At 39.9% G+C, this 144,179-nt stretch overlaps 5 protein-coding genes across 5 annotated transcripts in view; 3 read left to right on the forward strand and 2 right to left on the reverse strand.

The window, feature by feature from the left end:
• Positions 1-442: 442 nt before the first annotated feature.
• Positions 443-53,852, reverse strand: ppp2r5a (protein phosphatase 2, regulatory subunit B', alpha isoform). The gene is made up of 13 exons (XM_047388267.1): positions 52,818-53,852; positions 28,755-28,951; positions 18,089-18,190; positions 17,905-17,997; positions 10,250-10,380; positions 6,881-6,940; positions 6,566-6,674; positions 6,418-6,471; positions 6,233-6,283; positions 6,025-6,144; positions 5,325-5,452; positions 4,255-4,356; positions 443-2,357 (listed from the first exon to the last, which is right to left on the reverse strand). The coding sequence occupies exons 1-13, from the start codon at positions 52,963-52,965 to the stop codon at positions 2,114-2,116; spliced, it is 1,539 nt and encodes a 512-aa protein (XP_047244223.1). The 5' UTR covers positions 52,966-53,852; the 3' UTR covers positions 443-2,113.
• A 988-nt stretch (positions 53,853-54,840) lies between these two features.
• dtl (denticleless E3 ubiquitin protein ligase homolog (Drosophila)) lies at positions 54,841-64,451 on the reverse strand. The gene is made up of 15 exons (XM_047388331.1): positions 64,199-64,451; positions 62,894-63,031; positions 62,707-62,799; positions 62,561-62,622; positions 62,357-62,477; positions 61,270-61,335; positions 61,016-61,131; positions 60,860-60,933; positions 60,670-60,776; positions 60,480-60,584; positions 58,937-59,049; positions 58,743-58,832; positions 58,526-58,649; positions 57,574-58,175; positions 54,841-55,533 (listed from the first exon to the last, which is right to left on the reverse strand). The coding sequence occupies exons 1-15, from the start codon at positions 64,254-64,256 to the stop codon at positions 55,471-55,473; spliced, it is 1,932 nt and encodes a 643-aa protein (XP_047244287.1). The 5' UTR covers positions 64,257-64,451; the 3' UTR covers positions 54,841-55,470.
• A 665-nt stretch (positions 64,452-65,116) lies between these two features.
• ints7 (integrator complex subunit 7) lies at positions 65,117-79,079 on the forward strand. The gene is made up of 20 exons (XM_047387028.1): positions 65,117-65,316; positions 65,471-65,600; positions 66,767-66,913; positions 67,001-67,138; positions 67,234-67,280; positions 68,416-68,615; positions 68,717-68,839; positions 68,922-69,039; positions 69,104-69,238; positions 69,355-69,452; positions 70,330-70,569; positions 70,679-70,816; positions 70,894-71,100; positions 71,217-71,411; positions 76,016-76,119; positions 76,207-76,275; positions 77,373-77,505; positions 78,037-78,135; positions 78,395-78,580; positions 78,711-79,079. Exons 1-20 carry the CDS (start codon positions 65,223-65,225, stop codon positions 78,990-78,992), a joined length of 2,883 nt encoding a protein of 960 aa, XP_047242984.1. The 5' UTR covers positions 65,117-65,222; the 3' UTR covers positions 78,993-79,079.
• A 3,414-nt stretch (positions 79,080-82,493) lies between these two features.
• lpgat1 (lysophosphatidylglycerol acyltransferase 1) lies at positions 82,494-133,446 on the forward strand. The gene is made up of 8 exons (XM_047388472.1): positions 82,494-83,178; positions 87,374-87,626; positions 104,028-104,146; positions 105,994-106,089; positions 109,133-109,412; positions 117,471-117,597; positions 129,342-129,448; positions 129,692-133,446. Exons 2-8 carry the CDS (start codon positions 87,389-87,391, stop codon positions 129,841-129,843), a joined length of 1,119 nt encoding a protein of 372 aa, XP_047244428.1. The 5' UTR covers positions 82,494-83,178; positions 87,374-87,388; the 3' UTR covers positions 129,844-133,446.
• Positions 133,447-139,846: 6,400 nt separating this feature from the next.
• nek2 (NIMA-related kinase 2) overlaps positions 139,847-144,179 on the forward strand; it is a 6,604-nt gene continuing 2,271 nt past the window's right edge. The window contains exons 1-6 of the mRNA XM_047388152.1: positions 139,847-140,212; positions 141,403-141,620; positions 141,698-141,938; positions 143,749-143,831; positions 143,925-144,051; positions 144,134-144,179. The exon at positions 144,134-144,179 is cut by the window's right edge and continues 183 nt beyond it. Of these exons, the coding sequence (XP_047244108.1) occupies positions 140,117-140,212; positions 141,403-141,620; positions 141,698-141,938; positions 143,749-143,831; positions 143,925-144,051; positions 144,134-144,179 (811 nt within the window). The 5' untranslated portion in view covers positions 139,847-140,116. The remainder of the gene's footprint in view (positions 140,213-141,402; positions 141,621-141,697; positions 141,939-143,748; positions 143,832-143,924; positions 144,052-144,133) is intronic.

Genomic DNA, 144,179 nt, shown 5'->3' on the forward strand with positions numbered 1-144,179 from the left:
TGATCAACTGCCAGCAGGACAACAATTCTAAACATACTGCCACAATGGTTTAGCTCAGACCATATTAATGCGTTAGGGTGGCCCAGTCAAAGTCCAGACCTAAAGCCGACTGAGAAATTGTGTAAGACTTGAAAGGTCACAGACCCTCTCCATCCAGACCTTGAGATGTTTTGCAAATAAGGATAGGCAACACGTTGTCAGGGGTCCTGAATACATTTGCACGCCACGTTTTATTCGTAAATTTTGAAAATCTTGTATTTTCTTTCAATTTAATAATCATTACATAAAATCTTATTAAAATAGATTAAGGTCTGTGACTGTCACAATACAAAACGTATGAATGCTTTGAAGAAGTAACTTTGCACCCCCTGCTGGTCTTTACAGAATATTGCAATGCAGAACTCAGTTTTAAAGAAAAACAGACAAACTGTAACACTTTGAATAGAAAGATAAAGTAGACTTTATTTGATGGTGAAACCTAAACAGTATCTGTGATTACAAAACAGGTTCACCGCTTCAAAGTTCACAGAGGCTGGAATGCTGTACTGACAGAAAGGCATCAGAGAAGACTGACATATGAACTGAAAAGAGCAGAAACAGAGCAGACACTAGGTTCAGAGGGAACACCATCCAACACTAGCTCTCAGATGTCTTTCCTACAATCTGTAGAGGTCAGGGTTGAACTTTTCACATCATGTTTGAGCTCCCAAGATCAGACACTTTAAGCAAAAAGCTACAGCTGGTCTGGATTCCTCATCTTTAACGGTTTTCTGGTGCAATTTTCTTGGTATGACAGCAGCACAGAGTGCCTAGTTTAGGAATAGAAAGTCTCCTGTGAACTAACATCAGGAAGATGCTAAGACGAGTTTAACTGTTGCTCAACCACAGCGGCGTTGAAGCTGAGTGGCATTTCCCTGTAAATAGCCTCCAAACTCAATAAATACAGACCAAAAATACATGGAAGTGTCCCATTCCTGTGTAATCCAAAATATTCATCTTCATCAATACTAAGAGGGTTTTTTTTTGTGGTCTTTTTAGATTGGATTTTAAAGGAACAGCCCATTATTGCGGTAAATATTGGCTATTTTGCATTATTTAATACTTTTAACTTTCTCATAATGCATCCTCTCAGTGGAGCATGTGTGTGTTAATTAGTGTGCATTCTAGGTTTAATTGGGTAGAATTTTGTTCTCAGGACAGAGCCTTTGTTTCCAGGCATAAAGGTGAGGTGCTGAAATATTCCTATAAGTAAAAAAAAAAGAAAAGAAAATCTACATTTTTGGATACTGAAAGTCCTTTCTCAATACTTTAGTGTGACTTCTTGTATAAGCGCAGGTGACGAATGTATTAGCTTCATGTTTTCACCCAAATGAAAAAGTATTAACACCCGCAACCACAAAAATAGCCTAAAAAAATATTAAATTTACCTGAAGTATTAAGCACTTTTAAATTTATAACCTAAAGCAGAGTGACTCAGGAGTTATATTTGTCTATCATAAATCATTTATGGCCATGATTCTTCATCTCCTATTAACAATGTGTTTTTCTGCATATAAACAGGTCTCTGTATAAATATATATAGGGGTGTCTGTATTTAGCTGGGTCTGGTCCCATGTGCGAAAAACAAAGAAAAACAACAAAACAAAACAAAAATACTCCCAACATTCGAGCTCCCTTCTCATTTTTAGGCTTGCACCTACACGTGTCGGCAGTGACAAGAAAAAGCACATTAAAAATAGACGTCTTTAAATAGCTGTTTGGCTCTTTTTCTTCTAAGTGCAGCACAGTCGGAAACGTTAAATTCAAGTCATCGTTTCCTCTCCCTCCCACGTATTACACACCGAGCACGAGAAACATCATTGTTGATTAGGAAACTAAACGTGGAAGGTTACAGCTCTGATCGGACACAAACAACATACGGTAGCCACACTGTAACATCCAAAAATAGTCTCAATATATTTATTTTTTTTTTCTGCCAAAGAACTGCTGGTGTTCTTTGTCGATCTAAGATTTAATATACTGCTGAGGTGTAATTTGTGTTACATCCTTTTTAATCCTCCTCTGAGGGTCCTGAAAGTTGAAGAGCTTCAGAATTAAAAGATGGCATCCGCTGTCATTTGGCACATGAGGTGCTCTCGCTGGCTGCATTAGTAACGTCTGGATCTGTGTCTCCCATGATGACAACAGCAGCATCGGTGCTTTTCTCCTGGTTTTCATTGTTGTTGTTCTTGTTACTGTTGTTGTTAAGGACAGCAGGGACCCCGTGGCTGTTGTTCTGGACCACGGAGCCGCGGCTGACCTTCAGCTCCTCCAGCTTCTTCCACAGCTCGTTCCGTTCCTGCTCCTTCATCTTCTCCCTGGGAAAGAAAATACTCAACCAATTAAAGTGCTCAGTTATTGACATCGGTCTCTGGAAAGGAATGAGATTTATTTATTGGTAAATAACAGTAATTAACCTTGCTGCAATAATTGAACCAAATATAAAAACGTGTATTCTAACTTAAGACATCCTATCACCTAATTGTTAATAACATCCTTTGAAATCAAATTAGTCTGATTATTTCCCACTCCTCATGTTCAGTTGTCAGATATTCGACAGGTTTATGCATATGCAGGTCTGGGTTCTGACCCAGGACTTTCTAAGTCTTAATTCTCTGCCAGTTCTTGGTTGATTTACTGGTATATTTTGGGTCATATGTTGCAGAACCCTGTTCTGCATCAGCTTCATGTCATTTGTTTTTACAGATGAGTGACTGACAGATATTTTCCTCACGTACCGTCTGATACACACTAAAACTCACGGTGGATGAGCCAGGCAGGTCCTGCTGCATAAAATAAAATCCCAAACCATGACACCTCCACCTCCATGCTTTACAGTTGGTATAGTCTTTTGACCTGTGTTTGGATGTCCAGATAATTCAGTTACAGACTCATTTATTAATGACATCCTAGCTGTTGTTGACCTTCTCACTGGAAAACTTTCATCTGGTGTTTGTGCTTTTATTTAAGAGAGCAAAGGCCAATTAAAATCATTTTGAGACATCTTTAAATCAATTACAAGAGACATAGGCAGCTTCTTTCTGAAAGCCCTTTGGACAGCTTTTCAATTTCAATATGGTGCTCCAGTCAGGAGCACACCAAACTAAATGTGTCTGAGATTTGAACAAAGTTCAGTAGTGGTATGTTTGGTTTTAGCTATTTAAAGTGAACTGTGGTGTGTCCTTACTTATTCTTCTCCACAAATGGTATTTATTACAATTATTTGAAAAAGTCTGGTCTGCTCCCTGATATGCAATAGCTTTAAGGTAACAACAAGATAACAGAAACATGCAAAATAATTTCCCAAAAAACAAAACAAAGAAAAAACAGCAATACAAACTCAAACACCCGAGTCCAACGGATTTTTTTCGAACTACATATCAATGCAGTGGGGAGTTATGATAGACCTTTCTTACCAGTTAAAGATGTAGGTGGTTTAAATAGAAAAAAACCACTGAGCTGGTGGGAGCCGTGTCATAATTTAAACAGCACAGCGGGGATCAAAAGTGCAGATTTTTCTTCAAGCCTTCCAGACTTGGCTTATGTTTATGGTAGAAACATTTAAGTTCCCTGTGAATTTACTGCAGGTATAATACAAAACCTGCATAACCATGGAAGAACTGGTGGATGTTGAGCCACACAAGAAATTAAATCAGAGTCTCCATCTCAAGAACAATTTGTGCAAAATATCAATTGTAAGGACTGCTTGGATGAAATATTTGGTGCGGCTCTAATATTTCAGGTGTCATGCATTCAAACTCTGCTTGCTAAAAATATATTTTACCAGTCAGACTCACTTTCCCTATCCTTTATGCACACACTTGGTATAGATCTTATAAACTGAGCTGGATGCACCTAACTTTCTGACTGGCTATACATTACATTCAACATGCTGTGTGCTTGTTTGTTCTTGGGGAACTCCCCACAGGCTTGGACATGGGGCCAAGATGATCCAACATGTTGAATATCCCCGATTTGAGGTTGGTAGCGGTCCCAACGTCCTTCCAAGCAGACTAGATAAATCTTAACACACCACACACAGCAGGGATATCTCATAAGATTATCTTTAGAGCCATAATGATAATCAGGCATCTTTAAGATTGTAGGAAGGTGAAGTTTGGGGCAAAAATCTGATAATTATCTTGCCGTGTGAGCCAGGCATTAGGGCCTACTAATATTTGATATTGGGGTAAATCGAGGTTCAATCCTACTTACCGCTGTCTTTCTGCTTTATAGGAGGATGTCAGCTCATCAAACAGTGAACAGTTCATTTCCATCAGTGCCTTCAGAACATTGTAGACCAAAGCCACGATTGTCCTGAAACAGGAAACAAAACACCCCAGAGCTTCAGGAAGATAGTTCAGGAACATCACATGGTGGTGGCTTTTACAGTTTTAGGAGGGGTTTTGGAAAACATTTTATCTTCTAAAATACTTTTATGTAAAACAAAGTGAATATTGCAGGCTTAGTGCAGATATTTAAACTTGAATTATTTAAGAACATTACAGAAAGACATCTTTATCTTATAGGTTTCAAATAATTACAAATAAAACATGTAAAAAAAACCATCTGGTTTTAATTATAGAGACAAACCAGATCAATACATTGATCAAATTATTCATCCATATCCCACTTCCAGCTAAAAAGACTAAACATTTCTTCACTGTTTGAAGCTCTTTCAGGTTTTTCTCTGGACTTTTGCTTCTCATATTTAACCAGTCCTTTCTTAGGTTAACCTATTTAAGATGACTGATAATAAAAACGCACCTAACTCCAGGCATGAACCACTGTTGTATTCAGTCAGGAAACATTAAAAGGAAAATAAACTAATTAATGAAATTGCATCTCGAGTCAATTTCTTTAAGATTTATTTAGGCTGTGGTTTAGCCAGCATAAAATGGTATTATTGCACCACTAAAGCAATTCACCAAAGAGACAATATTACCTTAAGGACATAATGTACATATCTGTATCCACATTCAAACATGCCTCTATTATTTCTCATAATATAAGAAAACAGAAACGCTGTGCTAAAGTATGCGTGACGTGTGTGATGGTGGCGTCTTTCTGTCTGTATGAAGTGTATACATAGAAATCAGAGATTTAAAAGCAGATACAGCTCAAGGTCTATGTGCATGGAAACTCACCTTGTTGGTTATTCAAAGATAAGTTTGATTAATTTCTTCTTTTATTTTATGTAAACTAGTTCTATAATCAGTCCATGACCTTTTTAGGGTTATGTTTCCAGGCTGAATAAACAATGCCCCTGCAGCAGCAGTACGTACTGGTTCCAGTGCTCTTTTGAGATTTTGTACAGGCTGCCAAACATGATGGGAAGGATCTTGTCGATGTTTTCCTCGATGAGGCTGAGAATGTATTCGTTGTTCCAGAAGTAGAGCGCCCGCTCTGCTACCTGCGAGGACAGAGGGAGTAAATTCAGTTGAAAAAAATCTGGAGCTGCTTTAGGTGAAGACTGAGATGCAGGTTTAACACAGATGGGAGAAAGATGCTGCATAAACATTGCCAGTTTCTTGTTGATAATTGCAGTAAAATTCATATTTTTTGGAATGAACTAAAATTTGTTTTGTTTCCTTTTTTTTTCTTTCTCCACACTTATTTAGGTGTGAAGCATTCTTTAATCAAACTTCTAGCTCTTTCAGGAAATGCAAATCCTGGAAAAACGTATGTTCCTTTGATGAATTTAATGACTTCCACAAAAGTTTGAGGAACTTATAATTGCCTGAGAATATCTTGAACAACCATAGCAGGCTCTACTTCAATCCCATCCGACATAAATAAAGGTTCATTTGAAAAACATTAACGATAAACTTGATTTTAACAGAAGGTTTCAGTGTTGAGCGTCTGTGTGTAAAGATGCATCTGTTTTATATAGTTCATGCATGTATATTTTTAATGCTGCGGTACAATTAACTAAAACGGTTAAGGGTTTAAAGAGGTCCATACATCCGTGGATTTTGAGCTTACCTGAAAATGTGGGTTGGCCACGCATTTAGCAATCTGTTTGAACAACGGCTCCTGGATCTTTTTGAACTGCGTCGGTTCTATGACATCCAGGATCTCCTCTATTTCACCCAGGAACATCACCTGAGTGGGCGAGATGAATATTAAAAAAAAACAAGCACCGCATGAGAGACAGAAATACTCGAACAGAGTACAAAGAGCTACAGAATACCTCTTTTTGGCTGCAGGTTTTAGGCCAGAACTTCAACAGGCCACGGATCACCTTTGAAGGCAGAAGAAATTCTGTTACATGCTTGTTCGTGTGGGCGGTTTCTATTAATCACTACAAAATCATTCTCTGCAGCAGACTAATCTAGTGCTGTTAGCTTTGAGTGGGAGGATGGATAAAAACAGTACCGGCTCGGTAAGCGTAGGATCTTTCTCCAGAAACTGAACCACACAGTAAGCCAGCTGACGAACACAAAAACAGAGAAAAAGATCATGTAGTTTCCTTTTCAAGCCACTAGAAGGTGCTGCAATACAGAGATCACCATTTTTATTCTACCTGTGCGTGGAAAAGGGCCAACGCTTTAGCTGTGTGTAATGGGATGAGAACCTTCATCAGGAACTGCTTGTGTTCTGCCTTCAGAGGAAGCGCGAACCCGTTGATGATACTGTAAACAAAAAACAGAGCTTGCTAGATTACAGCAAACACAAAGAAATTCCGTCAGCAAAATGGTTGTTTTCCAAAACAGCATGCAGACGATCCGAAATATTGATGTCTTTTTACTCATACCTAAAAACCCAATCAGGACACAGTGTAATCTAAAATAATATAGGGTGGCAGTTTAATTGAGCCTTATCAGTGAAACACATTTACCTTCCCAGGATCTCCAGCAGTTCAGCTACACCATTAAAGTGCTCCGTTTCATAAATGAACCTAAAAAAACAAAAGGAAAAAAACAAAAATTACAAAATTACCGAACCACAAACTCTAAAAGGGCATTAATCAGATTACTTGAGTTTGAGAAGATTTTAAATACCGTCGAAATGATTAAGGGACTAGACTAAATGAATGCAGACTCCAAAACTTGACTTCCAGGCTTTCTGGATTCAAAGTATTATGAAGCAAAATATGCAACATGTGCTTTGGAAAGTGGAAAGTCAAAAAGTATTGGAAGCATTTAAGGCAACAGAAAATAGGCATAGTTTAGTTATTTTCTTTACAAGAAACCACACCTCACTTTTCTCCAAAAATAAAAGAAAATAAATACAGAGATTAAATCAATGCATCAGAAATACACAATCGATAGATGTAACCGTAGATCTACAGGTCCTTCTCAAAATATTAGCATATTGTGATAAAGTTCATTATTTTCCATAATGTCGTGATGAAAATTTAACATTCATATATTTTAGATTCATTGCACAATAACTGAAATATTTCAGGTCTTTTATTGTCTTAATACGGATGATTTTGGCATACAGCTCATGAAAACCCAACATTCCTATCTCACAAAATTAGCATATTTCATCCGACCAATAAAAGAAAAGTGTTTTTAATACAAAAAACGTCAACCTTCAAATAATCATGTACAGTTATGCACTCAATACTTGGTCGGGAATCCTTTTGCAGAAATGACTGCTTCAATGCGGCGTGGCATGGAGGCAATCAGCCTGTGGCACTGCTGAGGTCTTATGGAGGCCCAGGATGCTTCGATAGCGGCCTTTAGCTCATCCAGAGTGTTGGGTCTTGAGTCTCTCAACGTTCTCTTCACAATATCCCACAGATTCTCTATGGGGTTCTGTTCAGGAGAGTCGGCAGGCCAATTGAGCACAGTGATACCATGGTCAGTAAACCATTTACCAGTGGTTTTGGCACTGTGAGCAGGTGCCAGGTCGTGCTGAAAAATGAAATCTTCTTCTCCATAAAGCTTTTCAGCAGATGGAAGCATGAAGTGCTCCAAAATCTCCTGATAGCTAGCTGCATTGACCCTGCCCTTGATAAAACACAGTGGACCAACACCAGCAGCTGACACGGCACCCCAGACCATCACTGACTGTGGGTACTTGACACTGGACTTCTGGCATTTTGGCATTTCCTTCTCCCCAGTCTTCCTCCAGACTCTGGCACCTTGATTTCCAAATGACATGCAGAATTTCCTTTCATCCAAAAAAAGTACTTTGGACCTCTGAGAAACAGTCCAGTGCTGCTTCTCTGTAGCCCAGGTCAGGCGCTTCTGCCGCTGTTTCTGGTTCAAAAGTGGCTTGACCTGGGGAATGCGGCACCTGTAGCCCATTTCCTGCACACGCCTGTGCACGGTGGCTCTGGATGTTTCTACTCCAGACTCAGTCCACTGCTTCCGCAGGTCCCCCAAGGTCTGGAATCGGCCCTTCTCCACAATCTTCCTCCGGGTCCGGTCACCTCTTCTCGTTGTGCAGCGTTTTCTGCAACACTTTTTCCTTCCCACAGACTTCCCACTGAGGTGCCTTGATACAGCACTCTGGGAACAGCCTATTCGTTCAGAAATTTCTTTCTGTGTCTTACCCTCTTGCTTGAGGGTGTCAATAGTGGCCTTCTGGACAGCAGTCAGGTCGGCAGTCTTACCCATGATTGGGGTTTTGAGTGATGAACCAGGCTGGGAGTTTTAAAGGCCTCAGGAATCTTTTGCAGGTGTTTAGAGTTAACTTGTTGATTCAGATGATTAGGTTTATAGCTCGTTTAGAGACCCTTTTAATGATATGCTAATTTTGTGAGATAGGAATTTTGGGTTTTCATGAGCTGTATGCCAAAATCATCCGTATTAAGACAATAAAAGACCTGAAATATTTCAGTTAGTGTGCAATGAATCTAAAATATATGAATGTTAAATTTTCATCATTACATTATGGAAAATAATGAACTTTATCACAATATGCTAATATTTTGAGAAGGACCTGTACAGTTCATCACTTGCCCTGAAAAAATAAAAATAAATAAATAAACACCACCATAAAGGCAACGTAAGGAAAAGGGTTCTCCAAGACCAGAAATGACTTTTTTATCCTCTACTTTTCAACTTTCCTCTTTTATTTTCCAAGCAAACACTGCAGTGGATGCGTTATTCACTGAAATTCACCACACTCCAATAATAAGTAAACAAATAAATTGGTAAAAAATGATGTTTTAAGAAACAGGAAACAATCCATGAATGTGACATTAGCGACACATCACACGGTATGACAAATTTTTGCAATCCCCTTGTTGGTATAAATATGCAATTTTATGACTACAACTGTGTTTAGTACTTTAGTACTTTTTTATCGTTTTAACTAAAAAAGATACTCTGTGCCTAAAGATCCCGTCTTAAAATATTTTCTGTTTTTGAATGATTCAAATGACTGAAAAAGCAGCTATATTAAAAATAAAAGAAAGTGTGGAAAAAACTGATTCATGATTTAAAAAAAAAAGGTGGACTCCAGATGTTTGCACAGTAATTTCCATATGAAAAAGCAAAACTGAATCGGGTGGCGCCACATAAACAAAACGAACTAAGAGTTATTTGACAAAAATAAAATAAACAGCATTAATGATCTATAAATAATTCACCTTCACCTGTTAGATAAAGCATTTCCATCTGTGCGACGCTGCTACGTACAGACAGAGCCTGACAACTGTGGCCCTATTTTTATCCTCTGTGGCAGATGGCCAACGCTGGGGCCACCCGTTTTGCCACCTCGCCTGTTGGAAATGACATCAACTGTCTCAATCATCTAAAGTCTAAATTGTCGAGCAATAAAGCTGCAGAGCACTGCTGGTCAGACTGAGTGATGCGTTGAGTCTTCTTAATGAGTGGAGTGAATCTATGAAAATTAATGAGGAATGCTCATCTCTGCAAACTCTGCCAGGATTTGACTGAAAAAAAAATGCCTTTTTGGGTACAGTTAAGACATCTAGCAGAAAGTTTCAACCAACTTCTGCATTTTGCATTTGTTGTTATGTATATGCATGGTTTCTTAATAAACTTGATGTGAGATTGTGTCTGGTTTAAAAGAAGGTCTGGTTTCAGGGCGCTCAGGATTGTTGCTACTTAAAACACTGGATACATTTTAAAGATTTCTGAGTTTCACTTTTTAATTGCAGGATTGCATTTCACACAAATAGGCCCATTTATACTTTTAAAATAATCTAATTATCTATGCATCATTTATACTTTTATTAAACATAAAAGTTTTTAAAACCTGTGTTTCTTTGCTGTTTTTAACTCACTTCAAAAAGATGTTGTTGATCTGCTTCCTGATGAAGGCTCGCAAGCCTAGGAATTTTCCGTAAATCCGATGGAGAACAGTCTTCAGGAAGTCTCGCTCCCTCGGGTCCTCACTGTCAAACAGCTCCAGCAGCTGCACACAGAGAAAAAGAAAACTGAATATCTTTAGCAAATCAGCACAAATCAGGAATTATTACAATGAAACTCTGTTGAGTCTCTAAATATTTTAAATATATATACTGCTCAAAAAAATAAAGGGAACACCTAAACAACACAATATAACTCCAAGTAAATCAAACTTCTGTGAAATCAAACTGTCCACTTAGGAAGCAACACTGATTGACAATCAATTTCACATCCTGTTGTTCCAATGGAATAGACAACAGGGGGAAATCTTTGGCGATTATCAAGACACTCAATAAAGGAGTGGTTCTGCAGGTGGGGACCACAGACCACTTCTCAGTACCGATGCTTTCTGGCTGATGTTTTGGTCACTTTTGAATGTTGGTGGTGCTTTCACACTCGTGGTAGCATGAGACGGACTCTACAACCCACACAAGTGGCTCAGGTAGTGCAGCTCATCCAGGATGGCACATCAATGCGAGCTGTGGCAAGAAGGTTTGATGTTTCTGTCAGCGTAGTGTCCAGAGCCTGGAGGCGCTACCAGGAGACAGGCCAGTACACCAGGAGACGTGGAGGAGGCCGTAGGAGGGCAACAACCCAGCAGCAGGACCACTACCTCCACCTTTGTGCAAGGAGGAACAGGAGGATCACTGCCAGAGACCTGCAAAATGACCTCCAGCAGGCCACAAATGTGCATGTGTCTGCACAAACGGTTAGAAACCGACTCCATGAGGATGGTATGAGGGCCCGACGTCCACAAATGGGGGTTGTGCTCACAGCCCAACACCGTGCAGGACGCTTGGCATTTGCTAGAGAACACCAGGATTGGCAAATTCGCCATTGACGCCCTGTGGTCTTCACAGATGAAAGCAGGTTCACATTGAGCACATATGACAAACGTAAAAGAGTCTGGAGACACCGTGGAGAGTGATCTGCTGCCTACAACATCCTTCAGCATGACCGGTTTGGCAGTGGGTCAGTAATGGTGTGAGTGGCATTTCTTTGGAGGGTCGCATGGCCCTCCATGTGCTCGCCAGAGGTAGCCTGACTGCCATTAGGTACCAAGATGAGATCATCAGACCCCTTGTGAGACCATATGCTGGTGCGGTTGGTCCTGGGTTCCTCCTAATGCAGGACAATGCTAGACCTCATGTGGCTGGAGTGTGTCAGCAGTTCCTGCAAGATGAAGACATTGAAGCTATGGACTGGCCTCATTTTGACTTGTTTTAAGGACATTACATCAAAGTTGGATCAGCCTGTAGTGTGTTTTTCCACTTTAATTTTGTGTGTGACTCCAAATCCAGGCCTCCTTTGGTTAATAAATTTGATTTTTGTGCAATTTTATTGTCAGCACATTCAACTTTGTACAGAACAAAGTATTCAATGAAGATATTTCATTCATTCAGATCTAGGATGTGTTATTTGAGTGTTCCTTTTATTTTTTTGAGCAGTGTATATATTTTGAAAATTTTTTTGTAGGAAATGCGTCACGTTGTTGGAGAAATCAACAGAAACATCCTCAATCACCTGGTGAGCTAAAAACAGCGTATGACGCATTTCATGTAATAGTCATTGCTGTCCTTTTATGACTCAACAAATACAGTCCCTTTACTATGCACATATTTTTAGCTCATTTAATAAAGCCGCTTGTTGGTGTGAGACCACTTTTTTTCATGTTGCCTACGCAGTACATGTACCCAAGCCCTCAGTAACGTAAACAGCCCTCAAACCCCTGGCATTAAGCGGCTATTTGCAGAAACATGTGATGAGTCATCACTACAGTACAGTTTGTGGGAAGCAAAGCCACCGGGTTTGGTTTAGTGCTCACCTTCTCCTAGCGTGTTACGGCCACCTTGGTGACAGCCTATTTTCATATACAAAAACAAAGGGCTTCATCATGTTTGTTCACTGGATCATGATGCTGCCACCATGTTTCACAGCAGGGCTGGTGTGCTCAGGGCTAAAAGGTTTCATTTGTTCTCCAGAGCGCCTTCTTTACAGAGTCCCTGTGAAGCGGGCCTCGCGTCTTTCTTGCCACTCCTCAAAGGCCAGGTGGAGTGCACAACTAATGGTTGTCCTGTCATCAAATCCTCACACCTGAGCTATGGATCTCTGAAGCCCCAGCAGATTGGGCCTCTTAGCTACTTCTATTAATCATTTTCTGCTAGCCAGGCTGTCATATTTGGTGGAGAACATGTCTCGGTATGTTTACAGTTGTGCAATACACGTTCCCCTGCTTTAAAGCTCTCCACAAACCTTCTCCCTGACTTGCCTGATGTGTTCCTTGATGTTTATGATGCTGCTTGTTCACTAATGCTGACAAACCGGAGACCTTTCAGGGTTCCTACACAGGTCAAAATGGAACACTTTTTCAGACTCAATTTTCAATTTCTGCCATTTTTTGTTGTTATTCAGGTTAGAAAAAGGCTCGCAATGACTTTCAGATATTTCCACAGGTCATGGCTATGAAACATCAGACTATGAGGAATGATGGACAGACATATGGGTTAGTGCATGAATCCTATAGATTAAATTATGCAAGAATTGACAGACCGACTGATGGAATGCAAAGTTGACAGAAGAATGGACAGACAAACAGTGGGACTGGTGTATGAATGGTAGAACTGGTGGATGGCTGGGTTACTGGAGGGACGGGTGGACCTTTGGCTTTACACATAAATGAATGAAGGGCAGATGGACTTACAGAGGAATCTATGGACATATTTATATTTCACTATCTTGTTGATATTAAAAAAGGGAATGAAATTTGGAAATACAAATATCTTTTCACAGTCCATTTTCTTTTCCCGTACCTATTCCAGTCCTGGGAATAATAAAAAATTAAATTCCAGACTTTTCAGGACATTAGGATCCCTGGATCTTCACAGAACAGATGTATTTACACTGAGACACACTTTTCTCATTTTTTTTTATACAACAAAAAACAATCAAACTTCTCATATCTGGAGAAATTAGGACCTTAAGTGCATCACTTACAAACCAACATGTCCACAGTTCCAAGTATAATGCTAATGTTATAATCTTTTTATTCGTTATTCATTGTTTCTTTTGTGATGAAAGCGAAATATTTTGCTTTGTGGTATAGCTAAAAGATTGATGGATCTATGCATCATAAATTGCAACAGCTCTTCTTATTCGCTCGCAGTAGATTTTCAAGAGTTACACAACCACTCAGATTAACAACAAAGCTGATCAATAATATTAAAATGGGATGTGGACATTGGACCTGTCTTTATTATGAAATGAAAGCAGACTCAGCGTGATGCGGCTGTGCTGGTTTCGCCCGGGGGGTGGGGGTCATCAATATTCAATCACAAAAGGTCGCACTAGGACACGAGTTCTCGGCAAACCCAAAGTTGTCACGCAACAAATATACAGAACCGCCAACGTTTCTAGAGGAAATAAAAATGTGAGAGCAACGATGCCCTCATTACTGCACAATAATATTGTCACTGACATGACTTTCTAATGGGAGAGCAGCTTTCTATTTGCGTTTAAAACCTCAGGCTCTCACTGACACTGGGTGGACAAAGTCAAATTAAAGGCTCAGTTGATGCTGGACTCTTAATGTCCTCGCCCTCTTTCCTCATTTCCAGTCAGACAAAAGCCAATTTTAACAAAATAGAGAAAACAAAAACACACCAAAATCAGTTAAACAAACATGACAGCATACATTTCAACTATTAATTTGGTGCAACTTGACAAAGCGTCAAGACTGAAGCTATATAAAAAAGCTTATCCAACCTGGCTTGCAAAGGCTCAACTGGTCGAAATAGGATGAAACCAGAATCAACCACAGCTATGCAAATAACTTGCTATTAATCACCTTATTTTTTAACAGTGGTGCTGCAGAAACCCTTTCAACCTTCCCAGCTTTAGTCCGTGAGGCAGACACCCCGTCTACTTTTAAGGCTAGGCTTAAAACTTTCCTTTTTGATAAAGCTTATAGTTAGAGTGGCTTAGTTTATCAGGTAGGAAGCCTTCCTCCCTCCCTGTTGGTTGGAGTAAGGGGGAGTCAGGTTTCGCCTAAACCGGCTCAGTTATGGTTGAGCTGCAAACACACCCTCCATTTCTGCTACCTGTATGACTCCTTCTCTTTTCCAATGGTTATAATCAGTCTGACAGAGAGAGGTATCCCAATCCTTGTGGTTTTTAGTATAACAATGACCATCAGTGGGACCCTTTGTGGGGTTCCTTGAGACGACATTGTTGTAAATAAGCACCGTTTAACTAAATAATCTGAACTGAAACTATCTGTGTAGTTATGCTGCTATAGGCTTAGGCTGCTGGAGGACACAATGACCACTTTCACCCTCTTCGCTACATTCTCACACTACTCTCCAATTTTGCATTATTTGCTGTTATTTCAGCTTTTAACCTTGTTCTCTCTTTTCTCTTCCTAGAAGCTACACCTGGCCTGGCTCTTTGTCTACCTGTGACACCTTTCTGAAGAGGGGAATCATCCGAGCTTCTGCTGGCAACAACTTAATGCTCACCCTCTACCGATGATCCACATGGCCCTGTCTTTCAGTGTTTAACCCTTTCTCTCTCCTAGACATGGCAATTGACTGAGCTTTTACTGTAACTAACTGTATGTGCTCTCTTTCAGACTCTAACCTTGAAAACTGGCTCAGAGTTTACCTGTTCCTTCTTTCTAGGTGAAACAACCAAAGGAGCTACATACATTAACATTTACTTTTCCTTCCCATAGAAAGTACTCCTGGATCAGTCCTTCTTTGTTCTCTTTGTGTCTCTGCTCTGTTCTCTCAAACCCCCAGTCGGTCGTGGCAGATGGCCGCTCACACTGAGCCTGGTTCTGCTGGAGGTTTCTTCCTGTTAAAAGGGAGTTATTTCTCTCCACTGTCGCTACATGCATGCTCAGTATGAGGGATTGCTGCAAAGTCAACGCCAGTGACTGTCCACTGTCACTACATGCTCATCCGGGAGGAGTGAATGCTGCAAGTCACTGACTGGATGCAATCTGCTGGGTTTCCTTAGATAGAAAAACTTTTTATCCAATTTGAATAAAAAGCTAACTCTGACTGCACTGTTCAATTGTTAGGATTAATTGGAATGTATGTACCTGATTGTTGTGAAGTGCCTTGAGACAACATGTGTTGTGAATTGGCGCTATATAAATGAAACTGAATTGAATTGAACCTTACAGAACAACTGCCTGTCTAAGACAGAAGCATACTGTCCTAATCTGCAACAGGCTCCATGTTGGACCGTTAGTTGAGGCTCATGGTTTGATAGATAAAGTCTTCATATGCTCAGTGAGGACCAGAATGATCTGCTGGCAAATATGTAAATATACCTAAGAGAGGAAAGGTGATGCATTGAGTTGCGGGACAGAAATGTCCCCAAGTATTGAACTGTGGTTATAAATAAATGCTTCATATTGATTGGGGACACTGTGGACGTAGACACTGTTCAATGTAGCACACGGCTAATCATCATCTCACTACAGACGCCTGGTATCAAACCTTTCTCAATCTATATTCATTACATCACTGAACATACACACACAAGATGCACCGGTGTGTGTGACTAGCAAAAGTGCAACACACTCATATTAAAAAGTCTGGGAGAAAGTGATGCAGCAGCATATTTATGCAAGTTAGCCTTAAAATAAATACAGAATAAACTGCTGCCATTAAAAGAGGGTTCCTACGCATTTTTCATACAATAATTCCAGACTTTTCCAGAATCAATGTTCTAGAGTTCCCAGTCCTATAGGTTTATGGCAAATATTTCTGCAGCTGGCTGGCTCTAAATATGCAAGGGCAAACATGTGCGACATGAAATGATTTTCCCCTAAGGCACGATTCAACAAAAGGTTCGACATATGTTTGACCTGCCGATTCCGATTTTGGTCGATAACGATTTTCTTTCTATAACTGACACTGTCAGGTGTAATAAGGTCACAGTGCACCTTCAAAGTTCCAATCTTATTTTATCGAAAAACATTGAGCAATAGCCTTGAAACAACAAAACTTGTTTTAACTGCACATGAGGCAGTGCGCTCAAATATAAATGAAACGATTAGAGCACTGCTGTTCCTTCAGTCTTTCATTTTTCACATTTTAAAAAAACAAAACTTGCATAATAGGTTAAGTAGATAAGATCTGTGGATAAGATGGGTTTCACAGGCAAGTACCGGCCAAAATTAAGAAAATCTGCAGATCAATCCTGCATCCCTAGTATAAAGTGAGAAATTAAGTATTACAGACCTATTGAAAAAATCATTTACAAAAATGCAGAAACATTCCAATATTAAAAACTTAAAAGCAGCAGATTTGCCTCAAGTCCTTCAGTGACCCAAACATAAGACAAAAATGCATTTGTCTATATTTTGAAGAATTTACATTAAGTTTCACAAATAGAAAAAATCAAAAAATAGAAAAATGACATCAAATCATGACTACATTGCTAATACTTGTGCTGCACCGGTACAAGTCACTGAAACTCTTCACATCCCTAAAATTCATGGAATATATTTTACCTAATCGAAAAAGGCACTTGAAACATGCTATCCATGTGAAACTATTCCCTGACAACCCATCAGCCAACACTCACTGGGCATCAGAATAATAACCTGGTGATCTACATGGCAAATATTCATGAGCAAGGAAAGGTTTTTACTAAAGCTCAACTGGACAAAAATGAAACCTGATGTGGGTTTTATTTTAAAAGTATATAAGCCTCTGGTAGAGAGAAAAAAAAACACCCTTATTACGCTAAACCACAGGTTGGGGTCCCCCCCATGGCAACACAAAGACACAGCAATGCACTGTAACAGAAAAAGCCTAAAATACACCCTAACAGCATGTTCAAGCACACGTTTCACATATGGTTATTTTTCCAGAATGAAGGCTGTTTTCTAAAGCTAAGCAGCAGTTGATCCAGCGTCATAAAAACAGTAAAATAAACCCATTAAACCGGCAAAGCAGAATGAGCAGCAAAGAAAGCCGCCAAAAGTTCACTCTGGTTTATCTGCTCCTTGTAAACCTCAGGCTCTCCTGGCTGCAGCACATCTCTCTGGGAAAGTTCTGTTTTGTGATAATTGAAGTTAATCAGGCCTTTTCTAACAGTGCCTGACCACACTCTTCTTCTCTTCTCCTAAAAAGTAAACAACAAGAAGCTATTTAAAGCTACCCAACGACTCACTCACATCATGGAAAGTCGTACCAGGCACCTCGGATGTGGCCTGGCCGACATTCCAGACCTTATAATGCCTGTTAGCAACTGCTACAAAACATGAAGCATTCCTGCAGTAGGTGGGTGCCGAGCATGGACATATGTAGACGAGTTGCAGCAGATTGTCTGATTCATCCACAAAAAATAACCTGCAGGCTGGTGAAATACGGTGATAGCTACAGCTCTCCTGGATGTATATGATATCTCTAACCATTGGGCCTAGTTTTATATTTCAAGGTTGCAAGACACTTTTGTAAAATCAACGTGATGCAACAAATCAGCAATGCGAAACATTTTGGAAACATGCACCTACCTGCAGAACAAACTTCTGATCAATAAATCTCTTTGCGATGCTCGGCTGGAAGTCTGGATTCTCCAAGAAGCGCAGCAGAAACTCATAAACCAGCTGTAGTGGAAAACAAAATACACACTCTTCAATCAGTTCAAAACACAACCGCAACATTTTAAGCGTAAGAATAAAAGTGAAGGAATCTTACTTGGATGTGAGGCCATGCAGCTTCTAGAGTGGGTTCATCTTCCTCTGGGTCAAAATCTGGATTGTCACTTGGTGGAAGAGCCCGGAAAATATTGGTGCAGATCTGCAGGGGGGGGGGGGGGAAACAATAAATCTTGATTAAAATAAACCAAAAGGACAAAATGCTGATATTTTTCCACACATATCAATGTTTAACCAAGTAGAAAATGGCTGCAATTTTATTAGGAGAAACCTCTAAAAATATATATGTGTCTATGTTATTATATGACCCCAGTGTGTCTATCTGGGCCCAGTAAGGGTTGTTGTTTTCTGTGTGTCGTTAGCTCTGTAATTAACCTGCAGCCCTAACGCCAGCCTATAATGGTGGAGATTTTTTAGTGATATTCAAACTCTGCTCCTACAGTACAAACACATACCAACACTGTTACACCACCCCTTCCTTCCTGTTTATAAACCGCTTACTGTACTGTTGCATAGTGAGGCTGTAAATGAATTTGCTTACAGTCCATTTGCATGAGTTAAGCACCTCAGGTGGTCCTTGTGATAATGTTTGTCTAGAACTGGGACACAAAAACTGCCTTGTATTATTGGGCTTTGATGTGATACAAACACAAAGTAGTAGATATTTGTAAAGTCCAAAGAAAGCAATATGTGATTTTATTATTTTTTTAAATATATATTTGAAAAAAGGGACATTTATTTGTATTCGGTCCCTGATAATCTGATCCCTCTAAAAGAAATTCTGTGTAGCCAACTGCCTGTTTGCAGTTTTCTTCAAGCCATGTAGAGGTCACAGCAAATGTGGAAGAGGCACACTGCATATCATCATAAATAAACCATACCCATGACAAATCATAGTGGCAACATTTTGGTGAGGGGATGCTTTTCTTTAGGAAGGATAGTGCAGCTGGTCAGAGCTGATGGGAAGATGGATGGATCAGAATACGGGGAAACCCTGAAGGAAAACATGTTAGCGGACGAAAAAAAGACTCGAAACTGGAACGGAGGTTCACCCACAAACAGGACAGTGAGTCTAAACATACATCCAGAGCTACAATCAAATGGTGCAGATCAAAGCATCTCAATGTCTTACAATGGCCCAGTCAAAGTACAGATGTAAATCCAATTGAGATTTACATGGCAAGACTTAGAAAATGCCATCTACAGATGCTCTTCATCTCATCTGTCTGAGTGCAAGTGGTGTTGGAAAGAAGAATGGACTAAAATGTCTGGTGGCTGTATCGAGACAATTAATAATGTTACTGAAACAGAAAAATGATTGATAAAACAATACCAACCCTGCATCTGCCTCAACCCCTTACTAAAATTCTGCAATCACTGTAGACAGGTCACTGCCACCTCTACACTCCCGTTGTTATTTTTAGCTTGGGTAAATCTGAGAGTGAAACACACACACACACACACAGCTGGGAGCTGGAAAAGCCAGTGTTATGTGACTGGATGCACAAACTCATGCTGAAGTGATAAAGGCAACATTAAATTAAGTATTGGCAGCTGGAAAGTGCAGCTGACACTAATGGGAGAGGAAGGCAGCAAAGGAATTTTAATCTTCAACAAACACTAAATAAAAAACAAAAAAACAACAACTTCCCATCAGAGTATAATTACTGTAGCGGCTGATAGCCCCATCACAGATGGAAAAGTTCAAAACATTTACAGATGTCCTAATAAAAACCACAACTAATGAAATCCAGCTGTTACACGTTAATGAAGCTTAAATTGAAATTGTAATTTGTAATCTGATAGAATAAGTTACTGATTTGTGATTAATTGAGAAAAAAAGCATCCAACTAAAAAACAACTTCAGTGATTAACATGGATGCTTCTTTTGCTAAATTCTGTCTCTTTTATTTACCAATCCTTTTTAGTATTTTCAGCAGATTACTAACAAAATCCATCCATCGTATTTGGGTCACATGGGCAACGGATGCAGGGGGGAAACCCGGACATGCCTCTCCCTAGCAACATCCTCCAGCTCATTTTGGGGGATCCCAAGGCATTCCCAGGCCAGACAAAATACATAGTCCCTCCAGCGAGTTCTGGGTCTTCCCCGGGCTCTCCACCAAGTGGTACGTGCCCGGAAGACCTCTTATTAAGGCAGTCTCCTACTTGAAAATTAATTTCAGCTGCTTACATCCGGGAGTCAAGTTACAGCTATAAACTATTATAGCTCCTAATTCTGACAATGAAGAGGAATTTTTATTTATTTTTATCTGACCAGAGCACTCTCTTCACATGTTTGCTGTGTCTCCTTCATGGGTTGTGGCACAACAATTTTCCCTCTTGCTACTCCTACATAAAAGCCAAGTGTGTGGAGTGGAAGTCTACCATTTGTCCTGCCAATAGTCTTCCACCTGAGCCGTGGACCTCTGCGGTTCCTCCAGAGTTATCAATGCTTACTAGTGTCCTCAAACATCCCTCTCCAAAAATGTTATCTGAGGTATATCAGAGTTAAAGGGGATTGAACACAAATACATCAACACTTTGCAGGTTTTTATTTGAAAACAACAAAAATATTCTTCAGCTAAGCAATTATGAATATGTGTAATATTTAGCAGAGATTTTACATTGAAGATTATAGTTTGAACTTTTACACATTTTGTGAATGCCACAGCTACTAAGGTGGTGACCATATTGAACACTCATCGGGAAGATGGAAGCAGTCTGTGTCGGCCATGTGACAACTGATGCAGCATTTCAGCTTTAATGACCTCCTTCGACTACTTGACAGAACACCGATACACAACTAAAACTTATTAGTCCTGCCTTAAAAGAACAGAAGAGAATAGAGAACGTCTCTGCCATGTCTTGTAACATCTGTTACTCAGCACAGCTGCTTTAGTTTCTTAGCAACGTTACAATGCACACAAGGCTGATTGCAAAATCCCACTTGAACACGTACTTCATTTATGACCTAGATTATTCATGAAGCTGAAATAAAAATACTGGATACAGTTTGATAAACTTGATGAATATACACATAATATGGTTATTCATTCACTGCTCTGCTGAAACAATCTAAACTCAGGATGAATACCTAAATTACTTTGAGATTCAGATAATCCAGGTTTGATTATCTCAAAGGACTAGTGGGAGGTTTTGTTCAGCTGTGGTCCATCCTTCTCAAGGACATATTGGACTCTCTGCTCTCTCTTATGGTAACTACACTGTTACTGAGCTGTTACGCTACTTCTTGCCTTCCTTTTACTGTGGAAGAGTCTGACTGAACAGAGCCAGTTTCTAGCTTAATGAAAACGCCATGTGGTAACATCAAGCTTCTCATCCATTCTTAAAATCACTAACACATGATCACTTTAATGGGTCCTTTGTGGTGCCCAGTAAATGTTTAGATGTGATTTCATTGACAATTTCAACAAACATTGTGCCTGAAAGCCATTAAATGTTTACCTCTAGCTGTGCCCCGCATTGTTAATGTGCCAATTAACAATCTAATGTAATTAAGGAGAACAGTCCTTATAATTCATTCATTCATCAGTTAGTTGGAGCTCCCAGGAAGAAAACTAGTATATCTGCATAATATAATGTTGAGTATAAAGGCAACAATAGATAATAAAAGTGCCTCCACCTCAAATGTGTGAATATGAGGGGGTTGAATATTTGTACCAACAAGCCTGTTAAGCCTGAGCAGAGTCACAGTCCAGCAAAACCTTTAATTTATCACCAACTAAATTTAAAACCAGGTTTAAAATTCAAAAGCATTTCAGGGAAATTTTTGCATTTATTTGGGTATGATCTTTGCAGCAATGTCTAACGTTTTATGGTTCATGAAAAGAGCAAAAAGCCTCAACTCCAGTTCACTGCTTTCTAAAACAAAAACATTGTTTTTCTATTGATTTACCGCGGCTCTAACAAAATAAATTGTTACTCCAATCTGTGCTACAAACTGCTGAGCAGTTTTTCACCAGATGATTCTGCACAAGAGTAAAGTCTGCTAATCTGATGAATCTCTATTGAGATTTAAAAGATACTTTTGCAAAGTCTGCATGTGCACTTATTTAGCAGATATGCCAGGCAGACTTGCAAGCACTAAAAAAAGTAAGAGTAACAGATTTTCTGAAAGCAAATCAATTTTAAAATCATAGTTTACAGCATTTTATTTTTTTTTTTTGCAAGGGATGGGAGCGAAATGGCTGTTGACTGTGCAGATGGTCAGACCAGTTTAGTTTTTTTAAAGTGTTTATACTTCAAACAGCAAACCTCAGGTTCTCAGGTTTGCTTCAGCCATTTTATGAACCGACACCTGAACAGCACCACCTCCTAAGCACATCATTGGCTTTACAGGTCCTTCTCAAAATATTAGCATATTGTGATAAAGTTCATTATTTTCCATAGTGTCATGATGAAAATTTAACATTAATATATTTTAGATTCATTGCACACTAACTGAAATATTTCAGGTCTTTTATTGTCTTAATACGGATGATTTTGGCGTACAGCTCATGAAAACCCAAAATTCCTATCTCACAAAATTAGCATATTTCATCCGACCAATAAAAGAAAATTGTTTTTAATACAAAAAACGTCAACCTTCAAATAATCATGTACAGTTATGCACTCAATACTTGGTCGGGAATCCTTTGGCAGAAATGACTGCTTCAATGCGGCGTGGCATGGAGGCAATCAGCCTGTGGCACTGCTGAGGTCTTATGGAGGCCCAGGATGCTTCGATAGCGGCCTTTAGCTCATCTAGAGTGTTGGGTCTTGAGTCTCTCAACGTTCTCTTCACAATATCCCACAGATTCTCTATGGGGTTCAGGTCAGGAGAGTTGGCAGGCCAATTGAGCACAGTGATACCATGGTCAGTAAACCATTTACCAGTGGTTTTGGCACTGTGAGCAGGTGCCAGGTCGTGCTGAAAAATGAAATCTTCATCTCCATAAAGCTTTTCAGCAGATGGAAGCATGAAGTGCTCCAAAATCTCCTGATAGCTAGCTGCATTGACCCTGCCCTTGATAAAACACAGTGGACCAACACCAGCTGCTGACACGGCACCCCAGACCATCACTGACTGGGTACTTGACACTGGACTTCTGGCATTTTGGCATTTCCTTCTCCCCAGTCTTCCTCCAGACTCTGGCACCTTGATTTCCGAATGACATGCAGAATTTGCTTTCATCCGAAAAAAGTACTTTGGACCACTGAGCAACAGTCCAGTGCTGCTTCTCTGTAGCCCAGGTCAGGCGCTTCTGCCGCTGTTTCTGGTTCAAAAGTGGCTTGACCTGGGGAATGCGGCACCTGTAGCCCATTTCCTGCACACGCCTGTGCACAGTGGCTCTGGATGTTTCTACTCCAGACTCAGTCCACTGCTTCCGCAGGTCCCCCAAGGTCTGGAATCGGCCCTTCTCCACAATCTTCCTCAGGGTCCGGTCACCTCTTCTCGTTGTGCAGCGTTTTCTGCCACACTTTTTCCTTCCCACAGACTTCCCACTGAGGTGCCTTGATACAACACTCTGGGAACAGCCTATTTGTTCAGAAATGTCTTTCTGTGTCTTACCCTCTTGCTTGAGGGTGTCAATAGTGGCCTTCTGGACAGCAGTCAGGTCGGCAGTCTTACCCATGATTGGGGTTTTGAGTGATGAACCAGGCTGGAAGTTTTAAAGGCCTCAGGAATCTTTTGCAGGTGTTTAGAGTTAACTCGTTGATTCAGATGATTAGGTTCATAGCTCGTTTAGAGACCCTTTTAATGATATGCTAATTTTGTGAGATAGGAATTTTGGGTTTTCATGAGCTGTATGCCACAATCATCCGTATTAAGACAACAAAAGACCTGAAATATTTCAGTTAGTGTGCAATGAATCTAAAATATATGAATGTTAAATTTTCATCATGACATTATGGAAAATAATGAACTTTATCACAATATGTTAATATTTTGAGAAGGACCTGTATATCATCATTGGCAGATTATGAAGATGTATAATACGCTAAGTTTGCTTCTTCATGGTTTGAGGAAGATCATAGGTTTAAATTGAATCAAGACATTTAGATCACAGGCTGGAATTGTCTACAAATATATGCAGTAGTAGAGTAGTTTTCAGGGATTTAACATTACAGACCAGCAACAAGGAGCGCTTGATTGTGAAGTGGAAGCAAAAGGACACAGTCAGTACTTTGTAAAACTACAGCTGCAAATGTTTAGCTCAAGCTCAGTCAAATTGGGAGGAGAGGTAACTGAGTAAACTATTCTATTATAGCTCTGGCTATAGGTCTGGTCTAATTGTTCTGCAGGAAGGTGAATGTCTGCACCAGTCTCAAGTCGTTTGCAGCCCCTATCTATGGCGTCAAATTCACGCCAAAACCCGACAGGAGCAATAAAGAAGATCACGAGCAGCTCATTTTAATTCCAGGAGCGCGTGGATTACGTTCCATGCGCGCATTGGAAGTCCCACGCACGCACAATCTAATAACCACGAGCGCTACTCTATGCTGCAGGCACAAAAGTCAACACAGGCGCGCCAGAGATGCTCCTTTCTGTGCTCTCGGTGTATCAATCTGCTCGCGCGTGGATTACTCCTGCGCGCTCGTGTGAAACATTTGGCTGTTTAGAAAAAAAAAGACATTTATCTGTCTATGATTGGCCACATTTCCGCTAACCCCGCCCCGTGACCCCTGTTGCTAACCGTGACCAGCTAATGCAGCCGAGATAAAAACTTTTTTCAGGAAACCGGAGTTTGGTGAGTAAGGCCTTTATGAATTTATCATAGAACATTATGCATGTTTGATAATTGCATTGGATTATGCATGTATTTATTCCCAATTTACAATATTACTTGGTCTGGAAAAAGACAGGTTAAAACGTTCAGTAGCTAATAGGTTAAGCTAACATTTAGCTGCCTTCTGCGAAGGGAATCAGCAGGGGATACAAGGGCTATAACCACCCAAAACTCCAGTTGATATTGAGTGACAAATACAGAAATTATACAAATGATTTCCTGAAAAAAGTTTTCCTCTCAGCTGCATTAGCTGGTCACGGTAATCCACGCGCGAGCAGATTGATACACCGAGAGCACAGAAAGGAGCATCTCTGGTGCGCCTGTGTTGACTTTTGTGCCTGCAGCATAGAGTAGCGCTCGCGGTCATTGGATTGTGCACGTGTGGGACTTCCAATGTGCGCATGGAACGTAATCCACGCCCTCCTGGAATTAAAATGAGCTGCTCGTGATCTTCTTTATTGCTCCTATCGGGTTTTGGCGTGAATTTGACGCCATACCTATCAGGTTTTCATCTATGGCTCCCCTGTATTTAGCTCCATCTATCTATCAACCAACTCTGAACAACTCCCCCATTACTGCTAAAGAAAAGCATTCCCGCAGTAAGATGCTGCCAACACCATATGGGCATGGTGTGTTCAAACGTCACATGCAGTTGCACATGTTGGTTGGTTTTCAGCATCCTCTAAACAGCACACAGTTCCAGGGGTATGAATACTTTAGCACAGCAATATGTATGACACATTTGGGAATAGAATGATTGGGGGGGAAATAGTAAATTACCACCAATCACTCTACAATATTGAGAAACTAACTACAGGTGGACAAAACAAGAAAAAAGTGTGGGAGGACAGCAAATATGGGAGGCGTGCGAGATATTTTCAAGAGGGTAAAAAGGAAACAAGTTATATGTGTGTGAAGTTATGTAGGAGGATTTAGAACAGGCTGTTCTTTAGTGTCAGAGCTGCGGATAAAACTCGAGTAGGTTCAACAAGGATGGGGAGATGAAGCTTTGTCTGCCTATGGCTGATAACAACAAACACCTAGCAACTGGTGGAGACGGAGTATCCAGCTCACCTGCAGCAAGGAAGAAAATATGATTTAACAAAGTAACAGGATTCTATCTCATGTCTCTGATTATATCGTTGAGCTGGCAACAATATAATCAGAGACATGGGACAGAATCCTGTTACTTTGTTAAATCATATTTAACAAAGTAACAGGATTCTGTCTCATGTCTGATTATATCGTTGAGCTGGCAAATAAGTAAAACCTCCTTTGGCATGAATAAGAAACCTCGCTGTTTGTACACCTGACAACCTGAGCACTTAAAGCAATTATCTCTTCACTGTCATGTGAGGCCAAGCACAGAGCATCAATGAGATCAATCAACAAGCCAGCTTTCTGACAGAGTAGCTGCCATTAGTCTGAGCTCATTCAGAGGCTGTGTGCATCATAGGGACGTGATTCTGAATCAGGCTTTGGTTCGTGTCTTTCTTTTAAACTCAGCACAAAGGAATTACACTACAAAGACAGCAGGTATGTCTGTGGACCAGCGTGGAATATGCATTTACGTTGCAACTGCAGAAAAAATCTGTAGCTGATTTTATTTTTTGTAGATAACCAGTGCTTTAAAAAATATATCAGAAACAGAAGTGCTCTGTCCTATTTTAGTAGGTTCCACAACGTTATATTTACACCTTTCAGGTTCCAGAATATTTGCTGAAAATGGGGACTATTATAAAATAAATTATAATAGCATCACATTCATTTCAGACAGTTGCTTCAAAAACAATCCATACCTGTTGAACCTTTCCACATTTTGTTATAATATCTGAAAAGTCAATATTTTGTACAAACCTCTTTGCTGCCATTATACCTGCAGGTCTTGGTCAATGTCTCTTTTGTGGTGTCCTCTACATGGCTTCAAGTAAACTTGAAATGATACCTCTTTCTTTCAACTATGGCTTGGATCGAACAGCCCTGATAACAGATTCTTTCACCCGAGTTGTGGAATCTCTGCATCTCCTCCAGAGTTACCAGTGCGTGTTGTCTGCTTATCTCATTAATGCTCTAATGTTTGGCTTATTAGTTTACTGTAGGTAGACTTCAATTTTTTGGCAGGGTTGCAGTTGCGCCTTACTTTTGTCATTTTTGACTGATAGATTGAACACTACCGTGTGGGATGTTGGTGTAAGACTTTAAACTTTTCCACAGCCTTACTCCATTATTTCTGTCCGCTGTCTCCCTTGGTCTTCATGATGATGTCAGTTCACTGCCTGGTCTTCAACAAACCACAGAGGCCTTCACAGAACAGCTGTATCTGTACCAAGCTTAATTCACCCAAAGGTGGACTCTATTTACAGGCTATGTGACCTCTGAAGGCACGTTGTTGCCATGGATTTTATTCAAGCGTGTTAGAGTGACGTGGGCTGAATACAAAAACACATGAAAACAAGAACAATTATGAAAACCATGCATCATTTTCCTACCACTTTACAATCATGTGTAGCTGTGTTGGTCTTTCACATTAATGTGCTAAAATCCCATTTAAATGTATATACGGAAAGTTTTTGGTTGTAATGCGACAAAATGTGGAAAGTTCAAGAGGTATGAATGCTTTCATCAGTAGCAGCAGCCTCCTATAATTACCTCCATTTCTGGGTTCAACAAACTCATGTCAAAGTTTGGTTTAAAAAGGCAGCATTTTATCTGAAGGGGATGTAAAAACATGGCTTTATATTGGGTTAACAACTGTATTCTGCAACCAAGTTTGAGTTTGCTTTCATAGTAATTAAATCTGTATTACTCTGTAATAAAATTTTTTTGTAAACATGCAAAAAAAAGATTTCAGTATAATGAACTTAATAAAAACCATCTAGTCAAACCGTAACTTTTATAGCAACACGTTTTTATTGTTGCTGCAAGGTGCTTTAAAGGGGCTTCCAAATAAAACTATATAAAGTTTTAAAGTGTATAATGATATAGAATCCTAAATCAATTGTTGCAGAGCATGACATGAATTACTGCCTACAATCCTTCAGTAATCTAAAGACTCCTTGACTCAGCTGAGGCTACTCTCAGCTGCGTCCATCCTTATAATCTCCAGTGTGGAGTGAATCACCGCAGCAATAGCTGTTGTCTTCTAAATGCTGCACACATGAGTCACTGTTGTACCGTGGGATGAACATCAGGAAACTCACGGGGCACTAGTTACGAACACATACCTACACTACATTAGTCAAAGATACTTTCAAGGCTTCTGGAAGAGGAGTCCAAAATTGCATTTTGTAACATGATTCCTGCATGATCGATATGCTAACCCCTAGACCCAAATGTTTACTGAGCTGTGCTGCGTTCAGCAGGTTCTGATGGCAAGTATGACTGCACATCTGTGGGGAAACCAAAATTAAACGTTTCATTTGCATACTTCCAGTTTAGAATTTCCTACATTGGCTCCATTTAGTTGATATTGGGTGAAAAACGAATAAAAAAGTCATACAGGTAAGTGTAAATATTTTTTATCTAGTTTTAGTAAGTTTTCAGATGTGATCAGCGGTAGAGCATGAGAGATGAAGAAAAGCCAACATGAGATGATACGAGAGATTCAGACTAATCCAAAGGTGACAAGGTGGCCTTTGTGCTTGAAATGGAAGCAGTATGGCACAGGGTTTTAGCCTGAAGCTGCTAACATGTCCCTGTTGTAAAGCTGACACTACATACTCTGTGTCTAGACACAAGATCAGCCTCTGTTTCTGTAATCTTGCTCAAGCAGAGGGAGTTACCGACACACACAGAAGAGCATTCTTGGCTCTTAAATAATCAACACTGTTAATAGTAGTTAACTTATTGATTTGTCTATTTAATTCCTAAAGAGACACAGAAAGTAGCTTCAACACAGATGTGCATCCTCACCATGTTTGTGATCTCTGGGTAAGCAGTCTCAACCAGCACACCTCTGTTGGTGGAAACATAATCCACCAATTCGTTCAGCGTGGCCCTCTTCACCTCCTTGCTTTTCAGGTCCATCACTGAGTCCAGGAAGTCAAAGAGCGTACAGCACTGCTGGAGTTTCTGAGTGAACAGTTCCTGCTGCTCTGTGGAGGGGGCATCTGGAACAAGAGGTTCAAATACAACCATTCAGTACAAAAACATAGAAAGAGCCTTAATTCATTACATTATGAAAACAAAAAGCAGTTGAGACAAGTAAAATTACTGAATTCTAAGAATGTTGGGATGATTGTTGTCATTGCCATCAACTGTAGATTCAAAACCAAGTTGAAAATGTAAAATGACACACCTGCACAACATAATCAACCACTAATTATCTGCTTTGTTGCATTATAACACTCATCTCACAAAGCTGCATGATCAAGGGGCAGACAGATGCAACAGAAGAAATGCATGCCACAGAAAGACTATCCGGTCATTCTCGGCTGTAACTGCAAAGCCTTTTAAGGATCAAGTGGCGAGAGCGTTAAGGGTTATTAAGCCTGTCAACCATAACCTGTAAGCTATAAACTGTGTGTGGCATCTGTCCATAAAGGCAGAGACACAGCATACAGTGATGCTGCAGGTTGTTACAGAGAAGTCGCATGGTCGGTTTAAATTACAGTTCAACAACCAGACACCCTGAAGGTTCTGAGGTTACAATACATACTCTTCCATGACAGTTGATGACCCTGAGGAGCAAAGTTTTCATTAAAATTAATGCTGAAAACTTACTCCTGGGAGTTTCACAACCACTACTGCATCGTGTTGAAAGAAGGTCAGCTGCCACTCTATGACTTTCACTGAAAAACCTGTGGCAACTGTTGCGCTGATTGGACTTTTCTGTGCTGGTTCTTACTTTTGAAAAGGTCTGACATGCTGATTGTGACTGATGTATTAAATTTTAATTTGACTTGTTCAAAAGAGCTTTAATGGCACTGTATAGGGAAACCTCCAGAAAATCAAGCATTTAAAAGCCACACTGATTTTTCCCTATTCAGTGAGATATTTCACAGCGAAGATATGCATGAAATGTTTAAAAAACTGTCGTCATTTCAAAATGTAGATTTTAAAGAGTCATTTGTCCATCTTTCCTTTGTTCAGGGACACATTAACACCATCAAATGTCACAGCTATGATTAAAGATAAGTACAGGAGTCACGGCAACACAAGTTATGGCATTGAGTTTTTTATTGAGTGATATTATGCAACCGAATAGGCATCGCCCCATAAAACGATGAAGACCAGGAAGATCTCACGGTCAAGACATGGCCAACAAATCCAGTATAATTTCACACATAGCAAAAAAATGTTCCAGTGGATGTTGACAGCTGACTAAGTGCTTATGCAACTGAACCCTCGAGGTCAGACTGTGGCTGTTGCTGGGAGTAATCCCGATGTGTGAGTTTAACTGTACCAAACTGACTTGTTAGCGCGCAATGCTCTGCTTTACTGCCAATTTTCCAAAGTATCACATCTCAGTGGATCCAGAGAGAAAGGGCAGCCTGAATACCAAACTGGAACAGGAGGGATAAAAGAGCCATGACACCCCTGCAGCCATGTTAACATGACACATGGATGGCTCATATTTCAGTAGCAGACATGTGCCAGCTCTAAGAAAGGCATCCTAGAGTCAAATCAGGAGGTTTTCTGGGATTTGTACACATTAGAGAAACACAACAGTACAGGAGCACCTTAAAGGAACAGTTCAACCATTTCAGAAATGGTCCGATGAAGATAAAACAAAAACAGAACATTAAAGCAGACAGTTTGCATATTTTCCAATAATGGGAGAAAAGATCGGATACCATCTTCACAGTTTACTATTGTCATCCTGTTGTATTTTTAATTCTAATATAGACAGAGGTAGTGATCTCAGCTGGTTGTTGGATGATGAAACGGCAACAACTTATGCCATTAAATCAATCACAATGTTTTTATTTTCCATTATGGTCATAAATAAAATAGAGCTGCAACAATTAATCGATTTAATCGATTAAAATCGATTATTAAAACAGTTGTCAACTAATTTAGTCATCGATTAGTTGCTTTGTAATCACGTTTTGCCGTATGAGGTCTATTTTTTAAACAGTCTGTTACATTTGTGGCCAATGTGTGGCAGTAATGAGCCACCGAATGCTGAGATCTACCGTTAGAGCAGTAGAAGAAGAAATCAGCTAATGGTTGGCCTTGTTTTGCATGACATTCCACGCGCATGAATCTATTCGCGGCACAAACACATTTGCACTAAGCTAAATGGCTGAGCATGAAAAGTTATGGAAGAAAAGGGGGACAAACAAGAAAACAGAAGAAAAAAACACGAACAAAGATATCTAAAGCATGGGAGCACTTCACCCTAGATGCAGTAAAAAGTCGAGTGACCTGCAAGATATGCAAAAACAGTCTAGCATGGCACGGAAGCATGACTTCTCTACATAAACATCTCAGATGAAAGCATGTTGGAGTTGAAGTGGGAGAGGAAGAGAAAGCGCAGTAAAAAAAAACATATACCTAATGAGAAACTAAACACGGTAAATACTGTTAATATAATTAATGTTAATTTAATGTTGCAGATGTGGGCGCTGCCTTTTTAATGACAATAGTAAATAAAGAAATAAAAAAAATTAATCGTAAAAATAATCAACAGATTAGTCGACTATTAAAATATTCGTTAGTTGCAGCCCTAAAATAAAAGGACCAAACATTCGACATAATATTTTCTAGCCTCCTTCCCTCACTTTAGTATATATGTGCTTCTTTAAAGGGAATCATGTTTATGCGGTTGAGTGAAAAAAGATGGGTGGGCCTTTTTGATACTCTCCTACATGTAGATGCTTTCCCCCAAAGTGAAGCTATTTTTTTCTTTCACATAGAGATGCTTTAGTACACAAATTCCTCAGGGCGCTTCAGCAATGGAAAGAAAAAAAATATTTCCATTAGAACCACAAAGCTGTAACCAAGAACAAAGAACATTAAATCATTTTAGAGATCAGACAAATTTACCGAATTAAGAAAACTGCCTGAAATGGATTTTATTTCAGAGCAGCTAGCCTTTTAGTTGACGACAAAGTAGGAATCTTACTCTCACAAACACTTCTGCAGAGCTTCAGGGATCACGGATTGGTCTCAATTAGATGCTGTAACATGCAATGTCATAACTACACAAGGATATGAATAAGGAAGTGGCTGGGTGTAAAACATGAAAAAAACATGACTACTAGTTAGCCTCAGTTTCGTAGCTTATTAAATAACTGACCTTCGGTCTCTCAGAGATGACTACTGCATCCTAAATGCACAAATACATCTACTAGGAAGAAATTACAGATATTCCCAGAGCAAAAAGCTGGACCTTACAGGTTCGACCTTTTTAACCCTACCTTTTAAACTGAAATAGGATACCCTCAAACTGCAGACACACAAAAATGAATAACATCTATCGCAATCGACACCATTACAATTAGCAATACAGCCTAATATTATTACTAATACTGTTGCTAATACTAGAAATTCTACTTTAAATAATGGCTTGTTGCTTTGTCTGAAGGCCAAACATATGTAGCAATGTAACTACATGAAATAGAAAAATATGTTAACAAATCAACAAATTTGTTTACAAATGCCCACGTTTGTGTTTTTGTCTAAAATTTTAAAACAGGTGATGTAAACAGGTTGTAATGTAAAGTAAACCTAAAAAACACAAAATATTTAGGGTCTATTTTCTGAGATGCAGAAAGCCGGTGATGTGCTCTGCTTTCTTAGTTTTAGACACATTCTGGATAAGCTGCAGCTGCCTGATTGACTGTTTAGGCAGACCAGTGAAGACGCCGTTGCTGTGATTAATTAGTCTGAAGATAAACACGTGGGTGAGCTTTTCCGAGATCCTGCTGGGATATTAGTATCAAAATCATGGACATGTTCTTTAAGTGATAGAAGTCCGACTGTCTTTATGTGCCTCTGAAGGTTCAGGTACATCACTGCAGCTACATTTCGGGCCTGATCAGTGGTTTCTAGCTGTAGAAACTGAAGCTCCGTCTTAAATCATGTAAAGAGTTTTTGAGGGAAAACTTTTGGAGCTTGGAAACATCTGGTCCAAGGCTCCCAAATAGATTCTTATAGCCGAAAGATGACAAAATGTTTTGAGAAGGTTTTGAGAAAAATAGTGTTGTTGGAGTTTCACCATCTAAAAAATTAGCACATAGGAAATACAATTCTTAAATGGGGGATCAGAAGAGTCTGATTTCTCAATTTTTAGATTTATCCATCCTTAAAATCGGATCTGACTTGTTTTGATCACGCATGTTTTGAAATGTTCACAATTTCTGATCTAGGCAGTTAAAAAAAATCAAAACAATAAAAAAGTAAGATAGTAAAACTAATTAATGTTGAGGATTAGAGCCAACACAAAATATTGCCTCATCTGGTAACTTGCCTAAGATTGTTTAATAACGTTATTTACATTTTTTTCCCACACTTTTCTGCAGTGAACTTATACAGAGGAACTCGGTATGTTACAAACAAGTCAAATCCCAGGCAGTCACACTCAACAGACCCTATATCATGTTTTACAGTTTATTGCAGTATTCTCTGTGAAATCTACTGAGAAATTAACTTGTAAGGTTTTTTTTTTCTGGGGTCCATTTCACGTTGGTCATTTTCTTATGCTGTAAAAAATGTGTTACCACACTGATCTGTCTTATAGACAAAAGCAAACATGCTTAGGTAAGTTAATCATTACTGTACAGGAAGAAAACGTCACATAGTGATGGCTACAATATACATGCTACAACCTTTTAATAATACAATTACAAAGTTTGATGTAACAAACTAAGCAAAGATAATTTGTTTTATGCAGATAAAACAGCAGCTGCTGCCTTTTAACAAATTACCTTATAGTTGTTGCAAACTGTGCTTCGAAATTTTATTTAACTTAAAACATAGTAATAATATTTCATATCCTGGACATAAAACAAGCTCAAACTGACTGTTTCCCAGAAATGTACACTTTGCAGCAAAGAAAGATTCGATGACTAAACAGGAAGCATGAGCTCAGCCCCATAACCACAGCACTGCACATAGAGGAAAACATTACATGTAATGTTCAAGTCATCAGAACCATCTTAATTCGTCAACTTTGTGCAAACAAGCAACCTGACTTCTATTCCACCTTTCTCTCAATGGTGAAAGCTATATAATCATTTTCAGACCACTAAAAAATGAATTACTGTACACTATTATTCAAAAAAGGTAGAATCTAAACAGGGAACGTGAAATTTATCTTGAACATTTGTGTTTAATTTCAACTCTCTGCTCCTAAATTATGGGTTTAGCAAGTTCAATAACCCCCAGGAGATGGCTTCCCTTCCAGCAAGACATTTGCATGCATGTGTAAAATGGCATATACTTACTGCACTACACAAGGAACACTTCCTGAATCTGTTCACAGGCACTCAACAATCCAGGAGATCACTAGACTCTCCCAGATTTACTCAATTGCTGTGGTAAATCACCTGGGTTTGATTCATTACATTTCTAAAGTTAATGAGATCATTATTTGAATGCTTCTATATATAAGTAAAAGTATTACTGCTTGCGACACAGTTACAACTAAATACATCCAGTAATTTCTGGATGTATGTCTGTTTGGACATATTTTACTGTACACATTCAAATTTTGGATTATGTAGCACCACTAGGCTCTGGACTGAAACATCTGAACATCTCGTATGCAATAAAACTTTAAGCAAGTCCTCATCAGACCTTGTGGTGATGTGTAAGACCGTCATAGACAAAGAAATTGTACTAGAGTCATGCTTCTCAAACTGTGGTACATGTACTACCATTACAGCATGGCCCGTATTTAACGGTACTCAGACAAAATTTTTCCTATCAAGTATTTTATATATAAATGGGAACAAATGAAGTTTATTGTGATGGACTGGTACTACTGGGACTTGGAATGACACACTTCCCTTAGCATACCTCATTGCTTGTCACCAAGTTATTTGCTCTGAAATCAGCCAAACCATAATTATTAGCAATGCAAGCTAATTTATTTCTTTGCTTTTTCTTTCAAACATTGTAGCAACATGTTCAGTAGAGGAGGTCCTAAAGTGTTGTGTATGTCAAAGATTTAATCAGATACCAACTGCCAGAAATGCCAATTAGCCATTTTACATTTTACTTGCAAGGCAGCCATTTTGGATTTTAAATTTAGGGTGTGTGAGAAATCTCCAGTTTGATGCTTGGATTCCAACTTTTAAGCACCTTTTTGTTTCTCCAACTTCAAAATGTCAACTTCTCTATAAAACTGAAAACCCAACCAAATCAACTAAGTGTCAGGAGATAATTTGCATTTTCTTCCCTTTAGCTTTATGACATAAACTAAGGTCCTCTTGTAATACTGTTAAAATGTGTGCCAACATAATGGAACCTGTAAAACCTGGTATTCACTGAATTGGTGCTCGTTATAAAACATTACAAAAGAATAACGGTGAAAAAACGAAGGCTTATCAATTCTTCCAGAAAATGAACGGGTAAAAGGAAACTGTTGATTGAAAGACTGAATCTGAGAGAGTAACAGGATGCAGTGTGGCCGACTCACGTTCTGTTGTTCCAAAAAACATTTGCTGTGCCCGTGATGAATGACGCCAAAAATCCAGGTATTAACAATGACCACATTTGGACTACTACACATATACTAAGGTTTAAGCTCTGATTATAGTAGTTTGACTGCTTTTGATTAAATATGTTCTGATCCAAAACACTCAATACGCCCCAATAAATCTGGAAACAACTTTTACCCCATAGTCTTATCTTCCTGCTTGCTCCAAAGCAATGCTTCCCAAAGTTTTTACATCACTGACAAACAAGTAAACCTCTTACAACACTAGTACAATGACTGACCTTTTAAGTTTGCTGTGCTGTCAGAAAACAACTAAATAAACATATCAATTGGCACAAGTGTTCAATTTTTACTTAAAAGTGGGAATTTTCTAGCCTTAAGTTGGAAAAATCTGAATTACGAGAGGGAAAACTGGTTTCTGGCTAACTCTGACCTGGAAATCCTATATGGCCACATCGCATACAAAATTTGGTGAGTTTATTTGTAAGTCTGATCATTCATATTTCATAAAGAAAATCACACATGGAACTGTTGTGGATTTTCTTATCAAAGAGGGAGAGAAAAGTCCGGTCTTTCTCTTGTTAATGAGTTGATTTCTCTCCCACTTTGATAAGAAAATCCACAACAATTTGGCGTCACGAACAGGATCCGACGGGCCAGAGGAATCCGCAGGAGGGGATAAAGACGCCTGGCCAGCCTGGAGACTAAATTGTCCTAAGTCCACCTCCATTTAACAGAGGGGAGTCCTAGTGCCTGCCTGTGGCTTCTGGCCGATCGGATCCGGATAATAGATCTGCAAATATATCTGGGTGAGAAGTTGCTCTGAATGATAATATACATTATTTTTTTATTACACATTAACCATCATCTCCTAACTAATTAGTTAGGTTCCGGAGTTGGGAGAGGGAGGACATCGACTGAGGGCCAGGTTACCCTGTAAGGAATACAGGGAGGTTCTTATTGGTAACAATAAAATAAAGCAAAACAAAGGGTTTTTGCTATTTCTACACCTTATAAAAAGGAGAAAGCCAGACGGTAGACGTCCCGCTGAACAGGTAAAAAATGGGTTCCGGAAACTCAAAGGCATCAGAGGTGGGTCCTTCTCCAGACTCTGTGATTTATTAAATGAGTTAACTTCTCTCTCACTTTGATAAGAAAATGCACAACAGAACAATACAACATCCTCAAGTTAATGTGTTGGGGGAGAAGGGATGTTGAAGACCAGCGTCCTGGAACTTTTAGATGTTTGCCTGGTCCAACACACCTTAATGAAAGGGCTGAACTGCCTCTTCAGAAGGCAGTCGAGTTCGACAAAGTTCTGCTTATGACAGACGCATTCCATTCAGGTGTGCTGAACCAGAGAAACCTCTAAAAGTAACAGGACACTGGATTGGAGTTTGACACATATGGCTGAAATCCAAGCGTATACCTCAAGAGGTAAAAAGAATATAGCATAAATAGCCCTGCTTCTGGTTCACTCTCCACTGCTTCACACCCAATATGGTTGTCACCAGTTGCAAATAATTAGGAAAAAGGTTTTTCATGTACCACCAGCAGTACTTGCACCACATTTTGAGAACCATGGCTCTAGATGGCGTTATCTTATCTTTGATACCTCAATTGTTTCATTAAACTAAGCTTAGGCCTGAGTGCGTTGGCAGATCTATACAAACACATTTCAAGTGTTGGCACTATGAATGATGCGTCTGGCAATTTCTTTCTAGTATCTCTCCGTTTAGTGGCCCTCAACACAACAGCACTGCAAAAAAGACACCCAAGGAAAACTAAAGGGAACCACAATAATGGATGAATTTTGCTACAATCAACTTGGGAGTTTCTTTAAAAAATTTGTCCAACTGAATTTTCACCAACAATATTCAGACTTCCACTACATAGCTAAATGTGCTCATAGGACTCAGTTTAAATGTGAACTTCGCAGTAGCTTAAAAACAACTTTTGTGACTACAGTTATATGAAAATATAATGATTTAATAGCAACACCAGAGTACAACAATGACATCTGTCATTTCTGTTGTGTATTGCTTATGCATATCAAACTAAAGATAAAATTGTCCCCTTACTATTTTTACCGCCAATATTACTGAGAACAGTTAATAGTGTGAGGCCAATTTAAATATCACCCTCCCTGCCATATTTGAATTTTGGAATAAAACACAAAAACCGAAGGAGACATTAACCTCCTCTCATCACCCACATACACCCCTCTCCCTTTAGAAAATTAAACAGAAGAAAAACAACAACTGGATAATATACCCATTTATTATCTAAAGAAGTTCCACAGAACCAGCCAACAACTTGCAACATGGGTTGACAGTAAAAAGCTGGAGTTTGCAGCTCTGCAGGTTCTCTTATCATGAGAGCAGTAATTAATTCACCTTTTATGGCAGTATCCCTGCCTGTTATTCAGACACACTGAAGCCCAAAACAACAAAGGTATGCTATTGTTAAGTCTCTTACAATGAAAAAGGAAAGAGACAGGCGGAAACCAAAACTGTCATCCTGCAGCTGTTTGACTGACTGGATAAGATTCCACAGCCGCTTGTTTGGTTTAGCGACTCCACATTTGTTTAGCCTGCGCATTAAAATATGCTAGCAAAACACAGTGATGAAAAAGCAGCAGAAAGAGTCACTAGAGCAGTACGAGACACAAATATATAGTGCAAATGTCAAAATATAGGAAAACAAACAATTTATATAAGCCTTGCATCTTTATGAAGCTACCAACTATTTATTTATTTTAAAATGATACCATCTCCTACAGAGCTCTCAAATTTGAAATATATTAATGTTTAAATGGGTTGTGCCATAAAAGTGGAAAAGTGTCCTATTTTGTGAGAAATTTAAACGGCAATAAAAAAAAGCAACATGTTTGATCATGACATTTTTCTAACCTGTCATTTAATTTTAGTCACACTTCGTTGGCGTTTTTATTACACTGGATGGAAGGGTGTGTCTGCCTGAGTGAATGAGAGAGTGACTGTGTGGGTGTGTACGAGAATGCAGGTACCCACACATGACCCAGAAACATTGAAACCAAATCAAAAACTAGAAATACAATGACGCAGTGGTGTAGGAGGGTAGTAATTGTTATTGAAAATTTATCCAAATTGTTTTCAGCGTAGTGTCAAGTACTGCTCATTGCTTTAGAGAACACAAGAAATTTAGATTTTGTGCAACACGTGAATAAAGGTAACAGAAAATACATGCAAAAATATGTTTAACTAGCTATACTATGGAGATTTGTCTCTGTAGACTTATGCAAGTGTTGATTCGTTTGGCATGAAGTGTTTAATCTCCAAGGCAGATGATCAGGACAAGGAACTGAATGCTATTGTAGACAAACAGCCAATAGAATGCTAATAGCTATCAGCTGTGGCTAATTGGTTTGTTTACAAAAAGTCACCACTAAAACCTGCTTCTAAATCTGGTTTATGCGGACAAAGAGATCTCTTCAGAATAACCTTAGTGACTTATATTACAGAACATCAAAATTATGAAAATGTTGTTTATGACCATTTTTAATCAGTCAAAACAAAGAGTGAATAAGGTTGCTTTGCAGCAGTCTTTTCATTACATGTAAAATCCAAAAACAGCCACTGAAACATCTATTTGCACAGATGGAAGGTTTGTTTCTATTCTAGTCTCTCACTATGTGCAGTGATCTTGCCTGTCGCAAAGAAAGTAAAAGTTTTACTCTGAAACCTGAGCATGTGCTGTGGTGAAAAGGGAAATGTCAGACGACCTGGTCAAGAGATGCCTGGGGTGTATATGGAGAAATAACAGATAAAGATGCCTAAAGCATTCCTCTGTCTGACTTTGACATTAGATTTCAACACATCGCCGTCTGCCTTCACATTAGTCTCTTATAATTTCAGAGAAGCAGATCCACAATACTATGTTGTCAGCACAACAGTTGCTGTTATATTTGGGACTTTACAAAACAGCAAGAAGGTGGATATACACTTCTAGTTCAGGAGGGAAAAGTAAAGTTAAAGAGGAAATCAATTACATGGGCAGAGTTACTGTGGAACCGTGGTTTGCTACAAATATTTAATACAGAAATAATCAATTACTGCTTTCTGACTTTGGCAGGTAACCACGGCAACAAGCAGATCACTAATCTGCTGAAAGAATACACAGTTGCAATAATTTCAGAAATACAATTATGGATTTTTATTCCATTATTCCAAAACAGTTTAGCATTAAAATGCTAACCTGTTTTGGTTTTAGGTATTCATGAAAATAAACTGAATTCTGACAAACCCTGTAATATGTTTATTTGGCTGAAGTATTTTATGCCATCTACACATAATAAACCACACATATTAAAGACGTTAACAGGGCTTTTAGCATACAAACATCTGTAGTTGGTATGTTGACTACAAAAACTAAGGTGGTGGTAATTTTACTAATTAGTTTTTACTTATCCACTTTTTCCTGAATTTCTCCACTGTGGGACAATAAACGATATTTCCATTTTGCTCTATTCCATTTTTGTCTTTCATCTGCCTTGGGACGTTTTGCAACAACCATACATCAAAGCATAACCATCTGGAAGATGTTTTGTATCCAATTTGACAACTAATGATTCAAAATGTATTTACATATGCCAAAACTGGTCTGCATGTGGACCAAAATATATTTAAATCAGACCAATCCTTAAGGGCTATTAACTTAGGGGTACATTGTTTGTCTGTGAGGAAAATAAGCTGGGCGGAAAAGTCAAAATCCTTTCATTTAAAATAAAAAAATATATTTAAATGCATTGATGGGCACACTTAATCCCCATCAAGTACCACAGATGTCATTAAAACTATGGTTAGCAGCAAACTGAGCTCCTGATTACACTCCTGATAACAATGGAAGCAAACATTAATCTGCCAGAAGCAAAAATATGACACACCCCCTTCAAACTAACTAAGATCTGTTCCATTGTTTCCTAGAAAAGGTCCGATTGATATTTGCTCGCATCCTGGGAACGGCTGGTTTGGGACACACATGAATCAATACACTAATAGGCAGGACATGTTTTTCCAGGATCAGATACAGAAGAACAATTTCTAAATTTTACCCGTTTGAAAACTGTAAAAACCTAAGTGTTAGAGCTAAAACAAAAAACATTATTAGATTAATTTGATTTCCATTCATTTAATGCCACAAAATTACCTACATCAACAGGTTAAAAATCCATTCATGATGCTTAAAATGTTAAAACAGTTCACTCCACTGAAAAGTTGCCATTTTGAATGTTTACATTTACAAAATTCCTTTAACAGATGTTAGTTTGAGTTTTAGTTGTTTTCTTTCTTCCTTTCTACATCTGAAGTAGAGGATAGATTTTCTCTGCTTGAAAAAAGAAAAGAAAACAAAAACAAAGATTAGTGCTAGGACAACAATGAGAAGAGCCAGTTTTATTATCAACAACTGTTGCAACGCAGTGATTGGTCTATTGCCAAACTAAGAACGTAACCACCTGACTTTCATTACTCTTAATTAAGGTGGCTTCCAGTTTTGACAATAGAAAGGACAGTGGTCAAATATTAGGATCAGTGTCTAGAGGTGGATCCAATAACACAAGGGCAGCTAATCTGGTTATAGCAGGGATGGTGATTAAGTGATTAGCTCTGACAACAGTAAGTTAAAGTTAGTTAAGCACAAGTTGGAAGAACAACCACTGAGCTCAGTTTCCTCCGCAATTTACCTCATTTCCTCTAACATGATGTCTGTGGCGCCATCAAAGCATGTTTCATTGGTTCTTTATGGTCTGACAGTAAAGCAAGCTTTTAAGGCAGAGCTTAAAAAAATCCATCATCCAAAAAAAAATAGAGCAGATAAAGAAGCATAACATATTCATAAAGCAATAATTCATACAAATCACAAATTTATACAGTCAAACAAATCACAACCACATTATTTAAACATAAGCTTTGGTTTTGCTGCTGTTAGAATGGCGGCTCAGCTGAAAATGTTACTCCAGTGACAGAGAAATCAACCTTAAATGACGCGATCTGTATTTGGAAAGTCAAACATGTCCCTGGCTTGCTCTCAAGGCTTGAGGCTGCTATGGCAACAATGTTGGTCCCTAAATGACTCATCTTTTCATGGTTTATCTCACAACAGGAGCTATATGCTTTTCAGCATCTCCACTGCAGGAGGGAATGAGCCTCTTTGTGAGCTACCATCTTTCATCACCTAAAGATTATGACTTGAGAAATATCTAATCTTAGTTTCGTTACTCTGGAAACCACAAATAAATCACACTAAGCCTTTCACATCATCTGAAGTACCATGGCAGCGTACATATAGTTGCAAAGTAAGATTTACAATTAGGTAATGCAAAGGAAATGGGCTATTGTTGCATGTTAAGAGTGTCACATGTTGGACTTCAAGATCCTACAGCTTGTACTATTTTGATCAATCTGTTGAACTGATCTATTCCTTAGAAAAGGTTCAAAATACTGTGCAGACACCACATTCCACACATCAGGCTATAGAACCTCAGACTATAAGGAATGACAGCTGGATGGATGGACAGCTTGCTGGACAAACAACCAGATTGACAGATTATTAATGGATGGAGGGATGTACTGAGCGATGGATTGATGGGTTGATAGATTGCTAGATTGACTGATGTACAGATGACCATATGAATTGGTTTATGAAGGGTTTGATGGACAGATGGAGAAATAGATGGCAAAATGGCCACACTGACCGATGATTGATAGGTGAAACGGACTGATGGATAGAGTCATGGGTAGGTCAGTGTATGACTGGTTGAATGGGCGGATGGGGGGTTGAATTAATGGATGGAAAGAGGGCTGGAGTGATGGACGGGCAAACACAAATTGACACATGGATATATACAGGTCCTTCTCAAAATATTAGCATATTGTGATAAAGTTCATTATTTTCCATAATGATGAAAATTTAACATTCATATATTTTAGATTCATTGCACACTAACTGAAATATTTCAGGTCTTTTATTGTCTTAATACGGATGATTTTGGCATAAAGCTCATGAAAATCCAAAATTCCTATCTCACAAAATTAGCATATCATTAAAAGGGTCTCTAAACGAGCTATGAACCTAATCATCTGAATCAACGAGTTAACTCTAAACACCTGCAAAAGATTCCTGAGGCCTTTAAAACTCCCAGCCTGGTTCATCACTCAAAACCCCAATCATGGGTAAGACTGCCGACCTGACTGCTGTCCAGAAGGCCACTATTGACACCTTCAAGCAAGAGGGTAAGACACAGAAATAAATTTCTGAACGAATAGGCTGTTCCCAGAGTGATGTATCAAGGCACCTCAGTGGGAAGTCTGTGGGAAGGAAAAAGTGTGGCAGAAAACGCTGCACAACGAGAAGAGGTGACCGGACCCTGAAGAAGATTGTGGAGAAGGGCCGATTCCAGACCTTGGGGGACCTGCGGAAGCAGTGGACTGAGTCTGGAGTAGAAACATCCAGAGCCACCGTGCACAGGCGTGTGCAGGAAATGGGCTACAGGTGCCGCATTCCCCAGGTCAAGCCATTTTTGAACCAGAAACAGCGGCAGAAGCGCCTGACCTGGGCTACAGAGAAGCAGCACTGGACTGTTGCTCAGTGGTCCAAAGTACTTTTTTCGGATGAAAGCAAATTCTGCATGTCATTCGGAAATCAAGGAGCCAGAATCTGGAGGAAGACTGGGGAGAAGGAAATGCCAAAATGCCAGAAGTCCAGTGTCAAGTACCCACAGTCAGTGATGGTCTGGGGTGCCATGTCAGCTGCTGGTGTTGGTCCACTGTGTTTTATCAAGGGCAGGGTCAATGCAGCTAGCTATCAGGAGATTTTGGAGCACTTCATGCTTCCATCTGCTGAAAAGCTTTATGGAGATGAAGATTTCATTTTTCAGCACGACCTGGCACCTGCTCACAGTGCCAAAACCACTGGTAAATGGTTTACTGACCATGGTATCACTGTGCTCAATTGGCCTGCCAACTCTCCTGACCTGAACCCCATAGAGAATCTGTGGGATATTGTGAAGAGAACGTTGAGAGACTCAAGACCCAACACTCTGGATGAGCTAAAGGCCGCTATCGAAGCATCCTGGGCCTCCATAAGACCTCAGCAGTGCCACAGGCTGATTGCCTCCATGCCACGCCGCATTGAAGCAGTCATTTCTGCCAAAGGATTCCTGACCAAGCATTGAGTGCATAACTGTACATGATTATTTGAAGGTTGACGTTTTTTGTATTAAAAACACTTTTCTTTTAATGGTCGAATGAAATATGCTAATTTTGTGAGATAGGAATTTTTGGTTTTTATGAGCTGTATGCCAAAATCATCCGTATTAAGACAATAAAAGACCTGAAATATTTCAGTTAGTGTGCAATGACTCTAAAATATATGAATGTTAAATTTTCATCATTACATTATGGAAAATAATGAACTTTATCACAATATGCTAATATTTTGAGAAGGACCTGTAGATAGACTGATGGACAGACAGGTGGACTGCTGTAGGAATGGCTGGTTGGATTTATTGTTGTACATTTAGAGTAAATGACAGATTACTGGCGAAAGGATAGATGGAGGGATGGGTAGAATGACAAATGGACAGATGTTGACTGGTATGAAAGATGAATTAAAATTCTATTTAAACTCAATTCAAACATACTTTATTAATTCCAAAGGTATATTAAATGCTGTTGCAGCTCATATTATACAGGTCACGTCAAAGAGCCATTGTAGATGTTGATGCCTGTGGGCAGGAAGGATCTCCTGTAGTGGTCTGTCTTAGAGCAGATCTGAATAAGCCTCTGACTAAAGACAATGTTGTTGTATGACAGTCATATGAAGAAGATGCTCAGGGTTCTCCATAATGCTCTTCATTTTATGAAGAATCCTTCTTTGCACATTGATCTCCAGAGGTTGCCGAGGAGTCCCCATAACAGGGCCTGCCTTTTTTATAAGCTTGTTGAACTTTTTTAAGTCACTGGTTCTGATGCTGCTACCCCATCAGATGATGGCAGAAGAGATCACACGCTCCACAACAGATGCAGCATCTTACTGCAAATACCAAAGGTCCTAAGCTTCCTCTAGAAGTACAGTCTGCTTTGTCCTTTCTTGTAGATTAATTCACAGTTCCATCTCCACTCCAGTCTGTTGTCCAGGTGAACACCGAGGTATTTATACTCCTCCACCTCTTATACCATTATAGAAATAGTGTTTGACCTATTCCTGTTTCTCTTAAAATCCTCAATTTTTTCCTGTTTTCTTCACGTTCGAGATTTTTGTTTCCACACCATGCCACAAAGCGGTCCACCAGCTCCGTGTACTCAGCTTCTTGTCCATCTCTGATCCACCCCATGACTGCAGAATCATCAGAGTAGTTCTGCAGATGACAGGAGTCTGTTTGGAACTGTAAGTCTGAGGTATATAGAGAGAAAAGGAAAGGTGAGAGCACAGTCCCCTGTGGTGCCCCTTTGCTGCTGACTATCTGGTTAGACACACAACCCTTCAGTCTCAAATACTATTTGCTTACTCAGTTGGACCAACAGGAGTCTCTCTAGGACCTTCATGATGTGGGATGTCCGGGCAACAGGTCTATAGTCATTGAGGACTAATGGGTGAGTGTTCTTTGAACAAGACAGGAGGTCTTCCACAACACTGGAACCTTCTTCTGGGCCAGGGTAAGGTTGAAGATGTGCTGTAGAATCCCACAGAGCGGCTCTGCACAGGCCTTCAGGACTCTAGGGCTGACACAATCTGGACCTGCAGCCTTGTTCCAGTTCAGTCTTTCCAGTTGCCTTTTCACCTGACGCAAAGGGAACATCAACATCTTCTGATTTGGTTGAAGGCAAACATGTGGAAGCAGACGGGTTAATGACCGATGTTGGGACCCAGCCATGGATTTCAACATTAAACTCCGGTACGGACTTTTCTGGAACTTTCAAAATAAATTGCATTTAACTGACTTCCAGCAACTGAGGAAAGGGGGGTAGCAGCAGACTTCCCATGATGCCCCTGTCTGAATAAGAGCACCCCCTCTCCAACAAGCCGACCTCTTCCACACCGGTGTTCATCGGGATAGGAGGGGGACAAAGCGCGCTAATGTCTTTTGCTGGCAAAAAGACATAAACTCTTCAAACTGGATCCAAGAGTGTCATAAGAACACGCGATCATATGCACAAATATGAGCGAAGCACTGTTTGTGTACCTGGTGATTTCATTCATAAAGAGGGGAAATTAAGGTATAAGCATTGCTGACTTTCTCTCCGAGCCCTGCAGAAGCAAACGGTGTTCGAGAGAAGTCCCTGCAAAGACGCGGTCTCCCAGTCTGGAAGGAAGACAGCAGAGACCGCATCGTGTTAACCCGTGTGGTCAGCGGACAGGACGGGCCGCCCAGCTACAGCTCCGGAGCTAACCCTTACACCACCAGCGCTGCGGCTAGCTGAAAGTTAACCGCTTGTTGACTGTGGACGTTTCTTGAAACTTCGCCCCTTGGACAACATTTCCTCACCATGGTCAGAGGTTAGGTTTGGGCAGAATAACAGTTAGGATGAAATGATCTGAACGTTTTCATTCTATGAAGTTTGGTTTTGTTTGTGTGAAACTTGGCTATCTTAATGCTAGCAGTGTATATGCAGCACACGTGCCCTGTTTGTGTTCTGTGTTTGTGTGTTTTTAAGTTAAGTCAAACTTTACTTGAAGGGTGATTTTAAACACAGAAGATTGCTCATAACGCGCCGTCCACGCTTATGCATTTTAACCCTTTTATTAACAGTATTTTTAAAGCTGTGTGTTTGATTCTGGTGCTAAATAATATTTACCCAGAAAGGCTTAGTCTTCAATCCAGTAAATAATAGTCCCTAAACATCATTTACTAGATTTGATAACTAAGTAAACACCATTAAGGCCCATTTCTCCAGAAAGATTTGGCTCGTTTCCAAAATACTCCCTTAATATTTCTTCAAATATTATTTCAATAAGTAAAGGCAGCTAATTAGACACCATTGAGAAATGGTCATTCAGAAGGTTGGTTTTATTCAGCAGATCATTCTTTAAAACATTTTATTAAAATAATATTTTATCTGATCTTGCATTGTGAATGGTTGTCTAAACGTTTGCTGATTATTGTTTAAGTTGGTTCCAAGACTAACTTAACTTCATTTCCAGATTCTTCAAGATAATCCTTGGTTCTCAAACATAAATAACATTGCATGGTAATGTTGCATCACTCTTTTTGGTCATGATTTCCAATCATCTTTAATCAACTTCTTTATATTGTACATAGCCTATTAGTCTTCCCTATTCTTTAATTCTGCTTGGTAGTTAGTTGGATTGTTTTAGCATAGTAAAGAGTTTGTTAATTGAAATATGTTTGACTTTGAGTTGACTTATTTTTGTTAATAAATTCTTATAACCATCTTACTGTTCTGGTGGGAATGGTGTTATCCAATCAGAGGTTAATATAGTCGGTTACACACTCAGTCATGGCATTGATGTCCTCTACCTGTGGCTGGCACAGTGCGTACCAGTCTGTAGCTTCAAATATATTTCGAGCAGAGAAAAACAAGATTATGATCTGATTTGCCTAGAGGAGGTATTGCTTTAGAGATGTATGAGTCCTCGACATTTGCATAAAACAAATCCAACGTTTTGTTTTCTGTGATAGGGCAGATGGCAAACTGTTGAAACGTTGGAAGTGTAGCAAAGAGTGAAGCATGGTTAAAGTTACCTGATACTGCCACAGATGTATGGGATGTTGTATCTAAAGTTTAACATCTGGGCTGATGACATCACATGTAGTGTTGTCAACAGCTAATGGTGGAACGTAAACTGTTGCCAAAGTAACACTGGTGAACTCTGTGGGTAAATTGTATGGATGAAAACTTACTGCCAACAGTTCAATATCTGGACTGCAGAGATTACGCTTCACAGTCACATGTCCTGGATGACACCATCTGTTGTTCACAAGTACTGCCAATCCACCTCCTTTGCGTTTGCCACTCTTCTTTAAATCTCTGTCTGCCCATATGGTCAGAGAGCCTGACAAGAGAGACGCTGGAGTCAGGTATGGGATCCTGCAGCCACGTCTCAGTGAAACACATAATACTGTATTCCCGATACTCTGGCTGGGTCCTTTGTAGGGCTTGGAGTTCATCCAACTTGTTTCCCAATGATCTCACATTTTACATCATAATCAATAGAAGTCCTTCTTCTCTCTCCTCTCTTTGCTCCTGCCCTCATTAGGGATTTGGGGTTGTAGTTAAAGTATTTTTTGAGCTTTTGAGATATTAATCAGCTGGTCCTGGTTGTAAAAAAAGACACATTGTTGCTATGGTCATGCATCATAAGTGTCCAAAGTATCAGAAAAAATCCTTCCAGTTGCACAGCATCCGACACCGGACAATAATAATGGTCCAAAAAAATTAATTTTTATTTACCACAAGAGGAATTTGAGTTCTTAAAAACAATTAATCAGCATGGAAAGGGACAGAGGTACTCCAACCTGCTGCCACCTTGAGCAGCACAGTTCTAGAGCCATGGATGGACCGCTTGATGGACATTGTCTGAAAAAGATTATGGATGGATGGATTGATGGATGGATGGAAAAGGTGATGGATTTACAGACAGATGCATTGATGGATGCCGTTTATCATATCTGACATACTTAGCATGATGACAATACAACAGGTAAAGTCTCAAAGCAGCTTTCTTTTTTTTTTTTTCATACTCCATTCAACTTTTTCTATTTTTAGCCAGCCCTGGAATTAATGAATACAATGCCAAACATTTCCAGACTTTGTAAGACACTGCAGGCAGTAAAATTTATTAAAACAGGTGTTCTGAGTTAACAAATGGAGAACAAAGAACAAATACTCACAAGACAAGTTGGTGTATATTCTGTAGAAAACTAAATTACATGTTTGATCACTTCTGCGAACAAATTTGTCCAAAACCATCAAGCAGTTAATGCATTGTAGAATATTTCTGCACATTTCTGTCTGCCAGTGAATGAAGGAACATCCTCACAATTGTCCTCAGATGTGGTTAAGCAATTTTCCTGACTGCCAAGCAACTGATGCACAAAACACCAATCTTTAAGTAATTCTGGTTATCGAGTGCATCTGTGTTCCTCTCACAGGAAAACCTACAGATAAGGCACCCTACAGTGTAAACCAATAGATGGTTAGCTTACTTTCTTGGATTAGGATTATCAACAACTGCAACAGGATCTGATTGACAATATATTTCCACTTTAACAAAATTTCGTTGTTCTTAAAATCAGATTTGTAAATGATCTAATGAAACAGGTTTTAAACAGAAACTATTTTTGATTATTAAAAAAAGCATGTTTGATAGATGTGTAGAAAAACACCTGAGCTTGTTAGAAGACTAAAATACCTACACTCCTACTTTCCAAAGTGGATAAGAGCAGTAAAGGCCTATTATTTGGCCTAATTATCACTTTTGTTTTAGGAATTTAGCTGAATTCTGGCTTGAATGTTTAAAGTTTGCACAGTTGTTCACGTTATAATTTTTTCCACAGATGGTCCACTGGCCTTCCTTCCTATGTTTTGTGTTTACGTATTAACAGACATATCAGCTCTATGTGAAAAGGTAAAACAACCCTCAACAGACCAACAACACAAGTACTGTCACACTGATTACTATCCACTTTAGTGGCAGTTACAATAGTATGCATCACTAAATATAATGTCGCAAAAATATTCACACTGCTTAAACCTTCTCATATTTTGCCCATATTTCGTGTATTTCTTGGGATTTAATGTAATAAACCAACAGAAGGTGGTGCAAAATTGTGGAACAGAAATAGAAGGATACATGGTTGTTATTCCTTTATTTCACAAATAAAATGTCTCATCTGGTCAGAAGAAACCAACATCTAACTTTTTGGTTTACCTGCAAAACACTGTGTGTGGTGGAAGACTAACACTGCACTCAACCTGAACAGTGTGAAACATGGTGGTGGCAGAATCATGGTTTGGGGGTGCTATATATCCCCTTGCAGCGGGGACAGATAAGCTTGTCAGACTTGATGGGAAGATGGATGCAAGTAAATACAGGGCAATCTTGGAAGAAAACCTGTCAGGTGGAGTTGAGGTTAATGTTCCAGCAGGACAATAACACTCATCATACAGCCAGAATTACAATGAAATGGTTCCATTAATCCTTTCTCAATATTGTTCAAACTGCCAAATCAAGGTCCAGACTCTTAATCTGATTAATAATCTGTGGCAAAACTTGAAGACTGGTGCTCACAGAGGATGCCCATCCATTCTGAATGAGTTTGAGCTATTTTGCAAAGTAGAATGGGCAATAATTTCAGTCTATAAATTGCTGCGGTTTGGGGAACTAAATATAAATGGATGCAACCCGTTTGGTTTTTATGGGGGGAAATGTTTAAATTACATAATTTCCTGTCATTTCAAAGTCAGGATCCCTACACGTTTTTTCTAAGGTCGGGCTAGAAAGTCCTACCAGTGGAGGATTTCTACAAGGTTGTTTGAGCAGATATTTGAATGTGACCGGAAATATTAAAATAAAAACGTAAAAGTATGGCAGCTCAAATAATATGATCAGATATCCTCCTCTCAAAATAAGCTAATGAACAGCAAGAACTTTCTAGTAATTTCTAACTGATCTGTTGACAGACAATCACTTTTCTTTAATTATGATATATCGTGGTTGAGGACAGAATAAAAAACATTGATGGACAACAATTATAATCTGAACCAAGAATTTTGTGAGCAATTTAATTGAGCAAATATGATGTTATATTCAGTTTCTACTCCTCACAAAACACAACAAGAGGTTTTGAATTCTTACCAAGTATCTGCAGTCATTTTTATAACTTGCTCCATAGTAAAAATGTTCTATCACAGTAAACAGGTTCACTGCTTAATGTTAGTCAATGGAGACATCAGCTCATTTGTGACGTTTTGTTTTTACCTTTTAAAAAGTTCCATCATGTCGAAGCACCTTCAACAACGTGAACAGGCAAGTCCTTTTTACCTGAGATTTGCTCTTCCTCATAGCATCACAATATCCATCAAGCTGTTGCAGCTTGTCTCAGCGAAAACCAGGAGAAACTTCCAAAATTATAGCCCAGTCTAATATATGATCATCTTAAAACCTGTATATTACTACCTTCATACACAATGGAAACTGTAGGGTGTGTTTCAGAAAATTCATTGAAGACGATTATACACCTTAAATGATGACACCATTCAATGGAACTTGAGGTTATCAGCAAGTTCAGCAGAACTGATTTTGGCTCCAGGCTAAAGGACGCCAACTGAAAGATTCCTCATCAGGTTTTGTTCGGAACGCATATATGCTTCAATTTGTCATGTTACCAAAGTCCTTCAAAAGAGAAAGGCTTAAATAGACAGGTGTACCAGTGCTTAAACTCATCATGGTACGTCTGTGCTTTTAAAACCCGAGGAAACAACATAAGATATGTTACTCAGCTGAGGAAGCAACTTGCCAAAAAAGAATCAATCAGCATTAAACTAAAACAAATCTACAAAGAGCCACAATCCACTAAACCTTTCTGAGGCTTTCCTCCACAGCTTCTCTTGGATTTATAAAGGGGAAGAAAAAAAAAAAAATCACCATAGGAGAAATGAACAGGTGAAAAACAAGCAGCCGAGTATGTAAAAGGTGACTCATTTACCCTTGTCCTTTCAGACATGTGAATCATTAAGAAGTACGTTTAAGCATCCGCGTTTATCAGCATGATATGGCAGAGGATGAAGGTTAACGAAGCTCCCTTTCCCTTCAGAATTATTTTTTTCAACAATTGGCTCTAAAATAAACTATAGATAGAATTCAGCTTTTTGGGGGATTTAAAATGTTAACATATATACATGAACAGCAACATGAATAGGTCATTCATTGTTCTCCAAGTTGTCTTTACTTTAAACTGTTTCAACCACCATCGAGAATCCGTAGCCAATACAAGCACCTCAGTCTTGTTGTGATTTGTATAGAAGCCCTTCCGGGTATGGTTAGGCTGGACATGCGTTTGAAAAAGTGATAGGCCAATACAAAATTGTGCATAATTGTGAAGTGGATAGAAATGAAACATGGGTTTTAACAGTTATTTAATAAAATAATGAAACTGAAAAATATGGTGCGTATTTCTATTTAGACCCTGTGCAACAATACTTTGTGGAAGCCTCTTTTGCCGTAATTACAGCTGTAAATCTTTTAGGCTGTCTTCACGAACTTTACACATCTGGAGACTGAACATTTTTATTAATCCTTCTTTGCAAAATAGCTTAAGCTCTGCCAAATTGAATGGAGAGTGTCTGAACATTAATCTTTTAACAGATTCGCTATTGGATTTAGGTCTGGACTTTAACTGGACCATTCTAACACATGAATACGGTTTGTTCTAAACCATTCCCATGTAGCTCAGGCTGTGCTTTTAGTCTGGTTCCTGCTAGAATATGAACCTTCTGGTCAGTCTCAGTCCAGACCCTGTATTTAGCTATGTCTAGCTTCCCTGTCCCTGCAGAGGAAAAGCAGCATCACAGCATTATATTGCCACGGCCATGTCTCACCAAGATGAGGGTGTGTTTAGATCACACACCTACTGTTTTATGGTCTAACCTTCTTTACAACTTTTATACCTGACATGTCTGATGTGTCTCTTTGTTGTTTGTGAATCAGTTTTTCACTAATGTTCTGAGATCAAATTAAATAAATACTTTGTGGAATTATACAGAAAGTTGGTTGAACTAGATTTTATTTAGCAGCATCAGAGTAAACTGGGTGAGCAGAAATGCCTACCTCACATTTTTAACAAATGTTGAGAAGCATACATTTTCTTCCTTCCACTTCACAATTACTTCTATTGATGTATCATATAAAATACTAATAACTTTATTGTAGTTTGGAACATGGAAAATCTCAAAAGGTTTAAAGGAAATAAATAATTTCGCAAGGCACAGTATGTCAACCGACTCTCTCTGCTTAATTTAGGGTTTTCCCTAGCTTCTTGAACAAAACACAACTTGGACAATAGAGTGTTGGCTGTGTACTGTAAGAGCAAACAATGTGGGGCACTTTTGCATAAAAAAAAAAAAAGTTCAGAATTATTCTCAAATATCCTGTTGTCAAGTTGTATCTCCTGCAGAAGACATGATAAATAAAAGTAAATTTTATGCCAAGAAAAAAAAAAAGCTTCCTCAAGCAACAGATATGTATGCAGCAGCGTTCCATTAATGGACGTGTTTATCTGCCGCAGATCCATCAGTGCACACAGAACAATGGCCAGGACATAGCATTTAAAGCAACAGATACCCTCCATTATCCTCTTATCGTACCTTTGAGCTGAGGCAGTGGGGACAGCTCGATCGGAGCGCTCTGGGTGCGAAACTGAGAGGATCCCTGGGATCTTCTCTGCTTCTGCGCTTTCCTCACAGACTTCCTCGTAAACCCGTCCACTTTCTCGGATGCAGAGATGGCGGACATTTTGATGCACAAACTCACGAAGGTTGCAGACGAGCTGTTGTAAATCAGATGATTGAGGTTCTCCACAGCCTCTTTCTCACATCGGCGTCAAATCCTGGAGCGAACTGTCCGAGCTGGGGGCTCGTATTATTCTGTATAATCCAACATGGTCATGCCTGGGTGTGGGTTAGACAGAGTCCTTAAAGTGCATCTTCCAGGAGCCTTGATTTTGAGATGCGGTACAGTGTTTCACGGCCAAAAAAATTCAAACTAAGACGAAAACACCGTGCATCCAAAGTTAACCACTTACAAAAATACAGATAGGCCCCTAAATATCTGACCGTTTGTGCTCCTTTGTCGTGTCTGCAGACGGTCTACCTGTTGCATAACGTAGGTAATGCATTATCATTAAAGTTGCCTGGATGAGAAGCCTGACTGCAGCCGAATAGTACAGCTATGTTCGCAGCTAACGCTTCCAGCTAGCTTGCTAAATGTAACAGATGAAAATGCGGCGCTACAATAAGCTCCAATGCTGAGGCGGAGAAAGTAAAGAAAGATTGACGTCCCATCAAATTTACGAAGTTCTTCGTTGAACGTCAACTCCACGACTTCTTCAGGCACCGGGTTGTAGCCCTAGTTCCGTTGAGTATCTTTTGAAAACAACTATCCACGGGCGACGAAGTTAAAAAATTGATTCCCTAGCAGCTGGAGGTTAGCTGTGCCAACTAGGGGCTTACTTTGTCAGAAACTATTTCCACGCAGTGTAAGGTGCCACGGTCTCGTTTCCACGGTCTCTAAAAAGACCGAGGAAAAAAAACTAGTGGATGTCGAGCGGAGAAGGCAGCCATAAACGTTCCCAGGCGATCCGTAGCTCTTCGTCTCTGCGTACTACTCGAGGCGCTGACGGGTGAAACGTCATCGATTGACGTTACGTCCAGCCAATCACCGGTGGATATTTTAAAAACTTGAAACTTTTTAAACCAATCACATCGCGCGGAAAGACGGTCAATTACATGTGAAATATAAAAACATGAGAAAGTGTGACGTTGTTCAGCTGAATGTGATCTGACAAGCAGCTGTAGTAATCGGGAAAAATTACACAGCATAAAGTATTCAGCCCACCCCGGAAACACGTCCAACAAGTATTTTAAGACTATTTGTTATGACGGGAACTAAAGGTTTTGCACTCAGCCTTTCAGGGCCTCTTATGCTGTGACCCTTGAACACAAAACGTGCTCTCTTAAAGAGAGCCATAAAATCTATCAACATATTTATTTTTTATTTGTATGAATGCCATCAAAAACTTCAGCTCTGACCATGCGGATATTAATGAATTTTCTGTTTTTGAATCTCTTAAATGGCGCCTATTTTTAAGTTTGTCCAATGTTGGCAGCTGCAAATTCACTTGTGTTTGAAGGATTATATAAAACTGGCTTCTCCTTAATGATGACAATATTTTTCAAGCAGAAATCCAGTTTTTTCATAGGCTTGAACCTTGGTAATTCCCAGATGTTCTTGAAGATCCTAACCTATTTTTTAATCTGAGTATGACAATTTGGGTCAACTTGGACACAGTTGGGTTTTACAACAGGACAATGATCCAAAACACAAATCAAAACTTGTTTTAGAATGGAAAAAGCTGGCTAACATTCAGCTTCTGGAACTTTTTCCCAAAATGTCAGACTACTATCTGTTTGAACATTCATGAATTATGCTTAAAAAGCTGATGAACGGTAGGGAAGCAAACAATCCCTACAAGAAGAGTGAAAAATCTTGCCAGACTTATGACAGAAACTTGTCAGCTACAAATAGGGTGTGGTAAAGAGAAAGCTTGCCAAGTCATTAAGGTTTTACAACTGTTCCACCTAAAAACAAACAAACACCACACAGACTGTAAACGTTTTTAAATTTAATAAAATCTGACTACTGAAAAATCGTGTCACTTAAATACAAAAAAACCAAGCAACAGATTTTGAATATTATGTACATATAAACAATATCTGTTCAGAAATGGAACAAAAAACTTTCTGAAAAACATCCATCTAACACTGATGGAAGATAAACTTATGCATTAATAACCCACAAATTTATAAAGATCTGAATTAACTGATTTCAGATAGTGAGGGCCATATAAAAAAAGAACATGTGTAATTTTGATCAAAATTTTACGTTGCAGTTAAAAAAAGCAATGTACATCCACGGGTCAACATTTTAAAATTAATAAGAAACCCATTGAAAAGGGTTTAAACAAATCAAGTGAGCCATTTTAGTAGCAGCTTAAGCATCTCTTGAAATTATTAGAATGGAATAAAATGGCAGATTTATCAACATGCAACCTTATTTCTGAGATGATGGCATGTTTTCAGGCATCAGATATCTGTGCAGGAGGTAACAGTAAACTGAATAAATATTACTGCAAAATCGAGTAACCAAGTATAAAGAAATTCACCGTGTCATCGAACTCTGTGCACCCAGATTAAAATAAGACCCAAAATAAAACTACAGCATCTTTGTGGTTGAAACAGATCATTCCTGATTTCGTTTTGCAAAATACATGGAGATTTTCATGGTTTTTGGTGAGTGGAGCATCTGGAAAAAACAATGGGGGAAAAGTGAGATATGATTATCACATGAAATATTAAAAATACCTATTAATGCAACATATAGCTAAGCACAGACCTTCACAAATACACAAATAAAGAAAGAAATAAGAAAAAAACTTAAAGTAACATAAAGATGGAAATCAAATGACAAATTAAATCACTCCTAAAACTGCATCAATCAGTCTTTTTCTGGTTAATGCTGCTTTAACCTGCCGACTCCAATTATGACCAATACTAACTTTTTTTCAATTAATATAATACATTATTTGATTTACATAGCACTTTTGAATCTAAATGAAAGAATTACAGATGCATCTCAAAAAATCTGAACAGCATGAAAAGGTTTAATGTTTTGCCCCTTATTTCAGAAAGTGAAATTAATTAAATAGATTTATAACACAGAGAAGGAAACATTTCAAGCCTTAATTTCTTGTAATTTTGATCATTATCGCTTACAGATAATGAAAACCCAAAATTCAATGTCTCAGAAAAGTAATACATTACATACGATTAATAAAAAAAAAAGAAAGTTCTTTTATACAGAAATGTCAGGCTTCTGAGAAGTATGTTCATTTCTATGCACTCAATGCTTGGATGGGGCTCCTGTTGCCTGGATTACTGGATTAATGCAGCGTAGCAAAGAGAAGATCACGCTGTGGTTCTGCTGGGATGTAATGAAAGCCCAGGTAGCTTTGATAACAGCCTTCAGGTCATCTACATTGTTGGTGCTGGTGTTCCATTTTCACTTGATCGGGTCAAGCAGGTTTGCTGGCCCATCAATCACACTAACACTATGGTCATTGAACCACCTTTTGGTACCATTGGCAGAGTGGGCAGGTGCCAAGTCCTGCTGGAAAATAAAATCAGCATCTCCATATAGCTTGTCAGCAGAGGGAAGCATGAAGTGCTCTAAAGTTTCCTGGTAGATGGCTGTGTTGGCTTTGGACTTCGGAAAACAAAGTGGACCAACATCAGCAGATGACATGGCACCCCAACCATCACTGACTGTAGAAACTTCACATTGGACCTTAAGCAACGTGGATTCTGTGTGTCTCCGCTCTTCCTCCAGACTCTGGGACCTTGATTCCAAAATTAAATGCAAACCTTACTTTCATCTTAAAAGAAAACTTTAGACCATTGAGCACAAGTTCAGTCTCTGGTTCAGGAGTGGCCGTCACAAAGAATTGGACATTTGTAGCCCATGTGTAGGATCCGTCTGTGCTTGGTGGCTCTCGATGCACTGACTTTGAAGTTCCCTCAAATTCTTGAATGGATTTTGCTTGACAATCCTCTCCATGCTGCGCTTATCCCATTGTTGGTGCACCTTTTCATGCCATACGTTTTCCTTCCACCCAACCTTCTATGATTTTGCTTTAATACAGCACTCTGTGTACGACCAGCTGATTTACCAACAACCTTTGGCGGCTAACCCTCCTTGTGGAGTATCAATGACGTCTTCTGGACATCTGTCCAGTCAATAGTCTTCCTTATGACTGTGCAGAATACTGACTCAGACTGAGAGACCATTTAGAGGCTCAGAAAACCTTTGCAGGTGTCTCTTTCACAAAATTTTAATTTTCTGAATTTGGGGTTTTCATTAACTGTAAGCCATAATTATCAGAATTACAAGAAACAAAGGCTGGAAATATTTCACAGTATGTGTAATTAAATTATATAATGAGTTTCTCTTTCTGAAATGAGCAAAATGAGCAACAAAAAATATTGAACTTTTTTAAGATAGTCTAATTTCTTTATATGTACCTGTTTCTGATTAATCTCGTTAATGGAACAATGAATGTAATGCATTGATACATTAAATACTTGGGGGAAGTCGTAAAGGCAGAACTGTTTTTTCAATTTATTGGGGCATCTCTCACTTTTACAGCTGAACAAGACTTCCTGTCATGGGTTGTTGAAGTAAACCATGACAGGAAGTCTTGTTCCTGGAAGCTAAGAAAAAAGAAAACAATCTGAAAGCAGAGTACGAATGTGAATTTACGACCAAACCTGGGATTTCTGTACTTACTGGTGAAGTGGGTGTCTTCCCGTCTCGTTTCTTATGTGCACTGGGACCTCCTCGACTTTGTTTTATGTTTTTTCCCATTTCTGACAACCAGTTCCCTGCTCTGGGAGAACAGTTCTCCTTCCCATCCTGCCTTGAGGTAACTGATTGGCTGCTCTCTGTGTGGCAGTTTGTCTGTCCTGAGCTCTCCTGAGAGGGGGAGCATACATCAAACAGGACGCGGCTTCTTTTACCTGCGGGGTAGAGTTCTGAAACAGACTCGCACTGTGCGTTGTCCTCACAGCCGGAAGGTGAGCTTTCACCTGTTTCCAGCCTGCGTCTGGCCCGTCTCTCTGTAGGAGAGGAGCTGCTCACTGGGCTCAGAGGACACGGTCTCAGCACCCGACTTTGAGATTCATGGGTTGAAGATAGCCACTGCCGGATAGAAGTTGGAGTTATCTGATGAACGGGAACTGGGATGGGGCGGTTCGTGGATGTGGTGTTGGAAGGGAGAGGCAGGGCAGCTCCGTTAGAGGCACAGAAAGCAAGCTGGGGCGAGGTGAGGCCACCAAGACTCTGCGTCCTCTGGGTCTTCGCAGGGGGTGTTGAAGCTCTGACTATAGGAACTTAGGAGAACAAGTTCAGTTTAGATAGGTTGGTTGGACCAGTTAAAAACAGAGCAAGATTTTCTGTCAATTAAATGCTTAAAAGGCTTAGGAAGCATTTCCACACTATGATGCTGACACCACCACCATGTTTTACAATGATAATGGAGTTTTCAGAGACTTTATTTAACAATTAGGTGACGTCCAAAGGCAACTGGTTGCAATGCATTTTAAATAGGGGTACCAGATTATCCCTTGGGTTTGCTCTATGAGTTAATGAAAGTGACGTTAGAATAATTTATGTTAAATGGTGGCTGACAAATATAATAATAATAATAATAGTAAAATCGAAAGCACACATTAGTACTTACTTGTGGGAGATTTGGGACATGCCCAGCCTACAAGGTTGGCTTCACCCACTGATGACTGCGCTCCATCCGTTTCCCGGTGAAGCCTCCAGATCCGTATAGTGTGATCATCGGAGCAGGAAGCAATCTGCCAACAGGGAAGCGGTGTGTAAAAAAATAGGTTCGGAAAGAAGCAAGCAGAAAAACACGAAAGGAAACCAGTTAAAATTTGCTGACTTACTTTAGTGAAATCTGTCGGACACCACGCGACAGAGGTCACTTCCTCATTGTGACCCTGGAGCATCATGGGAGGATGTTGAGGATCGGAAATCTGGAATAATTAGAAGTTAGAAGTCAAAAAACACTTTCTCAGAAGACATTACAATGAATAATAAAACATAACTTTATTTAGCCAACATGTAATTAAAAATGCACCTTCCAAATGTACGTGTGATTGTCACTGGACCCGCTGGCCAAGAACTGGTCATCGGGGCTGATCGTGGATTTGACATAGAATGAGGAGTTCTGGTGTCCACTGAAAACTGCCACTGTGGGAGCAAACATATGGAATTTTATGGATCACCACTGTTTCCTTGGAGCATTTGGAAATCCAGTCCTGTAACACTTCACCAATGAGAGCAATTTATAGTTTTTTGCATATTTAAATTTAACATGCAGTGCTTTGGAAAAGTATTCATGTCCCTTGAACTTTCCCTCATTGTATTACAACCACAAATCTCAACATATGTTTTATTGGGATTATAAGTGATGGACTGGCACAAAGTAGTGTGTAACTGTGAAGTGAAAGAAAAAAATACAGTGTTTTATAAATAAAAAAATGTTTGACATGCATTTGAAATCAGCCCTCCTTTACTTTGAGGCGCCTAACTAAACCAAATTCAGTGCAATGGATTTTCTTTAGAAGTAACCTATTTAGAAAATATAGTTTGCCTCTGTGTAAAAAAAATCCCAAAAATGGAAGGTGTATGGCACAATTTCCATCTTACCAAGACATGGCTGTCCACCTAAACCAACAAGCCAGGTAGCTAGAGCATTAATCAGCCAAAAGGTCTATGGTGACTCTGGACCTGCAGAAACTCACCTCTCAGGTGACATGATGACTATTAGCTGTGCACTTTACAAACCTGGCTTCTACATGGAAGAGTGGCAGGGAACTGCCAAAATGAATTCCCTTCTTTAGTTTCCCCAATAGCCACATAGGAAGAAGGAGCTCTGGTGGTCAGGTGAGGCAGGAGTAACATTTTCTGCTCCACACGCAAAGCATCAGGCTGAACAAACCATCCCCACGACGAAGCATTTCTGTGGAAACCTATATCCGATTGGGAATGTGTGGCTAGAAATAAAAATGGCTGTTCAGAGGCAATCTCCATGCAATCCAAGTCGCCTCTGCAGTTTGCCATTGAAGATATAGGGGACACAGCAAACATTTGGAGGAAGTATGGTGTTGGCAGTATCAGGCTGTGGGGTTGCTTTTCTTCAGCAAGCAATGGGAAGCTAGTCAGAGTTGATGAAAATATAGTTGGAGCTAAATAAGGGGCGATTCCGGGAGAAAACTTGTCAGAGGCGGCAAAACGAAAGAAAGTTCACCTTCCAGCAGCACAGCAACCTTGCAGCGAAAGGTGCTTCTACAAAGTCTTGTAAAATAGAAATGTACACCACACTTTTCAGATCTTTTTCTGATAAAAATGTTAGAAAACTGCAGATCCTATTCCTTCCGTTTCATTGACATGCCTCTCTTTGTTGGTCTATCACATTAAAGCTGTGTATAACATCATCATGTTTGTGGAAAACAACAAGGGGTATGATTACTTTCACAAGGCACTGTATTTACAATTAAAGACATACATCTTTCAGATGAAGGTAATTATGCACACTCGGTTCCCCATCACAGCTCAGCCGCACAGCATTAGCCCCATCTAGTGACATTAGGTGTAAACTGGAAAACATCCAGGTTTACCTGGAGTTGTCTTTATTCCACAGACGTTGAACATGTAAATGCTGTCATCTGTGCAGTTACACATGATATTGGACTTGAAGGAGTCTAGAACAAGTCCAGAATATCCTGTGATGTACAAAGCATAAATTCGGATCATTTAGTGACCTGTAGCACATTTCAGGCAAACACTTGTATATGTCACAGGACTGACCCAGTCTCATCCGAGTGGAAGAGCCTGCATATGGATAGGTCTGCATAGGCACAGGGTCATGACGGTATACCGTGTAGTTCTTCCTCAAATCCCACATCTTTATAACCCTGTTTGGGGAAAAAAGACCCTTCAGGATCTTCAGTATGCTTTTACACAGTTTACACAGATTATAAGCAGTGCATTTTTTTACCCGTCAACAGCACCCGAGGAGATGAGGGTGTGCTGATCGCGAAACAAAACCACTGTTACACTCTGCTGGGTATCCTGCACAACAAAAAGAGATAGCATAAGCTGTCTATCTGAGACAACCCATTTTTCACTTCTTTGAACAAGCACACGAACTCACCACGCTAGGAGCCATACCACGCATGGAGCTCCGTCTTTTCTTCGTTTTGGAGGGAAGGTTTGTCTCAGATTTGTTGTGAGCGCCACGGATCTGATTCACCTGCCTGTAAAAACCATCTGTAGGGCAGAACACTAGATGTGAGGATAGAGCACAAGTAAGATTTCTCTTTTTGCTCTTGCTCAAGAGGCAAATAAAAACCGCAAATTTGCAATAAACCTGTTGCAAACAAAACTACAAAGTCGCTGATAACATACCTTTCTGGCTGCACCTGATATCCCAGACCATAATATTTCCATCTCTGCCCCCAGTGGAGAAAACAGCTGTTTCAACAAAGGCCAAGCATCAATAATGCAGCAGAAACACAGAATCATCAATGCACAAGATGTCCGCCGTGAAGTAAAACACCACTGCATACATCTGTTCTCCATCTCACGCACTTAATTTAAATTAATGCTAAAAATGCAGTTTGACTATGTTTGATTTGTCAGATCTAATGTTGGTTCACTCTCTCTTCCTAATTTAGGAAACTCTAAGATATGTTTAATGCATCTAATGTAATTTGTAGGGAGAGAAAATTACTAACAGAAGCAACTATGTGGCAATCATAACAAGAGGCAGGGTGCCACACATTTCTCATATCATAGTTTTACTGACATACATGGCTTTCTAGACTATTCATTTAATATTATTAATGGATGGATGAATGAATGGATTCACACTTTCCTTGACCTTTTGATGAATCTTATAGATGAAGACATAAACTGTTGAGTTTCACCAACAGTTGCAACTTTTTCATCTTTTCATTTAAATCTCAGGAGATGCATTCTCTCTTAACAACCTTAAATCTCAGCGGCATAAATCTCACACTGGAAAATGTGATACTTACTTGACTGGCATGTGCCCTTGTCTTTCCTATTTTATAGAGGATAACAGGAATGGGCTTCTTATAGCCCAGGAAAAATGATAAAGTCACGGTTTACTAATGAAAAATGTCCAGATACTCTGAGTAACTTTTATTAAAATGTTAGTTATATTTTTTGCTAGGTTGTATGAGGTACCAATAACTGTGTCAAAGTTCATTTGTTTAAAGAAAATCAATCACTTTTTATTGCTAAAAACTCAAACTGTTCTGGATCAGTGTGTATTCTACTTACTATAACCCAAATGACACAGTGAACAACTAGAGCGAGTTCACATCTAATCTGTTTTCCCTATTATGAACACCTCATATAAAAAGGCAAAAAAAAAGAGACAAAAATCTATCCTGTACTCAGGACTCCAAGAGGAAACTGAAATTCTGTCGAGGAATTCAACAACGATTCAGATTTGTGTGAAGCATACCTTTCTCTTCTGGTGCGAATGCAACCGACTTAAGGCTGCAAAGGTGGCCTTTAAAGCTTCCTAACGGTTCCCCAGACTTCACGTCCCACAGCCTGGCCATCTGATCCCCTGCAGCCGTCACCTAAAGGCACAAGTGACCAAAGCATAATCAGCAGACAACTTCTGGAAACCTTGTTTAAAAATTAGGGAGGAATTTTCACCTACCAGCTGAGGCTCCCCCGGCACCCACGCGATGTCAAAGACAGCGTTCTCGTGAGCCAGCCATTCTGCAAATGTGCAAACCAAGTCAACTAATGATGTATCCTAATACTCCCCTGCACAGCTGGTCTGAAAGTAGGTCTGGAAAGTACCTTTAAGAAGAGGGTTTTCACGACTCTCTGTGTCATAGATCCTAACAATGCCTTCTTCATTAGCTGCTGCGAGGACATTGTGCATGTCTCCAGCTAAAAATGAACAGGAATCACTGAAGTTATATAGATGGCCACACTTTCTTGCTCTGTATAGTTTTCAGTGCAGATTTTGTTCAAAAGGGATTACCACAGGAGAAGGTCAGCCCAAACGGTGGCACTGAGTCACCCGCGTTCCCGTACGAGATGTGCTCGTCGTGCCGGACGCACTGGTAGCCACCCAGCAGTGAGCTCAAAGGGATCCTGGAACTAGGATCTGCAGGGAATGCTGCATGAATTCATGCAAGGTCAAAGGAAGGAAGAGGAAGTTGATATATTTTTTTTACAGGACACAGACCCTCCATACCCCTTGAACCTTTCCACATGTTGTCACGTTACAGCCCCAAACTTCATTGTACTTTATTGGGATGTTATGTGACAGGCAAACATAAAATTGAGCCCCCTGGATTCTGAGACTCCTAAATGAAATTCATTGCAAACACCTGCCTCTTCAAGCCCCCTAGATAGTGAATAGAGTCCTCTTGTGTGTAATTTAATCTCAGTATAAAAACAGATGTTCTATTAAGGCCTCAGATGATTGTTAGAGAACATTAGTGACCAAACAGTATCATGAAGACCAAGGAACACAATAGATAGAGCTGAGGGGAAGTTTGAAGCAGGGTTAGGGTCTATTGCAATATCTTAAGCTTTGAATTCTCCTCAGAGCACAGTTCAGTACTGTCACTACAGCACAACTGCTAACCTACCAAGACACCTAAACTGATAGGCCAGGGAATGAGAGCATTAATCAGAGAAGAAACCAAGGAGCCCATTGTAACTCTGGAGGAGTTCCAAAGTTCCACAGCTCAGGTGGGAGAATCTGTCGAAATTAGTTGTGCACTCCTCAAATCTGGCCCTTATGGAACAGTGGCAAGAGGAAAGTTATAGTTGAAAGAATGTCAACTCTCAGAAGCTAACTAGAAGACAAAGCAAACATGTGGAAGAAGGTGCTCTGGTCAGAGGAGACCACAAGTTAAATTGTTGGCCTACATGCAAAACGCCACCTATCAATTACACCATCCCCATCATGAAACCATGGTGTATGCTTATTTTATACATACATGTAATTTATAGATCGACAATGAACACGTGTAAAAGCATTAGGGTAAGATGATCCGTGGTTTACAACCAAACTTTAGAACATATTGTTCCATAAAACAAATAAAGAACTATGGGAATAATCCAACCAATAAAAATGGCATGGCAAAGATGCAGAAAGGCACAATGAAATTCAAAATTCAGATACAACAGTAACTCGACCAAGTTTAACCAGAACACATTTATAAAAGGGCAGGTTTACAGCCTTTCGGACGGGCTAAAATCCAGCTAGCTGCAGGACACATAGCACAGTAACCCAGGGAGCAAACCTCGCCACGGAACATAGATTGTGTCTCACCATTCAGCCTCCGTCTGCCCACCCCTCTGTCAACAATAGAGCGGAAAAACATCCTCATACTCCAACGGCAGCCGAGCTGATATACACACTAATAACTGCGCCCGATCGTTAACCGGTGGTCTCTTTTCTTCTCCTGTTGCTATCTGGTGGGATTTTTTTCCCGCGAACAGTACGTCAGACTAGAAGAACCGAATTCCGCGCGAAACTCTGCGTTCTGCGCTGCTATTGGTGCTTCAAGGCAGCGATTCCGCTTCCGTTTACTGCTTCCAACAACTGATGCCCTTTTCAACATAAGTTGGTACACTATGTTAGACAGCCTACATGCAATCAAATGTTTTATTCAGTATTTTGTTAGGAGTTGTTCTGAGCATGCCGACGATGGACACTTTCAAGATGACTCGCACATATCATAAGCCAACAGATAATGTTAGAGTAGCTGGGACGAGAAGATACATATAAAGGGAGAAAAATGACCAACTAGAGTCCTTTGCAAAAGCTTTCATCTCCCTTGAATAGTTTCCCATTAGGTCACATTTCAATATTTTATTGTAGTTTGCTGGGATTGTATGTGAATGACCAACATAAAATAGGGCATAACTGGGAAATGTAAGAAAAATGATACATGCATGTCTTTTAGGGTGTTTCTGTGCAGTGATGTTTTTTTTTTTTTTTTTTTTTTTTTTTGTATATTGTGTCATACAATTAAATGTCACTTTTAAAATGAGAAAGTAAAAAGTACATTGTGGCTGTGTGCAAGTAAAACTGGTTTTAAACACAATTCAGTAAATCTAGATTACACAAACTGCATTTGCAAAGAGAGACGTTTGCCTTAAGAAAGTAATAACTTAGCTTAGGTTTGACTTTTTTAGTGTCAAAATTAAAAGTGCATGCCTTTTATTTTCAAAGGTCAAACTTCAAACCGGATGTGATGTCATTGGCACCGTTCAGTTTCTAAAGAGCAAGATGCTAATGGAACTTGTTTGTTATAAACCGGTTTGCTTAAAAGCTTAATTAAAAAACAGAAATGTCGCTTTCAACGGCTCGTTCATTCCTGTCAGAAGCGTGCTATGGGGAGCAGGAACTGGACGCTAACTCCGCTCTCATGGAGCTGGATAAAGGTGCGTTAGCTAGCAATGCTAACGATGTAGCATAGCGTCTCATTGATTGTGAACTGGTTCTGTTTTGTGTTTAATTCAAGTTTTACTGAAGTTGCACCAAGCTTATGAGGGCTGACCGCTGTGCTTTGACCGGGGGGATTGTGTTTAATTTCAGGCCTGCGATCGGGGAAGCTCGGAGAGCAGTGTGAAGCTGTGGTGTTGTTCCCCAAACTCTTCCAGAAGTACCCCTTTCCCATCCTCATCAACTCCGCTTTTCTGAAACTCGCAGACATCTTTAGGCTCGGGTATGATGGCTTTGAACATGAGTTATTCTAATTGCCTAGTGCAGGACTTTTGGTAACCTTGACAACTAATGTAGCTATGCTTATTATGGTAATGGTATGGTGATTTTGTGTTGTCTTCCCATCCATCCATCCATCGCTTATGCCCCCTAATCCTTTCAGGGTCACTCCATCCAAATGAGGCAGTCATTTATGCAAAAATAAGGGGATACTTAATATATCTGTATAATTACAGGATTATTAGTGAGTATATGGAAACATTGCATATAGAAAAAACACATTTATTTCTTGAATCTATTCTCTTTCCTGCATTTGAAGGTTAAAACAACCTGTATTCCTGTAAAGAATTTGCTCAAACATGTGTTCTTCGCATGTAATGGCCAATCATGCCGTCTTTTTATTCAACTATAGCCTGAGTCTTCAGATGTGCCGATCCGGATTTCCAGGCTCAAACTGATTCCCAAGACCTTTTTAAGACTTTGATACTTAAACAAAACAAAAACAAAAAATGTGCTGCAGATTCCCTGACAAAGGAGGTAGTTTTTTAATCCTATTGAAAGCATTTGTCACAACCTTTATCTAATTTTTGCTGAATTCTGTATGAAAATAATCACAAAAGACTTTCTTAGATGACATGTTTACAGACTGAAAACAGGAGAAGTTTGAAGTTTTGATGTGTTTAATAAATTAGGGGAAGAAACACATTTTTTAGTGTTTGACCTGAATTTAAATGGCCAATACGGGGTAATGTCTGCCTACGGTAATTGGTTGGTGCATCAGAATGTGACATTGTTTACGTTTTTCAGATTTATTAGTAAAAGAAGACAAATCGAAGACTTGTATTATTTTAAGTGCCTTGCAAAACCTTTCTTGACTTCTGAACTTTTTTTAAGTTACAACACTAAATACTAGTACTACATGGATTACAGATGCACACCGCACGTTTCAGATTTTAACTTGTAAAAAAAAAAAAAGCAACTTTGCAACTGGATACCTGTATGTGCTCTATCATAAAAATGCCTATAAAGTACTTTGAGTGGCATTGTATGATGGGTAAAATGCTGTAAATAATTTCTAAAGTTTTTTTTTTTGTTTCAGAATGAATGAAAAGGGGTTCATTAATAGAAAGCCTTTATTTACTGTCAACAAGGTGTCCCCTCTCTTTCCAGCAACAACTTTCTGCGTCTGTGTGTCCTGAAAGTAACACAGCAGAGTGAGAAACATTTGGAGAAGATTCTCAATGTGGATGAATTTGTTAAGAGAGTGTTTTCAGTCATACACAGCAACGACCCTGTGGCCAGAGCTATCACTCTGAGGTAAGATGGCTGGCACAAAATATGCTCCATAACATCAGAATGAATAACATCTAAGTACAGCTAGGTTTGAACCTGTTACTTGTGTAGGATGCTCGGTAGTTTGGCCTCCATCATCCCAGAGAGGAAGAATGCCCACCACAGTATTCGACAAAGCTTGGATTCTCACGACAACGTGGAAGTTGAGGCTGCTATCTTTGCTGCTGCAAGTTTCTCTGCCCAGTCGAAGTATGAAAAACTGATCGGTAGAACTGCTGTACCATCTTAAAATATGTGATTGCTTTCTGGCTCAAATGATTCATTTTACTGTTTTGAATTCTCAGGGACTTTGCTGCTGGAATATGTAACAAAGTCAGTGAAATGATTCAAGGTAAAATATGACTCCTAATCCAATCTAATCTAAAGATAACCTACAGTCTTGTGAAAAATTAGTACACCCTATTAATTTGCAATTTTTTACTAAGAAACATTCACATATTGATGTTGAATTTTTTTTTTTTATCTCTGCTGAGGAAAAGATTAAGACACCCCACCCTACCCTACCCTCCTAAGACAGCTAGTCTTACCCCCTTTGACTTCTTGTAGCCGTCTACCAGTTTCTGACATCGGTCTGAGGATGGTTGACTCCATTTCTCACTTCCACCTGAGAGATATTTGAAGGGATTTTTGCATGTACAGTATGTTTCCTGTCACCCCATTGCACCTAAATGAGTAAAGTTACGAGCTTTCACTAGACCGGGGACTTTTGATTCCCAGCCAGCCCGTGGTGGATTTACTGGTATGTTTTGGGCCATTGTCATGTTGCAGGGTCCAGTTCTGCTTCTGCTCTAATTTTGTTACAGATGCTCTCACATGTACCTTAAGCACTTTCTGATTCATTGTAGAATTTCTGGTGGGTTATATGATGGCGAGCTGGACAGGTTCTGGTGCAGAGAGCAACCCAAACTGTGACACTTCCACCTCCGTGCTTCCTAGTTGTTATGAAAGATATTTATACTGCATTAAAATTACAGAAAATGAGCAGCTATAACTACTTGTCTGTCCCACATAGCAGCCATGTTTAACAGGTGTACCATAACTTGATTTAGCATTTACTTTCCATCTCATGGGAGGTAGTTTGACCTTTCTGACATGTTCAACAAATCATTAGATCACAAAAAACACCCACACAGTTAACAGAGAAACTCAGTGTTTTTATTTGAACTTTTTCCAATCTAAAAAAACTTAAGAGAATTATGCCGCTGGTGTCTAATAATCTTTTAATAAAATTTCCTTTTACAAGAAAAATACAAGTTTTTTTTTGGTTATAATTCTTTATTTTTTGTTCCTTGAATATTTCACTGTTGTTAAAACATAAAAACGCTACATCTCCATTTGACCAAATATGGTAGACACAAGAGTGTCTTTATTTTTTTCACAGTGTGTGTTCCTCAGTGTTTTAGGACTAATGCTGGTGAGTCAATGACTTGCTTTCCTTTTTGAACCTTGCCTAATTACGACGGCAGGTTTGGACACGCCGGTGGATCTGAAGCTGAAGTTGATCCCCATGCTGCAGCACATGCATCACGACGCCAGCCTGGCATCCAGCAGCAGAGAGCTCCTGCAACACCTGGTCAACTCCTACCCCTCCACGCCCATGGTCATCGTCTCGTTGCACACCTTCACGCAGCTGGCTGCCTTCTCCCTCATTGATATCCCCAAGCAGGTATTGCCACAGAGAAAGCAGAGGCTAATGGTGATACATTGTGTTTACTAGAAGGTTTGCTGCAGTGCAAAAATCTAATTTGCTAAATTTTATCTCTCCAGTTGCAGCTTCTCCTTCAGTACCTGAGAGATGATCCGAGGAAAGCTGTAAAGAGGCTTGCAATAAATGACTTAAAGCTCCTGGCTAAAAAGGCTCCTCACCTTTGGATCAGAGAAAATACTCAGGTAGAAAATGCTGCCAGTCAGACTGGATACTTATTGTGATGATTTTTTTGGCTTTAAAATGTAACCATTTCAATCCTTTCAGACTCTGTGTGAGTGTGCTTTGACCATCCCTTACAACAGTTTGAAACTGGGAATGTTGGCTGTCCTCTCCACACTCTCTGGGACAATAGCCATCAAGCAGTACTTCAGCAATGCAGCAGGTAAGTAAACCTTTAATGTTTTGTTTGATCGTAAAAACATAATGCCGTAAAACTTTTTCCTCAGCTGGCTCTTCCATCCTCCCTCGGCTCACTGACCTGGTTAAACTGGCGCAAGAATGTTGTTACCACAGCAACCTGTCAGTGGCGGCTCATGGGGTCGTGGTGCTTTCCAACATTGCCATTTCCTGTCCGGAAAAAGGTTGGTTTTTGTGGACAATGGCTTATGTGAGGTCCTTCCTTCAGCACAGATTCCCTTCGGAAGTTTTATCTCAGAGTCTCTTTAATTGTTTGTTATTGTGGGTTTTCCTCCCTCAGATATCGTACAACTGGAGCAGGACACAGTGTTGGGAGTGGAGTCTCTTCTGATGCTGTGCAGTCAGGACAGCAGCCCCAGTGCACAGACCACTCTCAAAGTAAGACAATAATGTAAACACAACACAAGGTTATGTAAACTGTAGCAAGTACTGTAAGAAGTAGTTCTGATTATGGTTTCCATGAAGGTTTACACATTTCTTCAGTTTTAAAAAGTATTTCAGATAAACAAGCAAATTTAAATATCAGATAAAGATAACCTCAGTCAAAAAGTCTTTAACACCACCTTGAAAGAACGTTTATCTGTTCTTCTTTGCAAACTTGTTTTAATTCATCCACCTTGTAGAGATTTCAAGCATCAAGCCGATGCTTGAAAACAATTTCATCAGATTGCAGGACTTTGACTAGGCCATCCTAGTCAAAGTCACACACTGTTGAATCATGTTCATCGTTCATTGTTGTTCACAGTTAAGGTCAGAGTTCATGTTGAATCATGAACTCTGACCTTAACTGAAGCACGTGAGGCCTGCAGCGCTTTAGATGTTGTTCTGTGTTCTTTAGTAACCTCCTGGATGACTACTTGATTCACTCCTGAATTTATCATAATAAACGGTTAAAAATATTTGCCCCAAAACAATGTAGAAATAGGAAATAATCACCTAATTTTGTAAGTTTGCTCGCTTATGAATAAATGAGGACTCTAATTTTCCATCTAGGTTTTTCAAATTACGCAAAGTACTGTTTGTTTGAGGCCACATTTAAAAAAAAAAAAAAAAAAACTTTAATTTTCTGCCTAAAAAGAGAGGCTCAAAGGTAATTATTACAAGAATTTACAAAGAGATGTATTGCACTCAAGACAAAAATCTTAGCAATCAGTATCAGGACTAACAGAGCAGTTTATCTGTAAATATATACGTCATTTCACCTCTTATTTACCTCACGATGAATGCCTTGTCTTCCTCTTTTGTTTCACCACAGACTGCGCTCACCTCGCTCGTTAAGCTGCTAAAAAATCGTCCTCATCTCAGCCAATCAGCTGTGGAGTTCCTGCTTGGCCAGCTCCACTTATCCTGCCACTCATCACGTGTCCACATGTGCCATGCTCTCTCAGCCATCGCCACCCACCTGCCCGTCCTGGGAGACGGCATGCTGGGAGATCTTGTTGATCTCTACCGGGTGGCCGGTCACACCTCCACCGGCGAGCAGCAGGAGCTTCTGGTGAGAAATGCTGCAGGGGTCAAAGTCCTCTCGTGATGTTTAGAGTCACATTTAATCATTTGAGATGTTTTTAGTTTAAGATGCACTCACAGGACTTTGATTGCTGTAGGTTTCTTTGGCGACCGTGATTTTTGTCGCTAGTCAATCGTCTCTGTCACTTGAAGTGAAGACAGTCATCAAACAGCAGCTGGAGAACGTTGCAAATGGCTGGACAGTCTATCGGATTGCACGGCAAGCCTCGCGCATGGTAGGTGAATATTATTGTGACGATGAGGTCACAACTCCATGACATAAGAGAATAAATTGCTTGCTGTTAAACTGCAGGGATGCCACGAGTTCTCCAGCGAGCTCTACCAGTGTCTTCGCACCCGTGTGGCATCAGAGCATTTCTACTTCTGGCTGAACAGCCTAAAGGAGTTCTCCCAGGCAGAGCAATGCTTGAGTCTTGTGGAGGAGGGCGACTACAGCGGAGCCATGAGCGCCATCGCAGAGGCCTTGCGCTCCTACCAAAAAGGCATCGCCTCGCTCACGGTGTGTTCAAAAAAGAGCTGATGGTATTCAGCACTTAAGAAACCTAATTTAGATTGTAATGAGACCTCCGTACGTACTACTGTTTTGTAAGATGTGATTCATCTCTCTTTCTGCAGGCTGCCAGTACTCCTTTGAGCCCGCTCACGTTCCAGTGTGAGTTCATTAAGCTGCGCATTGACACTCTACAAGCCCTGTCGCAGCTGATTTGTACCTGCAACAGCCTGAAAACCAGCCCTCCACCTGCCATCGCCACTACTATCGCTCTCACGTCAGGCGATGACGTCCAACGATGTGGCCGCATCTCAGTGCAGGTAAACCGAACCTTGGGTTTTTTGGTCTAGAACAATTAGAGACATTGAATAGACATATAGTACCTTGCACAAATATTTTTCTTCTTCGCGGTTTGTCATGCTACAACATCAAACATCGATGTATTTTATTGGGATTTTGTGATAAGCCAACAAAGACTAGTACATACAGGGGTTATACAATGAAACTGAAACACCTGGTTTTAGACCACAATCATTTATTAGTATGGTGTAGGGCCTCCTTTTGTGGCCAATACAGCATCAATTCATCTTGGGAATGACATATACAAGTCCTGCACAGTGGTCAGAGGGATTTTAAGCCATTCTTCTTGCAGGATAATGGCCAGGTCACTACGTGATACTGGTGGAAGAAAACGTTTCCTGACCCGCTCCCCCAAAACACCCCAAAGTGGCTCAATAATATTTAGATCTGGTGACTGGGCAGGCCATGGGAGATGTTCAACTTCACTTTCATGTTCATCAAACCAATCTTTCACCAGTCTTGCTGTGTGTATTGGTGCATTGTCATCCGGAGACACGGCACCGCCTTCAGGATACAATGTTTGAACCATTGGATGCACATGGTCCTCAAGGATGGTTCGGTAGTCCTTGGCAGTGACGCACCCATCTAGCACAAGTATTGGGCCAAGGGAATGCCATGATATGGCAGCCCAAACCATCACTGATCCACCCCCATGCTTCACTGTGGGCATGCAACAGTCTGGGTGGTACGCTTCTTTGGGGCTTCTCCACACCGTAACTCTCCCGGATGTGGGGAAAACAGTAAAGGTGGACTCATCAGAGAACAATACATGTTTCACATTGTCCACAGCCCAAGATTTGTGCTCCTTGCACCATTGAAACCGACGTTTGGCATTGGCATGAGTGACCAAAGGTTTGGCTATAGCAGCCCGGCCGTGTATATTGACCCTGTGGAGCTCCTGATGGACAGTTCTGGTGGAAACAGGAGAGTTGAGGTGCACATTTAATTCTGCCGTGATTTGGGCAACCGTGGTTTTATGTTTTTTGGATACAATCCGGGTTATCACCCGAACATCCCTTTCAGACAGCTTCCTCTTGCGTCCACAGTTAATCCTGTTGGATGTGGTTCGTCCTTCTTGGTGGTATGCTGACATTACCCTGGATACCGTGGCTCTTGATACATCACAAAGACTTGCTGTCTTGGTCACAGATGCAGCAGCAAGACGTGCACCAACAATTTGTCCTCTTTTGAACTCTGGTATGTCACCCATAATGTTGTGTGCATTTCAATATTTTGAGCAAAACTGTGCTCTTACCCTGCTAATTGAACCTTCACACTCTGCTCTTACTGGTGCAATGTGCAATCAATGAAGACTGGCTACCAGGCTGGTCCAATTTAGCCATGAAATCTCCCACACTAAAATGACAGGTGTTTCAGTTTCATTGTCCAACCCCTGTATTTGTGTGGTGAAGGAAAACGGATAAACAGTTTTCAGCCTTTTTTACAGTAAAGACACTCACCGGCCACTTTATTAGGTACACCTGTCCAACTGCTCATTAACACAAATTTCTAATCAGCCAATCACATGGCAGCAACTCAATACATTTAGGCATGTAGACATGGTCAATACGATCTGCTGTAGTTCAAACTGAGCATCAGAATGGGGAAGAAAGGTGATTTAAGTGACTTTGAACGTGGCATGGTTGTTGGTGCCAGAAGGGCTGGTCTGAGTATTTCAGAAACTGCTGATCTACTGGGAAATTCACACACCACCATCTCTAGGGTTTACAGAGAATGGTCCAAAAAAGAGAAAATATCCAGAGAGCGACAGTTCTGTGGGTGCGAATGCCTTGTTGATGTCAGAAGAGAATGGCCAGGCTGGTTCGAGTTGATAGAAAGGCAACAGTAACTCTGTAACCTCTGGTTACAACCAAGGCATGTAGAAGAGCATCTCTGAACGCATAACACGTCGAACCTTGAGGCTGATGGGCTACAGCAGCAGAAGACCACACCGGGTGCCACTCATGTCAGCTAAGAACAGGAAATTGAGGCTACAATTCACACAGGCTCACCAAAATTGGACAATAGAAGATTGGAAAAACGTCGCCTGGTCTGATGAGTCTCGATTTCTGCTGTGACATTTGGATGGTAGGGTCAAAATTTGGCGTCAACAACATCAAAGCATGGATCCATCCTGCCTTGTATCAACAGTTCAGGCTGGTGGTGGTGTAATGGTGTGGGGGATATTTTCTTGGCACACTTTGGGCCCCTTAGTACCAATTGAGCATCGTGTCATCACCACAGCCTACCTGAGTATTGTTGCTGACCATGTCCATCCCTTTATGACCACAGTGTACCCATCTTCTGATGGTTACTTCCAGCAGGATAACGTGCCATGTCATAAAGCACGAATCATCTCAGACTGGTTTCTTGAACATGACAATGACTTCACTGTACTCAAATGGCCTCCACAGTCACCAAATCTCAATCCAATAGAGCACCTTTATGATGTGGTGGAAAAGGAGATTTGCATCATAGATGTGTAGCCGACAAATCTGCAGCATCTGTGAGATGCTATCATGTCAATATGAAACAAACTCTCTGAGGAATGTTTCCAGTACCTTGTTGAATCTATGCCACGTAGGATTAAGGCAGTTCTGAAGGCAAAAGGGGGTCCAACCCGGTACTAGCAAGGTGTACCTAATAAAGTGGCCGATGAGTGTACGTAGAACATGGTGGTGTCAGCATGATGCTCTGGGGATGGTTTTCTTCAGTCTGGAAAAGAAGGCAGGTCAGAATTGATGTGTAGATGGATGGAGCTAAACACCGGGCAATCCTGGAAGTAAACCTGTTGGAGGCTGCAACAAACTGGACTGGGGCAGAAGTTCTCCTTCCAGCAGATGAACTATCTCGAACATACAGACAGAGCTCCAACTGAATGGTCCAGATCAGAGCAGTTTATTATGTAACTATGCAATACTGCAGGACGTCCCAGGAAAATAGATTTAAGTTTATTGTTAAGTGACGAAATGTAGAACGAGGTCAAAGGGTTTTGAATACGTTTGCAAGGCACAGTGTAAATATTGTGTGTCTGCCTGCTAGATGAAGTGTGGTAGCAGAAACAGGATCATTATATTTCAGTCAGACTTTAAATTGTCTGTCTTCTATTCTCTTATAGCCACATCAGTTGTGATTCAAGGGTCTATTTGTCATTAGGTTTGTCACGATACCAACATTTTAAACCCGAAACCGATGCTAAGAAAAATACTTGATACCATTTACTTTACCATGGCAACATTTTTCGAAGACAAAAAATATGAATTACAATATGACAATATTTTAACTTCCTTTATTAGGGCCAAACCAATAAGTAGTGGACAGTTCAGCCCTCATTTAGAACAATATATAATTTAAGTGTCACTTCCCCGTTTGGTAAAACTGTAGGCAAGTCAACACTCAGTATAAGTATTAATGTCCTTTATGGAAGTGTGTACCTATGATTCAGTTCAGATTCAGCAATTTTTTTATATTATCATAGTGGCTCATCATTAGTGTGCCACTGTGTGCTTCCAGTTGTCTGTCAATTTGATGTTGATGCAAATAAATGTTACTACTAAGGGACAAATAAAGGATCCTTCATCACTTAAATTGTGTTTCAAATCAAACATGGATCTGGCACATACATTGCATATTTGTGCCGTGTAAACAAACCAGTGCAAATGCACTGGTTTGCGCATCTCAATGAGGAGCTCAGACCGACGGAGCACTGTCATTGGGGCGTCCATGAAGCTAATATTTGAACAGATAGTGTTGGCTTATGTCATCTGGGACATTTACTGATTCACTGTTGCAGATACAGGAGCTTCATTGACCTTTTTAACTTGCTCTCAAACATCTGTGTGGGGGTATGGCGTAGCGGTAGTGCACGGGATCAAATACGGAGGCTTCGGTCCCTGGTTCATGACCAGACCCTGGCGACCTCTGATGCATGTCTTCCCCTTCTCTTCATCCCACTTCCTGTCTGCCTACTTTCAAATAACTAAAAAGATAAGTGCCATTAGTGCCGCATAACAAATCTTAAAAAAAACAAAACACATCAGTGTTGAAGCTTCACCACAGCTAGCGTGGGGCATCCTTTAGCATTTAGTTTTTTCCTGTCAGTCTGCCTCATAGGGAAAGTAACTCTGAACAATGCTTTTGAGTTTGCCTTGTGGGCTAAAGAGGGTTGCATATTTAATTGAATTTTTTCTGGCTGCACTCACCATGTTAGAGTTAAAACGTCCAGCAGCAGCTGACGTTTTGTTTCGGTCAGGTCAGGCTGCAGGGAGGGGAGGGGCTGAGTGTCTCTGATATTGCAGCGCTCCCGCAGGAGAAGTCCGATCATTTGGGGTCCATATGGATGGGTCGGTTTGTTTCCATTTTGACACAACTAGTATCTGTAAATAATTCATTTTTTTGCAGTGATTACGGAATATGAAAATAGTGATTATTTTGATGACCCTATTAGTCATACTACATCAGTCACTGATGAGAAGGAGTTGTGCATCCGAGTAGAATAAACATCCCCTGATGTGTTTAATCATGATGTTACTCTTTTTTCTTTTTTTTTTTTGTTCTTTTCCAGATGAAGGTATGCATGGAGGAGTTCAGGAGTCTTGCTGCTCGTTATGCTGATTGCCACCAGTCATTGTTTGACGCAGATTATGCTACCCTTCGCAACGTGGAGTTGTATCCTTAAGCGTCCATCAGTGCTGTCAGACTGCGGCCACCCTGACTCCTCTGCTCTAATTTATTTCTTCTTAACTGTGTGTTCAGACAACAGCAGAGCTGCTTGCTGGTCTCTCATGTAATCGAAGCTTTGATACTGGACCCACCGGCAGCCAGGTGAGAGTTGCTGATGTACAGTGGCTTGTAAAAGTATTCATACCCCTTGAACTTTTCCACAGTATTCAGCCCCCTTTACTCTGAGTGCATCTAATAGCCTTCAGAAGTTGCCTGATGATTAAATAGAGTCCACCTGTGTGTAATCTAATCTCAGTACAAATACAGCTGCTCTGTGACGACTGGTTAGAGGTTGATTAAGAGAATATAGGGCAGCAGACAGCATCATGAAGTGCAAGGAACACACCAGACAGGTCAGGGATAAAGTGTGGAGAAGTTTAAAGCAGGCTTAGGCTATAAAAAGATTTCCCAAGCCTTGAACATCTCACGGACAACTGCCCAATCCATCATCCGGAAATGGAAAGAGTATGGCACAACTGGAAACCTACCAAGACATGGCCGTCCACCTAAACTTACAGGTTGAACAAGGAGAGCACTGATCAGACGAAACCAAAATCGAACTTTTTGGCCAAAATCCAAAATACTATTTGTGACTGAGAACTAACACTGCAAATCACTCTGAACACACCATCCCCACTGTCAAATTTGGTGGTGGCAGCATCATGCTCTGGGGATGCTTCTCTTGGGGGTCAGAGTTGATGGGAAGATGGATGGAGCCAAATACAGGGCAATCTTGGAAGAAAACCTGTTGGAGTCTTCAAAAGACTTGAGACTGGGGCAGAGGTTCACCTTGTAGCAGGACAACGACCCTAAAAATAACATCTTTGTCCCAAGTTTCAGTCGAGCTTGAAGGTGTTTGTTTTGGTGCTGGGGATTCTCATGGATAGTGTGGATTAGAGAAGATCTACAAATAAAAAAAAAATCTAACTTGTGCACCTTGTTTGTTGTTTTCACTGAAGTTTGATTCAGTCCTTTAAAGAGAACGGCTTTAATAACTCATTAATAGAAGAAAGTGATGAGATTCAAGCTCAGGATGAGTGTATGTTCTCAGCAGAACTGTAAATACCAGCGACAACAGCTATTAGCAGCTGACCATTTAAAAAGCATTATGTTTTTATTATTATTTACGCTTTCCATATACCACATCTGCAGGAGGCCCCTCATGTTTTTAACATGCCTACGCTGTTGGTGTGATTTAGTTTTCAGGAGCACGGCACATCGGGGTCTGTTCAGACAGAGAGCGAATATGAGCGACGGATGATGTCGGTCTTTCACCATGTGCTCGACGAAGTGGAAGGACTCTCCAAGAAACACCCCCCTGTTTCACACCTGGTCAGACTAGAACTACGAACACTGTGTTTGAAAGAAATTTCCATTCTTTTCTTTATTCCATGGGGCCTTTGCCTTTTCATCCTCCATGTTCTTGCTTCTTTCCTTGTGTCGTTCCAACCTCCCTTCCTTAAATCCTACTTTCCTTCTTGCCGTCCTTCTTCCCTGTATCCTACCTCCCTTTCCTTAGGGTTAGGGTCAGGCCATCCCTAATGCCTCTTCTTGTCTCCTTTCTTGTTTTTTCCTACTTTCTGTCGCTGCTTTCTTGTGTCCCTCCTTTTTATTTCCTAACTTGCCCTTCTTTCCTTATGTACTTCTTTCTTTCTTATATCCTTCCTCTCTCATGGCCTTTTTCTCTTTTCTTTCTTGTCTTTCTTTCCTCCTTTCCTCTGTGTCTGTTTTTGTACAGGTTTAATATTTTAAGCCTACCCACTGTTAGAAACATCTTCCAGAAATCCATGGTGGACTTTTCTATGTATTCTTTCTTTTTTAAATGAGCATAACGGACTAAGAACTCTTGTGGTTGTTTTCCAGCATACCAATTGTCTCTGTGATGCTGTCATAGCCTTGCTGAAGGTGCCGCTGTCTTTCCAAAGATATTTTTTCCAAAAACTCCAGTCAACCAGCATCAAGGTAATTGCTTTAAAACTTAAATGATAACATAATCGCAAGTAATGAAACCAAACCAACAACACAGCGTAACTTGGTGTTTGACTGCACGTAAATATCCCATGTGACTTTCTTTCTGAATATAAGGACTATCATTTCCAAGAAATACCAACTTACTTAAACACTGAAATGTTTTCCTTTCTGTGTTTATTTATGTCAAAGAATCAGCAGCTTTTTTCTCTCCACACCTAAAAGGATTTTCTTATGTTTTGTGTTTTTCCAGCTTGCTCTTTCTCCATCACCTCGAACTCCAAGTGAGCCCATCCCGGTTCAGAACAGTCAACAGCTGACTCTGAAGGTAGAGGGAGTGGTACAACATGGGTCCACCCCGGGACTCTTCAGGAAGATCCAATCTGTTTGCCTCAATGTCACTTCAGTTCTACAGAGCAAGACGGGGCCTGACTACAAAGTAGGATTTCCCGCCTACTTTTGGTTTCAGATTAAACATTCTACTTCTTACATTCATTTATGCAAATATTTCCCAGGTTTAACTGATTTAAGCGATTCTTTCATCATCAGTCGGATTCTTTTTATTTCAGATACCACTTGATAGTAAAACAAATGAGATCGAGCAGCGAGTAGAACCTCACAATGACTTCTTCAGCACCCAGTTCCTGCTTAACTTCTCCATCCTGGGCACTCATGTTGTCACTGTGGAGGCGTCGGTGGTGGATGAGAGTGGCATCGAGTGGAAGACGGGGCCGAAGACGGTGGTGTCCGTCAAGTCTCTGGAAGATCCTTATTCCCAGCAGCTCCGCCACCAGCTGCAGCAGGGTGGACCTCAACCTACCCCACAGAGGAGTTCATACATTCGCTTTTAGTCAATCTGTTGAATTTGTTTTACAATATGAACTTGTTAACTTTATCCGTTTTGTCTTTTCAAAAATAAATGTTTTTTTCACCAATGATTTAAAAGAATGTTTCATTTGAATAGTAGCTGTGATTGGATTCAAAAGCTGCTCAACTCTTAAGTATATTTTGTGCATAACATTATTAATCATTATGACAATGAAATGTGTTAAACGTCCTTGGTTTCATCTTTTGCACATAGAGTAATACTGAACAGAACCACCAGGGGGCATAATATGAACATTACAGAGCATCCTCAGTCGGTGAAAACATGTCAAATACTTTTTAGAAAGTTTACATTTATACTGAACATATATATATATATATATAAAACACAGCCACTCCGACAAGCCACTTTGGCGGGTTGAATTGTGTATGATGACGTGGTCCTGCTGGCCCCCTCTAGCCAAGACCTACAGCACAGGGGAGGTTCGCAGCCGACTGTGAAGCGGCAGGGATGAAAATCAGCTCCTCCAAGTCAGAGGCCATGGTTCTCGACCAGAAAAGGGTGGCTTGTCCTCTTCAGGTTGGAGGGGAGTTCCTGCCTCAAGTGGAGGAGTTTAAGTATCTCGGGGTCTTGTTCACGAGTGAGGGAAGAATGGAGCAGGAGATCTACAGACGGATTGGTGCGGCTGCCACAGTAATGGGGGCGCTGTGCCGGTCCGTTGTGGTGAAGAGAGAGCTGAGGCGAAAAGCAAAGCTCTCGATTTACCGGTCGGTCTACGTTCCTACCCTCACCTATGGCCGTGAACTTTGGGTCATGACCGAAAGAACGAGATCCCGGATACAAGCGGCTGAAATAAGCCTCCTCCGTAGGGTGGCCGGGCACTCCCTTAGAGATAGGGTGAGGAGCTCGGACATCCAGGAGGGGCTCGGAGTAGAGCCGCTGCTCCTCCACATCGAGAGGAGCCAGTTGAGGTGGCTCGGGCATCTATACCGGATGCCTCCTGGACGCCTTCCTCGGAAGGTGTTCCAGGCACGTCCCACCGGGAGGAGGCCCAGGGGACGCTGGAGCTACTATGTCTCTCGGCTGGCCTGGGAACGCCTTGGGCTCCCGCTGGAGGAACTGGAGGAGGTGTCTGGAGAGAGGGACGTCTGGGCGTCTCTGCTGAGTCTGCTGCCCCCACGACCCGGTCCCGGATGAAGCGGAAGACGACGAGTACGAATTCTGTATACAGTTTTTTTAGTAGTTTTCTCAAATGGGATCTGAAATAATAAGCACGTTGAAATGCGACACTACAACTCCCATGATCCCCGCCTGCCGTACAGCGTTTGCTCTCTGGTCTGTTCATGACCGACGTCGCTTTAGACAGACGGTCCCTGTGGAGAACACAGTGGTGGGGGCGGTAATGTGGAGGTAATGTTTCTACTTTGTTCACCGCCAGTGTTGCCAAGTCCGCTTATTATACGCGACTTTGGGCTTGTTTTTCTCTAAAGTCGCTTGCAAATCTTGGGTTGCGGTTTTGTGGGCTTGTTTTTGAACGTGAAGTTTGGGCTTGGCATTCCTTCCGAGTGAAACCCCTTGATTATCTCCCAGCTCCCACAATAAAGCAAAACACAAGTGGTAGATAGTGTGTCCTTTTCACGTCGCTGTTTCCTGGTTATAGCTCCCACCACAGCTGACGGAACACCCCGAACACACTCACGCTAGAGCCCAGAGTGACGGAACCAAGTGATGAGACAGCGTCAGAATGAGATGCAATAAATGGGGAAAATATTGGAAACATTTTAATACAGAGTGGGAGAAAGAGAGGATCTGCAAGACAGGATCTGACCTGAGATGGGAGCCTCCCTTCTGATTCCGCAGTGTGAAATATGTGCTCACCATGACTTTTCTTTTAAACAGACTCTAAAGAAAGTTTTTTTCTTGACTATGTTTATTGTCATTTTGCTGTTAGGTATTCAAAATGCACTTTTCTTTTGATCAGTTGTTATTCGAATTTTTAAGTTATTCAAAATGTTTATGGTAAAAGTGTTAGTAATAATTTTGCTTTTGTATAATGCCATAATAAATATATACATTTATGCTGTTTACAAGCGGCCTCTGTTTTACACAGTGGTGTAAAGCCAGATGTGCTTCTTTTGGGCTTGTTTTGATAGAGCTGGTTGCTTGTTTCTCTTACGAGACCTGGCACCATTGATCACTAAACATTTTTCATATAAAAGAAGCTTTACACTGAACCTTGTCTGAGGTGAATACTTGATAATGACCCGAAGTGGTAAACATTTTATGTAGTCTTGATATAATTGTGTAAAAGGGTCGTTTACATTTAAAAATGTTGTAAATCTAGTTAAAGTAAAGTCAGCTTTAATCATATTAAAGAAATTCTCACCAACAAAATTGTGGCTGGTGAAAATGCGGAGAGGCTAGGGCTCATTTCTTTGTTTATATATTTTTGCATATATATATACATACGAAGCCAAGCCATCAACGCTTGACAGCAGGGAGTCTGCGTAGTTAAAGGCGAGCGTCAAACGAGCGCCAATTTGAAGTTACCCTGAATAACAATTTGACTTCCGTTGTGGTTTTTCACAATTAAAGTAAAATTTTAGGTCCCAGTTGAAAAGTGAGAATTCGTACTTTAGGTTTAAGACAAACATTGAGAACAAACAAATATCTCTGATATTTGCTGGTATAATTTACAGGCACGCTAGGATTTCCAAAACTTAATTGTTACTGAAATTTTTTTTTATTAAAGCATTCTTTTCTTCTAACTTGAAATCTTTTGTTAGTTTTACGATGAATTTGTTTAAATGTTTTTTTCCATTGTTCTTTTAGGTTGCATAAAGAATTACGAATTATTTATTAACCTAGAGAATGATATTTTAGGTGAAAGTTTATCATAATTATAAGCTGTATTAATAAAATTTCACTTATACAATACATTTCAGAACAAAAATAATGCGAAAATATGAACGCTGGATGTAGGCTGTTTAAAGGATGTTTTTTACAGGGTAAAGATATCCGTATACTAAAGAAGTCCAGTTTTTGATTGTGTTTTAATTTTCACATCTTTAATTTCCAAGCCTGGTTGTACTAGAGGTTTTGTTACAGTTATAACAGAATTGTTGCTGTCCACTCTCTCCCAGTGCTTCCCAGGGATCAAAGTCAACTGGATTCCTGCATTGTTTCCTTTAGGCTAATGATCAATTGAATCTTAGTGCACTGAACTGGGTTGTAATAGAATACATTTGATTAAAATTAGTAACTTAGGATTCAGTTAGATTTTGGGGTGAACTATAAATAAACTCAGAAATTAATTGATTTGCTGTTAGCTATGGCCTTCTGCCACTCTTCCATGAAAGGCAGATTTATGGAGTGCACAAAGAGTAGTTGTCCTGTCTACAGAATCTCCCACCTGAGCTTTGGACCTCTGCAGCTCTACCAGAGTTACCTCGGGCCTCATGGCTGCTGCCGAGTTCAATGTCCTCCTTGATGCTGTTTTTGTTTTGTTTTGTATTACTTGCCTTTATTGAACAGCAAGTTGACCTCGGGACTCGAACCCAGGACAGCCGGGCGGAGGACCGGTGCGTCAGCTCCACCAACGGCGTCACCCGGCGCTCCCGATGCTCTTGTTTTGAAGGCGGACTAGACCTCTTTCCGGTTGTGTGCCGTCCTTCCTTTGTGTACATTGCCACCGTGTGTTTCGGGATCTGGAGGAAGATAACGGGTCCCCTCCAGCCTAGAAAAGGAAAAAAAAAAAAAAAAAAAACCGCTGCTCCCCCTGTTTGATGCGCACATGTACAGCTTGCGTTGCGGTTATCTCAGGAGGAGCGTAGAGCCCAGGCCCGCTTTTGCAGCCTCTCCGCCGGACTGTTTGCTGGGAGCTCAGTAGCTAGCTGAGTTGATGGTGATGGTGATGATGATGCATCTGAGGATTTATCCCGGTGTCTCTCTCTGAGATGAAACCAGCGACGTTCAACTGAAGCTGCTAACGGAGCCCGAGAAGACCTGGATGGCTAAATGGGGGGAGAAGTAGCTCTATCGCACAGGGTTTTCTTTAACATTTTTACCCTTTTAAACCTGAATCCAGATCAGATTTAACAGACGTAACATGCCGACTAGCAGAGATAGCCATTTTTTAGCTTAGCCGTACAGTTGATCTCGCTTCGATCAGACCACCGGCCGTCCTTGGATGCTTCAGTGACATTTATTGGGTGAGTAACATGAGCTAGCAGACTTTTACTACTAAACTACAGGGTGGGACCACTCTGGATGAGCCGCTGAGCTTTGAATCAGACAACTAGCGTCAAACCTAACGTTCGCTTTCACCTCCTAAAACAGCACACCAATAAAGGCCTTAGCGCTAAATCTGTTGTTTATTCCACATTAACGTCGAAGCTCACAGGTGGTCATTTCTGTTTAGCCGCATCGTTTCCCGTTATGCTAACTCATACTGTTGCTAGCTAGCAACTTATGAAGTAATGGACTTCGTCCCCCTTTCCCCGCTGAATGGTCCTTTTAAGGTCCTTGGCTTTGCCTTTTACACGGTTTTGGGTTGGCAGCTCGCTGGTGTCCAGGCACGAATGGCAGCCAACCATCGAAATGAATAAATCCCTTTTGAATAATAATCTACGTGTGTGTTGCATATAAATGCCTTGAAACAACCTTACCCCCAACCGGTTAGCGGAGTGAAAAAGATTCTGCAAACCTGGCAAAGATCCCCAGCTGTCTGAAACGTTTCAGGTAAATATTAGTGTTTATTTTCAGAGTCTGGTGGGTCAGTACTGGTTACATATGGTTCCACAATTATAGTGGTAGGTGTAGTATTTTGGGAACTTATAGACTCAACCCTTTTCCCCCTTTTTATGAATGCTATTGTTAACTTCAGACAAAGCTAACCTGAGTATATACAAAATCGTGCCGTTTTTTTCTTAAGGGGAACAAAGCTATTCTAACTAGCATCCCCCTGTGTAAAAGAAGAAAAAAAAAAAGTAATAATCCACTAAAGCTAACTGGCAAAGAGTTTTTTACATCACTGCGGAGGAATTCTGCCCCACTCTTCTTTGCAGAATTGTTTTAATTCAGCCACATTGTGGGGTTTTGTTCAGTGCTCTGTTTAAAATCACGCCAAATCATCTCTATTTGATTTTAAGTATGGACTTTGACTAGATCGCCCCAAAACCTTAATTTAGTGTTTTTTGAGCCAGTCAGTGATGGACTTGCTGCTGTGTTTTCGATCATTGTCCTGCAACCCAAGTGAGCTTGAGCTTTACATCACAAAGTGATGGCTGGACATTCTCCTTCAGGTGAAACACACAGTTGATCTTGTTTTGCCTGGGAACTGCTCCATAGATGCCATTTTTGCTCAGTCTGTTTCTTTTTGTTGAATCATGAAGGTTGGTTCTAACTGTAGCAAGCGAGGCCTGCTGTGCTTATATGGTGTTCTGCTTTTTGTGATTTTTTTGAAGGAGATATTGATGCGCTCCCGGGAGTAAGTTGCACCACTGTTCTATGTTTTCTCCAAATGTGGATAATAGCTTTCCCTGTGGTCCACTGGAGACTCGACCCTTACGAGTGGCATAACCCCTTCCAGACAGATAGATGACCTTTTTCTCTTCTGATCTTGAATTTCTTCAGTTTGACGTATGATGTGTTGGTTTTTCAAATCTTTTTGCCTACTTCATGTTGTCATCTAGGTTCTATTCTCCAAGCCTTGGATTGTCAAGAACAGGCAGCAATACTGATTCTAATTGTTCTTTGTCCAAGATTGTTAAAAAGTCTTCAAACATTTTGTTTTTTACTTCCCAAATGTGGAAATTGGTATCTTGAAAACACCTTCAAATTTCTTCATGCAGTGGTAAACAATATAAGATGACATTTTGATAAATTTGTATTCAAAAATAAAATGTATATGGTAGTCACTTCATTAGCACCAAGAAATGTCAAAGGGACAAAGATTGCTGTATTTAGTTTAAAAGGCGTATAAAAGACATGAAGAAAATAATCACAAAAAATACACAAAATGAAGAAATGTCTATGCTGTTTGAATCACCACGGACAAAGTTACGCAAAATTAAATTCTAAAATCAGCAAAAATAAATGTTGGGGGACCCAGCGTCACCAAAACGACACCTCAGACCTTCCTTTCGCTAAGTTCCACCTCGGTACATGGTAAGGTTCCCAAGAACCACCATCGAGACAGACGTTTTATAACAGTATTATGAAGGCACTTGGAATGGATTTGCATGTCAAAACTAGGGTTGCAGGAAATAAGGAAAACATAATTACGATGCTGTTGCTAAAGCTGAAGGTATACATCAAGTATAAGCACAGACATGGACATAGTGGCAAGTTTATTGAGCAAGTCAAAAATAGTATTTGGATGCATGGGAATTTAGATTGAATATCCTACCAAATATTGCCTCCAAGCAGTCTGTTGTGATTACCAGATTGCACACATTGATATGGCGATGATGATTGCGATTTGATATATTGTGCAGCTCCAGTCAAAACAAACCTAATCTGATAAATTTGTGAAAGAACTATAAATTGATACTAAGATCATGTGTGTTGGAAATGAAATCCGCTTCCGTGTTTAAAATGCTCCGGGAATAGATGTTTTTGTCCTTTTTAGTGTTCGGAATATTTTCTGCCAAAAGGTCATGTCCATTTGTGTAGAATATGATTCTTTCGGCGACAGAATAATTTGCCTTGAAACAGAAAGACATTCTGCCGTGAATGTAAACATACTCTTCCCAGAAACTATGTCCTCTGCAGGGATGTCCATCTGAACTCTGTTGTAGGACTGAAAACTATCTGTCTGAAAGCAGTAAAAAAGTTAAAGTTTGTCATTTTGTAATAATTTATTTACATTCGGATGTAGAAGGATTATCAGGAGAATCTTAGGAAGTCATAAACTGAAAGAGAAAGAAGCAAAAACTAAGTTCTGTCACAAATATGTTTTAAATTTTGTGACTGTGGTTATTAGAAAGCATAAGAGTTTCAGAGTGGAATAATGGCTTTTTGGAGGAACTGAAACGCAACCATGGCAAAGAACCACTATTTGTATTTTCTTTTTAAGCTAGAAATGTAGGAGACAAGTGGTTCATTCTTCAAAATGCCAACAAATAGCTCCCGGTGTTATGTTTGTCTTAGCAAGTTATTTTCATACATTTGAGCTGCTAATCTTTTCTGAACTTTTTGAAGTTTTCCCTCAAGGTCAGGAAATGTTATTTGGAAACACACATTGGGAATCTTCTTTATTTGTTTATGGATGTGACCCACATGTGACGTGTTGAATAAAATTATCCTCACAGAAGAGAGCTTAAGTTCGAAGAACTCTTCATTGGTTTCAAACAGACCACATATTATCACAAAGTTAATGCACGTTTTTATTGCTGTCTAGAAAATATCATACTCTACATCAAAGATGTATAAAAAGCCTCAAAATAAAGTCAAATTGTTTTTGCATAAGCAAAAAAAGTCAAATCTTAAATTTCAATGGATTTATTATAAAGTAATATCTAAGCTAATGCTTTGTGTAACCCCTGTTGGCAGTTAGACAGCCCTTTGCCCAGTTAAAGTCCCAGTTTAAATCACATCTACTGGTTGTTATGGAGCATGTTTGATCCCAACATGCTGCTCTTTGCTGTGGTTCTCCAACAACGACCTTTGAAAATTGTAGTTTTGCTTCTCTTACATCCTTTTCCAGCCTTGCTCGCCATATTTAAGTTTCCAATCATTGCTCTGATTGTAGACAGATCATACTTTAGGCTTGTTGTTATTTTCTTGTAGTCCTTTCCTGTCTTTTAAAGATCAACCTATCTCTGCGTCGCTTGAACGGCAAGTTCTCTTGTCTTTCCAGTTTTTAAGAGAGTATGTATACTGTAATGAAGCAGGAACGCACGTGTTGGTAAATAAACTCTTAGACACACTGGTCAGTATGACATTCAGTAGGGATTCAAAAATGGTTTGGTTACATTTTATTAGCTAATATTTCTATAAAATGGCATTTTTCTCTGTATTTCAATAAATGTACTCAAATTAAAGGTTAAATTGTTCTACAAGTGATCAGCATGACTGTTAGCTGCAATGAAAGATGGATTTATTTTAAAGTTTTTTACTTACCTTTATCAGAGGTGCAATAGTTGTGAAGGACGCTGTATTAAAATAGCTATGTGGTGATTTTCGGGATAGGCAGTGAGAAATTATACTGAAACATAATGAAGAGAGAAAAAATGACTAAAAAGCAGTCAAAGAAGGTGTTTGATTTAAAACTGACTTTAATGGTAAGAAGTACAAGTTTCTCACAACTGCTTATAAGAGCAGTGTGCACGCCTATGTGAGCAGGACACCTTTTATTGTAAATCTAACTAACGGAACCTCTAACTGCTCCCTGTTTGTCTGCAGACGGTGCGTTTCAGGATGGCACAGCTGTTGGACGGTGCCGGCAAACTGAGCTGGGTACTCCTCAAGTCTGTGCTCCGTTTCACCTTCATGTTCCTCAACAACTGTGTGGCCATCCCGTCCTACTGCTTGTACCTGCTGCTCCTCCAGCCGCTGAGAATATGCTACAGCTCCGCTTTCTGGCACATCGAAGGAGTTATGTTCAAATGGCTGCTGGCCATGGTGTCTTCGTGGGGCTGGATCTCAGGTTATACAGGTGAGGTGCTTCAACGTTACAGAGATGGATCCGCGTGCCGGTCTCCGTGGGGGGAGCAGCTTAGTCATCTGCTTGCTCAGAAAGCAGTTTGAGCTCTGTGTGCTTATGTTCAAGGTTTGTTGTCCTTAAAAATACAAACACATTGGTGTAAGTCACTTGAGACAGATGAAGAGCATTTAAAATATAATGCTGATTTATTTTCTTTTTGTCGGGTTCCTAATTGCCTAAATCCGTACATACATTTTGATTTGACATGTGCTCAGGTGGCTGAATTCCATGTTTTTGGTTCCTCCCGAATTGCTGGGTGACTATTTGAAGTGACCAGGCCAACAGCGGTGTTTGGTTGCACACAGCTGAGAGCAGAACGCTTACAAAATTGCTAAGAGGCAAACATGGAGAGCAACAAAGCTCGCTGATGAATAATTTAATGGGTTCAACATATAGGAAAGCAGTAGTGCATTGCTGATATTTTTATATACATGTGTGTTAAAGATCTTGTGACGGTTTGGCTGTTACATGTTAACATTGACTAACAGTTTAGATTATTAGATGCCGTCAAAAGTCCATAATCTGTGGTTAATGAGCTGCTCTTGACCCTCACAATGATATTGCAGCTGTAGTAACAGCATAAATATGCAGAACAAAGGTGCTGCAGCCAGGACTTCCACAGTTGTTTTCCTCCATTTCCCAGTCTGTGCTCTTTCCCGCCCCAGTCATTTCTGTCCAATGAGAGCAAGGATCGTCACACGCGTGGCTGTGTTTACAAGTTGTAGTTCACTTGCAAGAGGTACAATGTGAAGGCGAACCGCACCAAACAAGCGGACCAAAGGAGTTTCCTAGTGTGAAGCACCCTTCAAAGTGCGGCTTAAATAATGGCCTTTGAACCACTTTTCCATCTTTGTCATGAAGTTGATTAAAGACACAACAGTCCAGCCTTAAAGATGAAGAGCGATATCTAAACTCTGATTGTACATGTTAGTTTTATGAGCAGAAGGAAGGACATTAAATGCAACTATGATGGCGATTTAATGCATACAAGATAAAGTCACTCACGGTATATTTTTACAACACAAACACGTATAAAACGGTTGATGTTGCTTAGCAGCTCTGACTGCTTCCTTGTTTGCGTTGCTACCAAATTAACTCTATCCAGGACGGCTAGAAAAGCAAATATTTGGATTAGAATTTTGGAACAGACACAATATGTTAATCAGTAGATGAAGTTGCAGTAAATTGTATTGGCTCAGGTTCAAATTTCCCTTCTTTTACCCTGACCCTATAGACCCAAAGCATGTTTGAACATCACAGAGACAATAACATAGTGAAATCTTCAATGCAAGGCAACTTTTAACAGCTCTTCCTTGCTTTGACATATTTATATGCAGTTGGAGTCGAGTAGTAGTAGTAGTAACGTTTCGCAACTCCATGGATTGCGGTCAAAAAAAGTTGAAGTGAAATCATGTTATCACCTTGGCCGGAGTAGCAGAACAGTGGTGCCTTGTAAATATCGGATAACATAATCAGTGCTAAATGGGTTCTGTCATCTGTGTGCACTATGCTCTGAATGTTTAATGTCAGTCATTAAGCGAGGAGGTGAATGCACTCAAAGTCTTCAACTTTAACTTGAAACTCAACCAAGAGTTGCATCCTGTTTTCCTAACTGGAGGCAAAGTGGTGGGAGCAGGAGCGTGCACAGGGCTCTCACACTTATCCTCCTGTGAACAGGCTTTCGATGCCAGTCGGGGAGCGTAGCTCAGGTTTCAGTGAGTCGGATGCAAAATTGAAGTCGTTCATTCATGAGTAAAACAACTGAGCTTAATCGATTTGAAGATGCTCGTTTGACTGGAGGGGGACCCGACCTGAACCTGGGAAACGTTACGTCAAGCCCTCACTGGATTTTATTTTATTTTGCAAGCTAATGGCATTGTAATGTCACCTAGCAGATGCTCACATGTGATTATGAAGGCTTTATTTAATGAACAAAGAAACCCCGTCTAACTCCTTGGTTATGAACTTTCTTTAAAGAAGGAATTTTTTCAGAGAGATGCCTAAACCTGCTCTTATTGTGCCAAGTTAGTGTATTCCAGGTCAATCTAGTTTGTATTGTGTGTGTTTTAGAGACCCTATTGAGCAACGAGTTGAACTTTGACTCAGCCTGACCCCTGTTCTGAAAGGAGTTAGAAACGTTTTCACGCTATCTCCCCACACCGGAGTCAAACAGGTGCCGTGCAGCTAGCAGAAGAAGGATTTTGGTGTATTCTGAATGAGTGGGTGGTCTGTCAGACCCCTGAATGAAGATCAAGGCAATCACTAAGCAGGCATTGCAGACTTGTTTTCCAGTTAGGAGTTGCATGTCCCAGTCTTTGATCATACTGGTAATGGAGTTTAAATAGGAAAGAGTGTAACATGGATCTTGATCTCTTTGCATACATGAATTTTACCAGACCTTCTGATGTGTCTGCAGCCCACTCAGGCTCATCTATGGCCTCTCTTTATCCCTGCAGAGATTCTGGTAGAAATCAGACTAATTATTACTCATTTATTTAAAAAGATCAGTGATTCATTTTTTGGTTGATTCACAAATCATTTTTGCTGTTTTTATTTATGTAAATCACTGTTTGAGTAACAGTGCCCAGAATGTGTTTCATTTCAGGTTGTCACATGACAGGTTTTTACTTTTTCCTCTACAGGAGCGTAAATAAAAAGACTAGATTTTAAACAACTAATCGGAGGAAACAAAAGGATTAATATGACATGGATTTTTATCTTCCATGCTTTAACTGGTGTTTTATAACATTAAAGTTTGGAATTTAATGTTTTTTCCAAGTTTGGCAAAGTGCAGCAAAATAAAACGTAGCATGACTGGAGGAAACTCCGGCTCCTGGGTTGCACCTGGCCCTCCAAACTCTTTTTTTTTTTTGGCCTGTTACGCAATTATAAAATAATAATAAAATTCAGAGGTAACAGCTATTGTATGTCTGTGATAAAATTGACTCCTAGGCATATACCCTAGCCAGGATTGGGACCAGTGGACACAACGTTAGAATTACATGTGTCGGTCATGTTAAAAAAGAAGTTAACCTGCCTTTACTATTTTATGTTCAACAACGTAGCTTCAGTCAGAGCCTTCTTCAGAGCTGCTGCAAGCAGCCACTAGAGGAGATCCTTCTGCCCCACAGTGAAACCCATTTATAATAACTCTTTGATGAAACTTGGAGAATGAGTTACCGACATATCTAATTTACCTTTGGAGTTAATGAGGTAGTTTGAATTTAATTGAATCCTGGAAATTAGTTTTGGTGGTTGAAGCCTGACTTGCATCCTGGTTTTAAACCCAATTATCATCTGGGATTAATTGTTCTTCTGGCTTTTATGGAACAAGAATGGTCAGGCTTAATACTGCCTGGCAGCAGGAATTAAATCGCAGAATGACTCCTCCTTACTTTGCAGCGGCAACAGGCTGTGCTTTTTTATTTCTTAAGGCCTCCATACACCCACAAAGTGTTATCAGACACTTAGCTGATCGGTCCCAGTCACTGCGTAGGTTGGCATGGATCAAATCTGATGGACATTTCCCTGACAGTCCTGAATTATATTGATTTCCCCAGAAGCAGGTTGTTTTTGCTACTACATGGAAATTTATATACTGCAGATCTGATCAAATCCAGTGTCTTCATTGTGTATTCTCCTGAAATGTTTCAACTGTAGCCAATAGCTTTGTAAGCTTTATCCAGAGGCCAACGCACTGTGATAAATGTTTCATGTAGATTGCACATGAAAGCATGGTGTAGGCTGATTGTAAGCCATGTCTTCTAGTACAAGTGAAGGAGTGACCACTTTAGAATAATGGTGCTGCAGCTCATGCTTTGTTGAGAGGGCGATCGCACAAATGGGAATTAACATCTCTTTTGTTCTGAGGTCGTTTTGAAGGAGGGAGGCTTCAACGTAACGCCCTGATGTCCAGAAAGAGCGCGGGGCATTTATCAGGATGAGTAGAGCGTTATGTGGGAAGTCTATATTTCACCCGTGTGGTGTAATTGATACAACGCACACAGACCAAATGGATGGCACAAATTGTCTACATGCAAATTAATGATGGAAGGAAACTGAAGGATGTTCTTCAGCCGTGTTTGCTGCCTTGACTAGAAGTTATTAAGGTACAATGCTGTGAAAAGTATTTATCACCTTAAAGATTTGTTATGGTTTTGCTTTTTTTTGTCACATTTAAATGTTTGAGATCAACAAACTAATTTTAATATCCTACAACAATGACCTTAGTAAATACAAAAAGCAGGTATTTAAGGGGAAGAAAGCTTTCCAAAGCAACCTATGTGGGAAAGTTGTCGGCCCCCTAAACCTTAACCCAAAGCAATGTTGGCCCACTCTTCTCTGCAGAATTGTTTTAATTTAGCCACATTGGAGGGTTGTCGAACTTGAATGGCCTGTCAGATTTAACAGTGTCAAAGCAATATCAGCGTGTGCAGTTGCACAGGGTTGCCTGAACGCTATATTCAGTAGAATATTACATTGTTCTCCAACTGCTGCTTATGTCCAAACCGGATGACTTCCTTTCATGGCTGAGATGCTAAAATAGTGAATGGTGGGGAGGATATGTAATGGTGTCAAGAAAATGTGGGTTAATCATGATATTGCAACGGAATATCTTCCTGTGCAGCTCTACTGTGGATTTGAATGGGCCGCTCAACTTTTTATTTTCCTGAAGCCATTCACAAGTGGACTTCATAACCCAAGTTTGCTTGAGCTTAAGGTCACAAACTGATGTCCGGACCTTCTTCAGTATTTACTGTCTCTTATTGACTATTTACTCTTTCTTATTGTTGGATCATAAACACTGGTCTTGACTGAGACAGTTGGGTCCTGCAGTGTTTCAGATAATGTTCTTTTGTGATCTCCTGGATGTGTGAGTTGCCCAGTTTTAGGGTTTTGGGCCTGCCAAACCTACTCCAAAGCTGCCCCGTTCAGACTGAAAATTAAATCGGGGCATGATGTGTTGCTTTTTTTTTTTTTAAAGATCTTTAAGCCTACTTCATGTTGCCAAACCGGTTGAATTTAAGTGATTTCCTGATTCAACAGGTCATATGACTAAATTGTAAAGCACTTTACTCAAATGTTGTTGTTTTTGTGCTAAATAAATAAATTAACATTTGTATTTGTATTTGTTTGTATTAAGTCACCTTATCTTTGTCTGATATAATTGTTGTTTAATTATCAGGAACATTTAGGTGTGACATATAAGAGAAAATTCTGTAAGGAGGTCAATACTTTCCCTCGTTACTGAAAGTTTTTTAAAACAAACAATGTGCTCAGAAATCAGCAGAGCTAATTGTCTTGACATATCTGATAAACACTTTAAAAAACAACATATTAGTGTTGTTGGCAACCAGCGTTATGTTTAATTATTGTCACTCATCTGTTATAGTAATATTTAAAGATTTAAACTCTTTTACATGGATATGGTTTACATTGTTGTTATGTTTGCTAGAATTCCAATTTCTGGAAAGATATTGTAAGATGGAAGGCAGATATGGCTCCTTGGTCTGGATAAAATGTTTTAGCAGTTGTTTATTCTGAGTGTTTCTTGGGGAAATAAACAGATTTCAGTGTTTGTTTAGAAGGCCTTAGATGATGTTAATCCTGTTGGATGTAGTTTTTTTTTTTCCTCCTGTAATAAAATGTTGCCTTTGGAGATTGTAGCCTACTATTTTCCTTTGATTTAGTGCTAGACATTTTTTTTCTTGCTTTTTTTCCAGCTTGACCTTTTGGTATTTTGGTCAGTACTTGTTACACAGATTCCTATACTGTTGGCAGGATTCCTACACAGTCTGGAAAAGTCTGGAATTTGCTATTGTGTTCCAGGTCTGGATTAGTATGGAAATAAGTTATCTAAAGGATTAAATATTTATTTCTTAAGAATAAAGTTCTTCCTAATGTGATTTATGACACATTTACAACAATTCTAATTGAATTTGCCACATCTCAGCTCATCAGTTATGAAAAACCTCAGACAAGAGGTTAAATATGAGCCATCATATGACAAACACACATAGTAAGCTTTAATAGAAGAAGTGGGTCAGAGATATAAACACTTTATGTTCGGTGGCGCAGTTGGTAGCACTGTTGCCTTGCATCAAGAAGGTCCTGGGTTCGATTCCCAACCGGGGGTCTTTCTGCATGGAGTTTGCATGTTCTCCCCGTGCATGCGTGGGTTCTCACCGGGTACTCCGGCTTCCTCCCACAGTCCAAAGACATGCCTGTTAGGTTAATTGGTAACTCTAAATTGCCCTTAGGTGTATGAATGAGTGTGTGCATGGTTGTTTGTGTGTTGCCCTGCGATGGACTGGCGACTTGTCCAGGGTGTACCCTGCCTCTCGCCCATAGACTGCTGGAGATAGGCACCAGCTCCCCCGCGACCCACTATGGAATAAGTGGTAGAAAATGACTGACTGACTGACATCTCAGCTTTAATATTTGTCAAACCTATTGATTGGTTTGGATTTACCGAGCCATTGTTTTTTATATTTTGCTTGATTGTTCACTCTAGGATGTAGTTAAAAAAATCTGACTGTGGAAGAAAAACTAAAACAGATTTTATAAAGTTGTGCTGTTACTGAATGACAGAACCCACAGATAAACATTTATCATTTCTTTTGTCCTTTTTTTAGACTGGACCTGTGTGTGGTTTTAAAACCGTCTGGTTTAAGTGCCAAACAAGACTTTGAAACTGAATTTCTGAACAGAATGCAGGTATAAAATAATTTTTTGTAAATAATCTACATTTGGTAAATCCAGATTTGATCAATTCTAGATTTTAAAGTGTATTTAACTTGCAGAAGAAAAATAATAATGAGCACGTTTGCCTAACCGACTGGAACATAAGCCAACCTACACAAACTGCTGTTTCATGAATAAAATCTGATTTGGTAAATGTTTTTTTTTTTACTTAAAGGTCTGGAAAATCTTTTAAATTTGAGTCTTGAAAAGGATGGAATTATAGGTGGAAAACGTGTAGGAACCCTGTGATGTTAATTTGAAATACATGAAAACTGGTGCCAAAGTGAAACTGGTTCCAGGAGAGTTGTTCCCACAATGTAATAAACTCAGGAAAAAAACAATAGTTTCAATGAAAGTGACAAATGGTAATCAATTGGTTGAAGGAAAGCTGTAAAGAGTCCAGTTTGCCACAAGCCATGTTGGCCATCACAGCAGACAAGTGGAAGAAGGCGGTCTGGTCAGATTACACCTAAATTGAACTTTTTGGGCCAAATACCTCTTCACAGCAGTGCCCTACTTTGGTCCGCCAAACAGAAGCCCAATAAATGCACTGAAGTTTGTGGATGTAGAGCTACATGTATTTTAGCAAGGCAATGCATGTAACAGAATTTATAATGGCCTGTGACCTTTCCCACGAGCTATATTCTTTGCTGTTCTTGACCAAACATTCTGGTTTTTTGACCTGTCAACAAAGTTATCAGTTAGTTGTGTGCCAGAGTGACCTCACCAAAAAGAAATTGACAAATAGAAACTTTGATATGTTCAAATATTGTGCAAGATGTTCTCAAAAAATGCGACCTGAAGCTGCCGGAGGACGATAACAACTGGGCTGCTGTTCTCAGATACTGCTTTCAGCCTATCTGGACAGTTTATCTGTTGTTTGCAGGAAAGTGATGTCATATAATATCAGTACAATAATAAAACTGTGGACATTATGACTTGACAAAGAGCACTGTGCGTCTAAGAGTTATAGAGAAAAGTTTGGAAAGTACAGTATGATGCCTCCCTCCTCTGCTTAGGTTTATAGCAGTAATGACGAGAGGCGTCTGAGCCACTTTAGGCTTCAGTGGTTCTCAAACGTTTTCTGTTCGCACCCGCCTCAAAAATATAACTTTTAGTGAAGATAAAAACTATGACTATTCTTTAAAACTGATGAATATAACAATGTGGAATCAAATATTTTACAACAGTAAAAATAAAAAATATTTTGTTTGCAAAGAATGTCAATTTGTACGTAAGGATCACAGTATAACTCACTACAATGAGCCTTTTATCCACTGCATGAGAACAATAAGGTGTAATCTGAGTAAAGAACATAGAAAAGTGTAATTATTTGGCACAAAGTTACAAAGTCTCCTGAGTCATTGTTCTCCATTGTCTTTGTTCTGGTTGGACCTCACACGTTGCCTATTTTTCTTTTTTGCCCCGATAATATATTTCTCCATTTTACAGACAGAAGACCCTCTGCTCTAACCCATTATGATTCATTGTCTTTGCCTTTCAAGTCTGAAACACCTGCTACGTCAACCTTCTCACATTTTCTTAGAAATATCAGTTCAACGTGGAGGCAGAGGTAACACTCTAGAACTAAAGCAAAAGCGTTGGTTTATTAAAGCAGAATATTTGATTTGCCTGTTGTTTTAGATTTGCTATTCGAGGCCAAAATCTTATTTCGACACGTATGTTCTGGGCTGCCGTTTCCCTTCTGTAGGAATTGACACTTAGCTTCGTTGTAACTGTAAAAACTGGTGCTGCTGTACTCCACTGCATTAAAAACAAACAATAAGAGCTTTGAATTTTGGTTTATTCACAACTTTGCAGATCATTGGGTTTGATTAACTGTCAATGAAAATGAACTGTGTGAGGGTTTTTCTTTATGTGGAAGATAAGGAGATGTCAAGATGTGCTGCCAATTGTCACTGCGAGTGGAGATGGGTGTCAAGGTCAGTGGCACAACGTTTAGCTGACCACTGATGCCGGATTGGACACTCTCCCTGCAGCGTTGCTGTCATCCCGCCATGATAACAGTGTCATTTCTCAAAGACAATTTCCCTAATGTATTCTATCTGACAGATGACCCAATCTCCGCAATATCATTTATGCTCCATTCCTGCAGCCACGGCATGTAGGAAGGCATGCTCCATATGAAGTAACGTTTCCTTGAGGATACGCAAACCCCACGGACCGCAGCCCCATTGACAGACATGTTGTTTTTATTTATTTATTATGATACCTCTTGATACCTGTTTCCAGGAGTATTTGTGCATTTCATTTGGAGATTGGAGGTTAAACAAAGGTGAAACTTCTGCATGCCAAGAATGTGTCTCCAAATTAAGAGAAATTGCTTCCCTGAAGACACAAAACTCCACTTAGTGAAAAGCATACAACAAAATGACAAAAATGTTTCCAGGCTTAACATTTTCACTGAATCTTTATCTCCCTGCAGGCCACATTCAGTCCTGCTTTGCAAATTATGGTCTCACATATGTAACATTTGCATTGCACAGCACTAGAACCGGTCAGACCTGCCCTAATTCTTTGGATATCACCTGTACCAGCTGCAGCCGAATCGACTGGATCTTCTCACCTCCCTTGCCTCCTGCCTCTTAATATGCAAAGCTGTTCAGGTGTGTTTAATTTGCAATAGAAGCTACTGAAGTTCCCCAGCGGAGTTAGTGTGGTCACCACCTCAGCTTGAATAAGCTCCGTTTCCTCCTTTGTTACATCTCCCATATGTATCCTATCAATACTCTGACATGGGAGAATGGGTGGTGAACCCTGTCGTGTGCTCTGAATAGACACCTAATGGAGTAGATCAGGACAACAGAACATAATGGATCCACTCTTGTTAGTGTAGATTGTTACAGGGCTTTGAGAGGGATGAAAGGTAAAAACTACCACCTATATACTGTAGCAAGGAACAGTTCATTTGGCTCTGAACCCTCTGAAAAGACTATTAGACAAATACATAATAACATAGCATAATTTTTGATAGAATGACGGGCAGAACCGCTGTTTAATGTCTGAAGCCCTCAGAAAGAGCTGTGTATTTATATGGTAAGGGATTAAAAAAGGTCCTAAAAGAATGTGAAATCAGCCATTCCTCCTTACGCAAAATAGTCTGTAAGTAGAGGACATTTAAAACAGCCGGCATTATGCCCAGGTCGATGCATCCTGCCAAGGTAACCCCGAAAGCTGACCGCAAGATGCTAAAAGAAGTTTTTAAAAAAAACTAAAATGTCATTGTGGGACCTACACCAAGCCTTTGCTACTGTTAATGTGAAAATGTATGCCTGTTAAATAAGAAAGGGAGTGCATAAAGTTATATTTCATGGTAGGTGGAGAAGGAGTAAATCATTGCTCTCTAATAAAACGTGAAGGCCAGACTATAGTTTGCCATAAAGAACGTAGACAAACACCCAGACCCTCCATGTTATGCTCTTTGGACAGATAAGTCTAAAACTGAATTATTTGGACAGCTAAACATAGGAAATGTGTGGCATAAACCTCATAAAAACTGTGAAGCATGGACGTGGTAGTGTCATGGTTTGGGGATGCCCTGATGCAGCAGGACCTACTTGGCTCATAGAATCCACCATGATTCCTACCATGTATGAGAGGGTGCTTGAGGAAAATATGAGACCTTCTTTTAAAGCCCCAAAAAGTTGAAACAGGACTGGACCTTGCAAGACGACAATGACCCAAGAATTATGAAATGGAAAACCTGGGGCTTAGTCAAAGCCCAGATCTTGTGGGTTGACCTAAATAGGCTGTACATGCACACACCCCTGCAAACATCTCACCGCTGAAAGTGAGGAGGGCAAACTTTAATCAGACCGAGTTCAGAGACTGGAAGGTGGCTACAAGAAGCACCTCACCGAATTTATTCAGGGGATAAACAGCTGCTATTGCAGGGTGGGGTGTCCTAACGTTTTCCTTAGTTAAAAAATGCATTTTTGTTATTGATTGTTCTTAATAAAAGCAAAAGGAATATTTAAAGGGGTGTCCTGAGTTTTTCCCGTGCTTGCCAATACAGAGGATGACATTTGTTCAAATCCTTCAGATATCATCGCTAAAATCCATCCATTTATTTATTCAGCATTTTTAATCATCTGATTCAATTCAATTCAAAAATACTTTATTAATCCCAAAGAGAAGTTAAATGTTGTAGCTCATTATGAAGGTTTCTTCAAAGAGCCATTGTAGATGCTGATGGCTGTGGGCAGGAAGGATCGTCTTACAGCAGATCTGAAGAAGCCTCTCCATAATGTTCTTCATTTTATGAAGAATCTGTCTTTCCACAATGATCTCCAGAGGTTCCAGAGGAGTCCCCAGAACAGAGCCAGCCTTCTTTATCAGCTTGTTGAGCTTTTTTAAGTGCCTGGCTCTGATGCTGCTTACCCAGCAGATGATGGCAGAAGAGATCACTCTCTCCACAACAGACTTATAGAAGATATGCAGCATCTTGTTGCAAACACCAAAGGACCTAAGCTTCCTCAAGAAGTACAGTCTGCTCTGTCCCTTCTTGTAGATGGCTTCACAGTTGCATCTCCACTGTTGTCCAGGTGAACACCAAGGTATTTATACTCCTCCACCACCTCCACTTCTTCTCCCATAATGGAAATATCGTCTTACCTATTCTTGTTTCTCTTAATATCTACAATCATCTCCTTTGTTTTAGTCACGTTCAAGATGAGATGATTGTTTCCACACCATGCCACAAAGCGGTCCACCACCTTCCTGTACTCAGCTTCTTGTCCATCTCTGATCCACCCCACGACTGCAGAATCTTCCGAGTATTTCTGCAGATGACAGAAGTCTGCCTTGTACTGGAAGTCTGAGGTGTACAGAGTGAAAAGGAATGCTGAGAGTACAGTCCCCTGACTACCTGGTTAGACTCACAACCCTTCAGTCTCACAAACTGTGGTCTGTTTGTCAGGTAGTCTTTGATCCAGGAGATTGTTGAGGCCTCCACCTGAGTCTTCTGGAGTTTCTGACAAAGCAAATCAGGTTGGATTGTATTAAATGCACTGGAGAAATCAAAGAACATGATCCTCACAGTGCTGCTGGCTTTGTCCAGATGACAGAGGGTTTGTTGAAGCAGGTGTATGATAGCATCTTCAACTCCCAACTCCACAGCGATAAGCAAACTGAAGGGGGTCCTGATGGTTTACTGTTTGCTTACTCAAGTGGGGCAACAGGAGTCTCTCTAGCACCTTCATGATGTGGGATGTCAGGGCAACGGGTCTATAGTCATTGAGGACTGATGGGTGAGTTTTCTTTGGTACCGGAACAAGACAGGAGGTCTTCCACAACACCGGAACCTTCTTCTGGACCAGGCTAAGGTTGAAGAGGTGCTGCAGAATCCCACAGAGCTGCTCTGCACAGGCCTTCAGGACTCTAGGACTGACATGATCTGGACCTGCAGCCTTATTCCGATTCAGTCTGTCCAGTTGCATCTTCACTTGACTTCTTGAGACACACAGGTGGAAGGGGGAGGCAAAGGAAGCATCAGCATCTTCTGATATAGTTGAAGGCAAACATGTAGAAGCAGAAGGGTCTAGGGCTGAGGTGGAAAATAAAAAATATGAGGTGTTACTGGACAGCTGTGAGTCCTGTGGCTCAAAGGAGGGTGGAATGTCTGTTTGGCTGTGAGCAGGAGAGGAGGATGCGAAGCTTGTTTCTGAACTGAACCTATTGAAGAATGTGTTCAGTTCATTGGCTCTGTCCAGACCTTCATCGGTCCGATCATCCCTCTGCCTGAAGCCCGTGATCTTCTTCATCCCTGTCCACACATCTCTGATATTGTTTTGCTGGAGCTTGCTCTCCAGCCTCTTCTTGTACACCTCCTTGCTGTCCTTTATCTTGACTTTAAGTTGCTTCTGTATAATCCTCAATAATTCTCTGTCTCCCTCTCTGAAGGCTCTTTTTTTCTTGTTAAGCAGGTCCTTCAGGTCACTGGTGATCCAAGGTTTGTTATTGGGGAAGCATCTCACGGCTCTGGTGGGGATGGTGTTATCCACACAGAAGTTTATATAGTCGGTTACACACTCAGTCATGGCATTGATGTCCTCTCCATGTGGCTGGCACAGTGCGTACAAGTCTGTAGCCTCAAAGCAACCTTGCAGAGCTTCTTCAGCTTCCTGTGACCATTTTCCCACAGTCCTCTTTATTACAGGTTGCCTCTGAACAAGGGGCTTATATTTCGAGCAGAGAAAAACAAGATTGTGATCTGATTTGCCTAGAGGAGGTCTTGCTGTAGAGATGTATGAGTCCTTGACATCGGCATAAAACAAATCCAATATTTTGTTTTCTCTTATAGAGCAGCTGACAAACTGTTGAAACATTGGAAGTGTAGCAGAGAGTGAAGCATGGTTAAAATCACCAGAAATTGCCACAAAAGCATTGGGGTTTTGTGTCTGTAGCTTAGCAACAACTGAGCTGATGGCATCACATGCAGTGTCGGCAACAGCGGAAGGTGGAACGTAAACAGTTGCCAAAATAACACTGGTGAACTCTCTAGGTAAATAATATGGATGAAAACTTACTGCCAACAGTTCAATATCTGGACTGCAGAGATGACACTTAACAGTTACATGTCCTGGATTACACCATCTGTTGTTCACAAGTACTGCCAGTCCACCTCCTTTACATTTGCCGCTCCTCTTTAAATCTCTGTCTGCTCGTATGGTTAAAAAGCCCGGCAGAGGGACGCTGGAGTCGGGGATATGATCCTGCTGCCACGTCTCAGTAAAACACATGATACTGCATGCCCAGTACTCTGGCTGGGTCCTTTGTAGGGCTTGGAGTTCATCCAACTTGTTTCTCAACGATCTCACATTGCCCATCATAATCGACGGAAGAGATGGTTTGAACTTCCTCCTTCTCTCTCTTCTCTTAGCTCCTGCTCTGCATCCACGGCGTCTCCTTTTCAACTCATCAAGGATTTGGGGTTGCAGTTGAAGTATTATTTGAGCTTTTGAGATATTAAGCAGCTGCTCCCGGTTGTAAGAAACAACCCCGTTGCCATGGCAATGCATCATAACAAATGTCCAAAAATAGAAAGTATTAGGAAAAATCCTCCAAGCTGCACAGCATCTGACACCGGAGAGGACAGTTGTCCAAAAGAAAAAAAGAAAAAAATCAACTGTATCCACCACAAGAGGAATAGTTCCCAAAAAAGAATAAATTAGAATCAAAAATAACAGAGCTACTCCAACCTGCTGCCACCTTGAGCGGCGCAATTCTAGAATGGAGTTTATGGATCTTTAATGACACATTCTTGTTGTATTGCATGTTCTGAACTCACCATATCTGGCATTTTACTGTATATGAATGTATATATGGCAAACGCTGCTACCTTTTCCCAACTTGTGTACTATATGTCCTTTGTTGTGAAGACCAGATTTATGGTGGTGCTATGACTCCAAAATATTCAATTGTTTGTTTCTTTTTAGTTTTATTTACAAATGATTCCTTGAACTTTCACAGACATAACAGCATCAGGCAGTGAAATAGTTACATTTTCCAGTCAAGCAGGTGACGTTGTGTTTAATGTCGTTATGAAGCAATTACTGTTTGGTATTGAAAGCTTTCCCAACAACAGACCAGAATGTGAAAGTCATCATTTGCTCCGCTCAGCGGTCACAGATAAATAGTGAGTGTGTTACCATTTCCTGAAACTTTACTTCTCCTTCCTCATTTCCAACCACAGACCAGCATTTTGTCATTCTGCGTGAATCAACACGTCTTCATTAATGATTCAGCAAAGCAAAGAGCTTAAAATCGTTACACACATCCATAATGGTTGTGGAGAACATTTGACCTTTGCCCAGATTTGTCATCAAGGAAGGTTAAGGAGAATATTCAGGGTGGAGCCCGGGAACCCACTGGTAATGCTGAAGTTGCTTGGGGTGAAAGACGTGGAGCGTTCTTGTAGATATTGCTTGAAAATTACCGGTAGAAACTTAAGTGCAGCTTTTTTGAAAGACTCAAAGAAAGAAGTAAGCCTTACATGAACCTGCTTTAAAACAGATTGCTGCCATATTTTGTTTTGTTTTTTACTGTAAAGACAGAATGATAATAAACAGCTTAACAATTGTCTCACTTCTCAGTAAATCAGTATATATAACACAATTTTATCATAATTCTTCAGAAAAGCTGCTTTAGTTTAACATATTAGGGTTCTACGGTGTCTAGAAAAGCATATATGTTGCTAGAAAGACATATTTGTTCTTGTTCTTGCTTCTTCTGTGTTCAGAGCCATCAAGTGATATGGTCCCAATTAGTAAACTTGCTGTTCCAGAGATGTTTTGTGCTTATGGTTCATGCATTTAAGATATGCATCAGCAAACATGTTGCAGGATAATTTGTTGTCAGAATGATGAAACAAGGGTAGGTGTTGTTAGTTTAAATCCTTATGCCTGTTGACAGAGACAGTGTTTTTCTCCGCATATGTACTTTCAGTCATATTGATTAAAGGAAACACACACAATATTTGTCTTCACTATGTTTGAACTAAACTTGTTGTCTTGGATAAACTGTTTGACTTTAAGTCTAACAACAAACATTAAGACTGCCCTACGGTCTCAAGAAACCCTAAAATCCAGTGTGGCTGCATCATGGCAAATCTTGTACCATTAAGCCTCCCTGAGAGAAAAAAAAAAAAAAGGTTTCTGCTCCTCCACCATTAGTTTCAGTGTATGTATTGAGAAGGAAACACCATTAGTATTTTCACTAGCTTATCGCTAGCCTAACAAAATGCTGGTGAGGGGTTGGAGTTTGGATATTGGCACATGCAGTCAGAAAATGTGTTTTCCACTGAACATGATCACACAAAGGTTCTAACGTCTAAACTTGCATTTTGAGTTATGCTGCAGCTATTTAATATTTACTTTATAAACCTGCTGCTGGTGAACTGCACCCTGAAAAACACAAAACTTCTGCATGTACAATTTGGAGGTGTGTGTGCTTCTTCCCATCTGGAATCATCGTTTTTGTGGGAGCAGTTCTCCCAGGTGATCTCTATGGACAAGGGGGCTTAGCAGTGGACCGTCACTGTTTGTTTTAAACTAATCTAACTAAAGTGTGATCATCCATAAAATAAGGTTGGTTTGAATCTTAGATCTGGGCATTTATGTTTATTTTACTACCTAATCATTGCTGCTGACCAAGCATACCTCTTCATATAAGCTGCACTGCTTTGTATCCATATATTAGAAGGATGGGAATAATGTAGTAGATTGCTGACTGACAGGTTGGCCCAGAAAATAAAGCAAGGTGCAATCAAAGATACGCCCTTCTTGTAAACATGCATGGATGCAGTCCTGATGTTTGTAGGCTGTCTTTGAATGTATTTACAACATAAAATTAGATGTTAAAGAAGAGTTAAAGAAGAAGTTAAAGAAGTTCAGAAAAGGTCAAGACCAAAGCAGCACTTGAAATATAAAGAGTTGTTTTAACTGTCAGATGATCAGGCGGTTGCCTTCCTCAATTTTAATCTTAAAATGTTTTTGGTATCTTAAACATACGCAGACTTAAAACAAAAAGCTGAACGTTAATTTTTAAACTCGATAATTAAAATGCGTTTTTCTCTGCCGTGTCTTTCAGTCACAGAGTGGGGTGATGACGTGCGGGACATCTCTGAAGAAGAAGCCATGGTCATTGTCAATCATCAGTCCACTGGGGATGTTTGTACTCTCATGATGTGCCTGCAAGACAAGGGCACGGTAAGACATTTAGGAATATAACTGTGTCAGGGCTGCAGAGGTGTAATGTCAACGTGAATAAAAAGCAGAGGGGTTGCTGTAATGTTGAACCCAGCAGTTCATTCCTGTTGTCTCAACCTCATTCTGGTTAGACTCTGGGTCATACAGGTGTTGAACTCACTGGGTGCCGTTGCTGGCTCCTGTGTGAAGTGGAATGAGGACAGGTTTCCAAAACAAATTATTCTTGGATGAATCATTTTCACTGTTCATTTTAAGCCTCGCATAAAGTAAGCAGAGGACTTTCTGGATACTACATGGAGCTCATTTCTGTTCGAATGTTCTTGTTGTTGAAGATAAATTGTTCTTTGTAAGATTTCTACAGCTGAGAAATGCAGTGTACTCCAGCTGTACTCCAGAGTTTATTCAGTCAAATCTCCATTAAAAAGACAGGTAGACCATTAAACATAAAGAAAACTTGTCTTTGTATTAATGTTTAATTAACTTCAGCTAAATTAATTCATTTTTACTATTACTTTCTGCTATTTCTTGTTTTGTACCCTTTTTAAATAGAAGGGTAGTAGAATGATTTAGTTTTTCCCTGGGAAATAAAAATGTATTTTCTTAAAGTTTTTGATATGCAGTTGAAAGAGTTTGTAAGTAATGTTAATTATGATTTTTTTTTTTTTTTTAGATTGCAGCCAAAATACCATTTAAAATTATTAGTCATATGTTGTGCAAGCTCACCAATATCCTGGTTTTGTCTGACAGCACATTTTGGTCCTGGCAGTTTATTGGAAATACATTTTAGAAAGCAGCATTTTAAAACTTTGCCTCAAATTTGTTGCATGACATGGAAATATCCACACTGGTGCATTTGCGTTGCACTCATATTACAACTCTCTGGTGCTGTGGTTGCATTGCGTTCTTTTAAACTGTAAACTGGCATATAGGCGAAACACACAGGTGCATCAACAGAATTTAGAAGATAATCAATATGTTAGTTTACTTCAATATTTCAGTTCAAAAAGTGAAATTCATATGATTCATTATAAACCATGTTATGGGTTCCAAATTATGCTTACAGCTAATTAAAACACGACATTATTTGTCTCATAGAAATTTGACCATCCCTGACCCTCTTTACAAGGAGGGTAAGCCTCAAAGGGTCATCATTAAAGAAGCTGGGTGTTCATAGAGTCCTGTATTTGGAAAGTTGAGTGGAAGAAAGAAGTACCATCCCACATCAACTTAGTAGCTTAAGTAAAAAGAGCCCTGACCAAGCATTGAGTGCATATACAGTACAGTACATAGACAAACATTTTAGAAGGCCCACATTTCTGTTATAAAATCCTTTTTGATTGGGTTTATCCAATATTATAATTTTCGGAGAGACTGAATTTTGCGTTTTCAATATCTGTAAGCCATAATAATTGAAATTAACAGAAATAAACACTTGAAATTATCCTGAATCTATGAGGTTTCTTTTATTAAATCACTGAAATAAATGTATTTTATTCTGATATTGTAATTTGTTTCAAATCTGCGTCTTAAGTATAATAAGGGTGTGTTGCTGTTGGTAACGTCTGTATTGTTGCTGCTTATATATTTTGCTGTGGCTGGTTTGACACTGGAAGTGCCAAGTCACGCTGCACAGGCATGATCATGATCCATCTGAACTGCTGCATCCCTGGCCGAGTTTATCCTCTTAGCGAGGAAAGGCCAGTAAGCCGGAGCTGCATTTGTGAAAGTCATAAGGGGTGGAATGCTCAGAGGGGACGCTAGCGGTTTGTTCTACTTCTGAATACAAGAAAGATGACTGGTGGTAGCAGATGTTCATTGTATTTCTGCTGTTTCTTGTTTTTTCCCAGGTGGTGCGGAAAATGATGTGGTTGATGGACCATGTGTTCAAATACACCAATTTTGGTCTAGTGTCCCTGATTCACGGGGACTTCTTCATCAGACAGGTAATAGAGCCAAAGTTGAAAATTTCATGTGTAATTTTTAGCATTTTTATTGAATATCTGACCGCTCTCATGTTTGGCCGTCGACATGAATTCAATCTCCTTTGCCGTTGAGCTGGCCAACCTACTTTTCTGCTTGGCTTCTTCACCTTAAAGGCAGCAGTAACACTTGTCGCTGCAGAATAAAAGACTATTTTTGTCCCCCTAACTTGTCAACACCTTGTTTTTCTGATGGTAAGGATTAAAAGCACCAACCTCTGGGCCACAACACACCACATTTAACCCCAACTGCCGTAGGCAAGTTGTTCCTACCTGTCTCAATTGTGGATTACAAGCCCATCTGTTTATGGCTGCTGGTCAGTAGATGGGCGTATTCCTGCAGTCCTGGTGTCCTCAGAAAGTGAACCGCCGCCTGGGGGGGCTCTGCTTGGTCCATCTGGTTCCTTCAAGGCAGCTGCGGCAAAAGCAGCTGAAGCAGAACAGAGTCTACATATGGAAACGGCAGCACTCTTGTTAGTCTGCGAATCCTTGGAATGTCATGGAAGATTTAGGGATTTATGGAAGATTGAACTAAATCTAATTTGAAATATTCCATAAAACCAAAAAATAAAGTCTTCCAGGCAAATTCAAGGGATGACAAGCATGCTTATCAAGGACTAATTCAAGGACTTGCTGTTGCCAGCGCCATATGGACATGTTCACAATTATTTTTAAATTTGATATCTTTCCAGATCTCACTAGCCCAATATGCTTAAATTTCATTAAATCTCTGTTAAAATATTTGCCTTCAGGTTGAATCAGAATGGGTTCACCTCCTCACAAATTAATAAAAAAAGTAATACCAGTCATCCCTCAAATTTTTAACATGGCGGAGCAGCACGACGGGAGTGAATTAATTATATTTTCCGTTCAGGTCATGGCAGCGCCTTGCTGTGGGATTTTACATCGGGCACAGTCCCAAGGGTGAAGCCAGGCGGGCCGTTGTGGAAAGTCTGTGCGAGCGCAGCCTTTTCTGCTCGCTTCCTCCTTTTTGTCATCCCCCTCTGGCATTCCCGTGTAGATTCCTGACATCTTCCCCCAGAATGCTTCACACATCCACTCGGCTAGCAGCTGCCCCGGTCACCCAGAGCATCTGCTGTCCACTCGTGGCTGGCACGAACGTCTCAAACGTTGTTACACACGGCGCCATGGCTCACGCCTTCATGGCTGGAGGCTAAACTCCATCACTTATTATTGTTATTATTAGTGAGGGAAATTAAACTTTCAATACATACAACTTTTACACACTTGCTTAGTTAGATTTCAAAGGCAAGCACAGAATCTAGTTTCATTTATACAGGGCTAGTTCACAGTTCAACAGGTCATTTACATATGAAGATGCTCAGTAAATCCTGCTAACAAAACAGTGTTTGAATGCAGAGTTTTCCACAGCTGCTTAACTGTCCTTTGGTATTTAGGAGCTGGATGTTAGAGACATATGTCAACATTCTCCTTAACTTTTTTTAATTAAATTAGTTTTATATTAGTTTCTGTCAGGATGGATGGAAAAGAAGTTGTTAAATCAGGCTAGCTTCCAGCAAATATTAAAAGATGATAAAACATGACTTTCTACAGAGAACGTTTCTGAACATTTATGCCAATCAAGTTTTTGTGGATGTAATTCTTCAATTATTGATGGGACTTGTTTTGCTTTTTTTAACCAGACTTATCAGAGACATTTTAGCTATTAATCTGTCAACTATTAGTTACTGATGGCACAAATAGCATCCCATCTATAAACCATGCTTTTCAGCTGCCCCTATTACGCATAATGTACTTTTTTCTTTGAGTTATACCAGAGCATTTTGTCCCTATCCACAGCTCATAATGTAAGCTGCCAAAAGAAAACATGAGCTACAAGTGTTGAAAAAACACGTGTTTACCCGTGCTGAGGGTCATCATTTACTTTAGTATTAGTGTTTTTTGTTTTAATCCCAGAGACTAAAAACTGCGAAAGAAATATTCAGAATAGTGTAGCCGGAATGTAAAAGTGTATTTCCTTTTGGAAATACACGTTTTATACACAGATGATCCCAAAACATTTGGGAAAATAGAAAACCTGTTTCAGTCAGGTTTTAAAAAGCTTCACAGATATCTGCACTGACAAACAAAGTGCTCACTTAACACACGGAGAGCTGCCCGGCTGAGCCGATACATTTAAAATGGTGCTTGACCATGCCTAACTAAAAATCAATGCTGGTTCTCCTCACCCTGTCCTTGCTAATGCACCTAATGTTGTCATGGCCATCATGGTTTGCGTTCAGTTTCAGTCGTGGCATTAAATACAGTGAAAGTGGTTGAAATTAGCTCTGCAGCTAACGTAAAATCAGCATGTTTCTGCTTCTTGACAAGAATACATGCTGTCTTTTAAAATTGTAAGATTCTGACATTAAGTGTCTTTACACGGTTGTCTCCATCCATCCATGTTTGTCCATTATTTATCCATCCATCCATGATCAATGTTTTCAACTCATTTATTCATGTTTATCCTCCCATCCATTCTTTAGCCTGCCATCTATCCACTCAGTTCCCCACATTCTCTGCTATGACAGCATAGATTACAGTTAACCTACATTTTTAGGGCTATTGTCTTTCTTTTTCCTTGGTCACATCGTCCCCACCACAAAATGTCTTAGCGTCTCAGATACAAACATATAAACATCCACTGTGGCCGCCGAGGGCAGAGATGGAGTATCCAATACGCCAAAATAGATAACTGACATACAGATTTGGCGTGCATAAAATACGATATCCAACCACAAATTGCATCCAGACTGTCACATTAGTGGCAATTGAGATTCGATATATTGAGCTGCTTTAATTTGTAGTCCAGAAATGAGCCAGAACTGAACCAAGAAGTCTGGACATTATGGGTAAGAAAAGGATTGGATTTTGTAATGAAAAATGTGTAAAAAATAAAAAATCCCGCACATGCTGCAGATAATTAAACTGTTGTTGTTAAACACTCAGCCTTTACATGCATGTTCTGTTTGTTTTCCCCCATCAGGGTAAAGCTCACAGAGACAAGCAGCTGGTCTACTTGAAGGAGCATCTAGAAAAATACTACCACAGCCGCGACAGAAAGTGGATAGTTCTCTTCCCTGAGGGCGGCTTCCTCAGGAAGAGGCGAGAAACCAGCCAGATGTTTGCAAAGAAAAACTCTCTCCCTCACCTGACCCATGTCACGTTGCCTCGCCTCGGGGCCACCCACATTATCCTGAAAACCCTCTCAGCTCAGCAGGAGAACGGCAGCGTGGGCAGCAACACCGGGACCCGGAACCAAACAGGTAACGGGAATATACGAATATTTTATTCCAATAGCTAATTTACTCTTTGAGTGTGTTTTTGTCCAAGCAACTGAAATAAATGCAGCTGTTACTGGGTCACAAAAAGTAAAATGCAATTCCTGGAGAAGATTGTCTGTGCACTCCTCTCTGCACACAGGGCTCTGTCGTTTTCAATCAAATGCTGTTTAATGTTGGCTGCAGGGCTGGGGGAACATGCATGCATGAAACATGAAGCATTACGCCCCCCCTACCCCCCTTTTTTGTCTCGCTGTGTTCTGGGAGTTCTGCTTTTAAATGAGAGGCAACTGGTGGTAAAGATTGCCAGGAGAGGAAAGAGGTGGCATGGACCGAGGTGCCAGAAATTGCATCAATGTTCCTGAAAAACCCCAGCGGTGATTTGCAAGAGAGTGATTTTTTTTTTTTTTTTGTGCCAAGAGACCAGCCCTAAATACAGCCAGTGTGCAGGAAGATAACGTAGGAATTAACAGGAAATGGTTGAATGATATTCTGACAATTTTCTTGGGACTAATGCATACACTTTGAGTCAACAGGTTTTGTTATTGCCAGTTGTACTCTAGCTTTATCTATCTCTGTATGAAGACAGCTTCTAAGGTTTGCTAGAAAACAATCGTGAACAAACAGCATTGTTAAAACCAAGACGGTTGAGGGAGAAGCAGGGTAAGATTATAAAAAAATTATCCACCTAAACATATAGGCCGGGCAGGCATTTCTCAGAGAAGCACCCTGATGATAACTCTGGAGGAGCTGCAGAAAGTTTCTGCAGCTCAGGTGGGAGACTATGTCAGCCGGACAACCACACAAACTTGTCCTTTTGTAGAGTAGTGGTAAGAAGCAAACATGTGGAAAAGGGAACTCTGACCAGATGGGACATAAACCTTTTGGCCCAAAGGAAAAACATAAATGTATAGTGTTCAGTCGTAGAACATTGACTGAATACTACACGACACCCTGAACACACCATCCTTTCTTTGAAACAGTTCGCCAGCCGCATTAGAAAAGGTGACAGAGTTGATTCAAAGATATGGAGCTAAATTCAGGGTAATCCTGGTATAGAAACTTAGTAGAGGCTGCAAAGGACTCCAAACTGGGATTTCATTGTTTTTATTTGGTAAGAACAGAAAACAAAGCATAATTTTCCTTCTTCTATGACTTTTTTTCAAGGCACTGTATGTAAATGTTTTCTTTTTAACGCTTTGTCCCCATCATCAGTCCTTATTACATGTTATGATGTTCAGCGCTTTTTAATACTTGGCTTCCAGATCACTTCTCAGTTCTTCCTTCATGCCTGCTCCTCTGGTACAGCAGTTCAGGAAAAGAAGAAGAAGGGTCTTGTCCTTCTGCTTGAATTTAGCTAATGATGAGGGCAAGAAAACACTCATACCCAGAAGCAAGCTTTGCCCCTCACTGTTTTGCCCTCTCTGTGTGTGTGCCTGATCAAAGACGCTGTTCTGTCTCACTCTGACCCTCCCTGATGCTCTGCAGAGGTGCCCTGAGCTTGCTGACTCACTGAGAGACAAATGGGGCCACATGGAGAAAATAGGATTTGATGTAAATGTGCGTGCCGCCCTGTTTCAGCCATGCAATGTCATTCAAGCTAAATGCACTGCTCAGTGCAGATATAATGCACAGGGGTCACATTCTGCAGAGAGGTGCTATGTGCCTTGAAGACTGATAAGGTTTATGTGTCATTACAAAACTATGTTTGCAGTCGTGGATGAGCAAAGGTTGAACATGGAAATCATTTAGGGTGGAAGAGGAGCTCCATGAGGTGTTAACGTAAACATGTCTCTGTATAATCAGTTAAGTTGGGTGGAGGGATGGGTTTATGGTTCATGTGTTGTAATTGGCTAGCTATATGGCCAGATAGAGCCAGATATCTGGCAGTGTAGTTCCTTCCTCTATTTAAGGAAGGGCAGGGCCTACCCAATGTCATCTTACATTGCCATGGCTAGTGCTTTTACAGCATTGTTTGTCATTACATGGAAGCCAGCAGCAGATCTTGGCTCAGGGCTCAGCTCTGCAGCATTTTAGCACAGCTGGAAGGAGATCTGCTTCAAGCAGCCCACACAGGGATGACGCTGATGTTGCCCATTCCTTTCAATACCAGCAGTCAAGTCACTTAGACACACAGCCAATCAGACTGCTTGTTACTCACCTACCTTCTTCTGCCTCCTCTCTGTAGGATTGTAAAGCAACTGACACAGGCATGCTGAGTAAACAAAGGTGTATGTTGTCAAAGGTCGGGCTTCACTGCAGAGAACACATCTGAAATGAAGGCTGAAGGGAAAGTAAGCCTTCGAGGTCTTAATTAGAAGCAATAGTCAAACTGTGAAACTTGGTTAGGCAGAATTCATGGACGCTAATTAACAAGAGGGCGGCATTCACAAGAGTGGAAACTGTCAGAGTGGTAGCATCTCCCTTCAAGTCAAAGTGAAGTTACTCTGCCTTTACAAAATGTGTCTCAGCCACAAACGTTTTTATGTTTTATTTGGATTTTATGTGATAAATCAGAAAACGATGCATTGTGTAATTTTTTTTATTTTTTATAAATCATTTAAAGGGGCCCTATTATGCAAAATTAACTTTTTTAACATTTTCATACTTCCATTTGGGTCTCTAATGCTTCTGCAAACAGTCCAAACGCAAAAAAACCCATTCAGCTGTTTTTTTTTAGCTATAAATTAATGTTTTATTTTTTCCAGGAAAGGCGCGGTTTCAAAAGCTTTATAATTGTGACGTCATAATTACCCTGGCACCTAGCAATGTTACCTGAGTCCTGCACCTGACTAGCAACTGAAGCGGAGTTCCACCCACTTGATTTTCAGTAAAGGATCACGTCTCACTCAATTCTGCTGGCCTTAGTATCTCATGCGTTTTATTTTGTTAATTTGTTTGATATAATCATACGTTACAGCAAGGATAGCAACCCTAATTGAGATGGTAATAAAAAATATTTTGATTTCTGAACATGAGATTCTGAAGTTTCCATTCAGAAACTGCTTGCTGCATCCGTGATGGTTGTTCAGGAGGCTCCACTTCTTCTGCTTCTGGGTCTGACTGAAGGTCAAAGATGTATGGGTACTGAGAAGGTGAAATCTCATTATCTGAGTATACATTTGTGCAAATATAATTAACATGTTTTGAATAGCTTGTAGACCTATCCCAAATGTTTAAAATGATTCAAGTCTTCTTTATGTCTCCACTGGTCTTGTTGAAACAGCTCAAGCTCAATCACCTTGGATGGAGAACGTCTGTGAACATCCATTTTCAAGTCTTGTCACAGGTCTTCTGTTGGATTTAGGTCTGAACTTTGACTTGGCCATTCTAACACATTAACATGATTAGTTCTAAGCAATTCAGTTGTAGCTCTGGCAACATGTTTAGGGTCGTTGTCCTGTTTCCCCTCAGTTTCAATTCTTTTGTTCTAGCAGGTTTTCTTCTAGGATTCCTCACTAATTCGCTCCACCCATCTTCCCGTCAGCTATGTCCAGCTCCCCTGTCTCAGCTGATGAAATACATTCCCGGAACACATTCCTACCACCACCACCCATTCCGTTTTGGATGGTGTGTTCAGGGTGATATACAGTTTTAGTTTCCCGCCACACTCAGCGCTTTGCATGCAGGCTGAGAAGTTTTGTTTTGGTTCCATCTGACAAGAGAACCTTCTGCTGTGTGTTGCTTACATGCCTTGTGGCAAATGTAGGAGGGCAAAGGGTTGCGCTAGATGGTGGTTTGCAGTGTCATAGCACAATTTTCCGGCTTTAATTTGTGAAAATTCTTGCAAACCTTGTGTCATTTTAATTCCATTTCACTGTTTTGCACCACTTAGTGTTGGCCGAGTACATTAAGGTCCAAGTGAAGACATTGAAGTTAGGGGTTGTAACATGGCAAAATATGAAAAAGCTCAAGGGGTGTGATTAATTTTGTGAGGCATGGTAACTAACCTCGCCTTGCGTTTCTATTCAACCCCCCTTTAATCGGATACCCTACAATAAAACCCATGTAACCAGTCTCCCTCTATATTCCCTAAATAGCAACCCGACAAAATGTGAATACTTTCAAGGGGCTGAATACTTTAACTTTAACCAATAGTTAAAATCATATTAAGCAAAATATTGTGTTAAAATACAGATTTGCAGTAGGTCATATGAACTACTGGGAGATATATTAATGTTTTGCTCCGTGGAGACACAACTTCTGGTTCTATTTTTATCGTTCACATTTTCACCTTCACATCAATAGGTTTGCAATTTAAATGCTTTGTGTGAGGACTGTAGTTCAAGATTTTAAACGTAAAACAATATTTATGTATACAGCTCGTGTGGTGAAGTCATAGAGTGGTCAGTCAGACTAGTAAATTACACAATCAATCTTTGTCCAGGTGTTTGGACTGCAGAATGGTCCAGCTGTGTTTGTAGTGACCTGGATTGTGCAGGAGTGAGCAGTTACTTGTTGGCCATATTTCTTGTTTTACAGCTTCTCACAGAGTCTGATGTAATGCATCCAGTCTGTTGTGAAATTTAGCTCCTCTTTTGTCACACATTTCCTTTGTACAAAGACGCCAGTGTGCCTTGATAGGGAAGTGCTTGCTGCACATTAACAGCTGCCCGCTCTTTGACTCTAACCAAGGCAGTCAAATAAGCTGCGCCGCTTCTCATCAGGCTCGTTTCAGAGGCATCTGTGCTGACGAAGGCTGCTGGTGTTTGCTGCTTTTACATTTGACAAGCAAATGCAGACTTGTCAGCTTAAGTGGAAATAGTGTTTAGTTTGTGCCTGTAGGCAGATCAGCTTGGAGGTTAGGATTTATTTAGGTGTCGAACCATTAAACAAAAAAAAACATTTTTAAAAAGAGACTGCACTCACACAACACTTAGGTTATGTTAACATTGTTTCTTTTTTTCTTTACATGATTGTTCACTAATATTAAAGGAAAGATAACGTCACACACGCCATGATTTATGGGCGTAAATGTGTAGCAAAATTAAAGCGAGCTCCATCTACAGGGTCTGTTTCATGTTTGTAAACACTCGTGTGACAAGACTTTTATTTTGAAGGAACATTTTGAGTCTGTTGCGCACAGTGATGTAAAATGACAGATAAAATTCAACATGACTGGTCTGAAAGAACAATCTGATTTGTGCTGTTCAGACGTTATAATCTAATATAGGTCACATTTGAGTAGAAAAGTTGGATTTAGGCCATTTTTGCTTGCAGGGTGAAAATAGCCTTTGAGTCACCTTTGTTACATAGTTGCATAACTGTTGTACATTCATCTATCCATTTTTTGCAAGTTTTACATTTAAAACCTTATTACCATTGAAATATCTGTCATAAATTCATAATATAGAGTTGCACATTATGGATTTGTTTTATACCTAAGAAACTGGCCAAATTGGAAGTGAAATTTGAACATGGAAAAATGTGTGGCAAAGTTTTCAGCTCCATTTAGTTTGTACATACGCTCCGATTAACAAGAAAGTTTGTTGGACCTAGAGGCCCAAAGATTATCCAATTATACAGAATCTGATTCTGTCCTAATTCAGTTCCAGTCGGTCCAATTTAAGCTGCGGTAGGTAACTATTTGTAAAAATGAATTTTTTTACATTTTTATTGAAACTGTCACTACCCCTGTCACTGATGTTTCGTCCCTACCAGTGAATGTGCCATAGCTGTTTATCCGCCGTCATCGGTGGCCCTGCTTACTAGCCTGGGTGTTCACGGCGGGCTCTGCTGTGGAGGAGGAGGGGATCGCTGTAGCACAGCAGAGAGCAAGGGGGACTGACCTGTAAGGTGTGCTTGTTCAAATTTTCAGGCTAAGTCAGAACTCCCTACTGCAGCTTTAATTCCAGTATAAACTCATCAGATTTAAATCAAATTATATACAATAAATTAAATGCAATTATAATACAATACAATCAAATGCAGTTAATCATTTAATCCAACTTAGTGAGAAGTTATCTAAGGAATCCCAGCTGATTGCTTCAAGTCTTGACTTTGTACCAATCCCTGATTCTCCTGAGCAAGCGTTGACCGCAGTAAAATCCATCACACATTTAGAGCAAATTAATCTGACAAAATAAAACATCAATAGTTTTGATTCATTGTGTGAGAATTTGTTGCATCATAACTTTCTCTCAACACGGGTCTCCTGCTGGTAGTAATTTTCTCAAATAAACTTTTGCTACAAAATTGAGCTTCTTTCAAAATCCCTTTAAGCAAAAAAACACCTGGTGACAAATAAAATAGTTTGAAAATACGCTCCGTTTTCCTAGTGACCAAGAGGAGCTCCCAGCACTACTAATGAAAATATATGAAAGAATGAAGACAGTTTTTATAAAAGTCCTGTTTTACATTGTGACAATTTTGCATATACACGTTTCTGTTCAGGCTTAAATTACGTTTTATAATCTTTTTTTTTTACGGATCTAACACTTACCTGTAATCCAGGATCGGTTCTAGGTTTTGCCACTCACTGAGCAATTGTCTGATGATGGGTGACAAATTCCAGTTTCTCTAAGAAAGTGCGTGTTTTATCTTAAAACGTTTTCAGCTTCAACATTTTTGGACACAAGAAAAGAGACTAGAAAATAATTTCTGCAGATTTCCATCTTTCCCTCTGACCAAGTAACATAAATGAATGTTTTTATTACAGATGCAGCGATTAAGTCTCTTAACCTGAACAAAACTTTCCCGCCCACAAAAGCTGCCTCTGTAGGTAAGAAAGGTGTCCTAACAAGCTGCAGTTTTATGCAGCAAAACACCAGTTCACTTAATTACATCCACTCAGACTCACTAATACCTACTCTAAAGTACACTGAGGCAGGGAAAGCCATCTAATGTGACATAATTTATTGCATTATGAAATAAAAAGTATGGGGCACTGCTAACATATTCCCTGTTTTTCTCTAACATGAGCAGAACCTCTGGAAGTTTAATTAGCTTGTTTATAATGAAGGTTGTTGCGACCTATATCTTTGTTTCCAGAAAAGAGGCAATCCTTTGAGGCGCAGTGCTGTTGGTGTAAGGTGTTAAGCACGTGACCCATATATGGAGACTTTAGTCCTTGACGTGGTCGTCATTTGCTGCATGTCTTCCACTCTTTCTCCACCCCCATTTCCTGTCTAACTAACCACTGTCAAGAAAATTAAAGGCCACTAGTGCTACCAAAAAAATTTTTAAAGAAAAAAAAAAAAAGAGGCAATCCTTAATCCTTTAACACGTTGAGACCAGTGTGAGGTCTTCCTCTCCGTTGGTTCAAGATTTCCCCATAATTGCTCTTCAGAAGTGACTCAGATTGTTGTTCTTTGGAAGTTTCTATTCTGTTGGAATTTCAAGATATTTCATACTAAAATAAATCATTCAGTATCTGTGCCTCCTTCCCTTTTCCTTTCAGTCGGAGGTTTTTACAGCTTCCATATATAACACCTGACCGCTGCAGAAATGTCTACCCTAGATTTATAGTAAAGTTTAGCATTTACATGGACTAAAAAAACAGATTAAGAAACTCTGAAAATTTAAGTCTGGAAATAATAACTTGTTGGATAAGAATGTTTGCTGTCTGTTTGGCTTTAATTAAGGATGTATCCTCTAGGGGTGCACCGATTGCAGTTTTCTGGCCGATCAACAATAACAGAAGAAAAAGCCTGACCTGCCGATTCCGATTTTGTCCGATACCGATTTTCTTTATAACTGACACTGTCAGGTGTCATACAGTCACAACACACCTTCAATGTTCCAATCTTATGTTGTCAACAGTTGTGATCTGCACATGTGTAGACGTGACCTGGTGGGCGGATCTGTTAGTCAGCCCTCTCTCACAGCAAAGCCTTTCAGACCTTTGCAGAGGTAGATAAGATCGCTTTCCCATGCAAGTATTGGCCGATCAAAGATCACCCCAAATTAAGGAAATCGGGGCCAGTGCACGCCTAGTATCCTCACATTCACTGTTAAAAAAATATGTAAATTTTAAGTATGCATTTATTTGTAAAATTACATTTTGTGTTTTTTTTTTTTTTTTTTTTCCTTCTTCCATGACAGTTAATAAAAGCAAAGGCCTGCAGTGGGTAATAGATGTGACCATAGCGTACCCTAAAGCAAGACCGATGGACATCCAGACGTGGATCTTTGGCTACAGGCCTCCTACAGTCACACATGTACATTACAGGTAAGAGTTTGATTACATCCTCCCTTTTCCCATTTGTTCTTGTCCAGATGCTCGTTTGTCACTTTGTCGCTCTGTGAGAAATGAGCATAACCATACTTGAATATACAAATAAACTGTGCAGCAAACATCTGTCATGTGAAAAACTCCACAATATATGACGATGTAAGGAGGCCTCAAATTTGCTGATGTTGTAATTCACATTGCTTACAAAACATGTTGTCTTGTGACAGAATGTAAAATATGCAACTTCCTCACATAGTCACCACCTCGTATTCAGCGGCTAAAAATACGTTTGCTCTTATGCGAAGTGATGCGGTTTTCCCTCCATGCTGTCTCATTCTCCCTGCCCCCCAGATTCTCCTCTGTTATCCACCTGAGACCACAGTGATGGTTGGCCCTGATTAGATGTTTTTTTCTGGTCATGGCTCAAGGTGAACGTCGACCACTGTGTGTTATCTTTGCCGGCTAGATCAGAGAAGATCAAGGATCATCAGGTAGAGGTCGTCATGAACTTCCCTGATATGTGGGGTGTGTGTGTTTCTCTGTCCAGGCAGTAATAGGATTTTAAAAAAAAAGGTGATTTCTGAAGCCAGGCTCACATACCTGTCTGTGGAGAATTCTCCGTCCAAGTGGGCTAAAAACCTGAGGACTCATTAAGTCAGTAATTAGAGCAGTGGTACCTTTAGCTCCTCCCTTTTTTACAGGACACTCCGATCAGCCGTTGATATGATCAGCCTCCCCCTGGTTCAGTCAGCAGCTTTGCTACTCTGGGATGGACAGGGACCCACCCCAGCACGGTTGTGTGCACGCTCCAGTTGTGTAGACGGTGCTGATCGTTGAGAAGTTAGACCCACGCTGGTACAGGTGCGGAGTCAACAAGAGGATTAATGGGTGTGCTGATCAAGGAAGCACAGTGGGGGGACCGAGCAGCGCGATGCACCGTGGTGGTGATGATAGCAGAGGCAGTTAGACGACTGTGCCTCCCTACAGCTTTGCTTCTGCTGTCAGTGGAGGACAGTTTTTACTACAAGTGCAGCTCTTCTTCTGTTTCTTCCCCTGATTTTCCCTTTTATCCTTATTATCATTATTAGCTAAAGTGGGTGGAGTTTTGACAACATGTCTAGTTTCTAAAGAAGTAGAGATTCACAGATTAGAATTTTTTGGGCCAATTTCTCATGTCTGATTTTTTTCAAACAGGATTTTACCAGATTGCGATTTCTCTTTAAGAACTTTTATATAATAAGATACACGAAGAACATCGATGAAAACACAGCCTTCCTGTTGTGTGGTAATATTGGTGTTATAAGCAGAGGCTTCGTCACACTATAAGTAAGAGAAAATCAATATGATCACAAAGGTCATGTATAACCCTGGTCTATTCATTTATTTAATACAAGCACATTGGCATAACCTAGATGCATTGTTTTTTAGCGGTATAGCAGACATTCTAATTTTCTCATTTTAAAGAAGAAGTTGTTAAAAGGACATATATTCCATTTTTCCATGTGAACAGGTTTGCCCAGACTTAAGCCATGGCTTTAGGCCTACATTGAAGACGTTAATGTCCATCTTTAGTTTGAGGTCAGTGGGAAGAGAGTTCCAGAGTTTGGGTGGCTTAAAAGAGATACAAGACTGTCCAATGGACGTTTTGAATTTTGGAACTATACAGTTTGATAGAGGTTCGAGTTGTAGGTCTGAGGGAGCTTTGACGTCTGGCGGTGAGAGCAGATACAGCGGCGTGACACATGATGAGATATTTAAAATTAGCATCAAAATGCTAAGATGTATCTCTTATAGTAGAGATTTGTACGATTTGCAAAGCTAGCATTAGGAAAACACCTGACTCCATGTTCATGCTCCAGAGAATGTAGATCGTTACCTGGACAGTTTGCTGATTTCTGATCAGTACCAGCAGCGCCTAAAAACAAGGCTTAAACATTATTTACATCACCAGTTCTTAACACCTCCTGGCAATATAAAGAACCCACAGGGTTAAAGACTTGAGTTGGAAATAAAGTATTTGAACTCTGTGACGGCTGATATCAGGATAACCTGCTTTAATGGTTAAGTGCGAGGTTTGTACTGTTTTTGTTTTAAATTGGCCAGATCAAAAACAAAACTAACTGCAGACTTGAAGAAAATTAAGCACACAAGGTTTCCCTTCAGGATTTCCTGCTATTTAGCTCCTTCCATCTTTCCATCAACCCTAACTAGCTTCCCGCTCCCTTCTTAAGAAAAGCAGACACCATGATGTTACACAGCAGGGATGGTGTGTTCAGGGTCATGGTGTTACTTTTTCGGCACGCATTTGTCACATAAAAACCCTTTAAAACTGTGGTTGTAACGTGACAAAATGTGAATTTTTTTCTTCATGCGTCCTTCATTGCCTCCCAAGTTCTTACCGATCATAATTTTTTAGTAAGCCTCTGAAAAGCACCAAAGTGATGCATTAAACTCGAGTCCTCAGCTTGCCTGGTCAATTAATTTTGTTCATCCCGTTTCTGTTTACTCAACAAAGCTCTACTATGAAAACTAACTTCATCCTTTACAAGTTCCGTAAATAATTACTGGGAAGTATTATAAAAAAAAAAAAAGAATATATATATATATATATATATATATATATATATAAATTAATCAATTAATTAGCACTTTGTTCATAAAAGTATATTTTTAGGGCTCTAAAGTGACATAAAATTGTCCTTCAGACAGCAAAGTTCAGTTCTAAACTATAAAACATAAATTAACTCTTCTTTTTTATGTTTATGATCAAATTATTCATGTTACCACATCAACCTATGGTGTTGTGAAAAGTATTTGCCCCAGAAATCTGTAAGGAAGCAAATACTTTGTATCACATATATCCCAAATATCACTAATGGAGTGATATACTATTTAGTGGAGTTGTTTTATTTATTTATCCATTTAATTTCTACAAAAATGATGCGTTTGCATCATAAACGGGGGATGCTAGTTATTGGACTATTTGACAGTATGCTAGTGGAAACACAGGTTTCTGACTGGTTGCTCGTGGTTGTGGTCATTTATTAAGAACAGAATCACGTATTTGTTGCGATGTTTTTCCCTTGTCCTACATGAACTGTAGCTATTTCTGTTGTTTAGTTGTTTACCTGTGCAAGCTGTCCATCATTCAATTGTTGTTTTTAGTAGATGCACATCAGGTCTGATGCTCTTTTCACAGTGAGTTCAGGCACAGGTGGAAAAACAGGTCAAGACATTTTCATGCATCTGGGTCTGAAATCCAACATGATCAACCTGTTGGTTTCAGCGTCAACCAGCTGGCTGTCCTCAACTGTGTTATCATCTGTAGGGGTTCTATAGGCTGCATCTGTTCCTGAGTATTGAGTAATATTCTGGATGAATCCACATCAAGAGCTCTTCACTTTTTCAAATCCTCCTTCCTCCGCCCCTCCCTCCAGTCCTCACCCATCAGTCCTACCCTCCCATTTCTGTGTCTCCTGTCCTCTCTCTCTATATAATCTCAGCCTCCCAGATTGCAGCATCATAAGCCCTCTCTGAATGGCAGATGGGAAAGCTAGGTGGGAGTACAGAGGCCGAACGAGGGCAGAAGTGGGTGTTAAATATGTTAAAATCCATTTTCCTTTAAATGCAGTTTCCTCTTGCTGCTGTGTGTGTGCTTTTCTGAAAGCTGCTGTTTGGAAATATCTGACTGGTGACGTGATTTATGAAGTCTGATTGTGCCTGGTCATCACATGGCAGCTGAGAAGTTTGGAGCAATAAATACGGATTCGTTGCATCCTAGAAGGGAGATATGTCTCAAAATAGTTGACTTAAAGAAACTTTAGAGACTCATTGATGTCCCAGACAGGCTCAGGATCAAAATCCTTCATGTTGTACACAATGAGTGTGTTTGGACTATCAGTTTTTTTATAAGGATAGGATCTTCAGGGGGTTATCTCATCATAGGAATGCATTGACGAAAACCCACCTCCTGTGTTGAAAGCTCATTAACAGAACTGAGGATGTATTAAATAAAAGTTACATTTGCAAAGTTAAAGTATTCTGTTCAAATACACATTTTCTAGATTTATTAAACTCTTCAACATTTATTGGGACCCTGGAGTAAAAGTGAAAAGCATTAAAATAAATACATTTTGCAGTAGCACAATTTACATTTTTTCTTTTTTTTTTTTTTTTGGAAAATCCAATCTTTAGTTTGAGTACATTTATTCAGTAAGAGGAAAAACTCACATCTAAAGCATTGGAGCCACACTTACTGGCACATCTCCAGTTAAGACTGCACAACCTCCTTGTTGTTCATTCGCTGGGCCTGAGATGGCCTTGGAAGAACGCTGGTGAACTGTTCTAGGTTGTTTTGACCACGTCTTGGTTCATCATCTGGCTAGAGATCCTGTGATGACTTTTTTATTTAGAGTCTCCTTGTTTTTCAGGCTAACACGTTTCCTAGGACCTTTAGAGGAAAAACAGGCCCAAAATCTCATCTAACCAAAGCAGATGGTTCCAGTAAAAGTCCCAGTAAAGTTTAGTAAACTCCAAACATTTACGGTTGAGGTGGTAGGATACAGTTTCTGCGAGAACGCCTCCCTAACAACTGATTAGCATGTAGATGGGCTCTGATGGTTGTTATGGAGAGATAATGTTCCCCGCCACTCTTTGCTGCAGTTCTCCAACAGTGAGCTTTAGAGATTTGTCTTACCTTCCTTGCCTTCCTCCTCACTGCACAGTTAGCGTTGGAAAGATGAGCTTGAGATCTTCGCCTGTCCTCGTTGGTCACAGTTCCAGTTGTATTATGCCTTTTCTTTGTTACTCTGAGCATACTGGGGATATAAAACGTTACTGTTTCCAAACGGCTAATAATTTCCATTAAATCGTTTCAAGGATTTAAAGTATGGGGTGTAGAGTAAAGCATTGCCGGGCACTTCTGGTCAGATGGCTGAAAGAGGGCTTCTACACTTGTCTTTCCCATTAATGGCCAAAGGAAATGAGCCTTTGTGACATGTTATATTTTTACCACAGGGACCTTCTGAAAGGACAAAGACAAAAAGACCATTTTAGAAGATTATGGGAAAAAAAAATGTATTTTTGTGTAAAATGATCAAAAATAAAGGACAACTACAGACTTTCTTTGTAGAAAAAGTAGTTCTCAGTATTGACAGCATTGATTTAGCTATTTTATTTATAATAAACAGTGTCTGGGGCTAATTTCCATATTGACTACATTTGATTTAGAAGGCCTTCTACGTTTGAGATTTTTAGTCAAACAGTAAAGAGTAGTCTGTAAATGTTTCTCCTGCTGTTCTTTTGATGAAGAACCATATCAGTTTCCTCTTACACTGACCTTGACCGTGAGCACTCATATGTTGGACGGTTTACTGACATCTCTGATTATCCAGTCAGATCTGGCCGTGTAGTCCCGATCCGCCGGTAACAAGGGTTTTATTGCCCCCTTCAACCTGACTCCTGCTCTGATAACAGAGGTATATGGTCACCATGACAGGTCAAAGTTGCCTCAAGCCACGTAGACACAAAGATAGAAGTGGGGACAAAATGCGTTTGCTGCCCCATGTCATGTTTCACGTAGGTTAATTTTATGCAGACTACAGAAAAGATAATTCGGCCTCACCGTAAAATTTCCCTCATCTTCTGTTTATTTTTTACAGCATAACCAAGAGGTGTAAGAGTGAGAGATTTTGTAGCATCATGCTGACTCATCGTAGAACCGGGAAAGGAAATGAAACTCTGGTCGCTGTCGTTATGTCCGTACTGACGCTGCTTTAAAACTTGGACCTAATGAGAGGTGGGCACCATGTTTGTTAGGGTGGAGGGTAACAGCCTAAACAAAACTCAAGAATTCACTTTCATTTGAATTGTTTTTATTATCAGACAAATTGATGAGGACAGAATGACCAGACTTCAAAAATATGAGACAGGAAAACAGATTATTAAAGTATAATCCATACTTGAGTTATACAACACGTAATACAAGTAATGACAGATAATTCAAATTCTTATTATTGTATTTGGATTTAAAAATAAGCAGACGATAAAAACTACCACTACTACTATTATTATACTTATCATCAACATGGAATAGAAAATAAAACAAATAAAAATACAACTTGCTGTTGTATAATTAAAAAGCAAATGGAAAAAGCAAATAGAAATAAAACTGAATAAATATTATAAAACAGCAAAAGAACGAGTGAAAAAAATAATAGAAAACAAGAATAACTAATAACTATATTAATTAAATCAATCAATCAGTCAACAACCTGATGCTCTGTTTGACCAGCACATTAATCAGTCAGTGTGGGTTTTTTGTTTTGTACATTTCCTCCCTCTAGTTAAAGAGTTTTCATCTCTTTACGTTTGTGTCAGTCCTGTCACTCTGCGCCATTTCCTGGAGCAAAGAAGGTCTTGACATGCAGGAAATGCCGTAAAAGACCAAATGGAGCAATTACTGAGGGAACATCATCCATTCCTCAGCCTCTGTCTGATTGCTTATAAGGGTTCTTGGTGGAGCAAGGGCCCTTGGGAGTCCAAATCAAGTTTGTTGGGATCTCTATTAAGGAAATTGCATGAGTGTTTTTGAAGCATAGCTGTGTTTTGTTGACCTGGAATGATGCATAAAGGCTCAGCCTTCACTGTTTGAAAGCAGGTCCTCCCACCAGAGATTTGGGCCCTAATAGAGTCACCAAAACAATGACTGGCATCGCTCCAAATAGGCTTGTGTAGTGAGCAGACTTTTACAACCAAAGTCCAGTTTAATTCACTTCCTTGGCAAGTTTAAAGTGGAAACAAAATCTCGAGAGCTGCACAGAAGCTAAATGGTCCGTGCAAAGCTCTGTTGGTAAGGTCGACTTTCCAACTGGAACGCTGAAAACATAGTCTGCTAAATACGGAACCAGTACCTTTTTATTTTAATATGTTTTCCTATTATGCATATGTTAAGCTTTTCTATTAATGTGTTAACTCTTCAGCAACTCCTGCAATAATTATATATGAGGCTGACGCATCACATTTAAGGATGTAATTAATCTCCCGCATGTAGCGCAGGTCATCACGTGGTAAAATCCAGACGCAGAAGTTTCCTGACAGCAGAAACTCCAGGTCTCCTCAGCTGGCTGTCTGTTGGCCAGGGCGTCAGGTTAACCAGCAGGCCAAGTGCCAAGTGGGTTAGAGTAGAGCTGAGCGCGCAGCCGTGGCCAAACACCAGCACACCTCCACCACCGCCCTCATCACTACTGTACCCTGCAAATACAAACGCCAGCATCTTCGAAGTCAGCACGACGTGGACACCTTACAGCGCTGTCTGTTGGAAACAAAACAGGAGGGGGATCATTGTTTGGGACTGGCTGGCGTGACCTCACAGTCAATTTAACTTTTATTATATTATTACAGGATTATTGCATCCTGCAATAATCTTGATACTCCGTATTAATCAGTGTTTGTTTTTTTTATCCCAGATGATTACAAATCCAGCTTTTTCTGCAACTTGTTGAACAAGAACTTAGAGTCCTCCCATATGTTCTTGGCATTTTGCATTTTCTGAATATAATCAATATCACACTCAAATTCATCATCCATATTTATACAAGAAATGAAAGAAAAAAAAACTACTCCTGACAGCAGTTAGCTTCACTGGGTTTAATTTCAGGGGATCAGATTCAACAGGGCTAAATACAAATGCATGCCACGCTTTTCAGATCATTGTAAATCTTTTGAAACCCATACCTAATTTTCCTTCCACTTCTTTATGGTTTGCACTACTTTGTGTTGATCTACTTAAAATCCCAATAAATTGCATTAAAAGGTGTTGGGTCACCTTGGGTTAACTCTATTTAGAAAACTCAACTTAGAAAATAAAGACCTAACTAAATGAGTAACTAGTAGGGGATATATACAGAAATCAGATGCCTTTTAACTTGCCTGTGCCGACTAATTTTCGTCACAAGTGGTCACCTGTTGCCATGTTTGCAGATGTAGCCACAACCGCTCTTCTCCAAACACAGCCAGCTGAGAAAACCAGGGAAGGTGGCAGATTACTGCCCTCTCTATCAGCCTGCGTTTCTGTTTTTTTGGACCCAAATCAGTGGGGGGCCCCCTTCAAACCTCAGCTGCTTGTGCAGCTGCTCCGAGAACCAGACGAATCTAATTTCTGCATGAATATTTCAGTTGCAGGAAAGCACCGCGGCAGCCACCTGCCATCCATGCCCAAAAATGCTCCAACACCATCGATAAGTGGCCAGGGCCAGCTTTTGTTTCTCCCCGTGATATCGGCTTACATTTCTGAGCTTGGAGGCCTCTTGGAAGGCGTGAGCCTATTTCTAGGTTTACGCTTTTGCATTAGAGAATCATATTCACTCATTCATTTACAACATGGATGTAATCAAGGAGCTGTTAACCCCTTGGAGGTGGCTCTTTACAAGAGGTAATATGGATTTATGACTATGTAATTTATTATGAAGAAAGTAGATAGTGTTTGCTCTTTGTGCATCAAAGTGTACACAATTTATTCTCTTTTCTAAGGATTTTGACAAGCAAACTGTGAGTGGTTCCTCTGGAACATCATTGACCTGAAAGACACCCGATATCTGGAGAAACAGGAGAGAAGCTCTGAGAAACAGCTTTATTTGCCTCTAATCACACTGTCAGGTTTGACCACAACAAGTAGTTCTTCTGAACTGTTCACAGACATTTCACACTTGCAGGGAATTTGCTTTACATTGCTTGGATCTTGTTCAAACCTGTTGTTTATTAAAAAACGAATTATTTGTTTCATTCTTTAGATCATTCTTACATGAATTGGGATGTGTAGAAATCCCTCAGATTACGCCTGCTTATTAAAAACAAAATCAAATCTCTGCTCGTAAAAATGTCTATTTCTAATTTTCATAGTCCTCTTAATATTTAGTAAAGACAGATTTTTATGAGTCTAATTTATTTTGTATTTTATTAACTAATCAGTTCCCCACTGGTTGGAGAACTTATTTACCTAATGTTCTTTTACTTTCTAAGGAGGACTGCACAAAGGCTGGGTTTGACTGAATTTTAAGAAACTCTGGGGCAAATTCACAAAGATATTTGCATGTACCAAATATGTGCAAAAAGGAGTTTGCACATCTGATGTCCATCCAGTTTTTAAACTGTATGTGAAGGAAGATCTACTTCCAAAGTGCTGCTACTGCAGAAGTATTGTCTCTATGCCATGCAGCGTTCCCCTACCATTATTTTTGAAATGATCTTTCTCTGCATATTGATGCAAGAGTAGATACAAACTGCTTGAGCAGCTGGACTGAATGGGCCTGTTTGCATCCGCTCGTATTCTGTGCAAAACGTGTGCAGAAAACGGAGAAAATTGCACGGCTTTGTGAAAGCCTCCCGATATGCAGAGGTGGATTATGAGCAAAGGAAGAACACTTTACATTTTTTGCAGATATATATCCTTTTTATTTTGTTTGGCAGAATTTAGGTTTTTGTAGAAAATGTGTTGTGTTTGCTTTTCTAGCTCTGTCAGTAAATGAACAACAAACTTCATTACTGGACATTAGTGGAGATTCAGGATTTAATACAACAAAGGATTTAGACACTGTTTATGACAGATTATCTTCATGGGATTTGTTGCTGCTTCAGACCGTGAAACTCATATCTATCATGTTTAAAACAAATCTCATTCGGATATACGAGGTGCTCCAAATCTCATAATCATACATGCATTAATTATTGAAACAGTCCAAACTGTGGCGCTCTCCGCTCCCCTTTGCTTTTTGGACACAGATGCATCTTCACGGTGAATACTATATGGACAGGAATATAGAGGAAATGTTGAGTGTGGAGGAAGTACTCATCGGAGGGAGGAGATTGTAACCTCTGTTTGAAGGTGACCAGGAGCTGCCTGGTGTGCGATCGCAGCCTGCTAGAGACCCCTTCTGGCTACAGACGAGATCTCATCATGGCATGTGAAAGTGACCTTCTCATTTAGCATCTCCTGTTTTTCTACGGTCATCCACATGATCAGTCCTAATGCTATTTCACAGAAGTAATTGCGGAGATGTAGTTTTTAGGGAAACGCTTGGTGGAAGGAAAACTACTTTTTTTTCTTTAAATTAAGTGTATGTTTTACCAAATGAATGAAATACAAGGGCTGCAGTTATATACTGTAGCATTTTTTGTATTGGCCGTTCAAAACAATATGTTAAATTTTTAGTACAAATATATTGAGGTTACAGTGATTATTTAATTTTTTTTTTGTAATCTAAATTTACTCTCCTTTTATCAGTTATCAAACTGAAAGATCATTAGAGGAAAGGAGTGTTATTTACAATTTATTATTGTGGTTTTAATAGATTTTACTAACGCTGATTGTACCATACACGAGTAAAGAAAGTCACATGAAGGAGCTGAACTATACGCCAATGACATGAGTTACATTTTTATTTTGGACTCCTTAAGTTTAGATGAAAGACACTTTCCCACCAGTAAAAAGGCTCAATCTTCAACAGTTTTTAATAAATCTTTTCTGTTAATCACAAAAATACCAACATTTTAATTATGAGCTGTTTAAAATGTGCCTCCATTAATTGGTTTAAAAGTTTAACCATGACTGTAAGCACTGATAAACCTGTATTTGTACCTCTGCTTGTCCCTGCTCTGTTTGCATTTAGGAAATGCACATATGAAGCTGAATCGCTGAGGCTTTTAAAGTGCTGCTTCTTGCTGAATTGCGACTGACTTCTCACTTTCTTGATTGCTGAACTGATTGAACTTCGGCGGTTAGATGTTGTTGGGTTTTTTGTTTCTGACTCGGCCCTCCCACTCCCTTGTGAGTCATTTAGTGGAGCTCCATGAGTCTGTCTGCTGCCGGGGACACCCCTCAGCACTTCTGTCTCTCCGTGGTACTCCACTGAGGCTGCCAGCTAATGAATCCACAGAAAGGAGAAAAGAAAATCAGCAAACACAGACAGCTGTAACTGACACGAGTGTGAGGTCAAATGCTCCGTTAGGGACCACAGTTTCGACACTTGAAACGCAAACTTCCTGGAAGTTTCAGCAGGCATGTTTGGGTTTGAGGCTTTAATAAAGTGTGAGTAGCACTCTTATGTAAAAGTCAGGTTTTGAGTTTCCATTTGTACAGAACTGATGAGTCCTTTCCTGGAAAATGCTGATCAGCTCTGCAATAGAGTTTATTTGCCTGGTTGTTTTATGACCATCAGTGCCGAATGACTGCTGGTTAGTTGGGGTTAAAAGCACCAGATTTTGTCTGGGTAACATTAAGGGCAATCTATTAAAATCTGTTTTTAATGGTGTAAAATGAATTAAGCTGAAAAGTTTTAATTAATTAAGGGTTCTTTTTCTATAACTAAGTGATGTTTTCCAGTTTAACATTTCCCAGATATGAGAAAACCATAAATAATTGACTTTTAAAATCAGGCCGACTCTCCTGGACCCCTTCCTAAAATCACTCTGAGTCAGAATCAAATTTATACATTTTGTCCTCCAAACTTGAGTTGCTGGAAATGGCTCAGTTTTGTGTTTTAGCTACATTGTTCTAATTCAGATTACTGACTAAAATAAAGGAACCTGCTGCCGTGTGAAATATGCTTACATCTCTCTGCTTAGTTGTTTTCAGGTAAGAACAGGAAGTTTTATGATACCTGCAGACTTTCTTCTGCAGCTCTGGGACTTCAACATTATTTTAATTCATGGGCTTCCCTTGTGTTCCTATCTCTGTTCTGCTTCAGGATGTACCCAATAAAAGAGGTTCCTATGGAGGCAGGGGCCCTGACTGACTGGCTATATCAGAGGTTCGTGGAGAAAGAGGAGTTGTTGGCCCACTTCTACGACACAGGTATGTCTGTTTGTTCAGCTAAAACTGATCATTATTCTGCGGGAAAGTTAGTTTAATGGTCAAGCTCAAACTCAGCCCCATTCCACCCACCGGAACATGTCTGCGTTTCTTTACCAAAAACTACTACCTGTTGGAGTTTAGTTTCTTCCATGAGACTAATCCAGAGAATACACTTTTAATTTCAAAGCATAATTAATCAGAGCAAAATTATGATATGTCTTTGTTTCTCCCTTTTCCTGACAGGTTCATTCCCTCCTCCAGAAGGCCAGAAGGAGGCAGCTTCCCGGCAGATGACCCTCGACCCAGTGTGGCTGTGCATGGTCCAGTCTTTTGCGTTTGCCTCTGGCTACATGTGGTACAATGTCCTCCAGTACCTCTACTGCTGTTTATTTTGAGCGCGCGCGCGGACGAGCTGGGAGTCTTTATCGGACCACTGGAAAAGCCTCAGGATCAGTCGCCGTGTGTGTGCGTGTGTGTGTGTGTGTGTATGTATGTGTGTGTGTGTGTGTCAGCGTGTGTGTGGGTGTGACCCAACGTCACACTTGACCCCTCCCCCTCCTTACGATGGATGAATGTACATCTGCAGCATTGGAGAGACCTCACAGGAAACCAGGAATAACTAAATAATAAACACAGATAGGTAACTCGCACCCAGGCCCAACGCCACATATTTGCTCCAGCGGAATAATCTCCCACCCTTCACTATTCACATTTTAATGTTTACACGTTCTCATACATGTAGACACTTACATGACTTTTATTGGACGGTGATGAAAGGAGGCTCAGGACTCCTCTAGAAGATGCTCTGGACCGGACTCTCTCCCGCTCTCCGAGGCTTCAGCCGTAGTAGTTTTACAGAGTATGCTGTACGTCTGGACATGTTTGTGAACATAAATTCGTTCAACTAGAAGCTAAACGCCGTCACTCTTCCTCCCTGCGAGAGTCGCCGAAGCCCCCCTGGACCTCTTGTTGAGCCTGCCAATGATTCAGCTGGCTACACGCTGCAGGGCGAGTGGCTCTTTAAATGTTGAGGCGACGCAGCCGGCCACTCCTCCGGCCTTCATTGCACTAAGGATCCATACTGCCCTACTGCTCCCTGCCCCAGGAAAGACTTCAGAATGGTAGCTGTCAATCTTTTAGTTTATTTTATTATATTCCTTTAACCCGCATATCTTCACAACAACCCCCATTGTATTTGTTGTCTGTTTTTTTTTTGGGAAAGGGGGATTGTTTTTAATCGTCAGGACTGTTTCTGTCCATGTGTATGTTGTGGCAGACCTTGCTGAAAAAGTGGGATAATGCTTCTACTTCTGCTGAAAGTCCGAAGGGAAAAGATGGGCCGACTGCTCACCTACAACTTACAGTGCTGTGAAAATATTTCACTCGTTTAGACTTTTTTTTTGATTTTTGCTTTTTTTTGTCACACTTAAATGTTTCAGATCATCACACAAATTTTAATATCAAACAAAGAAAACCTCAAACAAAAAACAATTTTCAGATGAAAATTCAGTTTATCTGAAAAACCAACCTGGACCCATGTGAAAAAGTATTTGTCCCCTGAAGCTGACAACTGGGTGTTTAATCACTGGCTGCAGCAACAGCCTCCACGTATTAGCCAAACGGGAGTATTTTACATCACTATGGAGGAATTTTGGCCCACTTTCATTTGCAGAATAATTTGCTTTCCTTTTTTTGAGCCTTTTTAGAGGTGGACTTGTTGGTGTGCTTTGGATCCTCTGCATAACTCAACTATGCTTACGCTTAAAGTGATGAACTGATGGCTGGGCGTACAAAATTTGTGGTTCTGTCAATTACGGCAAGTCGTAAATGACAGCTTGTTATCTGAAAATCATTTCTAAACCACATTTAACAAGACACACACCTTCCAAATTGTTATTGAGTGAGACGGACCTTTTCGTTCTTTTTGGTTAGCCTTGTCTGAGGCAAGTGTTGTTGTTCTGGGTTGTTTTGTGACCTCCTGGATGAGTCATTGATGCACACCTGGAATAATTTTGATAGACTGGCTACTCCTGGGAAAGTTCACCACTATTCCTTGTCGTTTTTTTCATTTGTGAATAACAGCTATCACTGTAGTTCAGAGGCCCAGAGCCTTAGGAAAAACTTTGTAAGCGTTTTCAGATTCATAGATGTCAGTGACTTTGCTTCTAACCTGTTTTGAGATTATTCAGCGTACTTCGTGTTGTCAATCGGGTTCTATTTAAATCATTTCATGGTTTTGGTGTCGTTAAAGGCATTGAACCAAAAAAATGTGGCCAATCACTTTTGACCACATTTTTAATCACTTTTATTGATAAAAGGGGACCAATTATTTTTTCACACTGGGACAGGTTTGTCTGGATGGCTTATTTTGTCTTATTAAATAAAATCATTATTTGAAAACTGCATTTTCTAATTACTCGGGTTGTCTGCCTGATATTATTAGTATTAGTATTAGTATTATTAGTATTTGTTTGATGGGCTGAATCATTTAATTGTGATTTTTTAAAAAAAAACAGAATAAATCTGAAAGCTGTGTAATTTTTTTGACAGCACTGCACCTTGTGGACTCTTCGGTTTACCCCGCTACGCTGCAACTCCCACACAAACACATTCATGTGTCAATGCAAAACTTCTGTTCTGACAGTAATTTCAGCAAAGCTGAATTGAGAAAACAGATATTTAAGCCATATACTACTTATTGTTGGCGGTGAGAAAGTACATTTTGTTCCTTGATTTTATAGAAAGCTACCCTAATGTTTATCATTCTACAATAGAGATTTTGGCATTCAGAGTTATAGGTGTCATAACTGTAAATTTACAGCATAACCTGCCTAAATGAGTATGTGTGGTCGTCTTTACCCCTCATTTTTATATATAAAACTCATGTCGTGTTGCTCTGTGACGTCACAGTTCGGAAACTGTTTCACCTCCAGTGGTCAAATTTTTATTTCAAATTTTTTATTTTTATTTTTTTTTTAGATTACGTAAACTGTTCTTTCTCCATGTCATAGTATGTTTCAATCTTGTACATAACAAAGTTGAGAAAATGTTAGAACTGACTGCAGTGTCTCATTGTTGATCTTTGATCATTTCAAAAAAATCTTACTTTGAAATATGAATGTTTAAGAAAAAAAAAGAAGAAAGGATTTTACCTTTAACTTTACAGTATTACCCTGTATTTTTTATTTTTTTTTTTTTTTGTATTTTTTTGGAAATGTGCTTATAAGGTTATAGATGCTGTAGCTCCATGTTTGTATTGACACACAGGAGCCTCAGTTGCAAACTGTTTAAATAATTATTTAGAAGAAGAGATCTCAAGCCTTACCGGATGTGCCGGTTGAATACAATCTCAAACAATGCTGTTTCCTCGCGTTCCCTCTTGACACCTTTAGGTTTGATATATTTTTTTCTGAAAATGGTTCTGAGGTGTTGAAATGAAACTGGTGGAGTGCGGAAGGAGCAACCGTCACAAATGAGGGAAGCTCTTTCGAATGTACCCGTGTTGTGGTTTTAAGGTTGGGTATTTGTAACTTTCATCGAGGAGCAGTGGTTATCGTTGTCAAGCTAATGCAAAAAAAAAAAAAAAAAAGGTGCATTTTAGTTGCTGCCCTCCTGCTGTGCCACTGTTGGTAAAAACTGTGTGAAAAACAAAAAAAGGGCTACCTGATTAGGTAGGTGAAAACATTTTGAATCAGACTGTAAATGCGTTTCATCCACTGTCCCTTTCAGACTCCCCTTCATTGTGAGAGTGACTTGAAATAAAGCATTATCTTTCTGCTTTTATTTTTTTAATTTTTATGTTTTCACCATGTTTCCAAAGAAGGCAGGGAAATGTTTTCAAGATGTGGTTTTAGGAAATGAACACATTAGAAATTAAAACATTATGCTACAGTTGTCTCTGATTTTCCATTTTGTACTTCTCCTTTTAATTCCTAGCTACACAGCCATTTTACAACACAAGCAACTTGTGCTGGAATAAAACATCATAAAGATCCTAACAGTGTGCATCTGCTTTATTATTCTATAATATTCTTTATCTATTCTGTGCATAAAACTCTGATAAATGCCAGAAGCTTTTTCCTTTAATTTAAGGCCTTTTATACCACAAGCAGCAATTTTTAAGTGTATGATTTGCACAATTTTTATCTATGTACTTATGTGTTTTCAGTATATCTAAGAAACTCCCATTAAACCAAACCAGTTTCTTCCAGAAATATGTAAACACTAACAGGTTGTTCTATTTAGTTATTAATGGTATTCAGTTTGTTTTGGGCTTTTAACTTTCCTTTTCTAAGTTGTTTTTAATTTAATGATAAATTGGTTAATAAATTGGTTAAATTACATCTAATAAATGTACATAAGGTTGCTGTTGAAGGTAAATAAATTAGGATCACAAAAATCTCTGTTTAGGGCATAAAGTTCTATTGAAAGTTTAGGTTCAGGTTTTTGTAATTAAGATTTTGTGGGTTGTGGATCAGTGCAAAGTCTTGCAATCCAAAAGTTGTGGGCTCGATTCCAGCTTCCTTCTGCCACATGTTGATGGTAGTTACCTACTTATTAAGCGCTTTGAGTGTGTGCTGTATAAATTCAGTCAGTTTACCATTTATAGGCAGCAACCCAGTAAGAATGGAGGCTACCATGAATACTAGCCTCCAATGCGAATGGGCTAACAGTATTGGCATCAAATAGTCTGTCTGAAGAGTATAACATGTTCTGATGAAAGTTAGTCTGCTTAGACAGAGGCTTTTATATTTAAATGTTTTGCTATAAGCAACCAAGTAAATTAATCTGTATAGTACTTCACATGCTAGCTGCTAAAGTGAAGTCAAGTTTATTTATATAGCGCTTTTCAGCAACAAGGCACTCAAGGCGCATGCTAAAGCTAACATTAGCATGCAAATGTGATCAAAAGTAGTAAAAGAGTAAAACAATGGTGTTCTAATGTAACTATCTGCTGATACAACAATTTATTGCCTGAATTACATTTATTTAGTTTTTTTGTCATTTTATTTATGTGTTATATGTAGCAAATATATGTACATATGTAAAATTGTCACAAAAGATAGCTAGCAAAGCAATAAGCATTAGCATCCAAATGTTGATTTAATATAAATAAAACATCCATTCAAGAGCCTTTTCAAAGTCTTTTCACCCACTTAAGTATTAGACCTGTGCACAATGATCCCTAGAAAAAGATTTTCATACAAGCCTTAAAAGTAATCAAGAAAAGAGACAATTAGGACCAAAGTTAATGCATTTGGTGTGAAAATGTAAATTATGTTTTAGCTGATAGCTCCATGCGAAGAAAAAATTAACAAAATGAACTGCCAATCTTAAACAGTGACAATTTATCTTTTCACAATCTTTGTGTACCAGATCCCTTTTTAATCAACAAACCACTAACCAAGGGATTTTTGGTCTCAAACTTGGCTAAAAACCAGATGTTTGGGCTTTCCCAAAGTGCACAAAATTCATAAAGACATACAAATATTGAGGCCCAAAATAATAGATGTAAAGCCATGAGAAGATTGCAGGATTTTAACTTGTATACTTCTAGAAGGTCTTCTTTCTTTCCAAAGAACTGGCTTTGAGTGATCTCAGCGTAACCTAAGCTGTTCCTGCTCAGCCGTGTTCCTGTTATTTAACTGTGCTGTCTGTTTGAGCTGTTTAAAGTTGCTGGGTTTTGTTACATCGCTCCTATTTCAGGCCCTGCTTGACGTAACACCTTGTTTGCACTTAAGGCATAAGATCCAAACCTTCTTACAATGCAGATAATTAGCTTTGAAATCTTGAGTTCTATTTCTTAGAAAACATAACATTGCTTGCTATAACTACATGACATCAATAACGGGTATATTTTTTGTTTTATACCATATTGACTCATTTTAGCCAGTAACTGACTTAGCCCTAAGTTGGCAGGTTATGAAATAGATTGTTTGAACCTTGAATCAATTTGAGTGACAGCAGAAGGTCAAGTCTGCAGAAAAGCCAAACGCTTTGGGCAGCAAATGAGAACTGAGGCTGAACAGCAGGAAGTGAGCTGGAAAATAGGATTAAATATGCACCAAGGTTTCCCAAAACAGTTAGGAAGCAAGGCAGGGTGGCTGCTCATCCACATGGTGTTCTTATGGAGGAGGAGGAGTTTGGAGGAAAACACAGGATCAACGCAGATACACCAGCGTTGATGTCTGGACACCTGCACTGAACTATTTCATGGGAGCTGCTTCCTGAGGACCTCAATGTCACACTTTGATGCCTCTCCCACCCTGAATGCTTCAGAGAAGGCGACGTTCCCTGAGTCAGCGAGCAATAAAACATCCAGCTGTGGAAAAGGAAGGCCAGCCTGAATGTCACTGCAGCAGCCATAGGAATTAAGGAGTCACCTCTCCGGCAAATCATAATTGGTCGATTATGCTGGGTTGTACTGATCCATGAACGTGTTTCACTTGCAACCACTGGGTTTTCATGAGCTGTATGACACAATCATCCGTATTAAGACAATAAAAGACCTGAAATATTTCAGTTAGTGTGCAATAGATGTAAAATATATGAATGTTAAATTTTCATCATGACATTATGGAAAATAATTAACTTTATCACAATATGCTAATTTTTTGAGAAGGACCTGTAGTTAGTCACAGTAGAAGCTCAGTCAATTGCCATGTCTAGGAGAGAGAAAGGGTTAAACACTGAAAGACAGGGTCATGTGGATCATCTGTAGAAGGTGAGCATTAAGTTGTTGCCAGCAGAAGCTCGGACGATTCCTCTCTCCAGAAAGGTGTCACAGGTAGACACAGAGTCAGGCCAGGTGTAGCTTCTAGGAAGAGAATAGAGAGAACAAAGTTAAAAGCTGAAATAACAGCAAATAATGCAAAATTGGAGAGTAGTGTGAGAATGTAGCGAAGAGGGTGAAAGTGGTCATTATGTCCTCCAGCAGCCTAAGCCTATAGCAGCATAACTACACAGATAGTTTCAGTTCAGATTATTTAGTTAAACGGCGCTTATTTACAACAATGTCGTCTCAAGGAACCCCACAAAGGGTCCCACTGATGGTCATTGTTATACTAAAAACCACAAGGATCAGGATACCTCTCTCTGTCAGACTGATTATAACCATTGGAAAAGAGGAGTCATACAGGTAGCAGAAATGGAGGGTGTGTTTGCACCTCAACCATTGTTGCCTTTTTTTTATCTTACGGCCCTCTTCATGTCTGCTGGTTTCATCCTGTTTGAGGAACAGACCTCTACAGTTACTTATTCCAGTTTTTGGGGCTTATAAAGCATCTTACCAGCAGATGAGGGTGTTAAAAAACCAATAAACTCTACATTTTTGGTTTGATGTCTTGTCTTGATGGCTCTTTGATTAAAATTACACCCAGACATAGAGAGTCATGGGGCACAGGAGTAATGAAATCCTCATATAACCCTGATTACAGCCTTGCTGTTACCTCAACAGAGGTGAGAAGGTTACTGTGGGATGGAGCTGTTGTCCTCCCTGCCTCCCCACTTTCACTCATGCCCTTTCACAGGGGCAGCTGATGTCAGAGTCGCTCGGGGCACCCGGCTGTCTCTGTTGTTTTGTAGCTGTCAGTTTTCCACTCTCTGCCCCTCCTACAACTGTTCCTGGCTAATGTCCAAGCTCTTCCAGCTCTTTGGAGGAGTGACCTTTGCAGGGGTAGACAAACAGACTGGCTCGGGAGCTCAATCAGTGTGAGGTGGCTGGCAAGCAGAGAGGGCTGAGAGGATAATCTGAACTGTTACTGAGGCTTCCCCACTGAGAGGACTGTCAGCTAGCAGAGATCCCAGAGACTCCACTTATCCCAGGGAGGGGTCACACATTTAGAGAAATCATCCGTCACCCTAAGGATTAACTCGATTAGTCTGTGGATATTTTTTGCATGCTGACACAGAAATTAATGTTGCTTTGCCCTTCTTTTGTGTCTGTTAATCACAAATAAGAGAAGAAGGGGCATCGACCGGCAGATGTCAAGTGTATTGGAGTTGAGCATAAAAATAAGAAATCATATTTAGAGGAGAGGTTGTCATTTTAATTTAAAAAACATGTGCAAAACCCAGGGAAGGATGAAGAAATGCATGCAATAAAAAGCAAAATGGTCAGGAAAAAAATGCATTTCTTGTGCCTTTGAGTTTAGGTTCATGTTTTAAATAGTCCTTTTACAGTCTGGGAAATTACACACAACACTTATTGTTAGAACTAAAACCAACAAATGTTTTACGTTCCAGTTTTTGACACACCTCAGTTTCCAGCTGATAAGAGAACCTCCATTCAGTGTGCCAAGGGCTGGAATCAGATCCTACCAGTATGATTACCTTTAGTAAAACTACCATGATTTGAATAAAACTAAAACACAAATGCTTAATCTGATCTAACTGCTTTTATTTACAACAAACAGTGCTCCTCACACACCTGAACTGAGAATAACACCATGGAGAGCCCAAAACAGATTTTATGAAGTCTCAAAATATTTTTTAACTTGCTATTCGAACTGTATAGAAAATGTCAACTGTTAATCATGCCAATGCAAATTTACCCTGAAAGGAGACTGCAAGATCCTAAAAGAAATCTCCAAAACCTCTAAAATATCATCTTGGGACCTACAGCAAGCTCTTGCTACTGTTGATGTGAAAGTTTATACCTGTAAAACAGATAGACTGCGCAAAGGTAACTTTGATGGGAGGTGCTCAAGGAGAAATTGTGGCTCTCTAAGAAAAACATGAAGGCCAGACTAAAGAGAACGTAGACAAAGACCAGGACTTCTGGGATGATGTTCTTTGGTCAGATGGGTTTAATACTGAATTATTTGCACACCAAAAATTAGGACATGTTAGGCTTATAACAAATACAGCATTCCATACCAACAACCTCAAAACAAGTATAAAGCATGGAGGCAGAGGTGTCATGGTTTGGGGATGTTTTGCTGTAGCAGGACCTGAATATCAGAGGGGGTCGAGGAATACATGAGCAGCAGAACTGGACTCTGTAACATGACAATGACCCTAAACACACCAGTAAATTCACCAAGGGCTAGCTGTAAATTAAGAAAAGGAAAGTCCTACATACTCAGATGTAGGTGTTTTCTTTAAGCCATCTAACTACCTGCCTTCGGTCCCACACCTGCCTGTTTCAGCAGGTGGGAGAGGGACAGGCTTTTGCAACTCAGGTACTTTTGAAACCAAAACTTTCAAAAACCATAGTGGCCAACCCTTATATAGTTGAGCATTCAATAACATTTATTGCCCCAACATTTTTTGATTGTCAATACTGAGCTGCTTTAAAAAGAAGGTAAGCACAACAGTTAGGAGTTTTAGTAACACACTCAGATGCTGGTGCAGAGTGAGATATCACTGCATTTTCTTTCTCTAAGGTGGTGACTCTTTGTTTCCCTGTGGGCTAATTAAAGTAACTGGTAACAATGACCGATAGCCCCCTCTCTGTTGTACATATACACCTCTACAATCTGCTCTGGTAGCAGCTAGCAGGTTTTTAGACCAATAATGAGGAATAGATGGCAATTGATCCCAAACACAGACAGAAACAAAGCAAAAGTTTAATTTTCAGACATATTCTGTGTTTAGTTGCAGTTATTGGGAGATAACTCACTTACCCATTTTAGTTAAACTGGTTCGATAAAACTGATGTAGGTGAACAGTTAGGAAGTACAGATGTATAGAAATAAATTACAGTAAAAGGTACATCATCCTATAAGATCAGTCTAAAAAGTACCATTATTACTCAAATTTATAATAACTCACAAGTACTTTTTTTAGAATATAAAAATGGGACAGCTAGAACTAACCATCAATGGTCTTGTCAAAATACACATTTTTGTTCAACTAGTAGTGAAACAGGTTACATTGCACTGAGAAATGTATTTAACCCAAATGATACATATATTTTTTCACTTTAAATCAAACCATCTTGAAGATGATTTCCTCTTTTATATTGTGGTCAAAATGTCATGAAAAAGTAGTGTGAAAACAGAACCGAAAGAGCCTCCCTTTACTATATTATTGATGTCGATAATCTATAAAAGTCTGAGGATTTTATATTATGGTATTTTATGTTGTACAGTTAATTTTTAAACAAACACGAACAGTTTGGGTTTAATAATAATAATAATAATAATAATGCAGATGGAACTATGTATATAATTTTCTAGCATCTTATTTCCATGTGGTAGTCGCCAAATATATTCAAACACAGAAGCTGGCACTGATTTCTGCCGTGTGTGTTTGGCGCCACCGTGTGGACAATTGAACGGATCAACATCTACCCGCGTTACTCTCGCGGTTCTTAAACGCTTAGCAACCACATGATTGTTTCTCTATATTGACCAATCAGGGCCGACCAAGAGTGGAGATTCAGCCAACCAAAAGCTAGCATTTCGGCACCAGTTTAAATTTATTGTGAGCGTTTCCTGTTTTGAGAGCTAAAGAGCACAGAAACGACCGAGATCACCTCAGAAAGTGGGAAACTTAATATTATTGTCTTGTTTAAGGACAAAAAAGAAAGACATTTAATTATGTTATGATTCTGTTACGCCGCTGGTTTAAATAGACGTTAAACTACACCAGAATCCATTCCAACGCCGACTCTAACGTTAAGTCAGGTAACTTATAACGTTAGTTTCGGGAAACACAACCAAGATGCCGTCCCGTGTGGAGGACTACGAAGTGTTGTACACTATAGGCTCCGGTTCCTATGGAAGATGCCAGAAAATAAGACGAAACACTGACGGGAAAGTGAGTATAAGTATACCCTCAACTAGAAAAAGAGAGCTTTTTCAGAACGTGTACAGAATCAGAACCAGATGGTTGAATGGGTTTAACCTGCCAAAGGGACGCGAGTTCAGAACCGAAAGCTGCCAAAATAAGAAATTAGTGAGCCAAAACAATAATACTGATAAAGAAATACAAAATGTCATAGAGATACTTTAAATGGGGTTAAAAAGTCTAGTCTACGTAAAACTGCGGCATAAATGAAACAAACGAGCTACAAAATCCTCTTAGAAAAGCTGTTTCAGATGAATTATTTACTAACACAAAACGTGAAAGAGGCTCAAATTGTTCCTAGTAACTCTAAACGGTGACAGGTGATTTAGGGTCAAGAGTACCAGAAATATTAAAAAGTAAAGGTTAAGAAAGAAGACTCCTGCTAGAAGTCTCAAAATCACTTACTGGGGTTTTATGAGGTTCTCAACATTTAGTAAAAATACGGTGGTATTTACTCACAGATTTTAAAAAAGAAATATTTCTCCACATCTAATTGTTTTAATTCAAAACACAAAAGCAACAATTCTTCCAACTACTGCCAAATTAACCTAAAATATGGATTTAGATCAATTAAAATAATGTAACCTATGGTAATTATTTATATTATGCTGTTATTTATCTATTTTTAAATTTTTTACCTATTGATGTCTGTGTTCGTAAAGTTTTCGATACACAGACTTCGTGGTGTTAGTAGTAGTAGTTTTAAAGTGCTTTTTGTGCGTAATATTATTTCTTTTTGCTGATATTAGCTGGTTAATTTTTCTGATTGGGTAAAAACACCATAACCTTGATAAAAGTTATGGTGGCGCTCTCTAAGGAAGGGAAACGTGTGGGATGTGAAGACTTTGCCATCTTCTCTGACGTATCATTTAAAGGACTAGAAACCCCAGAAACGGTATGATGGAATATTTTGTGGTTTTGAAGCTCTAACTTTTAAACCTTCATACTTTTAACTGGCCTACATCTAAAATAGAGAGACAACCAGAAATGACAGCTCGAACTTGAATTCTTCAGATTAAGGCTTGATGATGGGATTGTCTGTCTTCAGGTATTGTCTTTAGTGTCACTGAACTGCCACTTTTGTTCTGCCCAATAATATTTTCATTTTTTATTTTCTAATCTCTAACCTTCTGGGTAACTAAAGCTCTCGTGTTCTGCAGATCCTGGTGTGGAAGGAGCTGGACTACGGCACCATGGCAGAGAGTGAGAAGCAGATGCTGGTGTCAGAGGTGAACCTCCTCAGGGAGCTCCAGCATCCCAACATCGTGCGGTACTATGACCGCATCATCGATCGTACCAACACCACGCTGTACATCGTCATGGAGTACTGCGAAGGCGGGGACCTGGCCAGTCTCATCAGTCGGTGCATCAAAGAAAGGTCATTTTTGCAGGGATGGGTGATTGTCCTCTCCTTCCATGTAAGTTTGCAAAGTTACAAATTTGTTTGCATTGCAGGCGTTATTTGGAGGAGCAGTTCATCCTGCGAGTCATGGCGCAGCTCACCTTAGCCCTGAAGGAGTGTCACAGGCGGAGCGACGGCAGGGCCACAGTTCTTCATCGGGACCTGAAACCAGCCAATATCTTCCTTGACATCAAGCAGAACGTCAAGCTTGGGGACTTTGGCCTGGCTAGGATTTTGAACCATGACACGAGCTTTGCAAAGACTTTTGTTGGGACGCCTTACTACATGTCTCCAGTGAGTTGTTGTTTTTTTTCTCTGAAGCATGGCCATTCTGCATCTTACATCTGATTTATTTTTGTTGAAAAGGATGATTTGGAATTAGGTGGAGTTTTTCCATGTACTTCACATCTACTGTTACTTGTACAGTAGCTTTTTTAAAGGTATCCATATCCCGTAAACACATTGCACCACACCTCAATGTATTTTCCTAGAGTTTGTATGAAGTACCAAGTCAAGGTAGTGCATATTTATGAGTGGAAAAATGATAGATTTTAAAATTTGTATACAAATAAAAAAATCTTAAAAATGTGGCGTACGTATGCATTCAACCCCTCCTGAAGCAAAACTTCGTAAAACCACCTTCTGCTGCAATTACAGCTGCAGGTTTTAGAGGGGGACATTATTGCCCATTCCTTTCTTTGAAAATAACTAAATCTGTCGGATTGAAAGGAAAGCATCTATGAACATTAGTGACTGGGCTGTTCCAACACGTGAATATGCTTTAGTCTTTTGGAAGAAGAATTTGTGTATATAGATATTTACAAGAAGAAGAAAAACAAAACTTTTATTTCCCACCAATATATATTTATATATACATATATATTTATGTTTAAAATGTCTTCATTGAGAGTAAAGTGGAACCGAAGTCAAACCTGGTGAATAAAGCTGATTCTGATCTAAACATCTGGTGTCAAAACGTTTGCCACATGGGCCAAAATTGTAAAAAGTAGTCAGAGGCCTCAAACATTTTCTTTTTTTAAAAAGCAAAACTGGTTTTATTTTTATTTTTTTACCTGGTCAACAATAAACTAAACTTTGAATATTTTAATGAAATGTTAAAAGTCGGATTGTTTTTTACAGAAAATAGAACTATAAATGACTGCAGATACAAAACATGAAAAGACAGAAAGACATAAAATAGCAAAAACATTTTTGGTTATGTTCCCTTTTTTTTGTTTGGTTTTTTTGTTCTAGAACAGTTTTTGAGTCTATTCTCAGCAACAAGAACCTGAGATGGGTTACTCTTCTTTGGAAATGTTTGCTGCATTTAGCCAAGTTTAATGAATGTGCGGCCCCAAGTCTGCTTTTCGGTTAGAGTTGGGGTTAACATGGTGGCTAAAAGTCAAATATTTTTAGTTGTACTTTGCATTTTCAATTTTAAGATTTTCATTTGCCATTTAAAATCTTTGCCTAAAAAAAAAAAAATAGTGTCTGCATCAGCCGCTTGTGCCAGCAGACAAAATTTTCACCCTTCAGTCTTTTTGAAATGCAGTCAGGGTCACACGACATAATTTCAAGGGCCGTAAATGGTCCACCAACCACACTTTGGACACCTCTGGTCTAAGCCAGTCCATTGTACCTCTGGCTGTATGTTTGGGGTTGTTGTCCAGCTGGAAGGTGAACCACGCTGAACAAAATCATCCCTACACCATGATGCTGTCATCACTGTAGGAATGGTGTGTTCTGGGTAATGTGTTGTGTTGGTGTTTCCAACACCCAACATGTTGCATTTAGGCCCAAAAAACAGTTATCTTGGTCTCATCTGAACGTACCTCACAGTGCTTTGAACCAGGTATCCTTTTCTCCCACTTCACACTTTGGGTTGGTCGATCACATAAAATCCAAGTAAAACTTATTGCAGTCTTTGGTTGTAAGGTGACAAAATCTGAAAAGGTTCAGCTTTTATTTTGGCGAGGCTCTGTATGTTAGAAAATTAAACTCACTTGGTGGGCTCACATGGATGTTTGGCTAAGGAGACCATGCGGTAAATGTAAATGGGAGTCTGGTGCACGAATGGTAATTCATCCACGGTTTGTTCTTTCAGGAACAAATAAACAGGATGTCATACAACGAGAAGTCAGATATTTGGTCTCTGGGATGCTTGCTTTATGAACTTTGTGCATTGTCGTAAGTTATTCTACACACAGTTGGACCTAACAGATTTCCCAGCAGTTTTACAGCAGATCCTACTTCTTTTCTTCTGACTGTTTTCCTCTTCAGGCCTCCGTTCACAGCGTACAACCAGAAGGAGTTGGCAGAGAAGATAAGAGAGGGGAAGTTCAGGAGAATCCCCTACCGGTACTCTGAAGAACTGAATACCCTACTCAGCAAAATGCTCAACTTAAAGGTTTGAAACATTAACCTGTTTTTTCTCTGAGCTGAACATGCGTTTCTTCATGCAACGACACCTGAAATCGTCCTGTCGGCAGGACTACCTGAGACCGTCCGTGGAGTCTATCCTCCAGAGCAGTTTGT

The sequence above is a fragment of the Girardinichthys multiradiatus genome, chromosome 15, assembly GCF_021462225.1.
Source record: "Girardinichthys multiradiatus isolate DD_20200921_A chromosome 15, DD_fGirMul_XY1, whole genome shotgun sequence".
In the NCBI taxonomy this organism is placed as follows: Eukaryota; Metazoa; Chordata; class Actinopteri; order Cyprinodontiformes; family Goodeidae; genus Girardinichthys; species Girardinichthys multiradiatus.

What these genes read in the sequence shown, in the direction of transcription:
- lpgat1 (XM_047388472.1), top strand. Translation starts at nt 87,389, where the DNA reads ATGGCACAGCTGTTGGACGGTGCCGGCAAACTGAGCTGGGTACTCCTC. An exon ending in GCCTGCAAGACAAGGGCACG is followed by an intron (nt 104,147 to 105,993) that starts GTAAGACATTTA and finishes GTTTTTTCCCAG; the next exon opens with GTGGTGCGGAAAATGATGTG. An exon ending in GTCACACATGTACATTACAG is followed by an intron (nt 117,598 to 129,341) that starts GTAAGAGTTTGA and finishes GTTCTGCTTCAG; the next exon opens with GATGTACCCAATAAAAGAGG.
- ints7 (XM_047387028.1), top strand. Translation starts at nt 65,223, where the DNA reads ATGTCGCTTTCAACGGCTCGTTCATTCCTGTCAGAAGCGTGCTATGGG. An exon ending in AGTCAGTGAAATGATTCAAG is followed by an intron (nt 67,281 to 68,415) that starts GTAAAATATGAC and finishes TTACGACGGCAG; the next exon opens with GTTTGGACACGCCGGTGGAT. An exon ending in GTGCACAGACCACTCTCAAA is followed by an intron (nt 69,453 to 70,329) that starts GTAAGACAATAA and finishes GTTTCACCACAG; the next exon opens with ACTGCGCTCACCTCGCTCGT.
- ppp2r5a (XM_047388267.1), bottom strand. Translation starts at nt 52,965, where the DNA reads ATGTCCGCCATCTCTGCATCCGAGAAAGTGGACGGGTTTACGAGGAAG. An exon ending in ATCAACAACATCTTTTTGAA is followed by an intron (nt 6,941 to 10,249) that starts GTGAGTTAAAAA and finishes TTGTTTTTTTAG; the next exon opens with GTTCATTTATGAAACGGAGC. An exon ending in TCAAAAGAGCACTGGAACCA is followed by an intron (nt 4,357 to 5,324) that starts GTACGTACTGCT and finishes TTCCTGTTTCAG; the next exon opens with GACAATCGTGGCTTTGGTCT.
- dtl (XM_047388331.1), bottom strand. Translation starts at nt 64,256, where the DNA reads ATGAGGATGTTTTTCCGCTCTATTGTTGACAGAGGGGTGGGCAGACGG. An exon ending in TCCTCGGGTGCTGTTGACGG is followed by an intron (nt 60,777 to 60,859) that starts GTAAAAAAATGC and finishes TTCCCCAAACAG; the next exon opens with GGTTATAAAGATGTGGGATT. An exon ending in TGGAATAAAGACAACTCCAG is followed by an intron (nt 59,050 to 60,479) that starts GTAAACCTGGAT and finishes TTGCTCCCACAG; the next exon opens with TGGCAGTTTTCAGTGGACAC.